The sequence below is a fragment of the Lathamus discolor genome, chromosome 2 (assembly GCF_037157495.1).
Source record: "Lathamus discolor isolate bLatDis1 chromosome 2, bLatDis1.hap1, whole genome shotgun sequence".
NCBI classification, from domain to species: domain Eukaryota; kingdom Metazoa; phylum Chordata; class Aves; order Psittaciformes; family Psittacidae; genus Lathamus; species Lathamus discolor.
In genome coordinates, this window is record NC_088885.1 from 98,890,142 (window position 1) to 99,003,970 (window position 113,829).

The 113,829-nt window shown below is 39.6% G+C and overlaps 2 protein-coding genes across 7 annotated transcripts; one reads left to right on the plus strand and one right to left on the minus strand.

The window, feature by feature from the left end:
- Window positions 1-817: 817 nt before the first annotated feature.
- MBP (myelin basic protein) lies at window positions 818-113,220 on the plus strand. 6 transcript variants are annotated; one of them, XM_065667862.1, is made up of 10 exons: window positions 896-1,149; window positions 12,496-12,679; window positions 28,925-28,999; window positions 58,237-58,327; window positions 94,370-94,800; window positions 107,818-107,925; window positions 108,420-108,455; window positions 109,031-109,063; window positions 110,040-110,165; window positions 111,499-113,220. In XM_065667862.1, the coding sequence occupies exons 3-10, from the start codon at window positions 28,949-28,951 to the stop codon at window positions 111,553-111,555; spliced, it is 933 nt and encodes a 310-aa protein (XP_065523934.1). In that variant the 5' UTR covers window positions 896-1,149; window positions 12,496-12,679; window positions 28,925-28,948; the 3' UTR covers window positions 111,556-113,220. The 6 variants fall into 6 exon arrangements, with proteins under 6 accessions (XP_065523933.1, XP_065523934.1, XP_065523932.1 ...); XM_065667861.1 differs by lacking the exons at window positions 896-1,149; window positions 12,496-12,679 and adding an exon at window positions 818-860; XM_065667860.1 differs by lacking the exon at window positions 12,496-12,679.
- On the minus strand, window positions 1,155-4,719 carry LOC136009047 (uncharacterized). Its single transcript, XM_065669133.1, has 3 exons — window positions 4,570-4,719; window positions 2,112-2,213; window positions 1,155-1,956 (listed from the first exon to the last, which is right to left on the minus strand). Exons 1-3 carry the CDS (start codon window positions 4,717-4,719, stop codon window positions 1,186-1,188), a joined length of 1,023 nt encoding a protein of 340 aa, XP_065525205.1. The 3' UTR covers window positions 1,155-1,185.
- Window positions 113,221-113,829: the final 609 nt, after the last annotated feature.

Sequence of the window (113,829 nt, forward strand, 5' to 3'; positions counted from 1 at the left end):
TTCGTTTTCACACAAAATGGAAACAAGTATTATTCTCCCAAAGCATTCATAAAAGTGAACTGCCCTGCAAATGACGGAGGCTATGAGACACTGCACAGGTTGCCCAGACAAGTTGTGCATCTCTGATCCCTGCAAGTGTTCAAGGCCAGATTTGATGGTGCTTTGAGCAACCTGGTCTAGTGGAACATGTCCCTGCCCACGGCAGGGAGCTGGAACTGGATGAACTTTAGGGTCCCTTCCAACCCTAACCCTTCCCTCTGAACCCCAAACAGCCCACCCTCAGGGCTCATGCTGTGAAGCTTCATCCCACAGAGGTGGCCCAAGCTTCCCTGCCCCTCACGCTCCAGCCTCATCGAGTCACGTAGCTGCAGGAAGCCCCATCTAATTGGGGTGCCATTCCCGTTGAACCGATGAGTTGTTCCCGGTGACTCGGAGCGGGCAGAGCGCAAAGTTCCCCGCTCTCTGTTGCGGGCGCATGACTTTGAACCTAAACTTGCAGGTAGCTTTGGTTTCTCCCCTCCCCTCCCCTCCCGGAGTCAGGTTTATTAAAACTCCACTAGGCCGAACCATGGGGACAAGTTACCGGCCCGCAGCGGGCAGGCCCGGGAGGGCGACGAGCAGCTCGGCGGGCACGGCAGGCACGTTGTCAGCACTCGCCTCGCTGCAGCGAACTCAGTTCCTAGTGGGGCAATACCCCCAGCCTCTTCACCTGGCGGGACAGCGGTGCCCGCCCCGCGTACGATAATGGACTCCCGTTCCCCCCTCGCCCCGGGGGGGTCCCGTCCTGCTCGCCGCTTCTTCCTGGTTGCGGGCGGGCGGGCGGGCGGGGCCGGGGCCGCCGGGGAGCACCTCCCGCACAGGTACCGGGGGCCAGCGCCGCGACGGTAGCCACCGTACTCTGAAGGGGAGGGTCGGGGGCAGGCAGAGGGAAGGGAATAAACCGCAGAGCGCCGGCACCGAGCGGGGGAAGCGCCTCGCTCGCCGGCGGGCGGAGGAAACTCGGTTGTGTGGCTCCTGAGCGCGCTGTGGTTTCTCCCGCCCTCCCGGCTCCATCCCTGCCCCTCCCGGCGGGCGGCCGGGACGGGGGGGGTGCTGCCCTCCCGCACCTCGGTTGTCCCCGCTGCATGCGGCCCCCGGAGCACACGACGGGTGCGTTGTGATTTACTTGTTTATTTATTATTTTCGTTACATGCGGTTTCGGGGCGGGGAGCGGAGAGGGCTCGGCTGGGGGGCTGGCGGGGTGCCCCCGCCGCCTGCGGGGACGCTCCCGCTCCGTACGCTGGGCTCCGCCGCGTTTGTTGTTGTGCTCCGGGGAAGGAGGCGGTAGAGCGAGGGTTCACCCGGGGCGGCGGGGGGAAGAGCTTCGACTTCTCTTCCTCCTCTTGGCTGTGGGTGCCCCGTGTCTCCCCTCCTTGGCGGGGCAGCTGCGGGGGGCTCGGCGGAGGGCGGGCGGTGCTGCATGACACCTGGAGCAGGTGGCACGGGCGGGAGGTAGCCCTTGGGCTCCCTCTTCCTTGCTGTTCCGCCGGCGGGACAGGTACCCGCGGGCAGGCCATCGGCGGGACGGCGAGGAGCGCCCGGGGAGGCAGGCACGGGTGTCCCCGCCGCCGCCGCGGGGGGCTGAGGGGGCCAGCGCCGCTCGTTACATAACTGGGCGGGCGGGGGGGGGGGGGGGGTGGTGCGCGTGTGGCACAGCTCGCCGCGCCCCGGCTGGCAGCGGGAGGCCCGGAGCCGGTACCGTGGGCTTCCGGTTTCACATGGCCGTGCCTGGGGCTTCAAGCAGAAACGGCCGACTTCTCCTTTTGTATCGTTTTGTTCTTCCGTTTTAACCTTACTGCGCTGGCGGGCAGCTGGGGGAGCGGGACAGGTGCTGCTCCGGCCGCTGCCCCACCGGCTGGTCGCCCTTCCGTTGCCCGGGCACTCGCTTTCTTTTACCAGGGGTTTTCCTTGAAGTTCCTGCAAGGGAAGTGTGAGGTGCGGCGGGAGCTGGCTGAGGGCCCCCGGCTCCTGTCAGCAGCCCCGGATCCCCGGCTGCCACCACCACTTTCCTCTGTCACTGGCTTGGCTTGGTTTGGTTTGAAGCTGCCCTACCTTTGGTGCTTGTCACCCACCGGCTGTGCGGTTCCCGTGGAGGGTTTGGCAGTGTTCAAAATAACTCGGCGTGCGGTGGGCTGCAGTGAAGGGGATGGCTGCGGGTCCAGTTTCTTCCTGTGCTTCTGGGGACTTTCTGAGAATCACTGCGCAATTTGTCTTGGGAAGAAAGTAAACACGTATTTTCGTAGTTTTAAGTAGGTCAGTCACGGTGGGGTTTCCTGTGGGCATCACATTTGTCCTTCAGTGCATCAGATGCTACATTTGGACTGATGTTGATTTAAAATAAATATGAAGAAACTGTGAAAATAAAGGCTTTCTTGTAGAGAAACTGAACTTATCCCTCTTTTCAGAGGGACCAGAATCGAGTCTAAGGTGGTCAGGAGTGACAGCATGTGTATTGTACTGTTTTATTTCTATAATACCTACTGGTTAACATGCTGAGATAAATAATAAGCATAATTTTGTGTCTGTGGAGTACTGCTAGTTCACAGATCCAGACAAGTTAAGATGCAGATTGTGGGATGATTGCTTATAAAGGCTTGAAATAACCTGGCTGGAAGGATGATGAAGTACTTGCTCCCTGTCAGTCAAGGTAAATAATAACAGAGTAGGAGAACAGTCCTGTTTTGTGTTAATGATTTAGTTAGTGTTGGTGGTGGAGTAGGAAACAGTTCTCTAAGGTCTTTAAATGGTCTTAGAGCAGTTAGTGGTAAGTGGTATGAGTCTGTCAAAATGCTCAACCATCTCGGATTATATACTTTAGTTTTTTACATAGTCTCTGCCTGTATGCATTCTGAATTACTGTGAAGAGCACCTATGAGAGCACTGAAAGTGCTGTACCATGATACACCAAAGCTTCTACTGACAACAGCCAGGAGGAGGTGCCAGGAAATGACCATGACAGGAAAAGCTTGCAGTGGTGCTTCTCCAGAACACTCTCTCCAGGCAGCTGAGGCTCAGGGATTCCCTTGGATAGAAGTGTTGCCTTTGTGCTTGACGGATACCAAGTTTGGGGTTTATTTTTTTATTTGCTTGATCCTATACAGTAGTTTTTGAAGCCATGTAGACTTCTAGTAAGATAACAGGCCTCTGAGCAAACAGGTAAACTGATGGAGCATTTTACAGACATTATCAATCACTAATAACATGGTTAAAAGGCAATTTCTATGTTTGCAAAGGCCTCTGCCTAGAAGTTGCGTTAATGGATATTAATTTTCCAAGCCATGTTCATGCATTAGGTTCTGAGATAATCCATCTAAAATAAAGATAGTCACTTAGCCATTATTGTGGTGATAAATTTTGGCCCACCACAGACCCTTTATTCTATGATAGAAATTGCAGCATGTCACTCTAAAAATAGTTTCATGTTTTTGTTTGCTTAACTTTGTGCGTTCATGGACATTTTCACAATAAAATCTTTTTTATGTTGGCTTTTATTCCTTATAGTCAGCTCCCATATGATACCAGTCAGCTAAGGCCTTAAATTCTTTTTAAAGGCAAGCTTATCAGAATTCTGAAAATCATGGGCTGAAAAGGTCCTGCACACACAGAGAAGGATTATAGCTGTTTTCAAGGCACGGCAACAGCCAAGACTTGACATTGGTCACCCTATGAATCCATAGCATAACTGGGGCATGCTTCCAGTTCTTTCCAGTTCTAAGAGTTGGAGATGAGTGTGATAGATTACAAATAAAGGTGCGTGGAATGGTAGTGGCAGGATAGGGCAAGAGAGCACCCCATCCTAGGGGAGTGCTGGTGTTCTTTTGGTGTTGGCTGGAGAAACACAGAATTTTGAAAGTTGATGCTTAAGTCTTAGTACTGCCGCTTATGCACAAACTTCCTGTTTATTTTTTTTGTGATGTTTTTACTCAGTACTTGATGTAAATTACCCATACGGTTTAAATAGCCACTTCAGCCATTTACTCCATCAAATAGAGCACATCATTATAGTTTAGGCTCTAATTACTTTGCTACAGGATTGTTATGACTAAAGAAACACTTGGATTATAAACTGTTGGGGAAGGCAGATTAAACTGAAATCTACATCTCATATTAACTTGTCATGTAAGTAGCAGAAGTTAAGTGTTCAAAATGATCTATGCTGTCCGTTTTATGTTAACCTTTTACCTGCCAAAAGGAAGTGCTGTGGAAATAGATGAGTGCTCATATATTAGAACCTGGTCAGTTCTGTTCAATGTTTTACTTACCAGAGCTAAATTGTTTTAATTTACAGGAGAATATAACAATTTTTGATAGTTCACACAGTATACTGGCTAATGTGAATGAAATCTAGCATTCTTTGGCTAAAGTACGGAGAGCATAACCAGTATTGAATACGGGAGAAGGCTGGAAAGTTTGCAGTCTAAGTCTCTGGTCCTGCATACAGGTTTAAAGTGTAAGCTCTGTCATGGATTAAAGGATAGCACAGTCTTCTGTGTCATTGGTGAAGTGCCCAGTCCTGTGGTGTTTAATTACCTGAATAATTTTTCTTCTCAGGCAAGATTTCACATTGAAGCTGTAGGCTGTGTTTTCTGTGGCGAGGCTCTTATTTAAACGAAGGGTACCAGTGATGAACGGCAGTAGGTCAGGAACTTTTAGCTGCAGTTTTGAACAGAGCTGGCTCATAGTCTTTTATAAAACAGGTCTTCTCTTTTTTGTTCATTTGTTGTGGGTTTCTTTTAAACACTGTGTTGAAGATGGAAAGGGAAAAGCCATTACAGTTGTCCAGAATTGTTAGGTGCTTTCAAGAAAAAATCAGCAGGATGCTGTAATTTCTGAAGAAGCCTTTATATATATATATATATATATATATATATATAAAAATAAATTAGCAACCAGTGGAGGAAGAATAAGAAAAAGGATACATGCTTTAGAGCTTGGATGCTCAAGTAAGTTGTACAACTGGAGTTTCAGAGAGGTAAGACTAGGCTCCAGTACTTTATTTGCATATTGTTTGTGTTAACACCTGTTTTCTGGGGCTTGCAGAAATTAAGCACAAACTGCTTAATTTGGACTTAATTAGATAATCAATATAAAATAAACAAGTTGATCGCCAAGAGACCGATCCAGTTGCCAACGGCAGTGTCTGACTTCTGTGGAGATTAGAGCTGTATTACTGTAGCCTTCAGTTGTAGTCCTGAGTCTTGCTGTGCTAATCATTCTGCAGGCAGGTTGTTCTCACCCTGATGAGGAAACTTGCGAGTGCCGTGTTTGAGCTGAAGGACTATGGCATGGTCTTACACCTCCCATATGAAGATAGGCTGAGAAAGTTGGGGCTGTTCAGCCTGCAGAAGAGAAGGCTGCATGGAGACCTCATAGCAGCCTTCCAGTATCTGAAGGGGGCCTATAGGGGTGCTGGGGAGGGACTCTTTGTCAGGGACTGTAGTGACAGGACAAGGGGTAATGGGTTCAAACTTAACCAGGGGAAGTTTAGATTGGATATAAGGAGGAAGTTCTTTACTGTAGGGGTGGTGAGGCACTGGAATGAGTTGCCCAGGGAAGCTGTGAATGCTCTATCCTTGGCAGTGTTCAAGGCCAGGTTGGACAGAGCCTTGGGTGACATGGTTTAGTGTGAGGTGTCCCTGCCCATGGCAGGGGGGTTGGAAGTAGATGATCTTGAGGTCCTTTCCAACCCTAACTATTCTATGATTCTGTGTCTAGTAGGTCATTAGTTAAAATGACTCAGTTGAAATCTGGTTCTCTAGGGGTTTCATAAATGTTCTTAGTTATGTTAAGCACCATCAAATTAGCTGTGGTTGGAAAGAGTTTGACGAAACTTCATTGGTGGCTCTCCCCTAGCAAGACAATTATAGCGTCTAATCTTACGTATTCAGTGATGTTAAATAAAGTCTATGTCACAATCAGGTTTAGATTTTCTTAATAATTTTGTTCAAATCACTGTGGATTTTCTGTATTTGTTTCTCTGGTTATTTTCATGTATTGGTAGCACTTGAAGAAATTACTCTATCTTACCATCTAATCACCGTACAAATATCAAATGTAATCCTGGTTTAATCCTTTTGTCACATAGGCTTTTAGGTATAGCAGTAATAACTTTGATGTTAAGTCATATAGATGATTAACGATTTTATTGACTTTTCTGAAGTACAGATTGTACTCATGTTTTTGCCAGCTGTTTTCAGCATTTGGCTTTGGGTTGTTTTTTGTTGTGTGGTTTCATTTTGCTTGTTTGTTTTTTTTTTTGTGGATTTTTTTGTGGTTTTTTTTTTTTTTTCTGGGGAGGGTGGAGGGGTTGCCTTTTTTTTGAAGAAGTTTTCTTGATGTTCAGGAGATACCACTCATTGTCATCTCAGTTTTCTACACCTCATCTCCTCAGTTGAGAGGTTTGCATAGACTGACCCTTCTGTAAAAGCTTGGTCATCCCAGGTTAACTTTTCTGTAGTGCTGGCATACAACTTCCTGATATTTCCTTTAAAGGATTCAGAAACAATTAGGAATAATTTCTTATGACTAAAGAATTTCTAAGTAGTAGATACTTAAACAGTTCCTGACAACATTGTTTAGATTTTAACATTCTGGGTTTCTCATATTTTGGAAAAAAAGCTTTATGCGTCTTAAAACGCTCAGTTAAAAATAATTGGTTAATATAAAGTGAGATAATTCCTACGAGGCTTCTTGCATCAGTTGCAGTAACTGTGAAATCCCAGCTCTGTTGCTTGGAATAGCTGTAAATGTTGGACATGTCCCAGGAAAGCCCACGCAAAGGGCACGTGAGAGAAAACCAAGAAATAACATGGAAATTTCCAGCCATGTTCTTTTTTCTTCTGTCCTGAAGTGATTTTGAAATAATTCATTAGGGAAGTTAGTTTTCTAAATCTTTACTTCACTATTGGTTTTGTTTTTTTTTTTCTCCCCAGGCTTTTGTAAGGCCTTTCAAAGGGGAGAAACAAGCAAAGTAATAGATCTGAAAAGATTGATTAAATCAGACTTTATCTTTTTTAGTAGACTGTGACTGAAGGTACAATAATGATTTTTACATTAATAATTTATAAATTTCAACAGTTTTTGCTCAATGTATCAGCTGTGCTAAGATTGGTTTTGCACATTGGAAAGGAAGATGGTTTTTAAATCTTACTTTTTTTTTTGCTTTTTTTTTGTCCCAGCGCTTGGAAAGTTTCTTAGTGTGTAATTCCAATTCTTCATACTTAGTTTCTTAAGCTTTTGGGAAAGCCTGAACATTTGGGAATATTTAAATTCAAGCCTTTCAAGATTAATGAAGTTAAGAACTGAGTGTATCTAGTATATATTATGGTTTGGAAGTGAGAGGGAAAGGAAAATCAGAGCAAATACATACCAAAATATATTCCTGAAATTAATTCAGGCGTGTAATGCATTTTTATGTGTTTACCTGGTGCATTATCTTTGGCTTTTGTGAAAGAGTCGAAATCTCTGGATTGCAAATGAAAATATGTTGGTTCTTACCCTACTTCTTACTTATGAGTCACAAAATTCAGGTAAAACAATGCAGTTGGACAGGTTATAGCTATCTTTGGAATTCAGACACTTGAAAAAAGAAGCTTAGCAGTGTGTAGTGATAGACACAAATAAAGCTGTTCTGGAGGAAAATGTATCTTTTACAGCCTTTGTATCTGGTCTTAATGTTTGCTTTTAATCCTTGACTTTCTGAAAGAGTTTTTTCAAGAATACAGGACAGGGAATATTGTTATTAAAGATATTGGTTCATCGCACCTGGCTGCATTTTTGAGTGTTTTCTTGATTGTGGTCTTGTGAATGCGTTGCAAGCCCATGAAAAATAATGGTTGTGTGCAATGGATTAGGTTTGATCGAGGGCTTGTGTAGTGCAACATCACTGTGTCATCTCAAGGGGAATATATTTGTCCTCCAGAGATTCAAAAAACCCTGAAAGATGGTTGTTCTGTAGTTGTCAGTGCCCTTCCAGTTTTTTTGGGAAAGTTTTTTGTTGTAAATTAGGCCGTGATATTTTCCAGTTTAGAAGGCAACAGCATATTCTGGGTATCCAAAGGTGTTTCAGAGCATAGTGTGTAAGCAGTATAGTTATATGTATCTGCAGTGTAGAAGCTGTTTCTTCTGTTGTGTCTAGGGACCATGTGTGGCATGGTATTACCAAAGTGTGGTATGGTGGTAAGAAGCCAACCATGAGGTAGGTTTATCTTTGGACGTAAGGTATTTCACTAATAAAACTGTCACAGTAAGATTGTATTTTCCATGTATTCACATTCCTAGTTTTCCTTGATGGATTTCAGATAGACGAACTGAAGTAAGGTAGAGTGGCTTCAGGTTGGTGATACTGGTTGGGTGCATTAAGTGGTAGAGATAGTCTTTTGCTGCCTCCTCAAATCTTCTTTCACCAACCTAACAGTATCTTTTTCACCTTATCCACTACAACTGATCAAATCTTGCTCATTCCTCAGGCTTTGTATAGGCTGGGTTAGTCTTGGTGAAGATACAGCCTAGACTTTTGTTTTGTGGTTTTGGTTTTGTTTGGGTTTTTTTATTTTTGTTTTCTTTTTTAATGCAGCAATTCTGCAGATCCCAGTGACAGCTGCTGTTGTCCTCCGTGCCTTAAAATCTTAAACCTGAGTGTTAGCTCACAGCTATTTTCTTCTGACTAATATATTTAATAATAGATACATTTAGAACTTCTGTTGGCTTTCCAGAGTACCCACTCCCAGGAAGAGTTCCTAGATTTCATGACAAATTCCTTGAGTAACCTAGACTCTCAGCTCATCTCGGAAGAGATTCGTCAGCTTCTGGGTTTGCAGTTAAATCCACAGCATCTCATGGTTAATATCAAAACATTGCTTTATGATGTTGTGTAATGTGTTGTAATGCTTTTCATTTACCTTTCTCTGTCGTTATTTCCCAGTTATCAGCATCCCTCTTCTGATTCTAAACCAAAATCAGTCCTTCAGTTAAACTCTCTTGTCAAACCTTGTTAATTATCTGGATGAAAAGTAGTGTGGAATATAATATGAAAAGCTAACATAGGCAGAGCTTGCAGCGATTACAGTAAAATCATACACGTGTCCCTTTGAGTGTTAAAAAGGTACAGAAGGAATTAGGATGCATTTGTGCATCAGTGGTTTTTCTGTGTGAAGGACAGCTGTACAGCTTTGTGTCCAGAAACAGCCTGTTACAGTGAAAACAATGGCAGCAAAGCTGAAGCCAAACCAAAGGAAATAACTGACTGATGTTTTCAGTAGATACGCTGTATGTAATAAACTGGTAAAACAAAGCAAAGCAGTAATTATGGAGATTGACATCTCTCGAAGCTTTCTCCATAAAGAATCATAATAGGAAGCTTTCTGACCGTTGTGTTGCATTTGTAGTGTTTTGACAGTTCACACCATTCTAGAGAGCTAAAATAGGAGCAAAACCCATAATCCCCTAAAGTACTAAGATTCACTGTCAGGTTACCCATCTTAGGGTGGTGGTCAGTGATTCCATCTTAGTTTGGCTCTTTAGTGAAATGGTCAGCAATTTGATTCCAGACATTTTCATCTCTACATTGCTTAAGTTCAAAGGAAGAAAACACAATGCCTGAAAGGCTAACCAAAAGACAGTGGTGAACTCTTGTGGAAATGGTTGGCTGGTGTGCTTCATGTATTAGCAAAATTAGTGGTAGCAAAGGTAAGCAGAACCTTTTCACATTTCTTAGGTCAGCCTTGGTGTTAACTCTCCTCTTGTGAGAGTGCAAAGAAAACAAAACAGTGATGTTTCATTCATAGTTGTTTTTTAACTTAATATATGTGCTTAAATAATTGGGACTGACTTGAAAATAATTCCTGTTATTTTTTACTTTGGCTCTTGTTGGGCCTTTTACTCTTAGACTCTTTCCGCAAATGGTGGAATTACTGTATTGAGGGACGTCTTACTAGAAAAAGTGTGTGGCTTCTACAAATAGAAACTCCCTAGCTTGTTTTTTCGTGATCTTTTGTCTGTACTATAACTTTGCCCTGACTTGTTTGTGAAAAAGAGATAAGTATAGACTTCTGCACAGCTTTCATCAGCGTCGTCTGACTCAGCACTGTTCACCTGGAAGGTAGGCAGTAGTTTGGCTTTTTTGTTGTTGTTTTTCAGAAAGATACTCTTGTCAAGTGGGAAAGAACCCATAATAGCCTCACAGGGAAAAAGTGTTGAATTTTGGTAGCTGTTCTTCAACTGAAAGCAGGACTGTTGGAATTGAAAAGTTCATCTTAAATTTTGGCTGACTTGTAGAGCTGACTCTATTATTGACTCTATTCTTCTCCTCCTCCTGTGGTAAAAAGGTTTGTGTGTGGTGTTTGTATGTGGTTATTTGGCCTGGATTTTTGTTTTGGGTTGTTGGTTGGTTTTTTTTTTTTTCACCCTTAATTCCAACTCCTGAATGCTACAGCTTTTTTTATTAATGAAAGCCCTGTAGGAAGAAATTTGGTTCCAACTAAAGGCTGGAATTGTAGCCACAAGTGATAATTCTTTGTGCCCCTGGAAAACAGGAGAAAGAAGTAATGAAAACTGTTTCGCAACCTGATGGTCCTTTTATTGTAAATGGTTTACAGGTTTTATTTCTGGGTAATATTTTGTCTGACTATTAGGCCTTAGTGAAGCCGCAAACAGCATATAGCAACAACAGAAGTATGCTCCTTGACTTAATGGAATTATCTGGTACAGCATTGAGTAGCACTGTATTCAGAATTCTTTAACTGCATTAGGGACTGCTGCATTAGCTGTGAAGTGTATGCTGTACCTGTAGTCTCTTCCTAATTATAATTAGCTTTTGGTTTTGGTGGCTTCCACCCTCACAGCTGCAGTGCTAAGAAGTGAATTAGGATTAATTGTGGTTAAGGTTGTTCAGTTTTCCTGGCTCAGTAAGTCAAGTAACTTTGTAGAGGCTTTTGAAGGACATGTTCTGTTGGGCCCTTCTCAGTCACACGATGAAATAAATACATGCATATGCAGTTCTTTTGATCTTCATAAGTGCATACAATTCAGAGAATTGTTTAGGAAGTTAGTGTACTGCATGTACATAGGTAATTTTTACAGTGTTTTTTGAGTATGCGTGAAGTTTGTCTTCCTGGACATTGAACCTAAATGTGCATATGTACACAATTCGAATATGCATTTGTAGACTCATTAATGTTGGAAGAGACTTTGAGGTCTCCAGTCCATCCTTCTGCCCAAAGCAGCGTCATGACTCATTAGATCAGACCAAGCAACATAGGGCTTTGTTTTGCTGTGTCTTTAAAAGCTCCAAGGACAGAGATTGCACTATGTTTCAGGGCGCCTGTTCCGATGCTTGACTACCCTCATAATGATTTTTTTTCCCCATATCTAATAAAAATTTGTAGCTTCCCTGGTTTCTGTTGACTTGTTCTGCCCCCATGCACTTCGGTAAAAAGCCTGGCTGCACTTTTTTAGTAATTTACTAATATTGGAAATTTGCTGTTGGGTGCTTCAAACCTTTTTCCAGGCTGAACAACCTCGGTGTCTTCAGCCTCTCCTTGCAGGGCAGGTGCTCCAGCCATCAGATGTCTCTGTGGCTTTTCACTGAACTTGCTCCAGGTGGCTGGTGCTTCATAGTGGCAATCCAAAACTAGATTCAGTAGCCCAGATACCACACCAGTAGATCATACATGAAGCAGAACAGTTGCTTCCCTCAGTCCACTGGCTGTGCTTCTGTTGCCCAGGATGCTGCTAGCTCTCATTGCTGCTGGGTGGGCTGCTGATTAATGTCTTGCCTACCATCTTTCAGGGCTCCCAGGTTGTTTTCAGCAAAGCTATTCACCAGTTGGTGTTCAGGCTGTACTCTCATGATGTTTCTGTCAGCCGTATTTAAATCATTCTGAATGGCAACCTTACCTTCCAGTCTGTCAGCTGCACCCTGAAGCCTGGTGGTGTTTGCAGCTTACTGAATGTACTGTGCACTCTGCCAGGTTGCTGTTAAAGATATTAAATGGGATGCGGTCCCTAACCTATCCACTTGTAACCAGGTTATGGGCAGATTATGAACCATTAACAGCTACTGTTCAAGCCTAGATAGAGACAAGGTTTTTGTTATCTAGATTGTAACTTACGTTAGGTGCAAAGATCTGTGGGAGACATTGTTGAGACTTGCTAAAATTCAGGTAGGTGATACTACTGATCTCCTTTCATCCACAAATTCCATCATTTTATGACAGGGAACAATCACATTGCTCATGCATGATTTAACCTTAATAAATCCATGCTGGGGATTCCAAATCACCAGCTTCTCCTTCATGTGCCCAGAAATGACATTCAGGTGGGCATATGGCTGAACATACTGTGGGAGTAGATAGATAGATTAACAAACAATGAAAGTAGGTAAGACTGAGGCTTTCTTCTCCAGTGATCCGTCAGATGTGGCAACCTGCGCATAATCTCTTTCCTGCTCTTCTCTAGATGCCCAGTTGTCCATCTGTAGGTCATTAAGTACATGCTGGTCACAGAATGGAGCACCTGCATCTTGGGAATGTGGTGATGAATGAGTTGGGACTTCATGTGACCTTGAGTAACAGGCTTCTTAAGAGCATGATGCTGCTCCTAGAGTGATTCTGGCTTCCTGAGCAGTTTGCAACAAAGGAAGGTAACAGCAAAAGTGACAGTATCTTTAATAATTATATTGGTTTGATAATTGTATTGGTGATCTGCTTGTAGCCATTGGGCTTTGTTTCTCTTTTGTATTGATTTCGGTCCATAATTTTGATATTAGCTTGATAATAAGAAATGTATCTGCAGGCACCAGTGAGAGGGCATGTCAAAAAACTTTACTTGCATCCTTATATGCATTTAAAGCTTGTTTATTTTGGTGGTTGGTCGTGATGTGGGTGGGGTTTCTTGTGTGTCTGGGGAGAGAAGGGGGTTTGTTGTTGCTAAAACTTTTCCAGTCATGTGGTGTCTTTTTTTCTTCTAACCACCACTGATATTCCCTTATTACTCATAATTTTTGGAAGACATCAGCAACCCTCAAATGCAGTGAGACCCACAGTAAAACTGAGACTTGCTTGATTTGCATGTGATAAGAAGCAGATAAATTTAACCTGATTATATGGTGCTGAGCACCAAGTTCACAATGAGTTAGTGGAGAATTTAGTGTTTCTTGGGTCTTGTAATTTGCGCTATATGTCTTACTGGTTCAGATGCTTAAGTTTCCGACTTTTTCTGTTACTGATGAACAATGAGTACTCTGTGTAGTCCATCATGTATCAAAATAATTTTGTCATGTGATGATATTTGTCCTTAGTTTCCTGTACAGAACTAATACATTATGGTTTAGGTATTAATTTTTATTCATTGCATAATTATTTAGGATCTGAAAAACCTCTTGGGAGTAAGGTTGTAAATATGTTTAGTGAAACATTTATCCAGGATCAGTAGCAGAACTAATTTTAAGAGTTACATTTTCCAGTTTAGAAATGTTCTAGTAACAATCCTCTCTGCAGTGAATGAATCAGAAATACAGCTTTCATAATGTTTTGAATGGCATGTGTAATTAACTCATGATTTTAATGCTTCCAATAGTGTTTAATTGCAGTAAGACTTTAATACAGTAGATTGCAAATCATTCTTAGTATTTTAACTCAATCTTACGTCTACCCCAAAATGATATTGACGATATTTTTTTATTTGAGACTGAAAAATGCATTCAGGGAAAAAGTCAGATGCTAAAAGGTAAATAGTAAATAGTACCTGCATAGCAAGTTTCAGATGCATAAGTTCTTACTTTTATATTTAATGTCAATGTCTTACATTTTGGGAATCTTTTTTTATGCTTTAATTATTTGTGAAATGTAAAATCACATTTTCCTTCTGTCCAGTTCAGTAAATTGATGCCTGCAAATAAACGAGTAACATGCAGATACAACACTGGTAGAATATTACATTTGAAGATGACCAATGTATTTCACAATCAGCCAGCTCTGTACTTTAACCTGGGAGAAAAATCCACAGCTTTGGAAAGAGAGTAATTAAATAATTTCATAATGAGGTTTGCATTACAGCAATGATAATGGCACACGCAAGCATGAAAGCTGCTTTTGCAGTGTCTTCCTGATGGAAAACAATGTGATTGTCTTCAGTGGGCTTGATTGTGTAAGAAAAGGCCACCCAAGTAAGTAAGACCAAATGAATGCAAGATGATTTTAAGACTTTAGTGTTTGTTGTCACACGTATTTTAAATAGATAATAAATAGATAAAATGGTTATTCTGAATATATCTTTTTATGGGATTGAATCATCGTGTGATGATTTTCTTTTTGAGGGAGGCAGTGATTTAGTTGATTCAATTCCAGCTTGTAATTACATTCTGTTTGTATAAAAATTCCTCGTGTAGTGTCAGTTGAATAAGTTGCCTGTCGTTTACTGTTTTAAGCATTTTGAGTATTCTCTATTTAAAGGTTGCTGCAATTCAGAAATGTTTGAAGTGGTTCTTTCTTGTATTTGGTCAAGAACTTTGAAATTACTGAACAGATTTTCATCTTTGTTGTAACTAAAATTTGCCAGTCTTATGAGACCGTTTTTTTGTAATATTGGTTTACGATTTAATGCTCCAGCTTTACATAGAATACCAATTTTTGAGGTCTGGTATCACTAAAGTTCCTGAAAATTAAGCTATTATTAGATGAAACTAAAAGATACACTTAAATTATTTCACTTCAACCCCTGTCAGAAAGAACAAGTCCAGCTCCTCATCAAAGAGTTTCTCGTGATTGCTGTCTTAGCAGAAACTCATAACGAAGGAACTGAAATAGGCAAGTGGCGAAAGTGGTACCAGTTCACATGAAAGGGAAAATAAAAATGTTCAGGGTATACGGAGGCAGGAAATTAGAGTTCAGACGAACAGAATGCTGAGCAGCATTGCTGTGGGACATCCATAGCATGTTTCTGATGAAGAGAGATTTCCTTCTTCTTGCAATACCTTATTTATAATATAAGGTATGAAAAAACTGTCTCCTTTGTGAAAAATTATATATTCAGGATTGTGTTTGGGTAAGGGCAGGCTGCAGTGTGCAAAGGGGTAAACAAGTGATGAGCAAGAAACTGGTGTTTCAGGAGCGTTATGATGGAAAATGAGAAAAATAGTAATTGGTGCCAAAATCATTAGGCACCCTTGTTTCTGCTATGTTGTGATACAATTCTTTTACCAACCTGTACATCACTTTGCATCTGATTCTGTTATTCTCTGCTTATACCTTTTCCACATGTGGCCTTTGAAGGAGCATTTGTGGTATCACTTGCAAATCTCCATTTTAGCAGGCAGTCCATGTATAGTGTAATTTTAAGTCCTTGAGAATATGATACAGCTGGCACGATAAGGGAAATTTATGAGCATTACTAATTGAATTTAAGAGTCAATACAAGTCAACTCTGACATATCCAAACTGGTGAAATGATTACACATAGTTACGTTAAAACAAAAACCAAAACACAAACAAGACAAAGAAAAAAACTGTTCTGTTGGTAACTGCTCTTCACTTAACATGGGAAGTCTGCTTTTAGTACGTGCATACAAAGTGCTTTTATCTTATGTTTTTAACCATCCTTGCCAGGTACGATGAAGCCTGTGGTTTGGGGGTGTGGCTGTGGTTTTGATCAGGGTGGTTTTTTTTCTCAGTGAGTATTGTGTGCTTGAGGATAATAAATGAGGGAATATTTTATGGTCGTCCCCCCCCCCCCCCCATAGCATTGCTTTGTTTTTGTTTTGTACATTCACATTAATTAATTAATACCAAACTGGAAATGGATTTACTAATTAGTTGAGGGACTGCAGCTTGGCAATGTTGGCATAAAGGCCTGGCGCTTTAAATGGGTCATTGTCAGTTTATTTGGGAGTGAAAGGCTCCAGTTACAGTATCTCAAACTGATCAAACCACTAACTTAGAACAGCTGGATTTCCACTAAAAGAAAAAAAAAAAAGGAGTTACAGAACGGTTAAAACCTCTCAGTATAACTTGGTTGCTTGCAAACTGATTGATCCCATATAATCTCAATAAAAGCTGGTTTAAGCAAGATGCTACATTAAATAAAAGACCTGTTGTTTTCACTTGTAGATAACTCATATAAGTGTTAAATGACAGGGGTTTTTTATTCAGTTATGGTGTAATTTGTACTTCAGAAAGTAAACTGTATTCATGTCTGCATTTTTATTGCTGTGAATTGTTGTTGCTTGAGAATGCTAAAGGTGAATTAAGAGTTGATAGTAAACCGGTTGGGTAGAGGGGTTGTTTGAAGTGGGAAAGTAAAGAATTCAGCTAAACCAGCAGCACAGTATCTTATTTTCTCAAAGCTTTAAACTCCTTTAAGGATTGGGGTGAGAGGCACCTTGAACAATTGAATCAATGAGATGATACACACACAGGTTTGAGATGTCTGTTGCTGAGAGTTTGTTATATATATATGCAATACGAAGTTTCAGTCATTGACCATAGAAATGTTATTTGTTACTGACTTCTCATGGTGGAATGTTTGTGCTTGAGCAAGGGATTTTAGGGACTATTTTGGAATATAATCTTGGAGGAGTGTTAACGAAAAGACTAGTCATTTTGTAAATGATTTGGGAAATGAGGGTTAGAGTGTTTAACCTTGGAGGAGTGTTAATGAAAAGACTAGTCAGTTTGTAAATGATTTGGGAAATGAGGGTTAGAGTGTTTTGAAGAGCCTTGTATAAAACACCCAGTCTGTTTCGTGCTGAGAATTAAATGTCTCAGATTATTATTCAACATATCCAACAAGCCAAGCGGAAGGCTCCTTAAAGTCAGTATCTGTCCAAACAAAGCATGTTATGCATCTGATCCTGTTCCCAGAGCTGTGAGGGCCAGAGATAAGCATTGTATGTGTCTTGCAACCCTTTCCTGAGGGGAGATACCCACAGACTTGCTGAAGAGCTGGTTAGCCAAGACTGCTATGCTGTGTTTGGCATGGAGATCAGCTCTGTTTCTTCCCCAAGGGGTTCAGACCTGCGTTTCCCACTTTAAGGAGCAGGCTTCAAAGGAAGAGGTAGAGGCTGTAGAGCAGGAGTGATGGTCCCTTTCTTCAGTAGGTGTGTCTGTGCAGAGAGAGTTACAGTTTTCCTGTATTTGTACTGATCACTTACAGGATAAAATGGATGAGCAGGAGTTCATCAATAAACTCAGAGTGGGGGATAAAGTCTATTTGTCCAGTGTCCTATACCCCAGTGAAACCCAGCTGGCTAAAAGATGGCACTTTTCAATTTTGCTCTCCCTTCCCAGGATGCTGCTGGGTTTGTGATTTTTATTTTGTCTGGAGTTTAGATTATTTTACCTTTTTTTAAAACCCAGTTGTCTGTATGTGAACAGGTTCAGCAAAAGGTAGTCCTTTCTGCTCCTTCTTCTACCGTGCAATGCGCCAGGTACACTGTCTAGAACTGTGGACTAGAATATCCTCATACAAAAGGAGTCACTTTGTCATTTTGGGCTGTTCTGCTAGAACCACTCCGTTCACACAGTTTCTGAAATACAGGGGTCAGACTCTTGCTTTCTGTTTTGAACATGGCTAGGTTTTCTACTCTCCTGATTCTTCCAGAGCCCTGCTCTTCTGATATTTAGAAACACCCTGACTCTCAGCTTATAGATTTATATGTGGGCAGCATGTATTTTGTCCTCTTCTAACACTCATTTACCTTTTCTTTACTTAGGCTTGACATGTCATAGGCTTTTAGTCTTTTCCCTGTGTAACAGGCTCTGACTGCTTTCATAGTCTTCACATCTGTTCTAGTAAAAAATTCATGTTGTTAAATATGGCTGACCAGAATTGTACCTTGTATTCAGCTGAGGTTATGCTAGTGGCTTGTATGATGACATTACTTCTTCCCTATCTTGACTGGAAATATCCCCTCATGATACAAGGTAGGTCTGTCTGTCTGGTGTTTTAAATTTTCCCCTGCCAGATCACATTGGTGATTCAGTTACCCTGTGATCAAGTCAGACACACTGATCTTTCCCCTCAGTATCTTCTAAAATGATCCCTGGTTTCCCACATCCTGTGTATGTTAATCACAAGCTTATTATCTAATGGTGTGCGTGACCTCCTGCTATAGCTGTTGTAAAGAAAAAAAGGCAGGGAGGAGGGTATTATGGTGGTTTCCACTCTGTCTTATGATAAGCGTGAGCCTGACAGTTAGCATTTTCAGGGTCTGAGACAAAGTCTGCTGAATTAAGACCTAGGATGGCAGAGAAATAACCTCATTGTACATTGATGGGATTCTGGTGTAAAATCATGTGAAACTCCTTGGTCGTGTCATCGTGGCTGGAGTGTTGTTTTCTTATGACTGATTGCAGAACTGGAAGTCTATGAAGCACTTTTAAAATAAGAAAGGACGTATCTGTTGTGATTACAACCCCCGGCATTATGTAGTCGCTGAGAATAAGGTTTTGGAATTACAGATCTGGATTTAAGTTTCTAATGTCTCCCTAAGCTGCTCAAGTGGGTTGTAAGTAGTTTTTCATGCAATGCCCTTAACTTATCTCTGTCTTTGTTCTATATCTCTAATATGGGAGAAAGGTTTACCTCCTACTCATGTGTTTTGTATACATATGTTGCAATACCTTTAGGGAAGTAAATTCTTTGTTGTCTTTGCATACCGTCTGGAATGAGACACCCCCCCCCCCCCCCCCCCCGCTTGCTTCCCTTGCTTGAAGGCTGTGGAGCCTGTCAAGATTTAACAATGGTATTTGAAATGTTTTCTTCTTTTGAAAACATTCAGTTAACAAAGTAGAATAGTTTACAAGTGCAGCTTGTTCAAGAGCAAGACATTCTTGTAATGGGAGCTGTGAATATTAGGTATAAGCTTCTTAACTTTGAATCATACAGTGGATTTGAGGTATATTTTTGTAAGCATCTTTGAAAGTGAACACAACTGCTAATTTCCTTACTAATACACATTTTCTTACGCCGTTGTTTTGATGTGGTGCCAGATTTTGTTACCTTTTTGTTTTTTGTGCGCTGAATTTGATGTAAATAGTGATCTGTATTGGAAAACTATGCTGAAGAAATACGTGTTTGGCATGTCACGGTCTTTTTGTCTTCCTTTTAACATGCAGTAAGCAGTCTGTTTTCTTTTTAATGAAGAAGGGGGAATTATTGTGTACACTTGATGCATTCTCATGTTCAAATAGAAATTTTGCCCTGTATCTGTCGTTCTTCTCTTCAATAGTAACTTGGTAGTGACTATTTCTGTACTATCTTTGTACGTCGCCAGGTTAAAGGGTTGGAAAGCAACATTAGTACATGAAATTTAAGATTTAGATAAAATAAGGCAATGCTAGGTATGAGGCATGAGTACTTGAAAGCATATTTAAAGAAGCATAGAAGTGCAATAATTATATCAGGATGATGTAAAGACTTAAGTGATTTCTCATGCAGATTTCAGTGCCAGAGTTGCTGCTGTTACTCATTAACTATTTAAAATTCCAAGTGCAGCAACTCACAGCTTAGTGACTGTAACGTGCTGAGCCTCTGACATAAACAACTAAAGCCCAAAATGCCTGGATTAAAATTCAATTTGAAAAGGAGATAGATTTATCTATTTGTTTCTCAGGCACACAATTATCCTTAGCAAAATGTAATTTTGCATTCTCTGTTCAGAAGGGAAAGCAAACCATTGTATCATTTCCAGAGAAAATCCCAAGCGGATGTGATAATATCTGTGTTCCCATGTAAGCATTCACAAGCACAGAAAAAATACTTCTGTACTGCTTTATAAGTCACTTTGGTCTTAAATTTATTTATTGATTTAGAAGCAGAGGAATTTACAAATCCTAAAGTTTGATGAGGTATCACTTGCAACTTGCATAGGAAGCCATTTAAAGCCGTAGAACTGTATTGTTTGTGCTAGTGGGCTACAGATAATAGTAACCTGTTGGGAAGCTGTCACATGAACCTTGAACCTTGTTATATGTCTTAAGCAGACCCACAGATGAAAATACCAAGAACAAAGTCTCCATCAAATTACTTTGGAAATTGCTTTTAGAACATATTCTCATGCATGAATCCTCAGGAAATCAAAATAATAAAAGAAAATGAAGAAAAAAAAAGAGAAACATAATGCACAAAAAGTGAGAAATATAAGTATATAGTTAAGGGTGCATTTCTTTTTCATGTCAGAAAAGGATGATTGGGGTTTGTGTTTCCTTGGCAGTGTATTTGTGGGAAGGGACATGACTTCACAATACTAGTTTGAGCCAGGAGGGCGTCAACTTGGAGTACAGTGAAGGTTGCATCTTTTTTGTAATATCAATATTTATTTCAGTGTAACAGAGGAGCATGTACAGGAAATCCATCTCTTCGTTGATACATTTACCGTATAGGTAAAATATATGTGAAGTCAGAACAGAGAGGGGGAAAGGGCAGAAAGAGAGGCTTTTTCCTTTTTATTTATTTACTTTTTAATTTTCTTTGAGGTATTTAATTGAGAAGGATTTAGTGGTTCAGTGTTTTCTCACAGTGAAGTTAACGGTGTCTGGAGAGGGTGAGTCATCTTCTTGTCCCATCTGTCAGTCAGTTGAATATGAGAAGATAACAGCCAGCACACAGTGCCTTTGATTCATATGCTTTTAGAACTGCAGGTGTGCATTTTGTCATCAGTCTCTACAGTGTGTTAATGAAACAGTGATCATCAAAGTGCCTCTGTTCACTGGGAAGCCTAGGTGGCCTACCTCACTTTAAAAGGGGGAACATACCATTCACTATTTGGAGAGAACTTGTTTTTCTAAGCTGAGAACAGGAAAAAACGTGAGTCTTTAAATATATGTTGCTTTTGTTCTCATGGTATATTTTTATTTTAATGGGAAAACAGGTGTTAGGTCATGCCTGATTTCAGAGTACCTTAATCTCAAAAGCTGAACATCTCCAAGTAACAAATAATGATACTTGTCTGTACAGTGTCTTGATTGTGCTGTGCTTTTTCCTTGCTGGGACTGGTGAGATTATTACTTTGTCCGGAAATTTTCTGTGATTTGAATTTGGATTTAATTCTTTTTTTCATTTTATTGGTTAATACTGCACTCATGTATTCTTGTATGCTGGTTTATCCTTTTAACAAATATTTTAGCATTCAGGACAAGTGTAGACCTTTTAGTTGTTGACTCATTGAGGCCAAGAGATGAAGTCCACAGCTGCAGAGGTGTACTGCTAAAGGAAATACGGTACTTTAGAAGCAATGATAGTGGAAAGTGGTGGTCATAAGAGTCTATTGCATATCTTTACAATTTATAGAATGAGGTTATGTTGTGTTTCTGTTCTTAGCCATTCTCTCTACAGCTTTTTTTTCCTTTTTTTTTTTTTTTTTTCCCTTAGAGAATTTACGCAGTGTCAATGTCCAATTACTTTGTCCCTGGAGCACACAGGTGCTGGAAAAAAATCACCCTTTTTAGAGGGCAGGAGAAATTGGTCCTTGGTCCTAGGTTTTGTATGCCATGCAGACCTAAGCAGTCCTCCAGCGTGTGTGTGGGTGGAGGGGAAATCAGCCTCTTTTGTTGGGGTGGTGTGTATAAAATGACTGAGATAAAAATAGCCAAATTAATCTTAATTTCATAGGAGGGCAACGTTTCCTTTTTGGTATATGTTGAAGGGATGCGTGTGTTAGGCATGTGTGCTGTACTCTGTTCTCTGGACTGGGAATAGCTGTGAGACATACATATATATGTTGGCACAGGCATGGAGGGCAGTGAGGAGATCCATGATTTGTCAAGCCCCTGAGGTGCACATGCTGTGGTAAAAGTGTAGCAGCCAGAAGGAATAATGTGGATGTGCTGGGATCCGGTACCTTGCCCCAGGTCATTGGGCTGGTGCCTACCTCCCCTGTCAGATGCACTGTCCTCTCTTTTAAAGTGAAGGTGATTAAGGGAATTTCCTTGTGACCCTGCAAATGGATTGACATACAGTTCCCAGGGCTCCACTAACAGTGTTTTGAAGACAGAGAGTAAACATGTAGCTAATGCTATATAAATTTGTTTATAATCACTGACAGAGTATCAGTGTGCTGAGTGATGTTAGGTGAGCATTTTTCCCTTCATGAAGGGAAGGTGAAAAGCCCTATTAAGTCAATTTGTTTTAAAATTGTATCTTAATGGGTGGATGAGTTGATGGTGTTACAGCAGAGAGTGGAGTGGGTTGAAGAAGAACGAGGAGAAAAGCAAGAGAAACGTAAACTACATAATATATGTGGTGTAGCAATTTCAATGTATTTTTTTATAGACTGTTGTCTATAATCAAGTTTGAAATATCCTTAGCTATACTGAGGTGAGATTCCTGAAAATCCTTCAGTATCCTTCTTCTTGGCAATCAACAGAGGACAATTGTTATCAAAGCAGTCAGAAAAGATGTTAAACATTGGGTCCTGTCTGTTATGCTTACCCTATGGCAATTTTAGGAAATAGCTTGCCTTGCAAAGCATTCTTTCCCAGAGTATATTTTATCTCAGTGGTTTAGCCCTCCTGTGTTGTACTGTTTGCACGAAATTGTAGTGAAAAATAAATAATTTTGATGTCCTTTGTAATAATATGCAAGGAGTGTGTCAATTATTGAGCAACTGTGCTCAGTACACTGGGGAGTACTTTCTCAGATAAACAGCGTTGCAGAACTTGGCCCGTCACCCCGACGGGTGGTGCTAAGGCACATGCAGTTGCATATAAGCATGGAAATTAATGTTAATGTCTAAATAGGCCAGGAAGAGCAGGACTCTCATATGCAAGGCACTGTACAAGCAAGATTAAATACACCTTTTGGTACTAAGCTCCTGGTGACTTCTCGCATTTAAATGTTATGGTCAGCACTGAAATACTGGGTTTGATAATTCATGACAGAAATGTGCCTGGAATAATGTATTTTTCTTTCAGGAAGGGTTCCTCAGAGGAATATCATTGTTGAAGTCAAAAGTGAAATAAGGTTTGATCTAGCAAGGACTGCATACCTTCACAGATAATGAGAAACTAAATTGGCATTAAATAACAGTGAAACTTGTACGGGATATAAGGCACTATATTTTATGAAATAATTTAACACTTGAATTAAGAGGGTAGGATTCCTAAGAAGAAGTTTGCCTGTGGAGCAGGTTATTTCTGTTATGTAGTTGCTCACATCTGAGTCTGAAGCAGCTGACTCTGGCTGCTGCTGAGTTGGCAGCAGGTCACACTCACCTGTGCCCACTGGAGGTTTTCTTCCTTGGTGCACTGAAGTACTAGGTTACCGTGATGAGGGAATTCCCAAGGGACAGATGAGGCATACTGAGTGTCTTGATTTGTTTCGAAAGAGGGATGAAGGAGTGCCCGAAAATTCCCACTCAAAAGTTTTCCATCTAGCTGGCAGCCAGTGCTGGAAATACTGGTGGTTGCTTCCCAGGAAGCTACGTAACCTGGACCTGAGAGTAGAAGAAAAAATCTTTTGCATGTTGTTTTGCTGGCTTTATAATTAAGAATATGCATTAGAGGGCTACCGAAATCAGAGAGATCTTGCACATTTCATAAAAGTAATTACACTTTTTTATTTCGTCTGGTAAGATCTGGATGTAGTAAGTATCTACTTGGATGAGAATAGTCACTTACTTAGCAGGAATTTTTAAGTAAATGCCTCAGATATTTTTATATTCTATGGTTACCCTTCCCATGCGTGAGTAAGGCAAGGAGCACTTGCTAAATGTATCTAGAGTTGTAGCTCTGCACTATTATCCGACAACATCAGTCTGTGGTGAATACATGTTCCTAGACAAGGTAATAATTATGTTCTGATACTTGTAAATATGTTAAGTACTTGCATACCTTTATTATTATTATGTGTAGTTCTGTTGAGTCATAGTTAAGTGTGTGGGAAGATGTAAGATTGAACCCTTATTTTATGTAACTAAATTATTCTTCAAGGATCATATTTAACAGACCATTTGCAGCATCCTGTGATTTACATTTAGTAGTTTATGTAGTTTAATATGAAGTAACTATTAATGTTCAATAAAGGTGCTCCAGATATACTGGCTTATAGCCTCTTGTAACTCTTGAATTACAGTTGGTGACCTGTCACTATAAACCAGCTCCTAAACTGAAGTTTATAATTTGTATTTAGTATGTACAAAACCTACAATGTTCTATGAGCTATCATAGGGGAAGAACGTTCTAAAGAGAGTCTGATGATCACAAGGAGTGAACTTTTCTCAGGTTCCCATGAGTAAGAAAGTGCTGTTTTGCTCTTTAAACAGCATAGCCTGCAGAAAGTGATGCCATTGCATTTCTTGGTACATTCAGAAAGTTTAGAGAAACATTTTTTCTGCCTTTCAGTGACAATTCTAAATCATAACTTAAATGTTCTTTATCAGACAGTGTATGTGTATGGGAGGATCATTAGAACCTCTTCTTAGCTACAAATACGCATTTAATTTTAATAGGCAGACTAGAATGGGCTAAAAAAAATGCGGTATGATGATACATGATGCATAAGCACCTGTTTTTAATCAGCTGTTCAGATGAATAGAAGTAAGTTACGTGATTCTGGCATATGTGTATTTTTATAGGTATGTGGCATACAGGATTCATACATGAGTTTTCCTATCATTTTTTGTATTTGTTTCATTTTTCTTTTTATTTTGTTTTTGGCAGAGAGGGAGGAGAACTTGCTCTTCTTGGGTAAGGCAGTTGCATTTCTGTAGTTGTTGCTAGGTGGAATATGGCTTCCTATCATGAAGAGAGCAGGAAAGAGGCTTGGTGTAGGCTTCCATCAGGTTACCTGTTAGACTGACTCTGTAAGAAGGTAAACTGATGGGAGGAGACACTTTATTTTATTACCCCAGGCAAAATCCCAGGGCTGGTTTTGGAATTACTGGAAGCTGGCTGGATAGCTGGAGTTATTTTTGTATCAGTCATGGATGGGGAAGTGCCTGGGTCTTGGCAGCAGAGCTGATTCAGCTCAGTACGTGGTTGTGGCGTAGTGCTGTGGTGGCTGGGTGACTCTGCTGGCAATGTCTGCAGGAGCAGTTCACAGGCTTCCTGCTGTAATTCACTCACTGCACCCAAAAGACTTGCTGGGTAGCTGAAATGTTTTGAACTTTTAGTCATATTAAATCAGTTTGCTCACACGGCCTGTTTTTTCCTGAGCCTCTCAGTTTTAATGCGCTGAAACACACAGGCTTGATGGGGAGTTTTATAGGGGAGCTGATGATGTACTGTTATTGCTGCAGACCTGCCGTGTCCCCTCTTCATTCTGTGACTCAAACTTGTGCAAAATCTTTCATGCCCCAGGAATTATGAAACTTGCAGGGTTTCACCAGGAAGGTTTCGCGGAAATGATGTTGCAGTCATAAACTCAGTCTCGTGCTCACGCCTATTTTGGCAGCTTATTGTTAGATGTGATTCATGGTAGATTCAAAGAAGGTTACTGCATTTCTACAGGACTTCTGGTTTTGCATTGTTCCGGAGCTTCATGACTGTCCTGTGGCTGTTTATCAGTGCTAAAGCATGTACAGATTCCTCTGCAAACAAGAATGTTAGACAGTTGACAGGCATTTGTTAGTAAGTGCAGGAAGCTGCTTCTTTCCTTTCTACAGAGCTGCTTAGTCTGGTAACCTGTGCATTATGAAGGTGACTAAAAAGAAAACGCAAATCTTGTTCGAGCTCTGATTTTTTGAATAATTAGCTGCAAGTTCCTGCGAAGATCATAGAATGAGTAATCCTACTGAAATCAGTGACTCAACTCATTGCATAAAGATTGACACAGGTAGAAACTGTGCAGTGTGGTCTCCTCCCGACAGTAAGAACCAAAATCAGTGTTCAAGTCTTAACGCTTCAGGGTGTACTTGTATCCTGAAGTGAAAATTACTGATGTACTCAGTTTTTAACCAAGTAAAGCAGACTTCTGCTTGAGGCTAAATTGAAAAATTAGGTCTTTTTGTTGCTGTAAATGATTTTCATGTTTACAAGGCATGTATGTATGTATGGTTTTGCTTCCTGATCAGATAACTACAGAACAGTTGGAACTATATATTTCCTTTCCTAATTCATGTCAGATTTTTTTGGAAGCCTTTTTTTCCCCAAAGGATTACTTAAGAGTTTTCTCCATTAAATAGGTAGCATGAAGAATTCTGAAACTTCTAGGATACTCTTGCTACCCATCTGGTTGCTTTAGCCTTTTGGCTAAAAGGTGGCCTTTTCTCTACGCTAGGTATTGCTATAAATTTGTTTAGCTAACTTATCTTGAGTTTAAACATCTGCATTAGTTTATGCATAAAAAAGATGAAGTAAAATCTAATTGTATTAGTGTTAGTTTCTGGATGTTGGGTGAGAAGAAGGGGTTGATCATGTGAATTTAGACCACATGCTGTCACTCTGATGCATTCAGAACAATGAAGGAAGCAGAAGTGCAAATTTACAAACTTAGCTAATGTTGTTAGTTTTCAGATTTTAAGTCTGTTCCTATAAAGAAATGTAACACTCAACCCAGATGTAGGTGTACTCTTGAAACACACTCCCAAACTTCTAATTGCACTATGCATTTTCATTTCTCCAAGCCTTTTTTTTTTTTTTTTTTCCTCTTTCATTCCTTTCTGCGTGTAATTTTTAGCATCTTGCTGAAGGAACTATGCACATGGGAATGCGGGAGTGTATTGGTCAGCTGTTTCCTACACTTCTCCATTTGTTTGCTTTTGTTCTGTTTGCTTGCTTTGTGCAGACTCTTGAGCAGAAACCTGAGCTTATCATTTTCAGATATCTGTGGTGTGGCAGCGTGGAAGTTTTTATTGCTTTTCTTTTCGCTGGCCAACAAATGATTTTTAAATATCCATCTGGCTTAGTTTCACAGTACAGCTCATCTGCATCTGCCATCTTTTTCTAACTTGGCATTGCAGGACTAGGACTCTGCAGTGCTCAGTGTTTCATGGGACAGGGTGGCCACTGCTGGAGCATTACTCCAACGACTAAGGGGAGGCAGGAGGATGCTGATCACAGTTCTGGTTTGCAAGTGCTATCTTGACTCCATAATCTGTTTACTTAAACGTGTGTGTTACAGATCAAGTTCAGTTAATCTTTTGATAAAGGACTGGAAGATTAACACTTGGAACATTATGCCTTTATATTCCACTGCAGACATTTCTTACAGTTTTGTATTCCACTATATTTTCCTTATGTTGTGAAGTAAGTGAAGAGAGTGAGCTGCTGCTCTTAACTTGTAGGGTAAAGGCCATTTTGAGATAGTTCAGCTCTGAAACCCAGTATATACGATTTTTTGTATTTTTCCTTGAAAATGTTCATTATTTCACAAAAAAAATGTGAATTGGTTCTGCTAGTTTCACAATTTGAAAGACTAAGGCTTTTTCTTTTAATGTTTTGTGGAATATGTTGCGCTGTTTAAAACTAAAAATCTGTTTCCAATTTGCTAATAAACTCTACCTTGACTGCATTTACTGAGTTTGGATGTTCTATAAGTTTTCCTTTGTGAGACCTTTGAAGTGGGTATTTGTGAGGAATTATTTAATCAGATACAGCAATATGTGGCACTTTGATTTTAGAGCAAATGGAATTCAGCAAGTAGTCAAATGAGCACTGCAGAACCTAATTAATTTGAAAATTTATTAGCACAGGAGGGGGAAATAAATATATCCATCTCTTCAAAAGTGGCAGGATACAGGACAAGATGGCTATTGGTAAAGTACATGCTCTGTGATGGGAAGTTGGAAGTAATCATTTTCTCCCTTTAGAGTGCTCTGGTACACAAATCAGTGTTTGTAGCAGGGGTTATAACAGTACTTGTATGTTCTAAAGACTGTAACTGGTTAATAGCCTATTGTTTTAATTCATGTATTTTTTATCATAGCAAAGGCCTCGTTGTCCTTTTCTCCCAAGCCTTTTCATAAGATCACACTGGAAATAACAACCAGCTGATAGTGAGAGCCTTGTGCCAGGATTTCTGATGATAAGGTTTTATGGTATATAGGTCTGCTTATTGCAGAATAATGAAGTGTTACTGTTAGCAGAAGAAACTGAATTTTATTACTGAAAGTTCAGTTCAGAATTCTGAGAGGAAAAACATCCACTTGAGTTTCATCTTTTGCATAGAGTTTTAAGTTTCAGGACTTCAAATGTGACCTTGCACTGCATTCAGGTTGGCTGAAAGCAGCAGCAATATATAAGAACCTCTACAAACACATGCTTCTATGAGAAGAAATATGTAGAGGAACCACGTGTATACTCTAAAAAGCTGAAATTCAAGTGTTGTGGTTTAACCTACATAAACTCTGTTAAGGCTGAGCTACAACAGGATGAGCCAGAAAATTCAAAGAAAGAGCTGGCATTCCTTTCTTACTAGTCAGGAAAAGTGTGGGCTGTAAGGAACATATCCATTCTCACCTCCACAGCAAATTGTTAGCAGTTTAGTGTGGTGCTTTCTTGCAGTAACTGCTGTTTATATAGTGGCAAATGTGAAAGAATTTGATCTTTTATGGGAGTTCATAGTTATAGATCATTTGATACATATTGCAGTGTCTTGTTATTATAAACATAATATCAGAAGACATGGCCTCTACCTAATGTCTAATCTGGTCTTGGTTTATGTGCAGATTTCACAATAAAAGCTTTATTTTTCCTGCGCTGTGTATGTGGGGCTTCTTTTGTTTTCTAAGAAGGAAAGCTTTCTGGTATTGTTTAGATTTGCAAAATAGACCATATAAGCTTTTTTTTTTTTTTTTTCCCCCGTTAGGATCTTTCATAGCTCTTACCTTGGACTGTAAAAATGCTTATTTTATGGGAACAATCTCTTTGTTCTTTGTCAGATGAAAAATTAATTTGTATTTCAGTACAAATGTATTGGTTTTAAAAATGCTGTATTGGTTTTATCTTTTCAGAATTTGAAGTTCTGGTGAGCCATCATGGGGAACCATGTAGGAAAACGAGAACATAGTGCTGACAAGTCAACCAAGGTAAGTGCAGAAAACTGGAGGCAAGGCCACTTTAGAAATGTGTGGTATGAAATACGTATTTTTTTAGTATGGCAGTGTATTTACCAGATCACTTTCACCACTGCTGTTTGGGAGTTGTCACTGTAAAATGACCACCTATTTTTTTTAAGTTAAAAAAAAGGTCCTGTGAGATGTGGCCAGACCAGGATTTTTCTGTGCTGGATTAATGAGGGATGTTGTGTTTTCCTGTGTCAGAAGGAATATTTCTCAGTTATGGTAGGAATGAATTAAATGAGCCTTAGAAGCGTGATATTGTCAAAATTTTTTAAAGAGCCAGTGATCCAATTATGTTCTACATGTTGACAGCTTTCCGTTTGGGCAGTCATTGGCTTTATCTGTAGGAAAGAAGCTATATAGAAACATGTAAAATGAGAGAAGCACAGAAGAGAATTCTAAAGGAAAAGATTCTCGGTTTGTGGAGATACAGCTTTAAAAATTTCCTCCTCAGAAAAAGAAGGGACAAAATGTTAAAATGTCAATTAAAAGTTAGTACTTGTTTTCTTAACCTCTGCTGACACTGTTGTGTATTTTGCACATAGTGTGATACTCTGTTTGCCTTGTGATAATATCTTGTTTATTTGTTTTCTACATTGTACCGGAAAAGAATTCACACATATCTTAAAAAAAAGACACATTTGTGTGTGTATATCTCTGTGTATAAAAAAATATGCTTCTTGTTGCTAGCTATTGCTAACTTCCCTCCATCCATCCCCACCCAAAAATAACAGTTTACAGTCTGAGCCTACATTGTATAAAGCTGTTGCCTTTTGCATTGGACAGATGTTGTAAACAGGTAGTTCTATGCTTTGTCTGGAGGAATGTGGGTAGTTTGCATTGCTGTGGCAGAAAAGCAGCTATCCCCAAAAGGTATACAAACTAGAATTCATACAGTTGTTAGTACTTCCATCTCCTTCAGGAAGATACATAAGCAAGCTGGAAGGAATAGGGCAAAACCAGGAGGAAGTGGGGACAACGGGGTACAAATGTTTCTGGTTTGTGTTTGTGCAGTATTTTGCAAAATAGTTTTGTGGCCCAAAGTTTCAGTTCCAGAACAAAGAAAAGTAGGAGTCCCAAGCTGTGGTCTTGCAATGACTGGTTTTGTAGACTTCCCCTCTAGAAAACTGTTGTGCATATCCAGCAAAGTCAAATGCATCAAACAGATGTATTTAACAAACTCTTTTGATCCTTTCTGACCAAGGGTGTGAGATACTGCAGGTTATGGAACTCGATGGACTGTTTTGTGCCATATATCCCCTTCTTTGGTTTTTGAAGATATTTGGCTAGAAAATCATAACTTTTCTCCTGCTCTGAGATTACCTGTGTGTGATGCATCTGGGGGGCAGGTGAGTGAGATGTGGGGCACATGGGCCCTCAAAAAGGAAAAGATTCTTCCAACTGAACGAGCCTATACCGTAAGTGCAAGCAGTTGTGAGCAAGAGTCAGGTGGCTGTGAGTGTTGTGCTTAGTGTGTGAGACTTGTCTACAAGGAAATGGATTGCTGCAGTTTTTTTCAATTCCTTCTTTTCCTAATTAGTTAATGGCAAATACTTGATTCTCCAATCAAAATAATGTTCATTTGCCCAAAATATTTTTCAAGGGGGAACTTATTTCTATAGTAATATCTTCTGTCCCTCACTCATCCTTCTAGAGTAACAAAACCCTAAACCACCAAACCCCTAAACTTTAAAATAGGCAACGTTTTACAAAATTTCCATTTATGCACATAAGACAGTAATCATTTCACAAGAAATAAGGCCGCAGATTTAAAATCAGGAAATACATGGTTAAGGTGCTGCTATGCATTTCACGTAACGTCAGTCTTGATTTAGTTCTTATAGGCAGCATTGAAGCTCTTAGTGAAAGTAGTAAACATGTCATACTTTTTTCCTTTTTCTTTTATTTTTGATCTTATTTCTTTTTTGGTTAAAATAGCTTCTTGGTTGTTTTCTTGTTGCTGTTCAATATAGCTCTAAATTAGAAGTATTTTCCCACCAGGCTTCTAGAGTGGTATGGGAAACAATTGCTGAAGGCTTGCAGAGACTACAGTGGAAATGCCTCTCCTTGCTCTTGGCAATAGAACTTCAATGAAAGAGGCTACCATCTTATTATGGGTCATTCTGAAATTTGCTACTTTTAACTTGAGGCTCTTAACTGTATTTCCTTTCCCAGAAATATAGTACCAAAGAACAACATTGTTTTATGCTGCTTCTTTGAACATGTGATGTCAAATTTGTGTCTCAAATGCCATACTGGCTCCTGAACTGATAGGCAAGTTCTCCAGGCAGCTGTTTCATGTGACATTAGAGACACTGTTGCCAAACTGTAGCAATCATAATTCTTGGTTGTTCAGTAAGTGTCCTGTGGATTACTATGGGTTGATTATAGTTTGTTAGTTTTTGTTTGTTTTTTGTTTAGTTTTTGTTTGTTTGTTTTTTTTTTTTTAGTTGGCATCTGGCTTTGCTTTTCTTTGAGCAAATGTGAGTACTTGAATTACAAGTACAAGTACATTATTAGAAATAATGATCTAGAAAGTAATTATTTCATCAAATGCCTAGCATGACACCAAGTTGCTTTCAAATTGAGAAATTTACAGAAGACAAAAAAATGGTTTCCTATGCTGTGATACTTCTTTCAAAATATTGTCCTTTTCTTGATTTGCGAGTGTGCCAAGCTACAGCAATTATTTAATAAATAATGAGGTACTGTGAAATTAATTGAATGCTTTGAAAAACAGTTGGTCTATTTGACCTAAATAATGTAAAACTATTTACAAAACTCTCATGTTTTATGCAGAACAATAGCATACTCCATCTCATTTTAGTCAGATTTTTCTCTTGTATTTAATGGATCTGCATTTTTTTAATAGTTTTATGGTTTTGTAAGATGCATAAAAACTAATCAGTGAACCCAGGAATTCATCTTCTTTCTTTTTACTTTGGATTACAATAGACTTTGCAGTCTACTTAGTACATTAGTAAATGTGCAAGTATTTATTTTAAGTTTGTTAGTGTTAATACTTGGGTTTAAACTGAAATGAATGTGTCTTAGAGCAACGATAATGAAAAGAATGGGCTGTCCTTCATGCCTTGTGTTTCTTCAGGTTCTCAGAGAACTTAACAGTTCTCCAAGAGCTAAATGTAGAGGAGTGGATGGAGTAGGTGGACTAAAGTTTTATTGGCCTTTTTTTTTTTTTAGAGTTGTAGTTGTTCTATGTGAATTTGGCATCATTAAGCTACAAGGTGCCATGTGTTTTTTTGTAATGACTAATGCTGATTTTAAGTGTTACAACAGCACAGTTGTCTGCTGCTCTCCATTTTTATTGTCTCTGAGAATTCTGTACAGCACATATATTGCCATCCCAAAATCTTTGAGCCTTCTTGGTACCTGTCAAAACTGGCCGTTAACTTCATTGATTGTTTGGGATGTTGGGTTGGAAGGAAGGTTTCTGGCATTGTCCCATCTATTCCACAGCAACTACCAAATGCACTGAGTCCTTGGAGCCTGGTTTTCATGTGTCTCAGGTCAGATAGTACTGTGGAGAGCTGGAACCCAAGCTTGTGACCTATAGTAAAAAATCAAAATCCATGGTTCTGCCATGCCAAGGGATTGCTCAATAAATTTATACAGGCCTGGAACATGTTAAATTATTGAAAATACTGAATCAACTACCTATTTCATGACCTTGATGTACTTGGGGTGTGCTGAAAATAAACACCCAAGGAACCAAGGAATAAAATCTAGTTGCTGCCTTTGGTACCTTATTGAAAACTTTGGGAGATGTAATTGCCACGGTATATTGCTTTCTCACAGGCCAAAACTGAAAACAGATGTAGTGAGCATAAGACACTCAGTCTACAATTTAATGTTTTGTTTGAACTAAAAGCTATCTGTTAACAGTGACCGAGTCTTGCTATGTTGTAAACTTATGAAAAAATTTGCCTTTAATTGCCCATTTTATAATGTGTTTTGCAGTTGTCGATCTGATAATAAACTGACAGGTTCTCAGTGTTTTAAGGAGAACCGAGCATAATTAGTTCAAGGTAAATTGCTAGAGTGAGCACTTATGAATAAATCAGAAGGTTTCTGTGCTGCTTCTGAGGAAATGCTGTTTTTTCTCCTCTTTTTTCCCCAGTCATTTTTCTAATGTTAAGGAATTTGCACCTTGGACAGCATTACTCCTGGTAATATTGGCAAAAAGTTTTCTGGTTCTCTCTGATGAGAGAGAGTTGAAATTCTGAAGATGGCTGGCACAGTTGTTGTATTGTTCACTTCATAGATGCTCAATGATCTGCAAGCCAAGAGTTTTCACACTAATCTCATCTGGTGCCCTACCTCTCATGGTTGAGGTTGCTTACAGGCCTGAGTTTTTACAGGTGCTTCTTTCTGGTATGTATCATAAAGTATCAAGAAAGGAAAAAACCCAACAGATGAAGTGATTTTATTTGCTTTGTTAATTACTCTGAAGTGTTACTTTTGTAACACCGAAGTTTATTTTTCAATACTTACAGGTTGAAAGATGCGTAACATACAGGTTATGTGGATTTTGAAATCTGGGATATGCTTTTCTGTAAAAAAATAAAAAAAAACCCCAAAACAGATGTGGCATTTGACATATTTTTTTTATTATGCTTAAATAAATAGTCTTACTACCATACGTAAATTAATCAGAGTGCAGCCTTTCCACTTTTTCCCCCTATCAAAGCTGTATAACAGTTTTTATTTTCTAGTACAGCTGTGTGTTCTCAGAGTTGCTGTAAAACAATAAAGAGCACGGAGGCTATAGGGGCATATTCTTTGTGATTTGATATATTGATTATAACACTCCCTCTCAAACCAATACCTTTTTGAAGGCAAAGCAGAAAGAGAGAAATACTTTTGAGATGTTGAGACTGCCAATGTTTGCTGTGAGATTTGATGGACATTTTCACCAGTCAGTTTTACAGGTTGCACCCTGTAGAAATTCTCATGACCAACCAGTTCCTGGTTAAGCGAGTGTCTGGTACAAGAAGTACTGCTTTTGGAAGAGGCAAATCCCTCTTCCAGGGTGTGAAGGGAAGTTCTGGGCCATCAGGTTAAGCAAGACTAGTTCAATTTGACATATGTCTCTTTAGTTAAATCCTGCCATTCACCTACAGTTGGTCTTGGGCATATCCTTTTGTGCTTGCTCTGTCCTTCTGTTTAATTTCTTAACCTTAGTACTGTCTAACTGGATTGTTTCTTGGAACAGATGCAGTATCATTCTGTATTAGTACTAGTGCTTGGAGCCTTCAGGTGAAGCCTTCTCGCACTAACATGCTTCAGGTAGAAAGATGATACCATAGCGAAACGGAAATTACTTTTCTGTTGAAATGTCTGAGAATGCAAAGTATGCAGTAGTTATGACATCTGTCCTCAAAAATTAACCTGAAGATCATCATACAGTATGGTATTGCAAGTCTGAGTTTAAGTAGGCAAGCAGCTCTACTGTAAAGTTAAAGGGAACAGTTTATGTGTCTAAATTGAAGTGTTTGAATACTTGACTGTTCATTACAGAATCACAGAATCCCAAGGGTTGGAAGGGACCTCAAAAGATCATGTAGTCCAACCCCCCTGCAAGAGCAGGGTAACCTAGTGTACATCACACAGGAACTTGTCCAGGCGGGCCTTGAATATCTTCAATGTAGGAGACTCCACAACCCCCCTGGGCAACCTGTTCCAGTGCTCTGTCACTCTCACAGTAAAAAATTAAATTCTTCAGGCACTGAAGGGTCAGTTCTAGTTATAATATTTTATGTTTCTAACGTCTAAAATGCAGTAACCTCATTTTAAGTCTGTGTGGAACAGAAACTGTCACTGGATCAGAGCTGATACTTCTACACTTCCACGTTTCCCTTTGCTGTGTGTATGTGAAGGCCACTGCTGATGCTGTGCTCTGCTGTGCAGAGCAGTTGGTAGAAGACCTAAAGGTCAGACACAAGGCAGATGCAAGTGAGGAGCAAGTTCTGATCCCTGCCAGAATGCCTGCTACTAGTGTTTAAAGAGTTGCCTAAATTGTATAATCTTGGCAATATGTAACTAGATCCATGTTTCAATGGAAATGTGAATAAATATTTTGCATAACCATTACCTTCATAAGTAGAGAGCATGTTTTTCTGTTGTGCACACAAGTAACAGTGTTTCTTGATTTAGGTCTCAAGCTGGTTGAGCTTGCATGAGTGCAAAAGGAAGAGGTGCAGTCACTGTGGTTTTGTCTGGGGAGGAGGTAGGGTCTTAGGCTCCCACCCTCATTCTGCAGAACTGACTAGAAAAAGAGGGAAGTACACTCTGTACTTTTTAAGGTCTTGTGCTTCAGATGCCATGCTATTGTGGTATAGTTTCCTATAGTTCCCTTCTTGTTAGCTTTGATACAGAACTAGATAAATGTACTGTGAAATAAGTTTAATGACAGTACCACTTAAATTGGACAGGAGTTGGAAGAAAAGAGGTGTAATACACCACCCCATTCTTTGTGAACTTTCTGTGAACTGTTACAGTTGCTGAGATGACTTTAATAAGTCAGGCCATACTTCAGCCTGGGAACATGTTGGTCAGTGCTTTATCATCTTCACACCAGAAAAACAAAGTTGTTTATATTTTTAATCTTGAGGAAGCAGTAAGTGATGTGGAGAGCCTGAAAAAGAGCAGTATCTTCCTTTGTCATGTAACCTTTTTGTACCTCTCCTGTTGTAGTGATCATAGATCAGTATGTGACAATATTCTACCACCTGCTCTGAAATTGGGTGAGATAGGTCAAAGTAACAAACCAGAATTTCTGTTATGTTTGAGAAGAGCCTAAAAAAAGCTTTTGCAGTCATGTATTACCTTAGAATGCAGGTATAGCTGTAAAATGGGTTGTGGTAAGTGCATTCTCTTTATTAGAGATACCGACAAGCTTTACCTATGGGTACCCAGGCCAAACCACAGCAGAATCTCCAGTATCTTAAGATGGTGACTGGTAAATCTCTCCTCTAGCACTTAAAGTATTAAACCTCCGAAAAAGTCCATTTGAAGTTTGTCCTCATCCTTTTCTACTAATGCTAGTTCTGTTGTCTTTGATGCTTCTGGGCAGCAGCTGGGAAGAGTAGTGCTGGAGCAATGTTTTGTTTTCTTCTGTTTCACACATTTGCATTTCTGGTAGTGTAACTGACTGTGCAGCAACATCAGTGTAACTAGTTGTAACATACAGTTTTACACTTGGCATTGTTACAAAACCGATACCCCAGCTCTGCTCAGACCTGATGCGAAATGTTCTGCCACGAGGAAAGAGCTCCATACCCCTAAGGCGAGTTGAATTTTGTTCTCATTTCTGAATTCAGCAACTGTGAAATGGACATCTGAAGGAAAAAGACACAGGGCTTCTCCAGACCAAATATCACTTTAACAGTGGCTTCCTTTTGCACTTCAGAAGCTGAAGGCAAATTTCTTACTTAATTGCAGTTATATAAACGCTGAGTAAGTTTAACTCCTCTGCGGCTGCAGTTCATAGACTGATTTTTCCACTTTGAACTAAAATGTCATGGAATTTTTTTCCTTTTTACTTAACTTTCTCATGCCCTCTGCTCTAAGTTGATGGAAATACTTAGGTAGCATTTACAGAAGAGAAAAAAAAGTTTTTGCAAAAGGAAATTGAAAAACTTTTAAGCAGAGAAATATGACTTTATTTTTGATTGCTGAGATGATTCACTCTTAAAAACAATCTGATCTTTCAGTATAGCATCCCATGGATGTGGCCATGAAAATATCAAGATTTGCCTAGAGCTGGAGGCCACAAAATACATGCCATTTTCCCTGGGTAATTAAGGGGACTTCTGAGCATTAGTTATAATCAAGAAGAGGCAATAATGGAAATCTTGTGGCTTTGTCACAGTGGCACAGAGTGACATTTATGTTGGTGTAGCTGGACTTAGCTGGAACTGAAAGATGAACTTACGGGAGGCATAAGGGCTCTAGGCTTGCTCATGAGCCCTGTGCAGCTCGAAAGCCACAGAAAAGGCCTAATTTTGGAGTCCTTAGTTTTTCCAATTCTGTGTAAGAGCTTTGGGATTGGATGCACTGTCTGGTAGTGCTGAGGTTTTCAGATGAGTTATGCAAGTCCCAATATACTAGAAGCATCTTGGTTACAAGGCACTATCCGAGACTGTTATGTTGAGATCGGAGTGATTTGTTTGTTTGTTTGTTTGTTTTCTTTTGTGTTCATAACTGACTTGCACATCTAGCTGCTTCCTTTATCTTCCTTCTCCTGATTCTTACACCCGGTTTCTTCCTGCACACTACTTTCTGCCAGCATTTCCATCTCTGATGCAGTCTTAATTCAGTGCCATGTTTTGATTTTTCTGAGGCATTGGAAATAACAGCTGACAGTTCAGTTGCTTGCTCAGAAGCACTGAAGAGATAGCCAGCTAACAGGCAGTCTGGTCAGGAAGATGGGAACACTGTAGAAGTAAAGAGAAAGTTTGCACTTTTTTGACAACACACCTCCACTTGAAAAATTTTCTCTACAGCCAGCTCTCTCTCCATTTAGACCTACGACTTTCAGCAGCTATCCCAGCCTACGACACTACATTGCTTTACAAAACAATCCAGTACTGCCATTGCAAATACTTGAAAGCTGAAAATCAAAACCGTCTCCTGTTACTTTTATGACCAGCTATCATAAATATTTTTATACTGTTTTGTCATAAAGTTGTGATGCTTTCTTGCTTTTCTACTTTGTACCTGTGAAGATTTGTTTTATGCAGAAAACAGAGAATTGCTGTTGAGCTCTTTTGGGGAAACATGGCTGAAATTTTTCAGCGTGAAGTGAAATTGTGAGCAAAAACTCTAAATTACACCTCAGTTCTTTGTGTGCCTGTGGATATATCTGTGCATGTGTCCATATATAAAAAAATTTCACGTGTATATTTAAAAGTATATATAAATGCAAGCGTATCTTCAAGTATAGATACTCTGTTTATATCCCTATAGGGCTGCAAATGTGCTCACTATATGAGTTTCAAAAGGCAAGACCAGTAGCCTTCCACCCTGGGGAGCCTGGCTATCTTCCCTCTGAGCTACAGGCTAAATGTTTTCTTAATGTTGAGGCAGAGCTTTCTACTGCAGCTGAAACTGGCCTTATGGTGTGCAGTGATAAAGCCTGAATAATCACCATCTTTCTTTTTTTTTTTTTGTATTTTTCTAAACCCAATGTCTGAAATTCCAGACAATCCTGTTTTTCTGAGACTTGGCTGATGAAAGGTTGGTGAATGTGAGACTCTGAGAATCTTAAGTCGGTGCCTGTAACAGTTGAGGAATGTTTATATCTCATGAAGTATATTAAAGATATTTCAATACTTATACTATGTGTTGATTAAAAAAGCTAAATATGTTTTTAATATACTTAACAAATCTAAAGTACTAATATAGATAAATATATCATAATGTTCTAGGAAAAGCTTCAAAGCTCACAGCAGGTAAAACCCACTGCATAAAGTAACAGCTGTTTTGTCTTTGGTGCAGTGCTACACAGAAAACTCAGTGTGTTTGGGATGATTGATGTTCCTTCTGGAACTTGGTTACATGAGATGAGATTTGAGATCACAAGCTGTACATAATAAGAATAAAACTTAGTTTTCTCTGCTGAAAGAAATAACTTGCTTTATGCTGCAGGATACTTGCTGATGCAAAGAGGTTCTTTCCTACAGTGTGGTTCTAATCCTCACTTTCTGAATCAGATCTGTGTTTGGAGATTCAGATTGGCTTAAATGATGAAGGATGTTTATTTGCAGCTGTTGACAATGTTGACAATGGCATCAGGCCCCCTTCTTGCTGCCCCTTTATCTTTGAAGAGCTGAGCTCCAGGAGGTCCAACTAACCCTGTCTCACCAGCAGGACCTAGAAATCCAGGATCTCCTTGTGGACCTTTTATAGGAAGGAGTGGAATTTCAACAGCTCCTGGAGGACCTGGGGGGCCTTTTTCTTCCGGATCCCCCTGTATGCCTGAGTAGGCAGGTTGTCCAGGAAACCCAGCAGAACCAGGTGGCCCAGGGAGCCTGAGTGACCCCATTGCACCAGATGAGCTTGGGTCACCTTTTTCTCCATCTCTTCCAGGATATCCCATATGTCTTTTCTTTCCTTGAGTTCCTGGAGGTCCTTGCATACCACATGGACCAGGAGGACCAGCACTGCATGAGTGGAGGCCTTGATTTCCCTTTTCTCCTTTTTTACTAACAATGTGGACCTGAACATTTAGCTTTAGGATTCTTGCAGGTTCATTTACTTGACCAATTGTTTTTTCCCTGCAACTTAGTTTTTTCAAAAAATTTAATTCTTAATAAAAATTTTATTTTTATTTCCTTCAGCTAATTTCTTGCTTTATAAGTAAAGGTATTTGCAAGTAGAAAAAATAGATGGAATACCTATTTAATTCTTTTTCCTCTTGTTTTGACCTCAGTGCTTGTGTTTTACTTCCCTTCAGTTCTCTCAGGAGGAGAGGAAACATAACTCCATTCTGGAATTTCTTCAATGTAGCTCTTCTACCAGTTGCAGCGTTTTCCTTTCCTCTGGCACTTTGTCTGTTGTTTATTATTTTATCATTATTCTGTTATGCTATGCTATGTGGGCCCTATAAAGGATCAATAAAACCATCTAAAAATAGAAAAAATTATGGAGATTTGGGGAAAATAAGTCAGAAGGTCCCTGTCATTGGATGCATTCAGGTGGGATGGGGAGCCCTGGGGTCTAATAGCAGATTGTCTCAGTGTTCTGGCCAGTGACCTTTAGCTCCAACTACATGAACAGCCAGGGGAATGTGTGCTATGTCTGCCTTTGAAAAGGAATGTTGAGATCTTTCAGGCATCAGATGCTACTCTGGGATTTTGCAGAAAGAGTTTATAATGCAGTTAATGCTGTAATAACACCATGTTGCAGCTGTTGAGTCACCTGATTATGGGAGAATAAAAGGTTTGTGGCGTTTTGGAAGCTTATAGGGCTTGACACACAGACTTTGCATCAACTACATTACTTATCATTGATCAATTCCAATTCAGCCTCCTGCTGCTTGTTTGTAAGGGACAGGAGACCCCCTGTATGTGTTTAGATGTGGCCCACAAGGGAGATGGCTCCACCAGGAGCAGGGGGCCTTGGCTTTGATCCCAGTTTCTGAGCTCTGGTCTCAGCAGTTGACAAGTTATTCTGTTTTTTGCCCTGATCAGCTTGCTTTAACTAATTAGGCTAGGAAGTGTGGGCAGGCAGAGCAGGTGCAGAGCTGCTTTCTTCCTGCAGAGAGCCAGATGGCCAGTTAATTGCCCCAATCACCGAGTTAGATTTGGCCAGGTCTCTTGCTCAGTTCTCCATTATGCTGCTGTGCTGCCAACTTGGGTCTTGTGGCTTTAAGAAAATCAGGGCTCAGGGACATCTCTGAGCATCAGGCCTTCTTTTAGTCACAATATATTGTGTGTTAGTTTCAGACCTTTAAATGGTTCCCAGCTGATTGTTGTTCCCTGAAAAGAAAAAATTGCCGGATGCAACATCATTAGTATTGAGGTATGGTTATGATGAAGAAAAGACTTAAAGTAGGAACCAACAGTTTGAAGGATTGGTTCTCTGGGATTTTGCAAGGAGAACTTCTGTTTCTGTTGAGTTGCCCATCAAATCATCAAATCATTTAGGTTGGAAAAGACCTATCAGATCATCAAGTCCAACCGTAAACCTAACACTGCCAAGTCCACCAATAAACCACATCCCCAAGTGCCACATCTACATGTCTTTTAAACACCTCCAGAGATGGTGACTCCACCACATCCCTGGACAGCCTGTTCTAAGCTTGACAACCCTTTGAGTCAAGAAACTTTTCCTGATATCCAGTCTAAACCTCCCCTGGTGCAGCCTGAGGCCACTTCTTCTTGTCCAATTGCTTATTACTTGGGAGAAGAGACCAACCCTACCTCACCACAAACTCCCTTCAGTCAGCTGTAGAGAGCCATAAGGTCTCCCCTGAGCCTTCTCTTCTCCAGACTAAACACCCCCAGCTCCCTCAGCCGTTTACAGGACAAGACTTGTGGGTGAGGAATTTTGAGGGGAAGAGTAATTTGGTTTGCTAGAGTCTCTGGAATCCTTTTTTAGGGGAATTATTTTTCATTGTTAGGAGGAGATGGGAAATTATTATTTGAATGCTGCATTTAAGGAGATGTGCTAGACTGCAAGAGGTTGTAAATTGGCTAATAGAATTGCCGATGAAGTGCGTTTGCTTTATCTACGTGCTCATACTTAGTCACTCGGTGTAACTGCAACTGTAGTTTGTGTGTAACCACTTCATATGAATGTATTTGTTCATGAAATGCAATATATGTAACTCAGTTGCTTTTGTGTCAAGACAATCCACTTCTGTTACCATAAATCATTTTAGGAGTTAAAACCTTGGAATGCTAGAGGCAAAGAATGGGACGAACCAGAGTAATGATAATATCTCCTTTTCAATGGTAGGGAATTGAATTTAAAAGATGCCTAGGTGTTTCCAGCAGGCCACTTATTTTGTTCAATCCTAAAAAGGCAGTCTCTTGCTCTAAAGTGATTCTGAAGTTCCATGTTGATAGTTACTCAAGCAGCATGCATAGGCTGTCGGTTAATTTAAGTAGCCTGTATATGGGAATCATCAAATATATGAGTTAATATAAAACAGCTACTTGCATTTTTGTATTTAGAGTTGATGAATTTTATTTATTATGCGTTGTTGTTCTGGTGGTGGCGGTGGCGGTGGTGATGTGATGTGGTGGTGTTGTGCATCCGTCATACTCCACCTGTTTTCTTCAGCCAGCCCTGGATCTGTTTTGCATGTCTTTTTTAAGTAATATTTTGACAGTGGCTCTGGCAGTGCTAATTCTATGTAGAAGTTGCATAGCTAGTGGATTATACTACCTCTAGAGGAGAAGGTGAAGAGCTTTGCAAAGTCTGTTGTGCTTATGTCTGAAGTCTCCACAGTACATGGATAATACCAGAAAGTCTGTCCAAAACATACTTCTTTAAAGTTGTATGTGCTCCTTTTTTATGATAAAATACTAGCAAGAGAAAAGTGGAGGAAATGCCTCCTTGTACATACAGTTTTTCCCTCTCCGGTTAAATTATCTGCCTAGAGAAGCAGTTGAATGTTAGCTGGTACAAGTTTGATACACGGTTTCCGGGTGACTCCTTCAGTTCCTGCTTGCCTACAGAACTGAGGCATGGATTTTAGCCTTCACAACACATATGCAGTAATATAAAATTCTATTTATGTGCAGAGGGGTTACTAAGTAACAGTTGCCGAGGGAAATGCAGCCTTTAACTGCATGATGCCTGTGCAGTTAACATTGCCAGCCATGTAGTGCATTAACATAGATTTTGCACATGAATGTAATGGGGTTTGCTGTGGGCTATGTGTGAGCAAAACCTTGGGAAAAATATGAGGAGTGTAGTTTGAAGAGCTGGAATCTCTCTGCAGCCTGGTCTTATGGACGGCAGATGAAACCCAGTTTTTCCTTCCACCTCGTCCTCTCCATACCACACCATAATTATGGACCTTGATATATTTGTGTGTGTATTAGTATTTATATCTAACAGTAGATAAAAAGGTGTGTATCTTCCTTCCGGGGGAGGAAGGCTGAATGGCAAACAAAGACTGTTGTGACATGGGGATAGATTTGGGTGTTGATGATACAAGGAGAAGTTTGCCTTGAGCTGTGTCTTCTCTAGTAGCTGTGCTTCTAATTTTGCAGAGGTTATAAAGGGATTTTTTTTATTGTTTGTTTGTTTTGTTTTTTGTTCTTTTCCTAAGGATTCCTTTTCAAGGAATGCTACTTTGGAAAGGTCATGTGCCTAGCTTTGAGATGGAGTTTCCTTTAAATTACACCTAATATAACATACATGCTTTGAGCTGGAGACCTTTGTATGTGATGAAAATGAGCTGTCACAAGTTGTGCAGGTTTTAACTCATTTCTCTGTTACCAAACTGCTTTTTGTCTGTAAATACTTGGAAGACGTGTGTATATGAATAATTATTGCAGTGGAAAGTAACATGAGCTTATTAGGCTGTATGATTTGCTTATCATGGACTTTGTAGAACTTAGTGAGGTTCTTTTATTAATTATATCATGTCAGTGTACGTAAAAGATGTTCAAAATAAATTTTGATAAGTAACCACAGTCATTTTATAAAAGTGGCATAAATATTTATCAGGCATATTTAGTTGTTAGTTTCTTGGATTTTTATAACATTGCTTTAGCTGAATCCAAGAATGTTATTTCCTAATCACTGACAAATGCGTTATAGGTGGGAGTTGACCTCATATTATCTACCTGTGCTCTTCAGTAGCCAACATTGCCACTGTCAGGTAAATAGTATTGTAACTTGTCAACTTTGCAAAATTCACTTCATTTGTTCACTCATGGCAGTGGATTTTTAATTTGTTTTTCTTTTTTCTTGTTATGGATGGTTTACAAAAAAAAACCCAAACCAAAACCAAACCTGGAAAAGCTGTGTATGTTGATTTTTTATGTTTTTTTTGGGGGTTTTTTTTTTTGTTCCTGGCATTGTAAAGTCTCTTGACATTTTGGATGGGTTATAAATCCGAAGTACTGTCTGACTGCATTTTTGTCTCTGTTTGAGACGGCGTAGTATCTGAGGGTTTTTTTATAGTCTCATACAGTCCACCCATTTTGGTTTTGAAAACAGAAAACTTTTCGTCTGGGGAGAAACTGGTCCTGAGTTCTTCATTACTCAGGCCCCTGTTTTTCTGTAACTCTCTGTGACCATCTTTGACTGTTCAAATGATTTTAAACTGGTGTATTAGCCACAGCTTTTCCCTTAGGAAGCTGTCATCTCTGGTGACAAGTACTGACTCCAAGCAAAGTATCTTTGTCCATAGAAGAAGCAAAGCAGAACAAGGAGAGAAAAATTGTCAGCACAAAAAATAAGTACATATCTGTTCTGCCAAGCGTTTTTCTTGTTGCTCCATAGGGACTCGTGTGTCTTTTTTTCTCTCAAATCATCAAGTTCAGGAGAAATGGGGTTAAGCTTTTTGCTAATAGTGCCTGCCTTTCCCATGTGCTTCAGGGGCAGCTTATCATTTCCAAACTCCTGTAAACAATCATTTATATCAACTTAACTAACATGGATGCAAAAAGTGAACCCTTTTCTGCAAAGCCACTTTCTGGCCAGTTGGCTCCCAGCAAAACCTAGTGAATGGACTTACCCCATTTCAGATGCATGGCTTTCCTTTTATTGAACTTCGTGAGATTCTTGTCAGTTTATTTCTGTAGCCTGTCAAGTTCTCTCTGAATAGCAGCTCTGCTTTTCAGCGTGCTTACTGACCAGTCCCCCAGTCTGTTATTACTTTGGTCTTTAATAAGACATGAAATTATATTTGCCTTAGTGTTGATCCCTAAGGGATACAGCTACTGCCTGACTGCCAGTTGGACTTTGTGCTGTTGATCACAATGCTCTGAGCCACGTGGTCCAAGCAGTCACCCACCCCTTTTTATTCCATCTACCCAGACTTTCTCTTCTCACTTTGACTGTCGGGGTAAGTGGCAGACTGAGGCAGACGGTGTCACAGACCATTCTAAAGACAGGGGATATGACATTATGCTTCTCCCCTCCTACACAGAACCAGTCATTTCATCACTGGAGGCTATCAGGTTGGTCAGATACCATTTGTACTTGTTAAATCCATGTAGGCTGTTCCCATGCACTTTTTTCTCCATGGTGAACTATTTCTGTTAAAACTGTTAGGTCATCTGCTTTTAATAAAAAGATAAAAATGGGTAAACATTTGACAAGCTGTATATTAAGTATATCTCTCACTTTGCCAATGGGTTATCACTCCTACACTGTAGATACAGAGGTTTCTTATGAGCACGGAATGTACCTTACCTTCAATAGTCTTTTATACTTCAATAAAGTATTGCACTTTGGGATAATTGACTGGAGCTGAAGCCTTTTTCTTTCAAGCTAAAAATATAAGAGGAAGAGGGAAGAGGCGTGAAGTGCACTTTCTAGTTGGATAACGATCCTTGGTTGCCTGAAATCTAGATAGAAAGATGGACACTGGTCACAGATTCACAAAGACCTGGCAAATTAATGCCAGCCTGCATATGGTAACTCAACAACAGTACAGAGGTAGTGTGGAGGTGTCACAGGAGAAAGGCAATTCTCACTGGCTATGCTAAGGTGGTTGGTTGGCTGCTTGGCTTTTTTAGGGGGGTGTGTTTTGTGGGGGTTTGTTTGTTTTTAAATAGATAAAAAGGTGAAAGTTTAAAAATTAGGCACTGAAGGAAAATATGGAAGCTGGAGAAGACAAGAACATTTTTTCCTCCCTGAAGTTTGAGACAGACTCAGGCAATGAATAGAAAAGCTTGCTGGTAATGTTTCATTCTTCCCTACAGAGCTTGGGGCTTGCACAGATGATGACTAGATGGTGGAAAAGTAGCACTTATTTAAATCACTTTATTTATTTATTTATTTATTTATTTATTTATTTTATTTATTTATTAAACCTACGACTCTCAAATTTCAACATGATACAGGGAAGTCTTTGTCTCTGCCATGATGCGTTTCTTTTCGTGAAGGTGTGCAGGGTTTTTACTAGAACCACAGTAATGAATCAAACTCTGGTAAACTAAATCATCTTTTTAAAAGTCAGTTTCTGTTTGCTTTTGGCTCACTGCGTGATAAGGTGGCTGCTCACAGTTTGTGTTTCCGGTATTACCGTTCCTCCTGTCTGTACATGCACAAGTCTTTCACTGTCTTCACTTCTGATACTTCTTTATGTTGGTAGTGGAGAGCATGGTCTTTCTCAGGTTCTGTTTCTTTGTTTGACTTTACATACTTGAAAAATGGTAGCTACAGTTGTTTAAAACAATACTCTCTCTCTGAATTGTTCCATTTTAAATACTGCAGCAAAACAAAAAGTGCTCCTGGAGAACAGGATTGTGTATGGTGCAGATGACATCAGTCATAGATTCTCTGTTCATGCTTTTCAAAAGGTATGAGAACAGCCATGAAACATTTATATTACAGAACAGGTATCATATTGGATGACTGAAGACATTTTTGCTAAATGCTTTGTGATCACAGTCTTTTACTTTTTTTTTTCTTTTTTTTTACCATGATGTATGTAGATGGAAGCAATTAGTTCTACAGGAAAACCTCCCCTATTTCCAGGTGAATAATAGTGTTTGCATTTGCTGATGAATTAGGTGTCACCTGGGACTGAAGAAGCACTAAGTGTGAGATCCAAGTGAGTCATTTCCTCATTATTTAAGGCTTGTCTTACCACTGGTTTGTTGTGGTAAAGAACAATAGTTAAACAATAGTTAGTAGTTTCAGGAATAGGTGACTATTCCTGAAAGTCAGGAATGTTTTACATTCTTGATATATGAGGAAAAAATGCAGCATTTTACCTATGCTTGTTGCCTGTGAAATCACCAAGATATGTTAGAAACTAGCCACGTCACTTTACCAGCATTTGCATAAACATTAATCAGATTGCAGTTAATCAGATGTAAGTATCCATATCTGCATATTACAGCCTGGGCTCCATTATGGAGTGTAAGTGTGCTTCCAGAGGAGGGCACCAAAATCTCAAGGTGGCCGCGGAACTGGTATAACAAACCACTTCGTAGCCTGGTCGGTAGCCAGAACTTGATGAGGGCAGGCTCTGACTGATGGCCCTTACAAGGATTAGAAGCCCCAGTGAAATCAGGTGCTCTCATTGGGTTTAAAATATGTGATTATTGAAGTGCATTTATCTCCCAGTTGCATAAACATTCTGATACTACTGCTGCTGAATGAAACAATGCATCCTCTGTTTTCTTGTAGCTTCCTTCTTGCTTTAGAGGACCTTCATATACCAGTTATAAGGGCAACTAATGAAATCGGCCTCTGCCATTCATTAACAACAGTAGCTGTTCAGGGTTTGGGGTTTTTCTGTTGATACTGTTTTCCCCTTCACAGTGATCAGTACACTTTGAATGCCAGTTTAGACATTTTAAACACAGACTGAACAGTTGCCTGAAAATAAACAATTAAAATGTCATCTTTCTGTACATGTTTGGGTAAACAACTGGGTTTATATAATTTATTCCAAGATGTTTTGCCTCTGAGACTTTGTTATTCCCTTCTGAGATGGGAAACTTCAGCCACTGATCATGCAGGTTAGTATTTCAGCTTGCTAGCTTTGTACATGTGTTACAATGGTCCGTTTTTCTTCTGATCATATTGGTGCAATTGTAGCTCTGCACAGCAGTTTTTGTGAGAGTGCCTCTGTGTTGGCTTAAAGCATGGAGGAAAGCATTGTTCTCTTGTTTTGCTTTTAGAAAACAAAATAACAGAATAAGGAGCAAAATAATGGGAAGAAGTATCTGCTTTTACACAAATCATCAACGTAATGCCTGTTACACAAAGGTGGCTGACAAATTCTGCTTTGAAGGCATTCACCTTTGTGAAAAAACAGGCAGGCTTTAATGGTGAGAGCCTCTTGCTTAGAGACTTTGGAATTGCCGTTCTCAGTATTAGCAGTGCCACAAAATTGCTCCTGGAGAAGCCATCAAAGAAGAAAATACCAATTTTTATGTAATGTCAGATTTCCTGTCTCCTTAGCGTTCTTGCATAGTGAGTGATCTGTGTGCGTACTGAATGGGTACTTGCTGAAGACTGGAGAGAGTGTATATGATGTCTGAAGAGGAATTGGCTTCCTAATGATTTTTAAATTGCCTTTTCTCTGAAATTGCTAATAAAGAACCATGATCTTGTTTAGTGCATATGACCATTATGAAAGGGAAATGATCATCCCAGTAAGGGTCCGTTCTTGGTAACAAATGCAGAAGTCAAAGCAAGCGGTGAATGGGAGCAGTTTCTATCTGTGTTACAGACATTGCTGTGGAATTTTTTCCTTATTCGAGTGCATTAATTTTGGATAGCTTTTTTGAGATTCTCCTAACTTGTGTTGTATTGTGTTAATTCGGTGTATTGGTTTGTATTATTTATTGTATGTTTTATAATAGTCTTTGTGGTTCAGTTTAGACAGTTTCTTGAAGAATGACTGACAGCTAGAATACTGCAGAAATCAGTTAAATCTTCTCTTTTAGATTTTGCATTTTGTTGTTGGTAAGGTAGCTATGGTGAGAAAGGGGTCCTTGTTGTGCTTCTCTTCAAATGCCTTGAGCAAAATCACAAGTTGATTATAAGAAGTGTTCTGAAACTGCTTTCTTAAAAAAGTCTAGGATGACCTTTTATTCTAAGCATGGTATTTCTGTATGTTTGAGGTATTTATGCTCTAGTAAGTAATTTTTTTTATGTATCATTGACTACTATCAGCATTTGCATTATACTTGAGAGACTTACAGTAGCCTGCTGAAAGGAAAGTCAGCCAAATTTCAGCCCATTGTTGGTCATGAGGTGAACAAATCCCTGGGATGGTACTGTGGCTTTCTGAAAAGGTGGTGTTCTGCTGTGATTTTCATGTTAAATTTAGCATGGAGTTTTCTGTTGCTGTCTTCTAATTGTCTTGTGTGAGAATTGAAGTTGCTGAGAGTAAATGGGCAAAGTCATAATAAAATTATGTATTTTAAAATGTGGTTTAGTAGTTCCAGAGAAATATGGTTGAGTCTGTATTTACTGGATTTCTTTGAAGGAGGGGGAAATCTTTTATGCTACAAAAGTATGAACATGTTTTGCAGGAGCTGTTATTGGTGAAACACTTCATTTTACTGAATTGCAGCTTTCTGATTTACTGGGGCAGGGAAAGATGGTACTTTAGGTTACGGCTTTCCTTTGTAATTTTTTGCAGTACTGTATTCATGTAACTGCTGCCATAAATCTCTGACTTTGCTTCTATGTCAAAGAAAAACACAATGAAGATACGTATTTGCTGACATAATTATTCTGAAAATCTATGCTGGCTGTTATTTTGGAGTACAGTCTGCCTGTATATCTCCTTTTAAGAAATAGTTTGTGATGAATGGGTTTAAATCCAAGTTCTTAAAACCCAACATATTTTGTTGTTAGAAAAGTGGGAGAGCTCGAGAGTTTATTTTTTTAATCCGGTTTTGTTCAAGATTTGCGAAGGGGACTAACATTTCTAAGAACCTTCTTCTAATGTCTTTGAGGTATAGGCAGGGAGGGAACTTTTGTTTTTTAAGCGTGTTGAGGTCACTTAATATTGTTCTAAAAACTAACATAGCATGCCTATCAAGCATGGTTATATGGCTCAGCGGTTGAGGGACAAGGGCACAGAGGCCAAGGGTTTTCTTCTTGATCCTTGCAGTAGGGGTGTAGGGCTTGAGAAGTGGACAGCTCTTGGAGGTCAACAACTGGTTGCACAACTGATGTTGACAACAGGCATTTAGCGTTTACAACCATGGTTGTTGTAAACCCTCTTTGGGTTTCGAGAGCTATGCAGAAGAGATTGAATCTACCTGGCCAAGTCAATTTAATATTGGTCTAGTTAAAACAAACACAGATGTGGTAACGCTCTTGTCATTCAGTTACATAGACAGCAATTTTCTGTCTTGGGTGGATAAATAGGAGTACTTATATGAAAGTTTCAGGCTTCATGACTGGTAGTGAGTTTGTGGCAGCTTCCCTCTCAAGCAAATGTTACATAGCAAACCTTGTTTCTCTCATTAAAACTGGGGGGAAACTGTGTGGTGGATTGGATCGGAGAGCCGATCTGGTTCAGTTCTCTCCCTCTCTCTCCCGTCCCATTGTTAAGAAAGATTATTTGTAGCCCCTCTCCCACCCATCGTCCAGCTCCTTGAGTGCCCAACAAGTGTTGGGAGCAGCCCAGCTTGAGGGGATGGTGAAGGGGGAGGACAGATGCTTAGGGTATGAGGCAAGGCTGGGGCCATGGGAAGTGCATGTTAATGAGGAGCTCAAATGTCTGAGTTAAAATAACTTGCTGCTTTTCAAAGACAAAGGCGTCTTTTTCTCAAAAGCCCACCACCCCCCCCCCCCCCAAAAAAAAAGCTAATTTTGTACAAGATTTCTGAATAGTTTGATAATTTTATCATATCATGGTACAGAAACAAATGCATTGGTCAGCACTGTGGTCAAAATTTCCTTTGAACCTACAGGTCTTGCAGGTAAATGTAATATGTTTTAATATTGGGCATCTTGTGAGGTAAATTTTTCTTTGCTTTGGCCTGGAAATGCACTTCACAAGGCTAGAGACTGCCAAGTGATCTCAAGCAGTGAAAATGGTCTTCCTTCTGAATCAGTATGTTGGAAAAATTCTCTTCTAAAATTAACTGCTCTGTGTTAAATTTAATCTTTTAATTCTTGGCAAGTAAGTTTAAATTTTGTTTTTTAAGTGCTTTAAGTATTTTGGTAGATTTTAGGGAGTTGCAGGGGTGTAATTTTGGAAATAAAGTGCTTTTACATAGCAGCTTGTGAGCTTTGTTTCCTCATGAGCTAAAAGCTTGGAAGAGAAAATTAAATGCAGGAAGTTGAAAGTCCATTCTTGGTGCTCAGTGGCAATCTGTTCAGCATGTGTTTCCTACTCATTAAACAAAAAGGCAATTCGGATTAGCCTAATGCATGACTGAGAGTAGAATGGTGTGAAAGTCCCTTAAAGTTGTCTACCCTTTTTAGCCTTTTTTTTTTGTGGTACTCTTTTAACATAGAGCAAGCACTAAAAAAATACTTCTGTTATTAAGCAAAGTCAGTTTTCAGCCACCTATAGGAACAACCCAGACAAATATGCTGGTGTATTTATTTTGCACACTGAAGGACTCATTTTTGCATGTGATGGAATTAAGAATAAAATATCAGAAGTGAAATTCTGCCCTCCCTGCAGTCTGGTTTGCTGCGGGGGAACTGGGCAGAGCTGTCACGTCAGGTCCGGAGTCCCTTCTCTGTATGTTTTATTGTCCCACTTGTGCTTCAGCTCTTTGTAGCCCACACAGTCACATGAGTTCCACTTTGCTTCTACAGGCCTGCAGGGTCAGCAGTTTATATTGAGAAAGGAAACCTTACCTGTTTTGCCTTAACAAAGGTAATGCTGGCTGCAGAAACAGGATGTCAGCTGTGCTGGGTTTTTTGTCAAAAATACCTGTCCAGTGTCACTTGGAGTACTGCAAAAGCCAGAAGGTTTTCACAGGAGGGGGCGCAGAAAAGATACCTTGTTGCTGGTAAGGTGGCAGGCTGGTTTATTTCTAGTGGTTTTGTATCATTCTTAGGCATGACATTTTTCCAGTGAATATTTCTGAGATGCTCTGTAGTAACTTTCATTTTATAACATATTTCACTCATTACCTTCTAGGTAATTGAATGAAGAAAATAATAAACTGAATATTTAGGGGTTTTACTCTAAGACACTAAATATCTTTTTGTTCCTGGGCCACTGCAGGCATCCTTTGATGTGATGAAGCAGATTTACACATTGCTTGGTGGGATTTTTTTGTTTGGTTGGGGTTTTTTTGTTTGGTTGTTTTTTGTGGTTTTGTGGGGGGGATTAGAGGAGTATGGGTCTGTGTGATTTTGTTTCTTTGTAAGCCTCCATAAGCAGCAGGCAGATGCAGCATCATACAGCCAGTGGTTGGTGGGACTCTGGGAAAGGGCTGTAGTCTCTCCTCTGAGTATCACGATATCAAGTAACTTCTGCACTGGGTCATGGTTTGGAATGGTGAAGTCTCCAAAACATGCCCCTTTGTGGCCAGCTATTTCTATGTTGCCCACAGGGGAGTGTTTGTAGTGCTCTCTCAGTACCTTTGCTTCTTTTGCTGTTCAGTGCTGCTTTGTAGAAGTGCACATATGGGGCTGTGCACCCTGCAGAAATCCTCACTGCGTTGCTTTGAGGCATGTTTGTAGTGCCGCTGAGTGCCATGCTGTACCATCGCATTGTGCTCCCCATAGAGAGCTGCCATCTCATTTACTTCTCTTCCTATGGTTAAAATCAACAAGGGACAAATCAACAGGTTTATTGCCACAGACAGTCCTGTATAGGCCCCCCAGGAGGATTCCAGGCTGAGGATCTCTAGTTGTTTGAGCAGTGGCAAGTGTTTTGCATTTTATTAATTTAAATTAATTCAAAACAAACTCAAATCTGTGATATTAGAAGTTCAGTGTACAAGGTTGAAAAGGATTTTTTGCCTAAAAGAAGTCCAAGATATTTGCAATCCTCTCTCCCTGACCAGGGGATTATTTTTCACTTTTTTTAATGGTCACAGTTTTGTTTTTTCCCCCATTTTCACCTTTTTCCCCGTTATTCTATAACTAGTTGCTAGTTTTTGCATCTCTGCTGTGTCTTAGCATAGATCAAGTATTTGGATGTTTGGATGACCTTTTTTATCTTTTTCTGTTTTATTAGGTATCTATATGAATTCTTTTAAGATTTTATCACTATGCTAGAATATAGCATGGTTTCATTAGCAGAAGGAAGCAGGATTGCTTTTATACACTAATTACCCTTCAGAAAGACCTCAAGTGATGCATTTGAAAATTGCTAGTCTGCTGGGGTTGGATACTGCCGTTGTTCAATCTATTTATGAAGCCCTTAAGGAAATGCACTGAGAGTTGAGGCTGCAGCATCAGTGTTGTTTTTAATGACTTAAACCACATCCTTTTCTTAAAAAAAAAAAAAAAAAAAAAAAGTGAAATGTTTATACTTGTTCAGCATGTGGCTAAATGAGTGCTCAAAGGGAAGTAAATTAGCAAACAGTCTAGATAGGATAAAGGCAATGAGCAGACTGTGAAAGCACCACTATTGATAGCTATCACTCTTCAGGCTATGCTGAAAATCTACTTCCACACCTTTTGTAAAAGAGATTTGATGTTGATGTCCAAAATGCCTATATTTGGTTTTGCTCATCAAGTGTTGTCACCGTTCCTGTTTGATTCATAAGGATAGGAGTTGCATCCAACAATGTGCCTGCCAGATGCTGTTTGCAGTGGCACTGTAGAACTGTCTGGGTTTAAAGGACGGAGCACATGTGCTTTAATAACATTAGTTTCAGGTCAGGTGTTCTGGAGGCTATCAAAACTCACTGTGTTCCCAAGTGCGATTTTAGATCCTTACATTGATCTTCACAGATTTGTACTGTGTGTGCCGCTGCCCTGCTTTGTACAGCCGATATGGTGGTTGCTGTGCTCTGTCGGGTGGGATTGGTAGAGAAAATAGCAAGTCATGGCTCTGTCCATACTTGTCTGAATTTTATGTGATTCATATTCAGGTTTCTTGTGTATAGGTTCAGGATTAATGTGAACAGAGTGAACAACACATGGCAGGATTCTTGCTTCAAGTTGAAAACATTGACCCGCAGCATATTTCTGTGTCTTGTCTTGTTTTGCAAATTCCTTGCTGTTTTATGAGAATTCAGGATTCTGGCAGTGTCCTAAAAGTACCTGCAGAGTAACTACTCACTCACATGGCTCTTCCTCTCCCTCTGCCCCTATGCGTAGGGTACATGAGTTTGAGTTTGTTGATTTGTTTGGGGTTTTTTTCAGTTCATGATTCTTGATTTTTGCACATGGTTGTCTGTCCTGGTTTTTATTTTGTTTTGTTTCCCAAATGAACTCTGTCATTTTGGTACCTTGCTCCCAAATGCCAGTGGTATGGCATAACTTCTGCCACTGGTATGGACACAGTAATATAATCACTTGTTTCCTACCTGTTGTATGCTTGAACCTCCCTCGTCAGCATCGTGGGAGTACCTTATGGACTAGTAAAAACTGATTAGTGGCCTATGGTACAACCATTGCTTGTCTTTGTATTACGTTCTGAGCTGAAGAGATTTCAGTTCAGTTATAAAACACATAAACCCCACCGTGGTCAGAAATCTTCTCAAAATGAAACAGAATTGCTATAAAGGCAAGATGTCCTGTGTATTAACCCAGCATGTAAGAACTTCTCCACAAACAAAAGCAGTTTTAAAATGCCTTTCCTAAATGGAGGGAAGCATGTAACAAAATAGTGTGGAACTGATAATGGGGAATGTAGCAAACTTTTAAGTTGGAATTCAGTGCTTTTTTACTGCAATTCCTCAGTATCTTAAGGTTTTAAAATAGATTGAATGCTTTTCTTCAAAGAGCTGGATATTATGTTTGAGGCATCTCAACCATTTTTCAAAGGACCTTTGCCTGCCTTGGGGGTTAGTGATGAGATCCTTTTGTTTGAACCTTCGTTTGAAATTCTCTGTCAGTGACATTAGCAGCAACTGCACCATTGAAGCTGAGAGGAGCAGAAAACTGTCCCTGGAAAACTCCAGGCCTCTCTCTTTCCATCACTCTATCATTTATTTTTTAGCCATTCTTTTGCCTTAAGTAAAATTTTGACACATGCACAGGAACATAAGAATAATTACTCTATATAGAAGTTACAGAGTGGAGCATATTTTTTAGTTGCATTTTAGAAGCTGAATCTGTGTAAGTGAAAATTAAACTGAGAATGTGAGGTATGCCTGAAAAACAGATATAATGATTGTGATTAGCTTGCTATTTAAAAGAGTTATTTTGTTTGTCTGAAAATTGATGGGAAAATTTGAATCGTTTTCATAACTGATGGGGACTAGAGAATGAACTAACATAGCATTTTCAAGAGCTTGAAGATGTAGAGATAACATAAGCCCAGCTTCAGTCTGGCATAACCCTATTCTGAATGATGGCAATAGAGTTGCCTGGAAGTAGGAATTAGCTGGTATGGCATTGTTAAAATTCACTATTCGTGTTTTGTGCAAGAAGCCTGATGCTTGCTAGTATGTGTGTGGGTTTCTGTATTAATAGGCTTGGAAAATCTCCAGTTAAGAAGAATTAACAAGTGAGTTTAGGAAGATGATTGAACATAGTAATGCAGGTACGAGAGATATCTGCTCACCTGAAGAGGGTTGACTGCCATTCCATGAATTCTTGCTGCTAATAAGGGTTATCCACAGCACCTCATCTGTTTGATTGAGTTAAGCTGTGGGTGTAAAATTCCTCACAGTAAACAAGAGCTTTGAAGCTGATGAAGGTCTATGAGAAGAAAATAGCAAGGAACATCTCCAGTTTTCATGAAAACAACATTGTAGGCGCTTAATTTGTGGATGCAGAATACAAAGAATACAAATGGCAAAGAAAATGGCCATTGTTAAGAATGACTTACAGCCTGTCCTGCCAATTGAAGCAGTATTTGGTATTTAGAGAAACATTTATGCATTTGACAGACTTACTGATACATGGCTCTCAATCATGTTACGGTCACATTTTTGAAGGAGCACATATCCATAATTTAAAGATTTTTCTTATATATATTTTTCCCCCTGGAACTTTGTGGAAGATCAGTTAGATCTGAGAAGAGGTAACATATATAATGTCCTGAAGGTATACTGTAACCTGAACATCATATACACATTCTGTGAATATTAAATGAAAGGTAGCCTTGCATGATGAAATTTAGGTGAATATCAGTGCAGAAGTGGAAGGTGAGGAATGTTTTGCAGAGTTCTTCAACCTGGTCTGGTGTTGCATGATCTACTGCTATGGATACAGTTTAGATTCTAATCAAGATTGCTATTGCCTGCAGCAATTTACCCTTTTCCTGTTATTGCAAAATGGACATTTATTGCCAGTCAAATCTGATTTTATCCACTAGAAACTTTTGTCTGTCTTTTGAGGTGGTGTCTGGTTTTTTATCTTAATTTCCTAGATGTAGCATAGAGGAAGAATAAAGTATTTTACCGCGTGTGTGTCCATCACCCTCTTGTCCCCTCTGTTTCTGTTAGATGTTGAGGACTTCAATGCAGGGAAGGTAATGTGCAATGGACAGGAGTGAATGAGAATGAGAGAAGGAGCTGGAGAAAAGGCTGTGCTATGACTTTTCGGGGGATTGGGGGGAAAGGAAATTGCAATTGCAGTCTGCTTTCATTTGTGCCATTGGGATGGAGCTAAACATTCTAGCTACATAATAACAGAGTAGATTGTAAAGGGCAGAAGTGAGAGCACAAACAGTACAAATCTCTGCTTCACACTGGATTTCTTTAATTCTCTTTTTAGATATAACACTTCTGAATAATCGTTTTCTGAAGAGCAGGTTTACCTCTTCTGAAGTCATTGAGTAAAAGCTTTGTGGTTAAGGGAAAAGTAACAAGCTCTTCCTTACTAGTATGCAAAAATGGCAAGATAGTTAAAAAGCTGGCTTGGATACCCCAGAGTACAACTTTCCATTTCCAAGCCTTGTGTTTTCTTGGTGACGTAGCTGCTGGAGTTCTAGTTTAATGCTTATTTTTGTGCTGGTTGAGCACAGGCTAAATATTGTCTTTTAAAATGCTGATTTGTATTATTAGTATTAGTTTTAGAACATCGGGACCATCGATTGTTCTTTTGAAGTGATTTTTCTTGTTTACGTTAATATTAATATTATGAATGCCAGTTACAGTGTGTCGTGTAAATTTGTTAGTGCAAATAATAAAGCAAAAGAAATCTTTTTAAAGTTTGTATTTTGTGAGAAGGCATACCAAGTGGATTTACATCCAGCCATGCGCTGTCTTGTTTTAGGCTGATATATCACACAACTTTCCTGTCAATGTCTTGGAGCTGATACCTGTTGACACCAACATGGTGTCTTATCCGGGGAGCAGGCAGCACAGTTGCTGTGTAGTTCTTCGCAGTGATTTAACTCAAACCAAAATCTCTTATATGGTTCAGTCTTTCTAATTTCCTTGACACTGCCAAAACTGTATTTTTAAAGTAAGAAATGCAGACATCTCTCTAGTAAGAACTTGGAATGACAACGTGTTTCATAGACACCACTGAGTATCTGTTGGGTAGTGTTTTGTTGCTACTGCTCTTGATGCCTTGCAGCAGTTCACAGACTTTCAGCTTTTACCCAAAAGCATGAGAAACAGCAGAATCCTTTCTCTTAAGCAGGTGTTTCTTCCTCTGAAGCACAGTTTCTCCTTCTTTCCTGTTTTGTTTCTTTCTCTAATTCTTGTTTGCTGCTGTGTGACACCAGTAGGCTTCCTAGGTTTTGTTTTCATTTTTTTCCTGACAACGCTTGCTGTCTTGCTTAAAAGTCTCTTGGGTTTACATGCCCTAAGTTTGTACTCCTGTGTTCTATAGGGAGGTTGACAGACTTAATCTACCTGTCTTCTTGTATCTGGTTATTAGTAAGGGGAAATGAGAGACAGCTTATTGTTTGGAAGTATGCTGCTGTGTTTCTGAGGGCAGAACCAGTAGTTTTGATGGACATGTTGTATAGCAACATTTTCTAAACTAAGTCAGAATTTTTAAATTGTACAAAATCTATTTCTCCAAAATTCCACACAAAGTCTTCTGAAGGACTGTGTACTTGAATAGAGCAGTAGCTGTACTCTAAAAAACATAGGCATGCTACATTTGTCTGTTTTCCTTCCTCAACTTGTAGTCAGTTCTTTCCAATAATATTTAATGAATCAGCCACTTCATATCCATTGCTCAGTAGTTGACTGCATATGCAGTTTACTATCTGCATTGCTGAAAGCACTGGTGAAAGCTTTCATATACATTTCTCTTGAGTACCAAAGTAAAACATGAGTTATTTTTTCTTTATTAGCAATATAAATATTGAAAATTCAGTGTTTCACAGGTTATATTTTCTTCAGTCTTTTCTAGCTAAAGAAGGAAATGCTTTGCTGAAACTGTTGCATTATCTTTTGACCCAATCTAACACCAGGTAGCTAACTGACAGATTTGTTTCAGAAATATATAAGTAATTGTGCTTTAAACAGTTAAGTGAATGAGTTGGTTAAAGACTTTAAGATTGCTGCTCCTAAGCTCTCTCTAGCTCACTTACCTTTGCTCTGCAAGGAGAAATATTTGTGCAGTATCTCCTGATCTCTTGGTTCACTAAGTCAACAATGGAAGATGTCAATAGAAAGAAAATGAAATATGAGGAGGAAAGGTGGAAACTTACAAGTCTGTCATGGTTTTTAAGATCTCTCTCTTACTTAGATTCTTCTCTAACCCTCAATTTTATGTCCTCTAGTTAAACAGACTCAAAAAACCACAAAACCAAAAAACCAAACCCCCACAACTGTGTCTCTGAAAGTATTTTCCCTCAGTATTTTGTAAAACTACATATATGTAGTAAAGATACCAAGACCCTCTGTGTTAATGATTCTGTATTCGTGAAGAATGTAATGTGTGCATATTTAAGAAGTTTGAAGAATATTTCTGGTTGATAACTATAAAAGACCTAATCTGAAGCAATGTTTGCTTTACAGAATGCCGAAACCAAGGTGGAGGAAGCAGCTAAAGAGAGTCCGAAAGCAGCCAGACTAACGCAGCAGTCTTCAGAGGATAATGAAGTATTTGGTGAGTTAACTCAGACAGCTGGAAAATGTTATCTGATCTGTAAGTTGAGAAAAGAGAATTCCCACAAAATCCTTGTGATCTGCTTAATGTTTGTGTATAGCATTTGAGTGTGGGCTGCATACACTTCCGCAGAGACCTGAAAAGGGGGGGGGAAAGGACTAAGTAGAAAATAAAGAGGGACCAAAGATCTGTAACTAATAATATCTGAAGAAAGATTTGCAGTTCATTACCACAGAGAAGAAAGGCTGAATCCAAGTGTTCAACAAAATTAAAGATGTGTGAAGAAAGAGGGAAAATAAACTTTTCTCTGTCCACGATGGACAGAACAAGCAGTGGGTTCTTTAAATTCACTTGTAGAAAAAAAGATTTGAATAAATGCTGAGAAGGGAAATCCTAAAAGAAATATTAAAGCAGTGGGATCATCTGGAAAGTGTGGAGATTTATTATTGTAGGCCTTTAAAAACAAGTTAGGTAAGTAACTGGCTAAACTGATGTAGTGTAGTCCAGCTTGTGGCAGAAAGATAGACTAGGTGACCTTTGAGGATACTTGGAGGCCTAGATTTTTAGATGAGCTCCTCTTGGTAGTTTTCAGTGAATCCCTCTCTGCTCCCCCTGTAGGTTTTGCTGGTAGTTTTATTATTTGATCTCAAAACTGGTTTTGCCTTTTCTTCTGCATTAAGATTTGGAAAAGAGCCAGGGAAACTATATTATTCCAACTTCATGTTGATTTTATGCTAATAGGACTTCAATAAAAAAGCAGTAGTCTAGCATTAATGCAGAAGAGGTGAAGGCAAGGCTGAAAGATTATCAGTGGGTGTAATATTTAGCTCCATTATGTTCTGGAGTGGAAACTCAAGATCTACAGAAGTCATGTGGATTTTATTAAGACTGACTAGCTTGAAAACTTTCAGATGAGTCAAATATTTTTTAATATAGTAAGGAATTTTTTTCTTTTGAGGTACAAAAAGAATGGAGCATGAATAATTAAGTCTTTCTTACTCTACATGGAAACAATTCTGTGACCTTTTAAAATGGTTTTGTTTAAAATCAGCTTTCCTCAATGAGATAATGTAGTGTGATTGGCATATGAGCCTGTATTCCTGGTATGAATGCTTCCAATGCTGATCATAGAATGCCAGTGTCTGAAGAATCCATAAGTGGATTTAAGAACTCGTTTTCAACTTTATTAATTCAGTGGTGAAGCTGTTACCTCATTTCCTCTATATCTGCTCCACCAGCTACTCACAGTAGATCCAGTGTTACTAGTTATAGAGCCCTGTGGCACTGTGTAATGTGCATCTCAAACTAATCTTTCTCAACTCGGATCTCTGGTTTTCTTTCTGTGGGAAGGATGGAGACAGCAAAGCAAGGAGATCTTCATCTGCCTCTCTCCCAGCACAGTGGAGGCCAAAAAAGGCTTTTAAGCCTTCTGTCTATTCTGATCACTAGCCCCATCTACCAGTGAGCTAAACCAGTGGTTAGTCAATCCTGTAGTCCATATGGGGACTGTGAATTTAAAAATGGAAATGATAAACCATGAAGTTAACTGTTGGTAGGCTTAAACTCACCATCCAGTGATCCATATCCTCACTACAAATTCTTTTACAATTTAAAGTCGACATACAGTGTACTATCTGTTCTTTCAAGCTAATGATTTACTAACAGATTGCTAAATATTTCCGTGTTCCAGATCTGTGAACTGTACTTTTTATCTAAGATAAGTCAATGATCAACATTTGATAACTTGGCACCACAAGGAGGAAAATGTCTTTCCAACTCCAAAAACAAGCTTATATCAACCCTTTTGCCATGTTACAAATGAAAGTTTGTTTTTAAGATTGTATCAAAATCAGAGGGGGGAAAAAGGAGAAAACACAGTTCAGATGGAGTCTGTAATCTTCTTTTCACCCTGCTCAAGTGAGGAAATGAAAGTGGATTGAAGGTGCAAATGAAACTGCTTCAGCGTGGGGCTCCCTGAGAGTCAGGGAGAAAATTTTGGCAGACACAAGTTTTATAAGTCTGAGAATTACACTGTTGTAAATACTTACCTTTGCCTGCAGTTCTGAGCAATTTCTTAAGATGATGTTTAAATCTATCTCAGGGGAGAAATCAGTTTTCCATAGGCAAGTTATTTTTTTTTCTCCTGTGACTTAAATGATTAGATTGCAGACCCTGCTCGCTTATTTTTCCTCTGGCTTGATCTATGTCAAGCTATCCGTCATTCATTTTTTCTTTCTTTTCCACACTGATGCTAATTATAACGAGCGTCAAGAATGCACCAGCACTTGGTTAATTTATAGCTTCAGCTTCCACTCAGATCCCTTTTCTGAAGAATTTTAAATAGCCTTCAGTCTCTGAGCTGGTGCCCCACAGCCTTCCCTGTTCACAGGGAACTCTTCTCTTTCACAGAGATCACTCTCCACAGCTTTCTCTGGACAATGCCACCCCCTACAGAAAGGTTAGCACAGGCAGCAGAGAAGTTAATTGCTCCCTGATGTAGCCACTGATCCCCTTCAGAGCAGGCGGCAGCACCCCTTGATTGCTGCCTGCCCTTTCTGTCCTGGTGCATGGGTATGCAGTGGATGCTTGGGGAGGTCCGGTCCCCCTGACAGCCTTGGCTGTCCCTCTGTCCTGAGCCACCCGGTGGCAGCAACTGCCAGTCCCTGCAGCAACTGCCAGTCCCTGCAGCCCGTGGAGTGCCTGGATTGCCAGGGCAAAGGCTTTTCAGCAAATGAGACAGAAATCTCTTATTTTGCTCTGGTCTCCCCCCTCTCCAAGGTTAGTGTATTGTCTTGGACCAGGTGACAGTATGATCCTTTAGGAAAAGGAAACTTCCTGTACTGTGAACAGCATGGAATAGGTGCAATTGTTGGAGACCGTTACACAGAAGGTATCCGAGGGTGTTATACAAAAGATATCTGAGGAAGCTGTGCTGTTTGAATACAGCATATTTTTTTTATTTTAGAAATACTTCCTCCCAGAGTAAGTGTGGTGTCTGCACACTACCCTGTCAGTTGTGTACAGTTTTGGAGGCAAGCATGTTCTTATTGGTAGAAAATGTTATTGTGCTAAGGAGCCAAGTATGGATATCTCTTTTAAGTCTGATAGACCCAACAGCATTCTTTGTATATAGAAGCAAAGACTGATCCACTACTGTGGAGGACCACTGGTGAGTGAACATTAATGTCTTAACTTTTCTTCTTCATATGATTTGGATTTGAGAATTACCATTCTGGAGGGTCTTTTTGCATTTGTGTTTATTTTCACACTGAATAGTAAAAATAATATAGCTGAAATGTCCTTACGAACAACAAAGCCAAGTTGTACCAGCAGCTTTATGAAACAAATAAATCAGGTATGCCTTGTGTTTCAGAGAGGTAATTCTCAAAGGTCATGAACTTTTTATACAAGAGGATGGAGTGGATAAATGGAGCAGAAGGGTAACAATATGAAAGAGAAATCTAGTCTGCACAGTAATGGTATTTATAACTATGAATTTCTGAATTAACAAGAGTTAGTTTTGTTTGTCTTTTGAAAGGATTTTCTTGTGATACCCAACAGAGTTCTGTTGTCTGATATATACTGAATATGCATCTGTGATGTGGAACTAGAATGTCTTGCTTGCTACAAACTTCTGTTGAACTTGCACGTAGTCAACATGGTCTCTGTTGCAACCAGTATGTAGTCAGAAAAGGATCATGAATGACATCTCAGTCCAAGTGAGAGAAGACAATTGCTGAGTAAAGTGCTGTGTGTTTAAAGAAATGGATCAGGAGGTGGCTGCTGGTGTTACTTCCAGAGATTATTTCCAGCAGTTTATTAGATCCATCGCTGCTCTACATCTGTGAGATACAAGCAGGGAGGCAAAATTCCTGTCATCCTGACTGCTGGGAGGATTGTACCTTTGTTTGGTCCTACATTGCATTAACTTGGAAAAAGGATAAATGCAGATTTTTATTGATACTTCCCACCCCCGTAGGGTTAAATAAGCATATTCCCTTTTTTGATAGCAATTCAAAATCAAAGTGTACTAGCTTTTCAAGATACATAACTTTCCTGCATGAGAAGATCATAACTTACTGTATCTATTTAGTAGATCAGGTCTGAATTGTATCTGTGGATGTGGCTGCAGTTCTTCGTGGCTTAATGCTTTTCAGTGATATGTGCTGTGTGGCTGTAGCTGTCCTGTGGGGTGTTGGGTTTTGTTGTTGTTTTTTGGTTTGGTGGTTTTTGTTTGTGTTTGGGTTTTGGTTTTTTTGGGGGTGGTTTGTTTTGGGGGGTTTGTTTGCTTGTTTGTGGGGGGTTTTTTTGGTGGGGTTTTTTTTTTGTTTTTTTTTTTTTTTTTGTATAAAAGGGAAAGTGAATCTTTCTTATAGAGGAAAGAAAAAATATCAGAATTGTGGAGGTTTTTCTTTTCTTTCACTTGGGCAAGAGGTAAGCCGTATGGCAAAGCGATGCAGTGCAGCACCATCTGTCAGTCCGTCATTCTGCCGTTTCTAATTGCAGCAATAGGTACATCAGGAGGTATCTTTTTGTGTGCAGAGCTCAGAGATGTAACTAGAAACTGTATATTCAGCACAATTCGACAGCAGCTCTGCCTCACCCTGATTCATTGCTTATGCTGGTGCCTGCTGCTGTGTGCTACACAGAATGTCCTGTGGATAGTTGTATAATCCCACACAGGTTGAAGAACTACTGTCTCCATGAGATTTCCATCTGTAATAGTTTGACAAACGTAGTCATGCTCACTGTTGGCCTCCCTTAACATGGTAAGGAAAGGGTAGCTGCAGTTGCTGCAGTCCCATTGTCCACACCTAGGAATTTTTGGATGCTGTGTATTGGATACCAGTTCCTGGGGTTTTTTGTTCAGTTGGGGATTTAATGATATATGAACCCATTCTCCTGAAATAATAGGCAGTGTTGATCTCTCACAAGTTAACATAGGAATATGTGTCACTGTGTTACATCTGTGTGGATTTCACTCTTCTTCAGTTTTTTCTTTTTGATTTGTGTTTAAAAAAGGGTGGAGGCAGAATACAAAAGAAGGAGCTGGAAGGCATTTAGCAGCTTTTGGCTGCACAATGCCTTTATCAGGAGGTGATGGGGTCCAGTCAGGATCTTGCTAAAAGCTGAGGGTTACTGAAGTTCAGTGACCTTACTGGGAGGCTTCTCGCCTTGTAAACACAATCGATTGTGGAACACAAGCTATTACTTTAATGCAAAATAATGGCAAATTTACACAAAATAATGAATCTGGTGAGACAGCAAATTGTCCTAAAATGAATGTTATTACCACAGTGCAGTTATTCCCTGTTGCATGAGAGGTAAATTGGGGAATTTAGCCTCCTGTAATTTTTCATGATAAGCTAAGTAATGATTCTGTTTTTCTAACTGCTAACATATTTCCACTTTCCTTCACCATCTCCTCCTTTTCCCAGTTTCCTGCGAGACTTGGCCTGTGTGCTTCCAGCCAGAGACCACTGGTTTATCAAAATGATAACAAGACTGGGTTAGCTTTTTGAGATGGAAAGAATAGATTTACCTTTTAATAAAAAAATGCTTGGCATTTTTTGTGCAGTTGTTGGATCTCAGATGTACTGCTCACAACTTTTGCTTTTTCATGTATTTTATCATAAAATGCTTTTTCCAAACAATATGTAGTTTACATAGGGACAAGATAAGCTGAAGTCTGGAGAACTGAGACCCACAGGATTTCAGAGGCAGCAGTTGGCCAACTAGTGGGTTTTTTTGTTATTTTAGGGTCTGAAGCTTTTTCTGACATAGCGATATTAGCAATTTTTTAAATGTTAATTCTGTGGTTTCTCTGATTATAGCTTATTTTTATGGATTTTCTTTAACAATAGCTATAAATCTTTTTTCTATTTTTTTTTTTCCGCTGGCAGCTATCTGGTGCTTTAAGCAGCAACAGTAGTTCTTGGACATCTACCTAGTTGATACAGAATCATAGAACAGTTAGGGTTAGAAAGGACCTAAGATTATCTAGTTCCAACCCCCCTGCCATGGGCAGGGACACCTCACACTAAACCATCCCACACAAGGCCTCATCCAACCTGGCCTTGAGTACAGCCAGGGATGGAGCATTCACAACTTCCTTGGGCAACCTATTCCAGTGCCTCACCACCCTTACAGTAAAGAACTTATATCTTCCTTATATATTCCTTTAATCTTCCTTATATGCCATTATCTTTAGTGTACTGCTTTACCATAGCATCTCAGCTTTTAAGATTACTTTTAGCATGGCTCTAATATTTGCTGCAAAATCAGTGCACAAGCACTTTAGAGCATTTTTAAAAGTCTGATGTGGTATAATTTTTTCTTTTTTCCTTGTTTGTACCACATGCAAGCTGAGTGCATAACAGAGGTTTGGGTTTTCCTTCTTCCATAGGGACTGGAGTTGTTACTAGATTTGTTAGCATAGGCATGAACCTGACCATGTGCTGCCTGCTGCATTTTTAGCAGGGCAGGGCCAGGGGCCTGTGCTTGCTATAATTAATCAGCATAGTAGCAGTGTAAGAAATAACTTATTCATTATTTTAATGCTTGCTATATAGTGTACAGGATCTGCTGATTTTTTTTTTTTTCCTCCTTGTTTTTTCAGTAAGAGTCAGTCAGCGTGGGAGATGGGGGGAAACACAATAGGCATTTGCCATCCTATTGTTATCCAAATCACAAATTGTAGCTGATTGTAAAAGTGAGGATGGCTAAGGGTGGTCTAATGTCACATGTTGCTGGGTGGTGATATTAACCTTTGACTAATTAGCTAGCCATGAAAACAAGTTACTCCTTTCCCAGCTTATTTTGTCATCTTTGTCCTGTTAGCAGGCTGCAGCCCAAGGGAATATTCTGTTTGCACAGAAGAAAGAGTCCTTACTGTTGTCACTGATTTTTATGTACTACCCAGTTTAGCTAAGGCAGGATTTTATCTGTAAATTAGTTAGAAGTGCTTCTGAAAGATCTTTATTTTGGGGAAAGTATCTGTTGCTGTTGCCCTATTTCCAGTTTTGCCAAGACTGAATAAATGCTCAACTCTGGTTTGAGTGAAGAAGCAGAATAGTCCTCCATGGGCCAACAGCTCTTCTGTTGTGTTTGCTGAAACAGATGTTGTCATTAAAGTTTTATTACAATGTGACTCACTTCTTAATGCATTGGCTAGAAAAGAAACAGAATGAGGTTTAGTGCAAGCTATTAGGAGAATACAGAAATGCCAGCTGAGATTGATAAGCCTTTTGTGGCTTAAAAGAAAAAAAAAAAGTGAAAGTCACCTGCTTTGGCTTTCTGCGTAATCAGAATTATGGAATTTGGGTAATTCCTGGACCAAATCCATAATGCATGATTTCAGCCAGAATAATGTCCTATTGAAAGAATTGTATAAATCAAATGGATTCTCCTCAGTGATCAAGTATCCTGGTTAAAAAGAAGCCCTTTGCTGATGGTTTAACCCACATAATTACCACTGATTGTTTGACCAGTCTCCATTCGGTTGCTTACAGCACACATCATAAGAGAGAGATCCTAACCCAGATTTTTACTTACCTGAATGCAGAGGACAGAAACCAGGAAGAAAAGGGGATACAGAGGTAAAAGCCTTGCCCTCATAAACACAGTGAGTCAGTATTAAGTTGGTGCTTACCCTCCAATATGCTACCAGTCTGGTGAAATTTTAATTCCTTGTCAGAATCAGATTGGCTTAAGAAATTCTGGCTTGGATTTCTTAGTTGTATTTCCCACTTACGCCGCCATTTTAGACTCATTCAGCAGCAGTATTCTAAGTAGTTCTGTTTACTTTGGCAGAACTATAAAGAGCTTAAAAATCAAAAATCCATCAGCCTGTCTTTCAGCATTAAATGGCTGGGCTGGAGTATGAAAAGAGCTGTGGATCTTATGTTCCAGTTGTCTGAAGAGTGTGAAAAGGTGGCAGGAAAGTCGTTGTAGTTGCATCCTCTTGTCCAGCAGCAGCTCTGCAAAAATACCGGACTAGGTATGTGATGGGTGTACCTCTGGAAGGAGAGAGCCAAGCACTAAGTGCACCGTGAAAGGATTGTGAAAGTAGAGAATGTCAGCATATGGCAAACACCACACATGCTGTTCTGGTGGTGACCCTGACAAAATATCTTTATTTCTGTGCTGAGTTAATCTAAATTGTGCTTCAGCACAAATGACTTTTGCAACTGTGTCCTGAAGACTGAAAATTAATCTAATGGTGGTGCAAGAAGGAACGTAGAGCTTTTGAATGAGTGAATGAAAACTTGCAGGACTTGGCATCTGTCAGCTTCCCCTTGGCACTCCCATCTCCACACCCTGGAGCTCTGTGAAACTCCAGGGCTTGTCATGCAGCAAACCCAAGCCATGCTTGAAACTATGGCATCCTGTTACACATTTGTTCAAGAAGGCCGACGGTGGTTTGGCTTAACTCCTTCAAATACATAGCTTGTGCAATAGTTCAGTTTTATGGGTGTGACAGTGTCCCTTTAAGTGCTACCAAGGAGGCACAGAGCAGAAATTCACATCTGAGGTATCTATTTTTGATGAGGAAAATAGAAGTGAAAAGGACTAGTATTTACTGGTGTGCACACACTGGTACTTGTACAGAAACATCCTGGTGGTGACAAGACTGCAGTCGCTTACAAGCCTTGCGAGGAGCAGAGAACAGCCATGATAATGCTGCTCTTTATTTTCAGTGCTGTTCAGAGCAGGCTCCCTCTTTAGAGCCTTCCCTATGGTTCCCTTCCCTGTTGCCAATGAAAAGCTTGGCTTTGTCTAGGCCTTTTAATATTCCCACTTAATTAGAAGGAACCATTTTTCTACTGGATGTGAAATATCTCCATCAAAACAGGAATTTTAAATTAGTCTCAGTGATTTCTATTAGCTGTCATTCACTGTGATTTCTTTTTTTCTTTTTTCCTTTTTGATCCTTGCTGTAGCAACTTAAAATTTCTCCTGTGCACAATATTACCCATGGAAAGCTATCAGAGTCCCTGGTAGTGCTAACAAGGAGGATTGCAGCAGAAATCATTTTAAAGGCTCAAAAATACTTCCAAATCTCTGTTTATCTCAACTGATTTCAATAGAAACAGGCTACAGATAAAAGAAATTCACAAGAGTTCTCATTTCTGTTCTGAAAGATCTGTAATAGGTTTTTCTTTTTAACCTTTTCTTGTGGAAAAGTGATTGACTACACTCTCGAAACAAAAGTGGTGGGTTTTAGACACCTAACTAAGCCTCCACGCAACATTACTGTAAATAGACTGGGCTTCACTAAACTCAGTGGAGACAAGATGAAAATATTGATGCCTCTAAAATGTATACGTAATGCTTAACAAAGTATTCCTTCCTTGAAATAAGTGGCCTTCCCTGAATGTTTATCAGGATGTGGTGACTCTACTTGCCTTGATTTATCTACACAGGACCTCCTACTTTTTCAGCGTAGTAACTGTACTGATTTCGACAGAGCTATGTGATGCCCAAGTTTCCTATCAAGAAAGATGCTGATCTTAGGTCTGTGGTACAGGAAGTCCTTGGCTCAGCTCACAGGCTTGAGGAAGCTATCTTTTGCATCAGGCATCCCACACGCCACTGCGGCTGCTTCAGGCAGAAACTGTCTGAAGTATTTCCATTTTCTTGTCTGCAGATGTCTTGCAATGCAGAATCAAATGGAGAGGTAGAGAATTTTATCCTTGAGCTGAAGGGCTAAGTTTTAAATGCAAAATGCAGTTCTGACATTCAGTGTCATGAGCAGAGCAAATTATTTGCAAAGCCTTTTCAGGCAGGATTAGTTCTAGACATATGATTTTCCCTCATTTTGCTTCACCTATTGATCACATCTAAAATGTTGCAATATTTCATTTTTGTAAGGTAAGGTTATGGCATGAACAGGACTTTGCCAGATCGGTGGTGTTACTCTCTGGACTTCTAACTTTCTTTCTTGTCCCTTGTTTTTTGTGTGATCTTCAGCCTTGTATATAAACTGGTCATCCTTTAAAATGACCACAAGAAGCTCATGTTTGGTCTTCAGATTTTATAGCTGTAGTATCCTCTGTGTTTGTCAACACAGGAAATCTATTACAAAATAGGATGAAATGGAAAACTGAAGCTGTGTGGATGCCTGTTATACAACAAGCCTAATTTCAGTCTGAATCTCTTATGCGGCATTAAATCTAAATTCTGAAAGTTTACTTATTTCAGTTTATTTCCCAAAATTTCTTGAAATAATTTTACTGTTTCAAAATACATAATTCTGTGACAAAGACCTGAAAGCAAATTTGTTTCAAGATCCATGCTGAAAGAAAACCCTCAACAAAAAAACGTCAAGACCCCTGAAAATTAAAGCTTTCTTCTTCTTTGTCCACTAAATTACTCTGCCCTTGCTGTAAGGGATAAATGACTGGCCAGCATCAGCGTGAACTGCACAGCCTACAAAGCGACAATGATAAATGGAATTAACATAATAATAATATAATAATGGAACTAACAGAGGAACTTCCTTAGGTTTCAGCAGAATTAGTAATGTGCTTTTACACTTTGAAACACTATCCAGATTTTGACATAGATATTTTGGTGGGTCTGAGTTTAAGGTGAGAATCAGAAGATTGGGAAAAATAACTTTTTTCCCCTTTTTCCATGATGAATTCCGTTCTGGGCTCCAGCAGAGAGCTGTTAACCTCTGGTTCCATATGCCAGCAACAGTAAATCTGGCTTCTGTTCCAGAATCAGTGCTCACCTGATTGCAGTAACTTGTATTATGTGGCCTGATTTCAGGATATGAGTTGAAGTGATAAGTGGGATTGAATCTAATTAACAGGATTTTCTGGAATTGAGAAGTCCAGGAGGTGAGACTTTTAAATGCTTATGTGCTTGGGATTTTATTTTTCCTTTTTAACTGTTCTAATTATTTTTCATGGAGCATATGAGGGTTTTCCTCTATTACTAAAGTACCGTAATCCAAATACAGACTCATTTCTAGCATTATTTCAGTTACTACTCGTACTGCAAAAGCACCTGATTGAGGACTATTGATCTACAAGCAGAATGGGAATACCATAACAAAGCTGTTCTGCACCCATTACATCTCATTCCTGTTTCTCAAAGTAAGTACTTCCAGTCAGACTACTTTTGCACCAAGCATTTTGTTGCTCTCTAACAAGAGCCAAATTGCTCTAGTTTTTGCAGATAAACTACAATTTTATGTTAAAGCCTGTTCTGCTTGGGAAAACTCAGTATCAGAATCACAATACCACAATTATTCTATGTAGATGGGTGCTTCATTAGCACCCTCTCTGCATACCATTTGTGTTATGGACAGAGAGCTGAAATGTCATACCTGTACCAATGTGTCAGTGACTGCTCTGTGAAGGCAAGCATTTAAATTATTTCTCTTTCTAGCTCTTCTCATCAACAATCTTTTTATATGGACCTGTAAATTTTCTTTCACCCCTAAATAATTATAAGGGGTGACAAATGTCATCCTAGTTTCTGAGTTACACTCCTCCCACCCATGTTTGGGTTTTTTTGTTTAACATATGTGCTGGATACAAATACCTCCTGCAGTGAAAATATGAGACCTTTTCTAGTGCATTTTTCTCAATTCTCATGTATAAAAAGGACCCTTTTTAGCTCTACTTAAAGTTACGGTAACTGTTACAGGATTCCTGAGTCTTAATGTTCTTCCAAGTTATTTTCAAGTTTCCAATAAAAAGAAAATAAGAAAAGTTGCTGCATTCTCAAGAAGACAGAATTGAATGTCTTGAAATCAGCATGTTACTCAAAATTGCACAGTGCTTTGGTTAGTCATCATGACTCCTGACCTCTTTGTAATAAAGCACTGCTGACATACACAAATACCTGACTTTTCTAGTCCACTCATTGCGTTATTTGGAGTATAATAATCATGTTCTTGATCAGGAATAAAACGTGTGAAAAGGCTGAATATAACCTAGTTGGAAATAGCTCCCTCTTTAAAAATCAGAGCATTTTCTCCACCACCTATAGCAGTCTGCTTATGTTGACATCATTGTGATGCAGCACTGCAGCATAAAGACATATTTTAAGGGCCAGATTCACAATTCAAATAGTCGGATTTAAATAAAAGTACAACCCCTTTAATTTAACAGATTTCACTGAGGAAGTATAGAAATATTTGATCCCTTATGATGGTTTCACTTAGGTGGTTTTGCTTTTTTAAGTAGAGACTAAAAAAGGGGGTTGATTTGGTGGTTCTCAGTCAGAATGTATGAAGGTGTAATTTTATTTTTTTTTTTTTTTGGATTTACAATGTTAGAATTAAAAATATCTGGGCAAAATAATGACATTTTCAGCTGAGTGAAATATCCTAACATTTCTTGGTGGTGGAACTTTTAATGAGGTTGCATCTTTCTGAAAATTGCATTTTCTTTGCATGAAGTGTAGGGTTTTAGAATCCTTCAGACTCCTTAAAAAATCATGGTTACAGTTGTGCATTTATTTTAAGGGTATTATTCACACACAGAAATAAAGAGTCATGCTAATAAGCCATCTTTTCCACAGAAGGGAAGAAAAACTGTAGACCTCAGATTAAGGGGAGGAATTTGATAAGGCTTATTTATGTCCTTTTGTGGGCTGTACATTTATCTTTAATTCCTAGTGAGGTCTGTGTGGTTATTGTGTTAATTCAGAGAATAGTAATGTGCATGCTGTAGAGATGCATAAGCAATTTCCTTGTCTCTCTCAAGAGTAAGTTGGAAAAGTGCATTAGTCTTCTGTATATTTTAGGACGCAATACTGATTTGAGTTCTTGCCTATATGCTACTTGTGCTAAAGTGGCACGAATTAGAGGTGATTTTTTTTGTTTTTAATTAATACGTGTATGGGTAAGAGGCTAGGCATTTTGTTTTTGAGATTACTGGTAGGCAAATTAATGTTTTTGACAACTGAAGAATCATTAAAGTGCATCACAAGAATATCTGAGTGACTCAAATATTGTAAAACAAGAGGTCAGAAATAAAAACTCGTACATACTCTTAGGAGATGGTAGGACAGAACAGCATTGAGTTACCTTGTTCTTTGCTAATTACATTGTCTTTGGTGGGGGGTGAGTTTAGGGGTTTTCCTTGTGTGTTGGAGTGGGTCTGCTTTGGTGGGTTTGTTTGTTATTTGGGGGGGTTGTGGTTTTGTTTGGTTGGTTTGGGTTTTTTCTTTTTTTTTCTGATTTTGTGTTAGTATTTGCTTGTGCTAAGAACCTTGGATCAAATTCACTTTCAGCTTTGGGGAAGAGACATGAGTCTGGAATTAGAAATACTTCTGTATCGTTTACCATTCTTAAAATTGCTTATAAAGATTTGTAAAGCTTGTAAAGATTTGCTTTTATATTTGCATGTTCTAAATTAGCCCAGTGGTCAGCAAATTCAACAGTCCAACCAACTGTTGTGGAGGAGAAATTCCATGTTTGTGAAAATCCTTCCCTTAAAATGTCCTGCCAGCAGTTCTACCTCAGCCTTTATATGTGATAGCCAACATATCTCAGATGATCTCAACTCTCAGGGGAACATAAGAATAGAGGCATTCTCTGCGTGCATGAGTGGTTAGAATAATACTGTGCTTAGTGATCAAATGAACAATCCCTTTGAGCTTTCGAGATAGTACCCCCTCTCACAGGGCATCGGAAAGCATTTCTTTAACAATTATGCAGCAACAAAGCACAATAGGATCTCTGGTTGCCATGCTTTCTGAGGAGGAAAGTCAGAGTTTGTATGTTACCTTGTTGTTACATTCTCAAATTAAAACACTTCAGCAGTCAAGGAATGCAGTGTGATCTGTTGCCAGGTCTCTGGTATTAGTGGAATCGGCTGCTGCATAAATACAAGTGTTCAAGATTATTTGTGTATTCTCACATAGAATTTTGTAAATAAGGTTACCTGCCTGGTGCTTGTGTTTTTTCAATCCCTTTTCTGGCCTGCCTGCTTTGCATTAATCAGTTTAAAAATCCTCCTGGTGTAAAAAGAACCTGTACCACCACTGACTGTGTTTTTCCTATGCTCTGGGTCATTTCTCCAGCCTAGTGTTTTTCCTGTTTACTGTGACTTATTACCAGTGTGTGACTATGCTATTTTACTGCTATTGTCCACTTTTGGCTTACCATCAGACTTTCCCTGTGCTCTTCCTCCCTTCTTTAGTTGCATTTACATCCGTCCGTCTGGTTGGTTCCTTCCATTTCTTCATTACTTTCTCCTCCTGATGATGATCCTCCTTTACTGACAGGAGTCAGATCTACCTCAGCTGCTTTCTAGCAGCTACTCTACCCACAAACACTCCAGGTTCTCCTTCTGATGAGCTTCTTGATTATTAATCTGGTTGTTACTACAACCATACTACAGAGTATTAGCTACTCCATCTCTCTTCTTGTATCCCTAACATCACAAAAAGAAAAAAAAAAAAAGGTTCATATGTTAAAGGTCAAATGAAAAGTTATTTTGATTTTTCTCTTTTGATTTTTAAAAAGACAAATGCCTTCCTTATTTGTAGTAAGCTGGCAGGATATATGCAGTGTGTGAGACGCTGCAAGGCATACGCTAGTGAATATTCCAGCCTCGCACAGGTAAATATTGGTGAGATTGACAGGCATTAACAGCACTACTCGAGGATGTTGTAGCCCTTCTGCTGTCATGACAAATTCGAGTCAAGATTTGAGCCATCTTCTGCAACAAGATGTCCTTGAAAAAGAAAGTTCTTCTGAAAAGTTTCTTCTAGCAGATTATACTGTTCTTCTGATAAAAGTCATTATAGTCAGTGAGTCTTTAACCAGATCTGAGGCCTAAAATACACTGAGTCAGAATCAACAGAAGTATACTATCTTTCCAAAGAGCAAAATAAATGATAAGTACAACTCCAGGTAAATGCTGTTACAAGTTGGTCACACTTTCCAGAACTTAAAATACTGTCATCACTGAATGGTTCATTTGTTTTACAAACAGTAGAGAACTAAATCTCTAATCTGCTTACTAGACAGACAGGCTTTATTTGTAGTTGCTTAAATAGCAGCAATTTTTAAGTAAAATTATGCCAGTGGGAAAAAAAGATACTTCTATAAAAATGCCACTGAAGAGTTTGCATCCTGAAGTAGATTTCATAAACCAAAAATCCCTGGTACACTGCAGTGCACAGATTTTAACTTAAAGTGATTGGGCCACTGCAGTCACTGCTGATAAAATGAAAGTTATTTTGGTTTTGTGGTTGTTAACAGAACTGTTATTAAATGGTTTTAGCAAACACATGGCACCCCTGAAAAGCTGAAGCTTTGAGAAAGTTGTACTGCCTTGCTGTCAGTCTCCTAAGCATGCAGTAAACCTTTTAGCGAATGTACAGTGGTTGAATGTATGTGTTTGAAAGGCAAAGGAATTGGCTAACCTAAGAATTTTTAAAACTCTTAAATGCATCAGTTCACTCTGGTTTTGATTTTTTTTTTTTTTTTTTTTTAAATCTGAAAACTAAGAAAAATGCCAAGATTTTCTGATGTTGTGTATGTGTTCACAAACATTTATTTCTGTGACGCACAAGTGTTGCGCAGTTAGGCAGTAGTATTCCACTACTATTCCGTAGTAGAATAAATAAACGTAAATATATTCTGTGGTTTTAGATGTTCATGTTGCCTAATCTTTTCTTTCTCGATAATGAAAGTAGAAGATGGTAAATTGCATTCGTTTAAAATTCAGATCAGATCCTTGTGTTGTTTGTTGTTTTGTTTTGGGGTTGTTTTTTTTTTTGGTGTCCAGACCCTATTAAAATCTTTTTTAAAAAAAGAGTGTAACCTTAACAAAATTGTTAATTCTCAGTCACTGAAATGGGCCTCAACTTCATATTGGGACTCCTTTTGTTAGTTTTACTGCCTCCCCCTCCCCCTTTCTCCCTGATAATTAGATTGATGCTGCCAGTTTACCATCTTCAGACCAAGAAACACGTTTTTACTTTTGTATTTATACCTTTTATCTATACTTCAGGTTTGAACTTTTTAGGAAAGGAAATAAATTTTAGTCTTAGTGCCAGTTTACGAATATGAACTACTGTTGTGTCTGGAATCTGTCCTCACTAGCTCTTCCAACTGATGCTACTACTTTGGGAGACATTTTTGATCTGATAGAAGTTGTAAAGCATCTTGTTTGTCACCTATCGTTTTGCCCTTACTAGGTCAGAAAAGTCCAGTATCACCTGCTGTCTGCTTTATTCTGTATTATGTCCTGCTCCACTTCAGAGTCTCTTAGTCCTGTTAAATGCAGCCAAATTGGGTTGACAGGTGCTTCTAGCTTCATTTATATGAAATAGATGGAGACGTTTGTAGTCTGCACTCTAAAGAGCCACTTCATTTAACAAGAGCTTTGTTCATCTGCCTAAAGATTAAACATTTCTTCATAGAAAAGTAATTGCTGTGAATTTCCTGTGTTACGTTGCTTAAAAAGAAAACTGAAGTCTAGGTTTTATCAAAGCGGAGTCTCTTGCAGTGGAAGTTTAGTAGTTTATTACGGGTTATGGTGAAAGCTAAACTGATTTTTATGTTAGAAGTACGTGAGGTCAAGTAGGTAGAAGTGGCTTTGAGCTTAAGATATTTTTACACTTGTTTTTTCCTTGCAAATAATTATGCTCTCTGCATTCTCAGCTTGAGGCACCATTTCAGAGAATTCAAGATTTTACTATGCTCTCTTTGGGATGAATTTCTCTGCCCAACTTTAAAGTTTTGACATAAAACTCTGCTTTACTTTAAAGCAGGTCACTAACAAAGTTGTCTTTAACAGGGGCCATTCACATAGACAATACCATTGGTGCTGTACGACAGCCTGGTAATATTCTCCTTCTTCAAGCTCATCCCAGGTTGGCTGCAAGCTTTGGGAAACACATCATTTTTTAGAGTTTGCATTGTTGGAGTGCCAGAGGCTGGCAATGGGAGTGTGTAATTTTGATACTTGATTTGATATTCTTTATGCATTGTCATATGTTCTTTTCTTTCCATCAATGTTATGTTTATTCAACTTACAGGCCTACACCTGTAGGTGCCTTGGACACTGAATTTTCAGGTTTTGACTCCGAAATTTTAGAGACCACAAAGTAAGTTTTGCACCACTGTTAATGGGTTTACTAATCACATCCTGAAGAGCCTATTGCAAGCTGTGTTTTATCATCCTTGCCGAGTAAAAGACACACACATTTCTCCCTTCTCAATCTTACTTTCTCCTGATGGAGCAAACACATCTTATAGTAAATCGAAAAGCAAGTGGTTATTTAATTAGCAACAAAATGCTGCATAACTGTGGTCCCAAGGAAGAGGTTTGAAAATTGTTCTGATTTTGTTTTACCTTGCAGAGGGTATTTACCACAGCCAGTTTTCTTGGTGTCCTGCTGCGAGAATTCTTTAGCACATAGACAAGAAGTTTTATTGTCTGAATCTACCTTTTTTTCCTCAATCATCTTGCTTCAGATTTAAAACGTAAAAAAAAAAACCCAAAGGCATATGAAAATGTATGATAAATTGACAGCACGTTACCCTGTGTGCTAGAGAATGAAACTTGTACAAAATAAAAAGCAGATGTAAAATTGTTAAGCAGGCATTTTCTATGTTGTGGATGGATTTTCTGAAATACCCAAAGGGAATTTTTAAATACTCTGGGAAAAATATCAGAAAGATCTTGACCTATTGGTGTTGTATATAACAAAGACAACTGAGCACAGAGGTGAGCTCTTCAGTATATCCTAAAGCATTTTCACGTTCACAGATTGGTCTCAAAGGAAAAAATTGTAAATGGAAGGGAAGGACTAAAAAATCTGGACCATGCAAGCATTAGTAATGATCACTATGTCAATACCATGCTCTGGAAACCTGGAGATGTGAAATAACCATTGACATTTGAGAGTTTGTACAGGGTTTTCTTTGGAAAACTTGAAGGTCAAAATAACTGATGCCAGACTGCGTATGAGCTCTAATCTGACAGGTGAAATACTGACAATGCAACATGTTTCCAGTTTTGCTGATAGTAGAGCCCCTAGCTCTGTGTGTCTTAAGAAGGATACTGGGGACAGCCAAGTGAGATGGTTAAAAGGACATAGACCCTTAAACAGCAGCTGTCTGTAACATGCAATTTCACTTTGCTAAGGGCTCATTTGATCTTTTGCCACTACTGGTTGTTTTTTTCTTATTTTGCCTTGAGCACTTTCCAGTCTGTTTGGAATGGTTGGTTAAGTTAGCAATAATAGTTGGGCAGCAGAACTTGACAGCCTCTGCTTTATTGCCAGCTGCTCCATACACAACCCATTTCAAACAAGCCTGTTTCCAGGGTAGAGTGGTTATACATCTGGCTTGTTTGCTTTTGATTTCCATTAGACTTCACTGCCAAATCAACCTGGCCGTACTAGTCACAAGGCTGAAAGTTTGCTTGCGAATAGTTATCAATGTTTGCCTTAAAAAGCAATTTGATGAGAGGCATTCAAAAGCCCCCTCCAAACAGGGAGGTGTTTTAAGGCAGTAACTACACAGTACAAATACTTAATTTCACTTCTGGAGACCACTCATTTTTAAATTGCTCTGGGTGAATATATCCTGTTGTATGCTTAAAGAAGAGACACAGCAGTTGATTTATTATGCCTGCATGGGACAAGAAGAGAAGGGAAGCAGAAGAATTCTTATAGATATGGAGAAAAGATTTCAGCTGATAGGAGAATGGGGTGTTTCCTTCTTTTGCAGCTGGGTCTTGGTCTGAAATTCAAGGCATGTGTCTCATACTGGCCACAGTCATGGGTGGAAAGCTTTGAGTACTTGGCTCATTGCTCTGCTTTGGACAGATACAATACCAGAGTGTTCGCATCCTAAGTAGGATAGAAAAGTTGGCTGATCAAGCACATAACTGATCCTGGAATCTAAAGAGTTCTTTCTGTACTTTGAATTTTTTTCTCAGTGAATGATTTATTTTATATGTGCACCATTAAAACAAAGAAGTGTTTCTCCCTCCCTTTGAAGCTGAGGAATAACGAGATACAAAAGGATCCCTCTGAACTGCAGAACCTGAGGAACATTTTCCAGTTCTCTGTTGGGGCTGGGTCCTGTTTCCTATTTGTATTTGTCTGCACGCAGTCCATTCATTCCCCTGTTCCACACCTCTGTGTCCATGTTCCCACATCAAAGAAACCTTAATGTGCAGGCTGGGTGACATAGGACGTCAGAGTTCACTCCCTGCCACACTTGTAGCACAGGCAGAGCCATATAACCCGAATACACCCTGTGTGAACAAACAAAAGGACAGACTGTTATTCTACAGCCAGGCCATTGGCCTCCTAATTCTTTAGTGATTTTCAGTGATTACTAGCCTTGATCATCTTTTTAATTTGTACGAAATAGATGTAGGAAAGACTTTGGAATGCTTGGACAACAACATGAATGTTTCCCAAGCACAGATCAGCTTAGTTCTGAATCATGATACTGTGTAATTACTGTAAGAGAGATGAAGCACATAGTCTGTGATATGTATGCTGAGGTCAGAGGTAAAAAAGTTTCACTCAGTTATTTTATAAGACTTTTTACAGATCTTGTAGGGCAAACAGTCTTTCTGTAAAGGAGGAAAAGATGTTGCCGTCACTGATTCTGGGGTATCGTTGGCATCACTGGCATATCTCCAGTCAGCATTCAAGTGCAGTTGTATTCATTGAGTGTTAATGGTTCTCAGAAGCAGAGCCTCTTGCTGTATTTCAGTTGGTGTTACAAATCATGAAAAGACAGTCTCTTTGAAAAAATTTCTTCTTGCAATCATCCTTTAAAATATATTTCTTTTTTCTTTTTTTTTTTTTTTTACTCATTTTGATTCCTTTTCTTCATCCAAGGTGTATTTGAACTAAGTTAGCTAACCCTTCTGGAGGCTTAATGCTGCTGGTACTCCTCAGTTATTAATGCTCCTGTTTGTGTAGATGCTGCTGTGTATGCCCACTGTGAGAAGCTTCACTGCAGAAGGTAACCTGATGCATTCCTCAAGGATGTGGTGTGTCTGCGCTGGATTACGTTCACCCTTTCCTTTTGCTGACATTTATCTGTTTGATTGGGGTTTATGTTTATTAAGGGAATTGCCTTTATTCAGGCGGCAGGTAGGCTGGCACTTGCTAATTACATCAAATTTGTGTGTGTGTGTATGCAGGATAATGGTGGCAAAAGGCTTCTTCTTACAAAACTTAATACTTTTGTAACATGAAATAGGTCTCATCTCTGTGCTGACTTACAGCTCTACAGGTGCAAATGTGTTTTTCACAGCATGGCTCAAGAGAGTTGTGAGATTCATGGTTGTATCCATGATACATCTTGGATGTACAAGGTTGTACATCTATCCAATGATGTTAAAATGCCTGTGAACAGGGCTGGATGTTGTGGATCCTGCCACTCGCATGAGCACAAGTGGCTCTTGGTGACTTAGATACCAGACAAAATAAACTAAAGGAAAATTAGCAGACCTCTACTGCAGTGCAAGCAGCAGAGCGGCTGAAGATGATGCAGTTTTTCTGCTGGTTAGTGGTGGTGATGGTAGATGGCACTTAGCTAACCCCATAAAATTCCAAGGACTGCACAAATTGTGCACTTAGTAAATGTGAATTACCCTTTCAGTTCACTTTTATTGTATTCAGGAAGCTCGAAGCCTTTCATTACGTGTGGCAGACCTGGCAATGAAAAAAGATGTAACCAGCATGACTTCAACTTGCAATCATCTAGTCAACCTGCATCAGCTCATAAATTAGATTTATATGAAACAGAATAAATGCCCAGATAATGGCATTTATCCAGCTCCAAATCAACTTATCCTGTTTTTTCTCATTTTCTGTATGGATTACAACACACTTCTTGTACCATCAGTAGAAGTGCAGGATAATTTGACAACCTCTGATTTCAACCAAATTGTGTCAGCCAACTGCAAGAATAAGGGCCTTAATTTTGTTGCTTTCAGATGTAAGAAAAATATTTTCATTTTTGGAGTAGTAAATAGGGAATTCAGAAATGGGGTGGATGTTCTTTGTTCCAAATACTACTTCTCACCTGTTTTCTTTGTTGCTTGATAGGCCTGTCTTACTGAACATCGTAGAACTGTCAGGAGGAGATGCAGGTAGGGAGGAGGGGATTTGGTTTTTTCAGTGATTACTTGTTTATGTCACTTTCTGAAAGGCAAGGAGGCAGAGCTGGAGGCTTTTACAAGTGCAAGGTTTTGTCCTAATTATGAATTACTTATTTTCCTTTTTTTTAACTATAAAATATGTCTTGGGTTGTTTCTTTTTATTTCTCAGACAATACTTATCCTCAGTGGGCTTTGCTGCTGGAAGGGATATCCTTGAGTTTTAACCCCTCCTCTCAGTATCTCATTTTACTGAGGTAGGTAGGATAATTCAGTGTATACTGGAGGCAATTTGCACACTGACATTGCAGATGGAAACAAGGTGGAACCTTATGGTTTTCTTACACTCATCAGATTGAGCGTGGGTTAATTTTCTTTCAAGTGTTTTTTGAAGGCCAGAGAGAATAAATAAGGACTCGAATGCATCTGCTTTTTGCATTTGGATGCTTTCAGGCTGTCAGGGAGCAGCGGGAGAGGTCTCCCCAATTCCCAGGGTGACAGCAGGGCAGGCACCTCAGGTACCCAAACAAGGGGAGCAGAGCAGGACCAGGGGCAGCTCTTCTTTAAATTTTTTAGATTTTTTTTTTTAATTGCCTCTTATTATACCATTCTCTCTTGATTTCAGTAGTTCAGGCTTTCAGTGGCGGAGGGGGGAAAGAAGAGGCCCTCAGTAAGCCATGAACACAAATCTAGAGATATCCTGCTATGTCCTTCAGTACATTTGGCTTCTACAGACTGTAGTCTAGCCCTTGGTGGGCTGCACTGGTCATCCTGCTTTATCAGGGTAACCAGAGTCTTTGATTCGCTACGATGGACTACATCCTAAATTGGGAACTGAACGAGATTGCAAGGGTTATAAATAAGTTTAAAGTTATAAATAGATTGCATAATTTATGTATTTCAAAAGGATGCTAAATGACTTTTTGGGATAGTGCAGACTGTGAGTAGGAAAGACTTCATATTTTGCCCAACAGTCATAATTTGTGGCTACAGAGATGTTGTTAAAACGTTTACCTGGGAAATGAATGACCTTTTATTTTCAGAGATAAGATTAACATAGATATTTTCTGTCTACGGAGCATTGTTTACCTTTCATGAGTTGTCTGCACAGCTTCCTAGGAGGTAGAAAACCAAAACTTCCTGCTAAGAAGATCGAGGCAGAGTTGTTGTCTGTGTTTATTTCAGCAAGGCACATGGCATTCTCATAGCGCTCCTGCACACACAGGCATGAACTCAAGTACCTTTCTTCTTGTGGGAGTTCAAAGGGCTCATGGTTTAGAACTACTGATTGTTCAGCCCAGTGCAGGTGGGCACAGGTCTGCTGCACCTGAGGGATTTCCTGCTGGAGGTTGCGAATCCCAGGTTAGTGCAGCACCAAGCCCATTCCAGGCATCAGCCAGGTTTGTTGGCTGGGATGAGCATGGTGCTGGGGGCTATGACATGGCTTCTGCTGGCCTGTGGTGTGAGTGGTGTAGTCTCTGCCAGCAAAAGGCAGGCACAGTATTGCCTGCCTTCCTGGGGTTGTCTCTTCAGTTAGGATAGCCAGAAATGACTTTTGTCTACAAGTCCTGTCCCGTGATATTCCTTCTTGTGCAACCTATTGAATTGCTCTCAGGCTGTTCGTCAATTATTCTAGAAGTGGTGGGTTTACTCATTCACCTACTTGCTGGTGGATTGAAACATACCCAAATTACAGTTGGAAAATCATGCTTATAGCATTTCTTGCCTGTTAAAATATTTCAGGTCATGTGTAGCTCGATCGTGCTATCATTTTAGTCTTCAGAACTAATAGCTCTTTTTACTGAGTGGTTTTTCTTCATCACATAAAAAGTGACTTTTTACATACTCAAACAGCAAAATAAAGTTTGTGAATTCATTTTTCTTTCTTCTCTTTTTAATAGCAGTAACTCCCACGAACTGGTACAAGGCTTGGTACTGTGCAAGCAGTTTTTCACTCTTAGATTGCTGCTACTGAAAAGCAGATATTGTGTAAAGTACCATCGATCACTGCCGCGGTTTTATACAGTTTGTCACCATTGTTCTTCGTATAGCATTGAGTCACATTTAGAACTATGGTACAGCTTACAAGTGTCTTATTATTTATAATCTAATCTCAGTGATTTGTTGGTGCACAGAAAATATGTCTAATGTGGCCTAGTCTAAATGAGAGCAGGTTTATTATGTATTTAGAACTATATAACGTGGTTTGTCATGATGGAGAGTGGGATGGAATGTCTCAAGACCTAGAATAGCTGAGGTTAGGTACTAAAAGCAGGAATCTAAAAGGCTGTTCTGACAGATGGTTAGCTCAGAGGCAGAAATAGACCTTTGTTGTATGTTTAATTTTACTTTAACAGCTTTGGGGTTTCCTAATTATTTCCTGGATTTTTTTTTTTTCTGACTAAGAGCATCCTGTTTCTCAGGTAGAATCCAATGGAACGACTATATGTGTATATATATATATATCTTTAATTAGGGAGATTAATTGTGTAAGTTTTCTTAGTTCTTTATAGAGACTGGCATTTCTGCAGTGCCACAGGGTTTGTTGTGCTCCCTGGATGTGTTGCTAGGACCCATTACCTTGTGCTTTTGCTGACCAAAAATCCTATATCTACTATAGGATTCAGATTTTTTTCTTGAGATTTTATTTATTTCTTCTAATATCGCATTGATTTAAACAAACTGGTTCCCTACGAATGTGCTTTAATAATTCCACCAGGAGTTTTGTTTTCATTTGGCAGATTCTTCTGGCTGCATTGATGGGAATGCTAATTAACCCTACCATCACTGCCACTTACCACAGTAAACATGGTGATAAGCACAATAAATGCTTTTTTCGATGCTAAGTTTGCCTCAGTCTGTTGTAATGTGTATGTATAAAATGGTCTCTGTACATTCACTGGTGTAACGTGCATTGCTATAATGTGGAGTGAGGAAATACAGGACTAAGACTCTGAAGTTGACAGTTGAAACCTTTAGCGCTTGTTGCAGGTTGGAGAGGTTTAATTTGCTAAGGGAAATTTTCCTTGTGTGCATTTATATATGGGAATTCAGCAATGGGAAACTGGTTTTAAAGATTTTATTTTACAAGTTTTAGGCGAAAGAAGTGAAGTAAATTAAATCAACTGCTGTACTGAAGACTGTTGAATGCTTAGTAGAAGGATTAGTCTGTGACAGCCTGTGACCTTTATATTCATCCGTGTTGGTCTGGAGTGTATTGGCATGAGAGAGAAGAGATTGAAACTTGTCTCTGTATATATGGAAGGAAGTTTGATACTGGGACAAGGTACTGTGGTAAGGTGAAAAGTGGGTACCATTTCTGCAAGCAGAGTTGAGAACTGAAGACTTCTTTAAAAAGTATCTGTTATCCAGACCTTGAAATAAGCAGAAATGAATATGGGAAGGCGAGAGGAGTAGGGAATTATAATTCTTTTGCTTTGAGTTAGTATGCAAAAAATTCGTAAAATTTGGATATAAATAGTATGTTATACAAGTATGCTGTACTTACTGATAGACTTTAGTGTAAAATTCACTCGTGCACTAGATTTACAAATAATTCTAGCAAGGAACAGTAGCTGAGCTACACTTAAAGGTGTAAGAATAGTGAAAGATGATCACCTCTGTGCTAACCTCATCTTTTTCTTTTAATCTTCCAGCAGAAGAATACTGAGGAGTTAGTGATTGCCCATGCTGTGTGCTGGAAATTAATTCATGGAAAGAACCTGCAATAAGTCTATGCACCACACTTCTGCCCAGTTTAGGCACGCTGTGGGGCTTGGAGCTTGACTGCCTTGTATTTTGCTGCCAGAGAGAATCCATGTTAGCACTGTGCTAAGCTTCAGCTAGTTGTCTGGGTCTCATCTGGTTGAACTGATTATTCCTTGTGCCTTACAGAAGCTGCACAACTTTCAGCTGGGCTCAGGTGCATGGCAAACAAGATGACTTTGAATTGATGTACAGGCAGAACACATTTACTCTCAGTCTAGCAAACACCATGCAAATAAGTCTTTTAAAAATGTGAGATTTCATGCTGTGCAGATGGTACCAATGGCCACGGCTACTTTGGAAATCTTGTAATTTTGATCCCTCCTTTAGCTTATATCAAAGAAATGTTTTGTTTTCCTGTCATGTACTACCTGTATAGATGATCTTGTAAAATGAAATGGGGAGAAACCTATTTGTAATTAGGACATGGAGGAGACAGCAATGTATGATCTTTGTGATAGCACAGTCATTTAAATTCCCCTGGGAAGGATGAGAAATGAACTACTTTCTGTGCAGAAAGGACAGACTTCCAAAACTGGATCAACCTGTGGTGACACGTAAGGCTGGATAAGAGGGTAAGAGTCTGTCTGTTGGCAGACACTGCTCAAGCAACTGTCTGCTCCTCTGACTTGCACCACAGATGTAAGGTGAAAATTAATTCCGAAGTGAAGACAATGTCAGACAGATGCAGTGTCTAACAGCTGTGGACTTGAACTGACTGCAGAGATCTGCAGTTCAGTCAGCCTTGAGCATCCCTACAGCCCCTTCTTAGCTTTTTTTGAGTATTTTTTTGTCAACTTCTGTAGAGCCAGATCTTCAGCTTTGTAAAATGTGTAGAAGAGTGCAGCACAGTGGCAAATGGTCTGCAAATGGTTTATTTGTGACCAGTTATTTTTAGAAATGTTAGCAGATATGTACTTTGTACTCCAGATGTTTTGTTTCTAGGACTGTAGTGGATCTTGGAATTTTCTGGGAAGATAAGTTCTGCTGAAAAACTATCGAAGTAACTCCTTTCATCGCAAATTCAATGATGACAGTGACTCCCTGAGATCAAGTGGGCTATTAAAACTTAAGTTCAGGACACATTAACAGGAAAAGCCAGAGATATAGCAATGTACACCTTAAGGATGCATGAAAATTTCAAGTGTATTGATTACAGCATCCTCAGGTAATTAACAGCTACCAAATACCTAGCCTGCGCTGTGTGCTGCTCTCTCTAGGCCTGCTACATTTGTGTAATTTACTTTTCCCCTGGTTGTCCTGGGGTTAGCAGTAGCAGTCATTTTTCTCTTTCTTAGTAGCTGTTGCAGCGCTTTGGTTTTGACTTTCAGCCTGGGAAAAGTGCTGATAACGCTGATGTTTTTAGTTACTGCTCAAATGTTTGGTCTGGCCAAGGACTTTGTGAGCCTCATGCTCTGCCAGGGAGGAGGGAAAGCTGGGAGGAAGCAGGGACAGGACACCTGACCCAAATTAGCCAGAGGTATTCCATACCACAGCACGTCATGCCCAGGATGTAACGGAGAGTTACCCAGAAGGTAACTGCAGGGTTGGGCTAGGTATCAGTCAGTGCTCGGTCGGGCAGGGTGGGGTGAGTTATCGGTCGGCTGGTGGTGAGCGGCTGTATTCTCTTCCCTTGTTATTTCCCTTATCATTATTATCATTGGTGGTAGCAGCAGTGGTTTGTGTTATACCTTAGTTACTGGACTGCTCTTATCTCAACCCGTGGCAGTTGCATTCTTTTCCATTCTCCTCTCCGTCCCTCCAGGAGTAGGGGGAGGGAAAGAAAGGGGGGGGATTGAGAGAGAGACTGTGTGGCTGACAGAATTTAAACCACAACGCTGGTCTATCACAGCTATCTTGGAAATCAAACTTTGATGTCCCCAAAGCGTTGCATCAGTGCATTACTTTGGGGGGAGTTACAGGCATTCATAGTCTCTCTTAGCATATGAAGTCACATACAGTACTTCAGTCTGTATTTGTTACTCTGAAGTGTTTTGTTGGGGTTAGGTGTAAGTGGTTACCTTGGGGAAAACTTAACACACATGAACAGTACTCTGTAGGACTAAAATGAAGTTCATATACATGGGGGTTTGCTGTAGCTTCCCTGTGGTCACAATGTATGTTTCTTAAGGTTAGTGTATTTGGTTAACTGTATTTTATTCTGCAGCTTATACTTTGTAAGTAATAAATTACCATCAGACACTTAAACCGTGGTCAAGAAAAAACAGCAGTGTTCTCAAGAACCCTTTTGGAGAGGCTAAGTGATGGGTTTTAACAGAAAATACCCTACAGTTGGGGTTTTTGTGCTGCTTTATCATGCTCTTAGCAACTGCCTTTGGTTCAGTCACTGTCTTCACCTCAGTTATTTCACCACTGTTTCTTTTTCTGCTGATTTTAAGGCCCTGTTTCTCTATGGTTTTACAAAAGAAATCTTAACTGTAATATTGCATATTTGGTTGCACTGACAGGAATAGATTATTTTTCAGAAAAACCTAACTGATGTGGAAAATACAAGATGGTGGAAGTGGTGAAATCTGCTGTAAGCACTAGTCATTCTGTTGTGCCGGTACTTTGGGAGGGGGCAGGATATGTACTGGTTTTGCAACCGAATGATACTTTGGGCTTAAATTTGGGAGAACAGATTAATAATCAGGCACTCTTTGTTTAATAACAGTCAGCTGCACAACTTTTAAAGGCAGATATTGATGGATCAACCAGGTGATGCAAAGTTTCCTCTTTAAGTACATGAAATTGTTCGTTACAAACGATGCCCCAGCTCACTTTGCTGTGGGTGGATCCCTTGTGAGATACTCCTGATTAAAACAAACCTGTATGTTCTAGTCACACAAAGAAACATTTTTCTTTGAAACTGGTGGGTGGATAAAATTCTTTGGTTGAGCTCTTAAAAAACTCTCTGCGGGCTGTATGGAGAGTTGCCACATGCTTCTCATAGATTCCAAATTTCTGCCATAGCAAGTCCCACTGGTTTTAACCACAGGCGTTTTTGTTTTCTGTACTCTCCTTTGTAACCCTCAGCAAATGGAGGCAATGCCAGAAGTTCTGGAAAACAAGAGAGAGAGGTTGTGAGCCAGGCCTACACTGCTGCATTCCTCTGCAATGGTAGGCCACCGTGTGGGCTTTGTTTCAGCTCTTCATTGTGAATCAGTAGCGCAACAGCCAAGTGGCCAGCTCTGTAAAACCATGCAGAATGCAGGGCAGTTTGTGCATTCAGGTGGAACGGTTTCAGTTACAATCTTGAGAGTGAAAATTGTTTTCCCACAGGGGATATTTTTAACTTTCCTGCAGCCTCTTTTTACTTGCATATTTCTTTACCTCAGCATGCTCACGAACGTACAGCACTGTCACACACACCCATGGAGCAAATAACAAAGTCCAGAGCTGTCTTCTTTTTGCTATGGTTTGGGCCATGTATTCCCAGATAGATGGGTGGCTTTCTTTACATGTAGCTGGTCAACGCAAAGGCAGCAGATGGCTCAGTAGAAAACTTTTCTGCAAGAGCTCAGAAGTTAGAAGTAACTGTTAATTTCTTATGAAGATGCATCACTGAATTGCAGGAATACATATACGGTCTGTGCTATAAAACCCCATTAGAACAGAGGAAAAGGAGGAAACTTAAACTTGGTGCAGTGACAGACAATGTGTTACTTGGGCCTCCCAGTAAATTTCTTGCCTGTTGAGTCTGGGGTGTCTTTCAGAATAGTTTTAAGAAAAAAGTCTGTTGGACCTGTGGTTTTAAGCTTCAGCATCAAGTCTGGTACGCTGAGGGAACAGCAAAGAAACTGTTAAGTTGGCTTGGAAGGTTTATTTATCCCAATGTCAGAGGAACAGCACTAGTGTTACAGACACCTTTGGCAGGCAGCAAGATTTTCATTGACTGGTCCCTTGACAAGTAGGGTGCTAGTCATTCTGAGAGATTTTACTGCGTCTCTTACCTAGTAAAACAGCTACGTGTAAATTGATGCCAAAGTATGTGAGATATATGAGGGTTTTTTTCCAGGAGATCTGGAATACATTTTAGCTTAGTATCAGAAATTGAGAAGAATTGCACTGTAGTAATTAGTATCTGAAGGAATTGTCATTCTCCTATGCAATTTTCATTTTTTCCTACAGCATAGTTGTATGCTAAAAAGTACATATTCCTATTCCACCTGAGTGAACGCAGTATTTATTTACTTCAAAATACGAGCATAAGTAATGCAGACGTGTCACTCCTCCTGCTAAACCTGCAAAGACAGGTATTTCTGTAATAGGATGCAAACTGGCACTTCCCTTCTCTCCATCAAAACCTTCCTGTGTTTTCATGACAGCTCTGCTGCAAGGCCAGGCTCTGCTTCCTCAGTGGGAGAGGGCCAGGGAGGGCTTGGAGAGATGGCATCTTTCATGAGTCTGAATGGAATTGTGCCAAGACTTCGGCATTAGCCAAGGTCTAGCCATTCATGGATACTATTTGACCTATTGGTTTTTAGTCCAGCAATAGCTCTCAGGGGGTTAATGCTGCCTGCATCTAAGAACTGGTGTTCCACAAGGCATCAGGGATCAAGGGAAAGCAGCATTTGTTGGGCTGTTTTTTTAAGATTTTAAGCGGAATTTTCATTCACCTGGACAGAGCAATGCAGTCTAAATGTCAGATATAAAAACCTGCCGTGCCATTACCAACAGTCTGTTTCAGCAGGCTTAGCCAGTGATCATTACCAACACAAGATGTAGTACAGAACTAAATCTGCTCTTTTATTCAACCTAGTTCAATAGAAATAAATGCAACTCTGTAGTAAAAGGTGTTTATGAGACTATACTAGGCCAGGTAGGGTTTTCCAATATTTAGTATTAAGGTTTATTTTAAAGCAAATCATATTCTTACTGCTTCAGCTCAGAGCAGAAGTGCACTAAGCTCATCAATGGAATGGAAGCACCCTCACAACCTTTCATTCTTTTCCGGTAAGAGCCCTATATGCTCCATAATGTCGAACGTATGCAGTGAGGGAGGGAGAGTCAAAGGAGTGCATGTTATGCTTAGCAGATAGCTTCTCATTTTTGTGCAGGTTAACCCATAGGAAAAAATTAATTTCTTGTGCAGAAAAATATTTTTCCTTCAGTTACTCTGAAAGCATAAAAAAGATCTGAGTTTGGGTGGCTTTTTTTTCCTGAAAGTGATGAGCTTTGGTAAGGAAGGACGGAAGAGAGTGAGCTGTAATGGAAGTGATCTCTGATAACTGCAGTAGGAGTGTTAAAAATGCACGTGAATCTGTGTTATGAGACACGGTGGCCTTTCTGTCTGCATTCATTCTGCTAGCAAATGGGAAAAATGTTTGGGTAAAGGCTCAGTGTACCAGCAGATAGTTCTAGCTGTGTTCAGAGCTATGACCAACTGTTTGTTTCACAATTACACTGCATGCTATCCATTGCAAACAGAAATATTTGTTCAAAATTGATTTCCAACAGTTTGACAAGCATCAGACAAACCCAGTAATTAGATTTGTGAAGTGAAATGTCTGATGGCATACTGCCTTCTAACCAGATTAGTGAAGTTAGGCTGAGAGCCATTTTTTGTCTGCAGCGTCTTAGCATAATGAGGTAATAAAATCAAGCTTTGCAGTTCAGGTTTAACAATGCAAACACAGTTCTTTCCTTCCTCTCCCCAGATATTTCTGTAGCGAAGCCTAATGGCTGTAGACACCCATTTCTACTGCAAGCTGTGCTGCAGTAGAAGTCTGAACCAGGAGCTGGGGCATACCCTCTCATTGGTGCCCAAGGGAGAGAGTGGAAACCACCTCAGGCATTTTGGTTGGTAACCCCTGTACTTTCTAAAGCCACTCAGCAATGACCAGAAGATCTTTAGTCTTGTTTGCTGAACATGTCAGTTCACTGGTTTGCACCCATTCTTACCCCCTCTTCTCCTTTCATTATGATCAGTTGGTGTTTCTGCTGCATGTTGAGCCATGCAGCAGTAGTGCTGTGGCTGGCAGGCTGGACTGGCCTTGCTGCTTCTGACAGATGGCCTGCACTGGTCTGCTGGATGAACAGGTTTTGCCACACTCTCCTTTGATACTCGATACAGCTGAGCACCAAATACCGAGATGCTTTTTCCAAGGAAATAAAGTGTAAAATTGGCCTGATTTTCATTTGATTCTGGCTCCTGTAAGAGGTTACAGCGTGTAATTACTGCTGCTTGTTCAGACTCCTCATCTGCTTGCACATCCAAAGTTCCATTGTCCCCATCTACTCAAGAATGTTTGTTGGAAGCAAGGTGTGATAGTGTGAGAAAAATAATGAGTGTGACTTCATGACAGCAACCAAAGACAATTGAATTAGGGCTCTCAGCGGTGCCTTATGGTATAGTATACTTCATAGATTTATAGAATCAACTTGGTTGGAAAAGGCCTCTAAGATCATCAGGTCCAGCTGTTATCCCAGAACTGTCAAGTCCACCACTACTCCATGTCACTAAAGGCCTCATCTACATGTTTTTTTAACACTTTGTTTTTTGAATACTTCCTACAAAACAGTTCCTTAAGGTCCTTTATCTAGAGAACTTAACTGCATAAAAAAGGAAATCAAAATATTGGGAAGCAGTTATCACAGAGTTGGAACCCAGACATCCTCAAATGCAGCTCATATGTGATGATGATGGACGTGCTTTTTCTGTCTTTTTCATTCTTTCAAATGTCCTGATATTACCACAAATATTACTGAAAGCCATGTTTTCCAGAACAGTGGTTTTCAGCCTCTTAAATAATGCAAGGCAGACTATTACTAATACATTACACATCTGCTTTTCTGCTGTAGCTTACTGAAGATCTTGAAATCTTAGGTGTTGCAAAGCTGAGAAATTTTTAGGTGTAACCTTTTGTTGTTCGAGTGATGAAAACCTGGTAAGTCAGAACAAAATTCCAGATGTTTTACTTCATGTTTTGTTACCAGCATTGCAGTAAATACACTGAAATATCATTGACTCAGAATTAAGAACTGTACTGCATTATACATAACTACCTGGCTGTTGTCTTACAGAAGAGGTAGGACAAAAAAGTAGCAAAGGACAAATACACATTTTATTTCATATGCTGAAGAGCGCTGCTTTATGAATATATATAACTTAGCTTTAGGGACCTTTGAATCAACTTTTCGTTTTAGCTTAAGTGAGATAATTTTCATCTTCTTACCCTGAGAAAAGGAGGGCGGGAAAAAGGAAGTCAGTAATCAGTCACAGAAATGTGTAGTTATGATAAAATATATTAAATATTTGGTGTTATAAATGTGATTAATGTACTTGCTGGTGTTTGTAACGAGTAAATAATACTTAATCATTAAGATTTCTTACAAAGCTGCTGTCATGTATTATTGCAATCAATATTTGCAATATGCTGTGGTTGTTGAACTAAGTCTCTCTTGGGAAGCCAAAGTAGGGGAATATGGTTCAGCTTTTATCAGCTTCATTTTACTCATTTATTTTACAGCATTTGCAGAGGGAGCAGCAGTAAGAATGTGAGAGGAATTACAAGTATTTGCAAGAAAGCATGGCTGGAAAGGAGTGGGAGGAGATGAAAAACTTGTAATTCTTTTTTTAAACTTAACACATTAGAACTGTTTGCTTAACAACCTCTTTCCAGGTTGTTCTCTGTATGGAATAAGGCTACAGACTTCTCTATATACACAAGAAGGGACTGTCATAGAGCAGCTCTACCAAGTGACCCTTGAGAAGGGTATTTGTATCCAATACATCAGAGATTGCTCATTGCATAGAACAGGTTTCCATGTTCTTAACAGTAGGTGCTGTTTGAACCACAGGGCTGAGAGGCCCCAGCTGGTTAGAGGCTTATGCAAAAGTGTTAGTTTGATTCTCAAGAAATGGGCTAAACTGTTAATGTCAAACCAAGCATTACAGCACAGTGGGTTCGAAAATACTTGTATGTGGCCTAACTCATGTTAGGAGGCAATGGGGGCTTTAATATTGTTTCATTGAAAGCACCTTTGGAATTTCAATTCTGTTCCGTTTACAGATTGTTCCGAATTTTTTGGTCCATCTGTATCCCTTCATTTTGGGAGTCACTGTGTGTACAAGGCAAATGGCTTTGTTCACTCTGACCAACATGTAACAGGGAAAATCATGCCAGCAGCAGGCTCCAGAGCTGCACAGAGCAAGGCGCGATAGAAAGGTGGCGACGCTTTCCAGAGTGCTCCTTGGCTGCTCCTGGAGTGTCATATCCCTGCCTGGCATCTGGCTCCCTCCTACTGCTTTTGGGCTAATGCGAGGATGTGCTTTTCTCATGCTCTCACTTGCACAGCTCTCAATGACTTTATTCAATGAAATATAAATAGTCGACACTTTAATAGCCTTCTGGTGATGCCTGTGGCAATGCATTCTGCTATACTTAGTCTTTAACACATTTCACAATGATTTATATCCTGAAGACTTCTTTCCCCCTGGGCAGCTTTCTCTTGTACAAGTGACAGGGCACAGGAAGGGCACTCTGTTTTAACGAGAGCTTCATCTTGCTGGGAGTAACAAAACAAAGAGTATCAGTATCATATGCACAGCATTTATAATGAGTTTTAGTAGAAGAATCGTAGAATCACAGAATGGTTTGGGTTGGAAAGGGACCTTAAAGATCATCTAGTTCTAACCCCTGCCATGGGCAGGGACACCTTCCACTAGACCAAGTTGTTCAATGCCCCATCCAACCTGGCCTTGAACACTGCCAGGGATGGGATATCCACAACTTCTCTGGGCAACCTGTGCCAGTGCCTCATCACCCTTACAGTAAAGAAGTCTGTGTGTGTGTGTGTGTGTGTGTATATATATATATATATACACATATATATATATAAAATACTTGGTTTTAAATAAACAAATAAGCATATGTTTATATGCCACATGAATTCTGGATATCCTGAAGACGTTATTAAAGTAATGTCTTTCCAAATGCACTTGAAGACTTTGATCAGTTAGCTCAAACAGTAACAATACTTCTGTTACACGTTAAATATTGGAGAAGACTTAAGCAGGCAGAAAATCTATAGGAAAACTTAAATGTGTGCTTTCACTACTGAAATGAGGGATACAGAAAGATTTATGGTTTATAGCTCGCTGCGTTATGCATTGGGAGAAGCTACTTTTGTGGCACAAATACCCTTCTTTGTTGCTTACCAATACCCGTATTCAGTTACACAAAGAACAACTGTTGTAAAAAATATTAGTATGCAGATGCTCTGGTGTTTTGTTAATGCATTTAATTAAATACAATAGCTCTTTTGTTCGCTTTTCTTTTTCTGTCCTTGAATGGATTTGTATTATGGTATAGAATCTAGGCTTAGAGCTATTTAAAAGGTTTTGTAGTTTCAGGATGTGTCATGTATCCATGTTAGCTGCTTTCTCTTTCATTCAGTTAAGAAAATCATTTGGGGACTTTCAGTAGTTTCTAATAGGTTTGAAAGTATCTTTGCAGGAAAACCCAAATCCCAAAGTTGCCAGCAAATATATTCCTTTCCCCCCCACTAATGAGGTCTTCAGTGATAATTAGCACTGCTTTAAAAATCGTATTCCTGATAAATACTGTAAAATGTTTTAACCAAAGAAAATTTTCTTGAAGTTCTCCCACATTTTCTAGGTAGTTTTCACAGAAGACACAAAAAGTTGCACAGTAAAACTGCACATTACATTTGTGTATGGAAAAACTGTAGCAGAGTGATCATAACTAATTGTAAACTAATTGTAAATAGCAGTATCTCCAGCATTACTGTCTTGTGTTGTTATCCATGAAGTTGTTTCAGAATTATTCTCAGCCTGAGAAAAGGTTTCTTTAGTGCCCTGTGGGTGGGTGAAATGCTATGTAATGACTGTGTCAAGTCTAAAATTGCTCTGGTGAATCAGCAAAGTACTTGAGCCCAGAGGACTTTGAAAACCGAACAGTATCTGCCAGATCCTGACCCTCCCATGGCAAAAAGGACCAAATCAAATAGGGATGGACTGAGGTAATTAGAAGACCCTGAAGGTAACATCTGACTTAACTGTAACTTCTCTATCAGATGTTGAGCCCCGTTAAGCCCAAAAGCCCTTTTGACAGAGTGAGTGTGTGGGAGGTCTCTGCTGTGAAGGTTGCTTCTCAAGCAGTGACCTACTAATTTTCTGTTGGTGTGCCTGGGAGATCAGACATGCTCCTCAGTGGGCATAGGTCCTGTGGGGATAATGGCATAGGCTATAAAACCCTCCATCAATCTTTCTGTCACGGATAGAAGCAGCTACTACAGGTAAAGTGTGCTGCAGCTTACTCTTTCTAGATGTTTTACTGTGTGCATCAGAAGATAGCTGTGGAGAAGGCAGCAGGCATTTCACTTACACCACAGGGGTCTGTCCCGGTACTTCCTTGGCCCAAAGCTCACCAGTTTCTGCTGAATGTTTTTGTCACTTCTCAAGAGCACGGAATGCAAATTGGACAGTTTTGCTGTAGGCCTTCAGCATCAGTACGAGAACATTGTGTGCTGAGTGCCAGGGTCGTACATGGAGAAAACCTGGCAGGGGAGGCCAAGCAGAAATTGCGGTTTCATGTTCTCTGCCTTTTTGAAGTGAGGACAATTTAAACAGAGGACAAATCCTCCCTTCATTATGCCTGTGTCATCAGTATTGAAGTTACAGGGAGGGATTCTAAATGGGGAAAAAACCTTCAGGTACAAAAGCTCTGACATCATGGAGAAGGAATGTGCACTTGAGAAGGCACAGGCCATCCATGTCACTTGAAGTTTTATTGTTTCCTGCTGGGAGGAAACCAGCACCTTTTAGAGTTGCAGCCCTCAAGGGAAAGTACGGGAATTCTTATTCACTGAAAGCCTCCTCCTTGGTGAGCTTTCCACATAAATAAAGTCGGTTTCAGCTGTGCTTTGAATAACGTATTGATCTATTTAACAGGATGAGTTTCATTATAAAAAAAACACCTAGAAGTACTGCAAATTTTGTGTGAGAACATCATCCCAGTTTCAGTTCCAAGATAGCTTAATGTTCTAAAAGGCTGGTAGAGAACATAGTTTCATTACAACCACACATATTACGGGTTTTGTATGAAATGAGCATCTCAAGGCAAGGCAAAGAAAGCAGCATTGTTCCAGGGCTGTTTTTCACAGGCCTGTATTCATATCTCATCCTTGTTGTTTGCAGGAGAGGCAGATGTGAACCAGAACAATGGGACCTCCACGAAGAGCCCAGCGGTGACAGACTCCAAAGGCACAGCAGACCCGAAGAATGCCTGGCCTGAGTCCAACCCAGCTGACACGACTGGTCGCCCCCATTTGATCCGCCTCTTTTCCCGAGATGCCCCAGGAAGAGAAGACAACACCTTCAAAGATCGGCCCTCGGAGTCAGACGAGCTACAGACCATCCAAGAGGACAGTGCAGCAGCTTCAGAGAATTCGGATTTGATGGCTTCACAAAAACGCTCCTCTTTCCGACACGGATCAAAAATGGCATCTGCGAGCTTTACAGACCATGCTAGACATGGATCTCCACGGCACAGAGACTCGGGTCTACTTGACTCGCTGGGCAGATTCTTTGGAGGTGAAAGACACGTTCCCCGGCGGGGCTCGGGCAAGGTGAGCTCTGAGGAATAGAGAACTCACAGCTACAGCAAAATAAAGTACAGTTAAACAGGAAGAGTAGGACTACAGGAAGGTGTAACTGCTATAATGCAAGAGTTGAGTTAGCCAGCAAGATGATACTTGCAGATGTGTAATGTAATGCTTGGCTTTAAACTGAAAACAACAACAAAAAAGCATAGATCTGGGAAACAAGAGAAGCTATTCTGTGTAGAACAAGGAGTATTAGAAATCCAGGTGGCTCTAGAAACATTACTGAGGGGCATTTTAATGAACACTTAATGTGGTGCATTGTATGCATTTATATGCTGTGCCATTTAGAGAAACTTCAGTCTGCTTTTGTGTGTTGTTCTTATATATTTGCTGGGTGAGAGCACTAAATGCAACTAGACAATCTCTAGATAGCTTGGCACTAACTGAGGGACAGACTTGGAAATAGATGTTGGAAAACCAACAAGAACTGTGGCCAGATTCTCAGCCTGCTTGCTCAAGATCATGTTTTAAGGTCAGATGATAGCATTGCTGAGGAGGTGTCTTGGCAGGTAACTATCCTGAATCCCGGGTGTACAAAACAGTCCAGCTATGCTGCTGGACTATTGAGCAGCTGTTCAGCTCTGTTCTGGTGAGAAAGGAAGGTTTATATTCCAAGCATTTCAGATTAGAAATTGTGCAACAAACCATTTCTTCATTAGGAGCTGATGAAAGGCGAATTCCTGAATTCTTCCCATTTCCAGGATTACATGCCTCCTCTGATCTGTTATGCAGATATTGTGTTAGTTCACTGTTGTTTGAGTGGCATGTTTTAAGATATTTTCACTGCACCCTTTGCCATGTAAATGATAAGTAAATGGAGTCTTGTGTTTGTGTGCTCACACACTACATAAGCATTTGAATGGAGCTACTGTAGGGCTGTAAAACCTTTATTTTAGATGAATATATTGTTTGATGCAGTTGCTCAAGTTGTGTGTTGCAAAAAGCAATGCTCATAGTTGCTGGCTGGGCCCAATTTGACAACCTTTCCTGTCTGCTCAATAGTTGTAACCTGTGATACTTGCTGCGATGGGCAAGCACATGCAGCTTTCCCACAGTGGCTGTCTCGGAGTGTTGCACAGGGACATGGTACATACTACTCCGTGGTTTAAAACTGACTTGTGATCATACAACAGCTGCAGGCTGTCAGTGTTACTTCATAGCTCTGCGCTTGGAAGCACCATGTATAATAGCCCTTCCCCAAAGAGTTGGTGTAATGTATAGACCACTGGATGAAAAATACTCTAGAAACTTAAAACCAGAAGCTTCTTGCATGTGGCAGCCAGCACAAAGCAAGATGTGTGTTTTGGTCTTTTTGTTTCCTCGCAGTTACAAACTTGTGAGACAGATTTAGCAGTTGGGCAGTTGTTTCTGTAGGTATGTAATGTTCGTATGTGCAGCAAGCAGTTGCTGTGAGAAGGAAGAAAACCACTTTTCTTACTATGCTACAAATACCAGGGACTGTTCCCAACACTGCTTTTTTCTGAAACCCGGTTGGCTAGCTCAACTCTTGCTCTTTTATTCATATACTGTGTTACTCGATGAAAAATAGTACATGCAATGTAGAACAAAAGGGGAACAATACCAAAAACTTGGATTCTGCATACAGACTGTACAGAGGTATGTGCACCTTGCTTAGCAATAAAACAAACCAACCAACTCCCTTTTTAGTAGTGAGGACTAGGAAATGGCTGCACGTTGTACAGATTCTGTATTTTATCCTTTGGCGTGAACACGATTGCTGTGATTCTCTGCAGATCTCTATGTAGTTATGGATGGGAGCACAGGATGTCATGTCTCGTATCTGTGTTGCTCTTCAGTAAACTGCTGTTTTGAAGCAGTTAAATGTCTGCAAAACGGTACAGAATTATGGACAGTTACAACATTTTGTGCCTAGCAGAAGTATTTATAACGTTGGGGGCTTTTTGTAAGGACTGCACTGCTCTGCATGCAGTGTTAATGTCCCAACTTGCAGATCTCAGCTGGAAGCACAAAGTTCTATTATCTTGGCAAAAGTCAGTCCCATTCGGACTTCCAGTGCCAAAGCATCTCTGGCACTGTTCACACAATGATAATATTGATAAAACCATGCCCAAGAAAGCTCGGTTGTAGGAGGTTTCAGCGCAGAAAATCTTGAGCAAGTGGCATGGACTGTTGTTTCGATGCTTATTTATTCAGCCTTTGAATCAATATCTTTTGGTTTCTTGTATCAAGGAAGGCTCGTGGTGTCATTTATTTATGCGTGTGTGTACACAGAGAAAATGTAGATGACTTATAGTCTTTATTTGTGCTTAAAGCTTAAGTAGTTGCCACTTGCTGAATTTTGTAGAGTCTCAGAGCACCGACAGACGATGAAGGTGTGGTTGGATGAGCTGAAATAGAATCAAGTCCCTTGGCAGCTTTCCAGACTCCACTAGATAAACATGTCTTTGGTAAATAAGATACCATGAAAAGCACCTTAAAGGATGAATTTCAAAGGCTCGAAATTGAAAAGTCAATAGAGCTGCACTGTTTATTTGCTTGCACTTGTTTCTGATTAATTTTTGAAGCTTTTCAAAGCAATTCTGCAGCTGCCTTTCTTGCAATCTCCCTTTTCCAGCCAGCCCATGCCCCAGTGGGAGCGTGTAGCTCAACTACCCACACCAGCAAGCACTGGAATGCAAAGACAACACTTACTCTTTGTACAGATTTAGGGCTGACATTCAAGCAAAACACATTATAAATTCTTTGTGGAGGCATTTTCATCTTGCAGCCATAGCTGAAAAGCACATTAATGAATAATACTCACTGTTGTGCATGGAAAGGTGGGGTAGGAACAAAGTGGGGACTGTTTCATGGCCTCCTTTTCTCCCGTGGAGCAGGTTCTCCCTTACCCCGGAATTCTGAAGTTGAGTGCATGGGAGCAAATAAAAATAGAAAAACTGGAATGTACAGAAATACTCCTTCTCCTTTAAGGGGCAGCAGATACATTCACCACTGTTCCCCCAACCCCGCCAAGACTTTAGATAGCAAATTCAATCAAAACCAGCTTGAATTTTGTACTTGTAAGGAAGTTTTTTAAGGTAGAATATTCCAAACAAAACTTCTGTTGTGCACAGCCTAAATTTATTTGTATGAAAGAATTCAAACAGGTAACAGAAACTGCGGTGCAGACATCTCAGAAAGCATGTGAGACAGTCATGTAGCTATAAATTATTACCTTTCTAATCTTTACAGAGTATTTATCTACACGTTTGTAAAGCATATAGCCAAGTTTGTTAAAATGATTGAATCCTTCTTGTGCCTCTTCAATATTAGCCTGTATTGAACTTGAGTACGTACAGAGCGCTGGTTTGGGTCTTTGACACAGTTGTTTATGCTTTTGGAACTGTTTATGATTTATTTCTTGGTTTTTTCCTACTAAAGTTTGGATTGTGAAACAAGAACTTTTCTGCCCTGGTTTAACATTATGCATTAACATACTAAACTTTAAACACCATTTGTGGCCCTCTTGCAACAAACCAAAATATTGTGACAGTAAAACAGAGGCTCAGGACGGACTTAGCTGAAAAATTAAATCATTTTTTCTTTTACATTTTGCTTTGGTTTTGTATGCGATCTTGTAATGTTCTCCTGTTGCCTGTATGAAGCCTTGCTCCCGTGTTTCCTTCCTGATACATACGTCTTCATCAGGGACTGTAGCAACAGGACAAGGGGTAATGGGTTCACACTTCATGAGGGGAGATGAGATTAGATATAAGGAAGAAGTTCTTCACTGTGATGGTGGTGAGGCACTGGAACAGGTTGCCCAAAGTGGTGAATGCCCCATCCATAGCAGTGTTCATGGCCAAGCTGGATGGGGCTTCGAGCAATGTGGTCTAGTGGAAGGTATCCCTGCCCATGGCAGGGATGTTAGAACTAGATGATCTTAAGGTTGTTTCCAGCCCTAACCCTATACGCATTCGGGGGCAAGGAATACAGAAAGCAGACATGGGGCTTCCCCTGTGTAAAGACAGATATGAGGTGCAAGGGGTACTGGGCTGATGTTCTTGAGTTGAGTAGAACCAAAGTTTAGGATCAGCATCTGGGAAATGGCAGTTCCAAACCTGTCCCAGAGTTAAGCAGTTGTAACAGGGATCCACAAAAAGGACTGAGATAAACATGCACAGGCAAAGAGTTTAGAACCATGGTTTTAAATAATGACATGGACAGACACATTCATCAGAATATCCAGGCACATTTTAGCTTTTTGCACTCCCACTCTATTAACATTTCTTGTGGAGCTCTCATGTCTACTACAGCACCATGGAGACCGCAACGTAGTTAAATCAGTGCTAGTCTGACTAGTGTGTGATGTGATCTAAGTAAATAACTGTGATTCTTATTTCCAAGTCTTAGTTGCAGGGAGCGGCAGTGCTCAAGATCTACTGTTCTGTAAAACCTGCTGTGCAAGCAAATGCTTGTAAAAAGATTTTTATAGAGTTTATGGTGGTTGTAACAATAATTTTGTTTTAATCTTTTGCTTTATATGTGCTTCATGTATTCATTAAACTGTTTACATCACAAAACTGGTGTACTAATGATGTAATTTGTTTTACGGGTTTTTTAATCCATTAACAGAACTGGCAACAAACTTTGCAGGTGACTAAAAGGGGCTGTATGTCTTTCTACAAAGATCCAGTTAAAACAGTGTGTTGGGCAGGAGTGAGGAAAGCTAAAGCTTGCCTTCCATAAGGAAAGGACTAGGTTCTAAAGAACTGAAGCTGCTAAATCCAGTCTTCTTGCTTTATGATAATGGGAACTGAATCTGGCCTCTCTCTTTTGCAGCAGGTAGAATGAATGATGAATGACCTAGAAATGAATTTGGGTATCAGAACTGCCAGTGTTCAGGCTAAAATAATCAACTGACTAATCAACTGAAGTAATTCAGAGATGATTCTAACCAGTCTAAGCAAAATATTTCCCCTTTTCATTACACTTCTAACAGTATCTTCCAGTTCAGTCTTTGCTAGACTGTTTCTAGATCCTTCTATCTACCAGTATGATATAGTAATAATAATACTGTGCTTAAGAGGGAGCTAACTGTGTGCTGCTCTGAAGGAGAGCTCCAAGGATTCTTCCAAGTGCTTGGGGAGGGTTCATGCTTGCTTCTACGCTTTGCCTGGGCCCCAGCATAGCAGGGCAGGGGGGAGTCATAGCTGTGGAAGAAGCAGTGGTGGCAGCTTTGAGGTCTTCTGGGGGGAATGGGCCTTGGCCATTCTGCAGTGATTCCTGGTTTCTTTCAAGTGCACAGCACCACAGCCTGGTTGAGGATAAGGTCTGGATCTAATTTTACTGTGGTAGACCCAGGGGTGTTTGTTTAAACTAGTGGGAGGGGCAGGCAGGAATCCCAGAACTCACATGCAGAAGGTCAAACATGTATTCAACATGGAGCATGAGGGTTTTTCCTACCTAACATTACATTTTTCTCATCATGTTTACTTCTCTGCAGATGAACCAACTTCATAAATCAGAAATTGCTTCATATTAAAGTCTGTTATAATGGGGTAAACTCATCTTGGAAATGAAGAACTGCGTTATCCTTAGCACTTTCTATCCTACAATGTCAAAATTAATGACTTCATGCAATCTCAAACCATCTGCAGAACAATGGCAAACACTGCCCAAGAGAAAATTGAGGCAACTGTGAATAGCTGTCCCCCCCCAGCTCTTGCTTTTGTACCTCCATCATCATGTTCCATTAGCAAGCATTGCTGTATTTCAGTTTGTGTACTGGTGCAAAAGCTTTCACCTTGTTCCCGAAATGGTCTCCACTTGAACAGACATGTTCGGTTACTCAGTTCACTCTAAAATCACTTGTTTCATTTCTCAGCTACACAAAAACAGTATCTGCTGGCATTTTCAGGTGCTTTTACTGCATTTCTTACAGAGCAATTTAAAAAGTGTTGGTAAAACACTGAATTACTGCTGCAGACCCAAGATGAGCCTTCTCTCTGTTTCACCTTTTCCCATCTCCCCCCTACTTTTACACTGGCTACATTATTTGAAATAATAATTTTATCTTTGAGTATTCGTTTCAAAGAAATAAGCTATTAAACCATGCCATGTCTAACTTTCTTAATAGTAAACTCTTACTATTACACTTGCCACTTCTTAAGTAAGTTGTGCTGATGTAGGCAATAGTACTTTTAACATCTGTACAAGAGTTTAGCCTGTAATTTTTTTACCTATTAAAGGCAGAAAAGAAACAGAATCGGGCCAGTCCCTTCATAAAATAGTTGTTTGTGCAACCAGAGGGAAGAAATGTGTATTTCAAGAAATTAAGGATGTGGTAACATTCTTCTCCTCCTTATTTCTGGTCAGCAGCTGTAAAGCAATAGTGTATCCCTGGTATTTATAGTTCCATTCTCCAAATAATGATCATCTTGCTTACTCTGTGAGCTTCTTCAGTATGTGAAAATACTAGGCAACAGTCCTTGGTAAAGTTTCTACAAGGTTCTGCTTTCTTACCAATAGCCATACCCACAATATTACATTCTTTTCTGTAGCAGCACCAACAGATGCATCTCCACCAAATCCAGTCTTACCAGTAGACGGTTATCATTGTCAGTACTGATCTCTGATGCCTTCCCTATCTTGGCCATGTAAAGTCCTTAGGGGCTGCAAAGTTTGTTGGTAGCAGAAGCAACCCTGGAAACTCAATACTTGCTAGCCAAAATCTCCTTTTTGCTGGAGTGATCACTGGCAAAACAAATAAAAAAAACCAGCCCCCAAAACCTTGCACTGGGTTTCCATGGTGGGATCACTTCCACAAGGTTTAATCCACATCACTGATACCAATCTATATAAACCAGCACAGAGGACAATACTGAATATGCATCAAAGACTCCACCCAAGCAGACAGATAGAGAGTATCTTATCATGAAGAATATTTGAATAAAATGACTAATGCTAGGCAAAAAAAAAAAAAAAAAAAAAAAGCAGCTTCAGAAAAGTAAAGGTAAATTAAAGCATCAGGTTTTGTTTCTGAAACCATTTATCAAGTGTCACAACAATGCAATAAATTGGACATGGAGAAAAACACTAAGATGGTATGATGCCAGTAGTCTCTCACTCAGGACCCATCATAGAACTATTATCCTGAACCACTGTCCTGATTCTTCTTTATTCCCCTGTAATTCTTTCCTCCCACCTTGGAATTTGTGAACCATGCTCACTGAGGCACTAAGGAGTAAGAGGATGATGGAGGAATGTGGTTCTGGGTATCAATTAGCACTTACCTCTCTTGATGGCCAGTGGTCTCCGTTGTTTCCTTCCTCACGCCATCTGTTTGCTCATCTACCCTGCGTTTCTCACTTCTCAGTCGTCTGTAGTCTTTCCCCAATGCTTTTTATTCCCATCTTTTTGCTAAGATTTCTTCCTCTTTCTGTTCATCACCTATTTCTAGACAAAGATTATATTAACGATCTCAGCACAACACGGACAGGCAGAATCTTCTGGACTCTTCATCTCCCTACCAATTCTCTGTAACTGAGCAAGTAATTTAATTTCTGTCTTAATTTCCACATTAGTAAAAATTAATGATGCCATTACAAGGATGCGTGGTTCATCCTTCCTAAAGTGATTAGAAAAGCCTGCTGAATTAGCTAATTAATTGCAATGTCACCATCAGACTGGCATGCGGGCAGGATATCAGCATTCCGATTGCTTTTTGTAACAGATCAGGAATTGTAGACAGCCTGGAACAAACACCATCATGAAAAGCAAATTGGTACTTGGGTTTGTATGTGAATGAGAATGGAAGCAATGACACCAGGATAATGCAGCCTGGTTTAGCAGTGCATGTTCACAGTGGGTATTTTACTGCTAGAATAAACATGGAAAAATACATCCTCACGTTACACGTGCTCTATATTCTATCAGCTCCTGATAAGACATCAGGTAATGGCACTGGAAGGCTCTAACGCAGCATCAGCTATGCCCAGGAACACAAAGCCCTGTGTACAAAGCACCTTTGAAACCCAAGAGGAAGCAATTTCTGTATATAAGCACCCAGCAGATTTCCTGCAAGTGCTTTAGGCAAACTGTACAGAGTAAATTTCCTCTTGTTTAACAAAAATAAGCTTACATATTCACTGAAAAGATGAGTCTTCATTCCTGTTAGGAATACTGCTTTGAAATAGTGCTAACTACAGAAATTCAAAGCCAAGTAGGAATTTTCTTATATGTAAGAGTTTGGATTCAGAGCCTATTTCAAGGACTAACACAAAATTACCTAAGTGAGTGGCTTAGAATTGCTTGGTGCTCTTTCATCTTCCTCTTCCTACAAACCGGCATGAACAGCATTCATCACTTACTTATTCATTATGCTCAATTAGCATTAAGGCTAATTTTAGTCTACCAGTATGGCTGCAAATATTTTAGTGGTGGTTAAGCATCACATCCTGTAGGTTGGGGAACAGTTGGGTTTTCTAAGGCAGTGTCTAGATACGGATACTGTTCATATCTATATGAATCTGAAATTTGTAGGTTTCATAGGTGTTCTCCTAAATTCACACATAGTGCCTCATTAGGTATCCTGTGACAACCCACTGGAGGCCATGAAACCCAGTGAACCCAAGAAAGCAGCAGTGTTTTTTGTTCTTACAAATATCAAAACCCCTTCCTTGGTTTGACTGATTGCATTTTAAATCAGTGATTTCCAGATTTCATGTGTATTTGGATTTTGCCGTTATGTAGGAAAGATCATTAAAAGTGTCTATTACTGCTTAACCACATATTTTATATCGGAAAACAAAGTCGAGTGGGACATGAAGAACATGTAACAGCAGTTGTGTTTATATGAATATGAATTTAATCCCCCAAATCCTACCCCATCTCAAGTCACACACGTGGATGATCACAAACCTGGATTGTCAAACCTGGTATCCAAATGTACAACCCAGACGTGCCTGCTGCACTTTCGAAAGCCCACAGGATCCTCTTCTCCAGCCTCCTGGGGAGTTGCAGTGCAGACAGTAATGACCCTTCACTGTGGTTCGGGGCCACAGAACCAACCAGGAGACACGGTCAGGCCTGCTGTGGTGGGCCACTGGAGAGCACACATTCGGGTATCTTCACCTCGACTGGAAACGTAATAAACATCTTGCACAAACCCTACAATGGAGCACATATCAAGCCACGTATGGATTCTTGTTACCGTGTTAGAGAAGTGGCATCTTATTTTTCTGAGCAGTTCTTTCAAGATAATTAACACAGGTTGTGCCAGTAAATTGAATTAGTTTGATGTGAGAGTATGTGGCTAACACAGGGAATGCACTGTCAATGTATAATAGCTATGATAAAATACCTGTGTTTTGTACTACATTGACACTTACTCTCTTCTTTTGTCTTAATGGCCAACATCAATAAGGGAGGTAGCACAGTAAATAATGCAACTCCCCAAGAGCTGCAAAGCATTCCATTACTGAAACACTCCCCATTACAGGATAACTGTGGCTGTTTTACATCCATTTTTAAGAGTGTTCTTATTTCCATTATTAATCCTGAAGTTGCAAACGACACCTGTGTCATCAGAGCTCGCAGATACTGCTTAAAGCTCCGCTATTGGCAAACGTTTTCTAATAATTACGATTATTCAGCTGGAGGGATCTTTCCTTTTTTGGCTTTTCTGAATGTACACCAGAGTTGACTTAGTAGGGAACCTCAGACATAAAGATAACTGGGAAGAGAAGCTACTCTCTGGTTTTTATTCACTTACTCTAGAATTACTTTCTTAAGGGCACAAACAGGGGCACCACTGCTTTGAACTTCACAAACAGCACCCAACGGCTCTCAATTCAGGATTCTACTCCGCGAGTACATTTCATAATACACAGCTATTGGAAGCAAGGCGGCTTTTTATTGGCAATGCTCTTACGACTGAAGTTCATGACAAGGTTGCAAGAGGTGTAGGGAAAGCTCGCTGCAGCTGCTGGGCAACCAGGACCAGGAACCCAAAGAAGCAAGAAAGAAATCTCCCTGTTCCTAAACCATACTTGCTCTGCTGTATTTCTGCTGTTAGGTTTTAGTAAGGATATTATTGAAGACCAAGCATTTAAAGCATGTTTAAAGATAAATGCTGAACTTCTGACTGTATTAATGAAGCACACAATGACAACTGGATGAGCTTACTCAAAAAAGTTCCATTACGAAACACCACCCCGGTAGCCCATCCCAGCAGGATGAATGAGATTTGTTTTCTCTTTCATTCAACAAAGAAAAGCCTGACCCCATTCAGATTTGGCTTACAACACCTATAGGTATCAGTTATTGCCCTTCTGAGGGAAGTGATTCTCAGACATCATGCATAGGAGCGCTCTCCGAAAAACCCCAGGGGATTTTGCTCCTTGCCCCTAGGAATCAAAAACCTGAAAGAACAAACTGCAGGTGAGAGCGATTCCGACAATACATTGAAGGGCAGCCTGTCAGTGCCACAGACTCAGAATAACACTGAAGATTCTGACCACGGATAAAATTTGCTGATGATAATATGGAAGGAAAATGCTTTATTTGTAACACCAGGAAACACTATTGAACTCACACAGCACCCTCATTAAAAATGGCTTCAGACTTGCTGCTGCCTCAAATGCTTCAAATGGGGGCCCACTAAGAGACTATGCTGACATTTGGCACCAGAGACAGAAGAAACTGTCTTCACTGCCTGATAAGCTTTTTGGTAAGCAAAATTAGTAGCGCTAGTAATTGATCAGAATGCTCGAATCAGGAAATCCATACTCACCTAGAGGGTAACAAACTTACTGCAGCTTTTCCCTGTGCCTGCTGGCAATCCACAGCCCACCATGGAGCTGCGGCCGACCTGCAGCCAAATCTGACTGTGAAGTTTTCTGCTTTGCACGTGTTAACAGCTTTACAATTAGATGGTGACCCAGTTCCTGCTGCTAGTAACAGACGTTCAGATCTGCAACGCCATGGTATTTATCATGCTATTTATGCCGAAGACAAGGCAGTCCACTGGTTTCAGAGGCAAAGCAATGCTTCATTTGAAGATTAAAAGAGAAAGGCATGGCTGAAGTAACTTGTTCTGAACATGTGCTGATACCTTCCTGGCTCCCTCTTAACAGCAGCAAGAGATGACTTTGTCAACACTGGAACTAGTGACAAAGCAGGAACTGCTGCAGAGGTATAAGCAGGACTGCCTGCCTGACACTATGGGAATTTCACAGACCCAATAAAATTCATAAACTCCTGCTTTTTAAGTGGTAAATCTTTATGTATCAGCAGAACGCAAAATACCGATGCTTATAAGTAGCCGCTGAACTTAGCTGCATTGGCTCATTTTTTTTCCCTAAGGAAACTGATCGTGTAAACAACATATCCGAATTTCATTTCTCTTCAGAATCATGTAACTTACAAGGCCACTCATGAAGATGGATACTTCTGACTCATTTTGGATTCAATATAATATACGTTCTTTTAATTCATATAAAATCACAAGACCTGACTTCACACACTTGAAAATAAAACTTCCATGAAGCAGCTTTGAGCAGCTAACACTAGATTGTTTCATATGAGCTTTTATTCAAGAGACTTAAGACATGTAGATCTCTGTGCAAGCCATTTTCAGTAGTAATAGCTGGAGGCCGTTGAGGTCATTTTGAAAGCTATTGTTGTCAGGAGACTTGAGTGCAAAAAGACTCTTCAAACCTTTGAAAGTCTGTGCTATAGACATTAACTTGTCAAAACCCACCAAACTACTCAGGAGTCCAACAATAAGACCAAGCTTTTTCCCTGGCGAGTTGATCAATGTTTTTCTGTATGTGATGAAAGTGAAGTACGTTTTAGATAACTATTCATCCTGCTCTACAGTCAAACATTCATTCAGTTTGTACTGTTAGGAAAGTGCTTATGTGAGCTCCTGTCTCACTATGGATTTCCATCCCATCTTTAGAGGCCAATTAAAAATTTAGTATCTATATAATGCTGATAACATCATTGTACTCTCAGGGAGCTCATTACACTAAGAGAACTGCTGCAGCACTTTTGTTACTGCCATTCTCTTCTACATTCTCTCTTCTGCACCGAGTACTTCAAAAACGTGGCAGTGAACGTGAAGCCTTGTGCCTACATTCATAACGATGGGCAGATGTCTGTAACTGGGTCAGTCACACCTAACAGTTTTAAAAAGAACTTTGTCATACAGCAACCAGAGAGCAGTAACTACACCGAATTTTTGACACTCTTTTCACTGCAACAGATACATCATGCTCTAAGTACCAGCCAAGGTATTCACTCTTTATAATGTGTTATTTTTGCTATTTATTTTACCTTCACTTACTGGACTTCTTTCTGTAGTGCTCAGGAAGCCCTACTGAAAACAGTATTGTCAGCCTTATTTGATTCCCTCGTTCTAAAAATGACATTGCTCTTGCAGTTCATCAGTGTTCTGTAGTCTTTCGGAACTGAGAAATGATACACGATCCATTCCTGCTCTTACATGGAGAATGACCCAGTGTCATTTTTTCTCCATTTCAGGTTTCATTTCTAAAATTACATTCTACGATCCTACTTACGAAAGGAGGAAATCTACGAGGTTTCTGCTAGCAGAACTTTCCATTAACAGGTTTCATTCCACACGGGGCTCTAACATGAAAAACCTGTACACCCTCATGCATATATATATATGTATATGCACAACATATGTCTGTATTGAATGGCTTGGCTTCGTGAGCGAAGATTTAGGAAGGGCTTTACCCAAGCTTACTACAAGCATGATGACCAAGGGAATATGGGATAGGCAAATCTGGTTGGAAAACTCTGCATTTACCATTGCATTAAAATACTGAGCACTGCTTCCGAGCACTGACAACTTTAAGTTGCAATATCTGTAGCTTTCCAAAGCATTTTTCTCTTCATTCCTGGTGAAAGTGACTCTTCTTTTTGTATAGCCACCGATTATCCCTCCCTTCCTAGCTGACCTGGCGATACGCCTATTGTGCTTTTCAGGATATACATGCAGCCAGGGCCAGCCACCACGTAGGGTCCATCCCCCAGAGATCTCAGCATGGCCGGCCTGGTGATGACAACCCTGTAGTCCACTTCTTCAAGAACATTGTAAGTCTTCTCTCTTCTTGTTATGCACTAAAACGAACTATATTCTTTAGGAGCCATCACTAACCAAATACTCCCCAGTCATTAACCATTATTTTTAGCCTTCTGAATTGGGCCTTTAAGCTCATCAGGCCATTTTAACACAAAAAGTAATTTTTACCTGGAAACATAAACAATACTGAAAAGCCACAAGGCAGTGGGTGAACGCTCCCCAGCATAGTCAAATTTCAACCACCATTACCATTATGCAGCTTCACCATTCACAGGCTTTGTCCTCTTGTCTTCAGCACTGGCTGTGTTAAGAAATGCTTTCTGTTTAAAAATAGGCAAAAATCCAGTGTATTCTAAGCACAGCCTGGGACAGCAGAGGAGCTTCTCAGTGCAATTACCTAGATAGCACTTAATCCTGCTAACTCACAGATAATAATTCACAAGGCTCGATGATCCTCTACATTTATTTTTCCTTGGTTTCACAACATTTCTGTGTTGGTTTGTAGGTCTCACCCCGTACACCACCCCCAATGCAAGCAAAGGTAAGCATTTTAAGGGGCTCATACAATGTCCAGGGTCTTTAGTGGGCTACTGCTGTTTACCAATTCAGCTGCTAGTCTAACTAGTTTTCTTTGACTGTACCAAGTAAAAATCTGGAATTATTATTGGGAATATTTAAAGCAAGGGACTAAGACAAAAAAGCCATGGTTCTCCTCCTCGTGCACTTCCTGACTTGCTACATGACAAATTAAAGTCACTCTCAGTGAGTTTCATCTTGTTTATACCGTGATTGCTTTATAATAAACTAGTAATAGGTAATGATTTCAAACAAGCCTCACCCACCAGGAACTGTCCCTCTATTTACTAAGCTCAGCTGGCCTCTAAAGTACGTAACACTGACAAACCATGGCTAGTCAGTTCTTGTAATTATAACAAAGAGTATTACCTTTTGTGTTTCGTGGAATGACTGTACAGATTGTTGTTTTCAGCTCTTGCCTCTTTATATGGCCAGTACTTCATTATTTTTACTGCATTTTCATCATCTGTGTATGGTGCACCCAGATGGTATGTTCCGTAGTGATCATCATGTCATTGTTTCTATTTCTTGCATGTGCAGGGAAGAGGATTATCCCTCACCAGATTTAGCTGGGTAGGTGACAAACATGCTTTCGATAACAGCCATTTTATTACCAGGCCAAAGCATATCTTGCTCCATTGCCTCAAGCTGCTGCAGCAACGTGATAATTTTGTTTTGTCTCAATTTTGCTATTTTGCTTCTTCCTGTTCCACTTTCCTTCCTCCTCCCACAGCACTTTTATGATGGTAATTTTGTTGCTTGCTCTTACCCAGCAACTTGACAGCCTTGCAGAGACAATTTCTTTTGCTTTAGCACAAAGGGAGCAAAATCCACTGCATGGCAAAGCTCTCCTCCCTTAAAGACTCCTGGAAGACTTATCTGCTGCATTTTAATTTTCCTGGGAAGGGCAAAAATGGGAGGGGAGGCTAGGATGAGATGGGCACTTATTCCACAGATGGAATTGCTCTTATACAGTAAAGTCTGCAAAACTAACACTGTCACTAATTCAAGTATTTTGTTCCACCTTTCCTTGCAACCCCTTTCAGTAAGAAAGGATCTGCCTGAACAGTTATTAGACAAGTTCTTCCCACAGTTATCTCACAACTAATGACATTCTACTTCTCTACCACAGGTTTGATTTTATATGGGATGGACACATAAATTACCTGCATTTTCAGACAAAACATTAAAGCCTTCAAGCCATTAAGCATCGCTTTCATTATCAGAAGCGCACAAATTAGTTGAAGTGTTTGTCACCTTAGAACTTGTGAAATTGAAACATTTCAAGTTTTGTCATGCAGGGTAACCTTCTGAGTATCCTTTTTTGATTATTGTCTTTTACAGATCGGTGCTTCCCTCCGATTTGAGTATATTCAAATAATGTCCTAACATGTTCCTTCATCCTTGCTCATTACATGGAAGGTTACTTTGCTCCAACATTAGATTTCTTGTTTAATTATTAAATTTCAGCGATCAAAAAATATGACAATGTGCATAGGGTAACCGGAATGCAATAATATGCAATATACATGAAAATCTTTCTTTGCAGGGTGGTGAAGGACACAAGCCAGGATATGGAGGAAGCGGAAAATTCTATGAGCATAAGTCTGCTCACAAGGGACATAAGGGATCCTATCATGAGGGCCAGGGCACTCTTTCCAGAATCTTTAAACTGGTAAAGTACAACTGAACTTACACTGAAGTACAAAACATTGAGTCCAGGCCAAACCTTTCCAGAACCTGCCATGTTTGAAACAACCACATTTGCTTAAAGCTTCTGAAGGAACTAGATTTGCTTGGATAAACCAGAAGGTTATCTCATGGGTCTAGTATCTACTTACATGATAGGAAAAAAGGTAAAAGTACACAATCAGTTACCATTAGGAAAGAAGGTAAGTCCACAAAGTCCCACAAAGACCTGTGCAAGGATCCGCGTTGTTACTCAACTCCCAAGTGACCTGGAACACAGATGAATGAAGTGACACAGCTTGCTGCTGCTGCTAGATTATTTAGAATAGTGAAAACGAAAGCAAATTGATAAGCTGCAGAACGGTGGTATGTTGGACACGTATTTGGTTGAGATGCAGTTTCAACTTGAACAGTCCCTGGTTGCTCCCACCCCAGGTGGGAGAACTCCTGTAATATAATATGTCATTACAACAAGCTTTGACACCACATATGCAAGTTAGAAAACTGTCATGCAAAAAATAAATGTTTGGCCAGATTAGCTTTAATGTGGTTCAGTTCACTATTTTGAGTCATGGCACAGCCCCACGAGCACAGCTAATAAATCAAGAGACCAGGGAATTCAGTCATTTCGGCTTGGACCATCTTTGCTATAAAAGTGCTCTAGGGCTTTTCTCAGTTGCAGATACATGAATTGTCACCAGTTTGAGGTTTTTTTTCTATTTTGATGTTTTCTTATTGCTTGTAAAAATAGGCCAGGTTTCAGCTCTCTTTTCTAGGTTTTTTTTTTTCCTATATTTGCATCCAAGCTTTCCATACAAGGCTCAAGCTGATATAATCACATTAACAATTTACCCTAATAAATATTACAGAATAAAATTATTACATTTCAATTCTTTCAGATGTGAGACTCTCATAACTCATATACAGGGTCTGGAGGGTTTGGTTTTGGTGTGGGTTTTTTATCAAGTATACACACAGTTCATGGGTAAAAAAGAATTAAAACTTCCAAGATGTCTAAGCAAGTAAGTTGCTTTCATTAGGAAGGCCTGAATAGAACATGCACCTACAAATAACTCATGAGACACTGTCCAGCCCTGTATGAGATTTAGTAAATTAATCCTAAATGAAAATATGCAAAACCCAATTACCTATTTGAAGTGAAAATCCCAGCAGTATTTAGCAATACACCAGAGGCCACTGCAAGCCATTTTCGTTAGATAATATTCAGTTTTTTGTCCTACTACAGATTCATGGGTGTTTTTAACTTACAGTCCCAAATACACAGTACTTTTCAATTAACTCTGTTATTCCCTCCACAGGGTGGCTCTGGGTCCCGACCTGGATCCCGGTCTGGTTCACCAGTTGCTAGGCGCTGAAGCTCTAAGATGCCATCCAAGGATCATGTACTCTGCTTCATAATGTAACTGCCTTAAAATTAATAACAACTGCAACAATTACCTAGATAGATGCAATCCATTACTTAATGCCAATTAGGTTCTGCATGCAGTAGATGATTATACAAACTTTTATTGGCAATCCCTGACCAACAGTTGAATGAAAGGAACACAAAGAGTAGCTTTACTAGATGTTTTCCTTATTTTATGTGAAGTAACAAGATCTCTGACTACTCATTCTTCTCCAGGATGCCCTAACTGTATGCTGGACTTCATTATTTCTCCCAAGCACCTAATTTGAGCTCAAGTCTTCTGATTTCGTTTCAGTGAACATCAGAATTACAAATAAAGAGTTAATGTCTTGAATACTGAGCACTGCTGTTAATGGATTTCTGAGACACTGCTGTTAAAAACAAAAATCCACCATGTGCAGAAGTTGTAAGGACTGTTTATCCAAATCCTTTTTTTGATTTGGTTTTTGTTTTGTTTTAATCTTCCTTCTCTCACTCACAGAATAATTTATTTTTATAACAGGATTAGGCAGTCATGGAAAGGTCTACCAAACATTGGGAGTTCAAGGTATGTGAAGTGTGGGAGGGGGCAGATGTTGCAGAATCAATAAGATGCGGAGCAACAGTAATAAGGAAATTCTTTCCATACCATGAATTGCTCATCGCATCCAAACCATTAGAATTAAGAGCAGATGAGGGAGAGAAAGAGGATTTCAAATTTGAGTTAGACTAATGTTAAGAAACAAGGGATATTCCCAGAGAAGAAACATCTAAGATTGCGCAAGTGACCACTGGACGTCGCTGGTGCTTCAGGCAAACGCTGCTGTAACAGCATAAACTTTGCAGCACAATAAATAAGTAAACATATAAACAAGTAGGTCTAATTTCTGAAAGAGAGCCCTTCAGTATTGGTATCTCAGATAGTCCTGCACATCTCACGTTAGAATTTCACATCTTTTTCAGCAGTGTCATGTTTGCTCGGCTCACCTTTTGTTTGTGAACATCTGGATGCCTGTTAAGGGCAGTGCACCAAAGCAAACTCATAGTAAACTACTGTGAACATTTAACTGTGGTACTGTAGTTGCCTTATAGAAATAAATTATAGCTGAGTTAGATTTAGATATTACTTGTTCACAACTTACTAAAATGAATGCGTGGCAATGGTATTTCCAACCACACTTAGGGAAATAAAAGGCTCTTCTGAATTGCACTGTTTTATTACTTAAACTTACCATTTCTTCAAGCTGTCATCTAAGTGTCTGATTAATTATTTTATTTTTTTAGTTTTAGCCTATGCATTGTAGACTACAGTTAATGCTTCCCAGGTTGAAACTGCATTCCTAATAAGTGCCCAGTAAAAGTTACCTATGAATACGTACATTAATTGCATTTCACACCTAAATCTATTGTAGGTTTAAATCAGTGTCCATTAATATGAAGCAATGGAAGACAAGAGGATAGAAAATACATAGAGACTAAAGAAAACAAAACCACCAAAATTATTAAGCATACACAGACTTATTACATCTTCTATTACCTACATTGGTTGCTATGTGTATTTTTCTATTGTAGCTTCATCCAGATGTATACTCTACAACGTAATAGTTGATTTAATTTGAATATGTATTGTTCTTATAGGAACACAGCTTTTAAAAATATTCATTATTGAAATAAAGTAATCAACTTGAAATGAAACTTGGACCAGTTCTGTCTTTTGTAATGGAGGAGATCACATATATGAAATTCTGCAGTGTTTGGTTTTTTATCCTCAATTGATGGTTCTGTAGCTGTTTTTTTTTCTCAATTTATGAATGATTTTCAGATACTAGAAAATAACACTTTGGGACCCACAACCCAGTTGCCTGCACACAGGCTTCTAGTGACATTACTGGTGACTTAGCATGGCCCACAAGACTGACAACTGACACAGGATTTACGGGAGGCCAGTGTCTGTGGAGTGGCAGCTAAACACCAAGCAAGGCATAAAATGCCTATGGTGGTGTACCAATCCCAGCCTTTATAAACAAGTATAGCATGAAGCGTCTTCTTCGAACAGGGTATGTAAAAATCAAGTTGTTTTTTAAAGCAGCCATCAAACATAGGAAAGAATATTTAGGATGAAAATATTGAGAAATACATCTTCCTAAATACCACACTGTAGAGGTACAGAACTTATTCAAAGCTTTTCCATGCCTTTATCATTCTGCTTTCCCTCAGTCATCTTTTCGAGAGGCTGGAATTGGCT

Excerpts from the sequence above, each read along its gene's own strand:
- LOC136009047 (XM_065669133.1), bottom strand. The coding sequence starts at position 4,719 with ATGAGCCAGCTCTGTTCAAAACTGCAGCTAAAAGTTCCTGACCTACTG. Across the intron at positions 2,214-4,569 it reads TGAGAAGAAAAATTATTCAG|CACAGGAAGAAACTGGACCC; the intron begins GTAATTAAACAC and ends AGTCCCCAGAAG. Across the intron at positions 1,957-2,111 it reads CCACGGGAACCGCACAGCCG|GAACTTCAAGGAAAACCCCT; the intron begins GTGGGTGACAAG and ends CTTCCCTTGCAG.
- MBP (XM_065667861.1), top strand. The coding sequence starts at position 28,949 with ATGGGGAACCATGTAGGAAAACGAGAACATAGTGCTGACAAGTCAACC. Across the intron at positions 29,000-58,236 it reads GTGCTGACAAGTCAACCAAG|AATGCCGAAACCAAGGTGGA; the intron begins GTAAGTGCAGAA and ends TTTGCTTTACAG. Across the intron at positions 109,064-110,039 it reads CCCTCACCAGATTTAGCTGG|GGTGGTGAAGGACACAAGCC; the intron begins GTAGGTGACAAA and ends CTTTCTTTGCAG.